This window comes from Salvelinus alpinus, chromosome 2 (genome assembly GCF_045679555.1).
Source record: "Salvelinus alpinus chromosome 2, SLU_Salpinus.1, whole genome shotgun sequence".
Classification (NCBI taxonomy): domain Eukaryota; kingdom Metazoa; phylum Chordata; class Actinopteri; order Salmoniformes; family Salmonidae; genus Salvelinus; species Salvelinus alpinus.
This window is the reverse complement of record NC_092087.1, coordinates 86,690,790-86,834,968: the sequence shown is the minus strand read 5'-3', so window position 1 is coordinate 86,834,968 and position 144,179 is coordinate 86,690,790. Positions and strand designations below refer to the sequence as shown.

Below are 144,179 nucleotides of genomic sequence, written 5' to 3'. Positions count from 1 at the left end.
GAAAGTACCAATGTTACTTTTCCCACTACAACAACAAAAATACTTAAATAAATGTAAATATGTCCTTGAAACATTGAATTGAAATATGTAGATTTCAGAGGAGGCTGGTCGGAGGAGCTATAGGAGGACGGGATCATTGTAATGGCTGAAATGGAATTATTGGAACTGAGTCAAAAGTGGTTTCTATATGTTCCATGAATTCCATTCCAGTCTTTACAATGAGCCCATCCTCCTATAGCTCCCCCCCACCAGCCTCCTCTGGTAGAATTCAATTAATTCCTATGGGGGACTGCGTCTTCTTGGGAGTACCAATATGGCTGACTGGTGGCTTCAAATCCTGTCATTACCCAATACATAGCATCAGCAATCCAGGGTTTATTTACATCACTGGTTTACAGACGTCATTGGCCCTATGCCTTTTTGATTATGTCTTGATTCTCCACCCGAAGTATCTACTTGCACGCTTTCTCATATGGATTTAACAAAGATGGAATCTGCAGCCAATGTTCACACCAATTCCATACTTTTATATCCATGACAGGAAGTGTGCACTTGCACACTTAGGAAAGGGTCCTACTAAATAAAGGTTAAATAAAAAATGAAATACTCAGGCACCTTACTACTAGTTTGTTATTGATCTGTTATGTATTGAGTTACTTTTTGCCCATCTACAAGGGGTTAATGGGGGCGTGGTTTTGGGGGTCATAGTGGAGACTGTTTTGAAGTGATCTTACCCAACATGTAAGTGTAATGTTGATCTGAAGCTCTTAGTAAAAACCCATAAACAAGCATCGGTCTTTAGCTGTCCTTCCTACTAATAGAGAGATGTTATACTAATTAGTAGGAAGGATAGCTGAAGACTGTTTTTTAATAAAAACTTCAGATGATCCAAATGGATGAGGACATGAGAGACTAGAGGCTGCAGTAATGTTGAAATGCCAGTAGGGAGAGCTCTAGTCTAGAACACTGCAGTAATGTTTAGATGCCAGTAGGGGGAGCTCTAGTCTAGAACACTGCAGTAATGTTGAGATGCCAGTAGGGAGAGCTCTAGTCTAGAACACTGGAACCTTCAGTACCACTTTGATGCAGCTGATGAGGAGTGATGGGAATGAGTCACATTTAGCCTCTTTTAAAAAATGTAGGCTCACTCTTCAAATAAAGAAATTAAACTGTGCTGAATTTTCCATTTTATATTCAGTAAAGACCCATTTACAGTTTCTACTCCAATGTATCAGGTGGAGTTATTCACCAGCTATAGAGTGAGTTGTTGTTTATGTTTCTAAGACTGCAGGGTGGGAGATGCAACAATGGCCTTGAGAACAGAAGGACGTGTGTTGGTGGTATTTCTCTGGTCTGTGACAGGTATGATCTCATTCCTATCTTTTAGGTTATCTGTTTATCAATCTACATATATTTTTAAAAGGAACCACAATGTTATTCTGGTGTGTTCTGTCAGGCGTCTCCACTTTACTTTAAATAGTTATCTTTCACACCTCACTGAGTGATGCTTATCTGTGGTTTCCATTCACGCTCAACTCAGCAACTACAGCAACAAAGTGTGAACAAACCCTACTGTTAGTGTGAGCCAATAGGCACTGGCTTAATGTAATATCCTTGTGTTCTGTGACTGTTTCACTGGTACTGGGTCAGAATGGCTGGAGTGTGTCACGTTGTCTAATGATTGGAGACAGGCGCAAGAATACTAAATGTTTTTATTTTATTTTCTCCACCTAAACGAAAGAGCGAGGTGTAAAGCTCTAAATAATACACGGGACGAGACCCGTAAAACAAGTGCACAAATACACGTAGCATGGAAGTCAATACAACAGCACAGGTACTCACAGGACCAACGGACATGGGGACAATAATCAACAAGGACAATGGGGAACATACCAATCAGGGAGAATGGGAACCAGGTGTGCGTAATAACAAGACAGTCCGGGGTTGGTGGTAATGAATCCAGTTCAGTGACCCGGGAAGGCCGGTGACGTAGACATCCGGAGCAGGTGAACGGAATGAGCAGCAGTACCGGGGATCCGTGATAGTGTGCCTTGATGGGGTCAGCAGTGGAGCTGTCCTGCTCTTACATGTATTTTGCATTACTCATCTCATATGTGTATATACTGTATTCTATTCTACTGTATCTTAGTCTATGCCGCTCTGACATTGCTCGTCCAAATATTTATATATTTTTATCACATTCCTTTACTTAGATTTGTGTCTATTGTGAGTATTGTTGTGAAAATGTTAGATATTACTTGTCAGATATTACTGCACAGTTGGAGCTAGAAACACAAGAATTTCACTACACCCACAATAACATCTGCTAAACACGTGTATGTGACCAATAACATTTGATTTGGTCTCAGTAGTAAAGTCACAACAACCTCTGGTTCACCAAAATGGATGTTGTGGAGAATTATTTGATCAAGAAACAGCAAAGGGAGCACCCCCCTATTCACATCGACGGGACAGTAGTGGAGAAGGTGGAAAATGTAAATGGTCCACCCACACAGACAGTGTGGTGAAGAAGCGGCAACATTGACTCTACAACCTGAGGAGGCTGAAAAAAATTGGCTTGTCACCGAAAACCCTCACTAACTTTTACAGGTGCACAATTGAGATATATCACCGCCTGGTACGGAAACTGCACCACCCACTTCTGCAGGACTCTCCAGAAGGTGGTGCGGTCTGGCAAACGCAAACTACCTGCTCTCAGGACACCAGCAACCGATGTCACAGGAAGGCAAAAAAGATCATCAAGGACAATAACCACCTGAGCCACTGCCTGTTCACCCCGCCATCATCCAGAAGGCGAGGTCAGTACAGGTGCATCAAAGCTGGGACTGAGAGACTGACAAACAGCTTTTATCTCAAGGCCATCAGATTGTTAAACAGCCACCACTAGCACAGAGAGGCGGCTGCCTACCTACAGACTTGATATCATTGTCCACTTTAATAAATGGAGCACTAGTCACTTTAATAATGCCACTTTAAGAATGTTTACATATCTCACATTACTCATCTCATATGTATATACTGTATCCTTCAATATCTATTCTTTACTATCAATTGCATCTTAGCCGCTCGGTCACTGCTCATCCATATATTTTATACTTATACAGTTGAAGTCGGAAGTTTACATACACTTAGGTTGGAGTCATTAGATTCGTTTTTCAACCACTCCACAAATGTCTTGTTAACAAACCAAAGTTTTGGCAAGTCTACTTTGTGCATGACACAAGTCATTTTTCCAACAATTGTTTACAGACAGATTATTCACTTATAATTCACTGTATCACAATTCCAGTGGGTCAGAAGTTTACATACACTAAGTTGACTGTGCCTTTAAACAGCTTGGAAAATTCCAGAAAATGATGTCATGACTTTAGAAGCTTCTCATGGCTAATTTACATAATTTGAGTCAATTGGAGGTGTACCTGTGGATGTATTTCAAGGCCTACCTTCAAACTCAGTGCCTCTTTGCTTGACATCATGGGAAAAATTTAAAGAAATCCGCCAAGACCTCAGATAAATAAAAATTGTAGACCTCCACAAGTCTGGTTCATCCTTGGGAGCAATTTCCAAATGCCAGAAGGTACCATGTAATGACCATCGTTATGTTTGGAGTAAATAGGGGGAGGCTTGCAAGCCGAAGAACACCATCCCAACCGTGAAGCACGGGGGTGGCAGCATCATGTTGTGGGGGTGCTTTGCTGCAGGAGGGACTGGTGCACTTCACAAAATAGATGGCTTCATGAGGAAGGAACATGATGTGGATATATTGAAGCAACATCTCAAGACATCAGTCAGGAAGTTAAAGCTTGGTCGCAAATGGGTCTTCCAAATGGACAATGACCCCAAGCATACTTCCAAAGTTGTGGCAAAATGGCTTAAGAACAACAAAGTCAAGGTATTGGAGTGGCCATCACAAAGCCCTGACCTCAATCCTCTAGAAAATTGGTGGGCAGAACTGAAAAAGCTTGTGCGAGCAAGGAGGCCTACAAACCTGACTCAGTTACATAAGCTCTGTCAGGAGGAATGGGCCAAAATTCACCCAACTTATTGTGGGGAGCTTGTGGAAGGCTACCCAAAACTTTTGACCCAAGTTAAACAATTTAAAGGCAATGCTACCAAATACTAATTGAGTGTATGTAAACTTCGGACCCACTGGGAATGTGATGAAAGAAATAAAAGCTGAAATAAATAATTCTCTCCTATTATTCAGACATTTCACATTCTTAAAATAAAGTGGTGATCCTAACTGACCTAAGACAGAAGTTTTACTAGGATTAAATGTCAGGAATTGTGAAAAACTGATTTTAAATGTATTTGACTAAGGTGTATATGTAAACTTCTGACTTCAACTGTATATTCTCATTCCATTCCTTTTCTAGATAGTGTATATTAGGTTTTGTTGTGGAATTGTTAGATATTACCTGTTAGATACTGCCTCACTGTCTAGAAGCATAAGCATTTTGCTACACTCGCAATAACATCTGCTAACCATGTGTATGTGACCAGTAAAATTTGATTTGATTTTGATTTGATCAGCGTTCTACATTATACTTCTTAATTCTGTACTGTAGGTGAGGTGAGATAGAATGTAGAACTCTATGTTCTGTACTGACAGAAGACACTGGGAACAGCACAAATACAACAGCAAACAAACAGTGTGTGTGTGCAGGCATGTGTGTAAAACAACAGGTTTCCTTACATAAGGCAATGTCATCTAGTGACATGGAATGACAACTAGAAACTGCTACATGTCTCAACGACCTGTTCATCAATTTGTCCTTCGAACTCATCCAGGGACATCAGGTCCTAGTGTTTTAGGTTAGCTTGGAGGGAATTCTAGATCAGGGGCTGAATAATGAAATGATTTTTTCCCATGTTTGGTCCTAATTTTCGTTAGTGTTAGCATTAAACAAGATTGAGATGTGAGTTTGTATGTGTTCTCATTTCCTGCTAGAAGAGAGGATATATAACATGTCAGTTTTCCTTATTAAATGGTCTTCTGAATAAGAATGTACCAGGGTTTGAGCCTGCGTGTTGCTACTGATGTCCACCTGACAGCACTGTAGAGATCACAATGGTGAGTTAGACGTCTCTGCATATAACACAGAGTCAAGAGCCTTCAGTGGAGAGCTTGAGTCTTGCACATAAATAGTATCATCATTGTCCAACACAGAGAGAAAAGTACAACAATTCAACTCCTTTCTAGCTTTCAAAGGAAAAACAATCTTTGTGCCGGTAAATTAACCCAATACAATGTTATTCGTTCCATTGTACTTTTGGGACAATGCTATTAGTTTCATTGAACTTTTGTGACTATGCTATTGGTTCCATGTTATGTATTTCGATTGTGCCTGCTGTTTGACCTCCTGTCCAGGGGTGGAGCTGGAGAGCACCAAGCTGGTGATCAGGTTCCCAGACCGCTAGATGCAGAAAACCCCTCCTTCTCCTCAGAGGACCAACCCTATAGGCCTTAACATCTCCTCAGCCTCCCAGTACGCCTCCACAGGGTAAGGACAACCTTCTGTTGGTCAAAACGTCAACTATCATTTATAAACATATATAAGCATTTATAATGTGTTAATTATGAGTTATTCTAAAGTGTTACCAATCAACTCATATAAAATTTTGAAATGTACAAAATTACAAATGACTGAAGGAGCACAGGCATGCAGGTGCTTGTGTTGTCATTCTCTCTCTCTCTCCCTCTCCCTCTCCCTCCCTCCCTCCACCTGGCCCAGGAGGATGGCTCCCATCAATGTTGACTAGTGTTTCTTCTGGAGGACCACCGGCTGTCTCTATGGTTATTTTATATAACCCTTATTTTACCAGGTAACTTGATTGGGAACACATTCTCATTAACAGCAACAACTAATAGTTACAGTGGGGAGAAGAGGGGATGAATGAGCCAATTGGAAGCTGGGGATGATTAGGTGGCATGAGGGCCAGATTGAGAATTTAGCCAGGACACCGGGGTTAACACCCCTACTCTTACGATAAGTGTCAGGGAGTGTTTAGTGACCACAGAGAGTCAGGACACATGATTAACATCCCATCCGAAAGACCGCAACCTACCCAGGGCATATAGGATATCGTTTTTAGACCAGAGAAAAGAGTTCCTCCTTCTGTCCCGTCAACACCACTTCCAGCAGCATCTGGTCTCCTATCCAGGACCAACCCTGCTCAGCTTCAGAGGCAAGCCAGCGGTCGGATGCAGGGTGGTATGCTGCTGGCAAACACAAGCCTGTCCAGAGAAGAAGAGACAGGAAACCATGGTAACCCTGACCACCCTGGCCACCACGCACCGTCCAGATGACAGAGGGAGGAAGAGGAGAATAATGAAGATTGAAGAAGAGGATGAGGAACTGTGTCCCTACTTTAAAAGGGAACAGGAAGCTTGGACAGAATGGGGGTGTTGGGGGGTGTTACCCCTTTTGTTGTCCTCTGACACACACCACAGACAGCACACTGGACATACAGTATGAGTGTTTGAAGTGTCAATCAAAGTGATGAGGAGTGCACCTCTGATTTCCTTTCCCCCCTCCTTCTCAGATGATGTCATCTCTTTAATTATTTGTTATTCTTATCTCTTACTTTTCTTGAGGTATTTTCTTAAAATTGCGTTGTTGGTTAAGGGCTTGTAAATAAGCATTTCACTGTTGTATTCTGCGCATATGACAAATAACATTTGATTTGATTTTGATCATTCAAACTTTGAGGGGGTTGTTGCCCAGGCATCAGCCTCTACGACAACCATGTTGTAGACACTAAAGGAGGTCATTGCAGGGTTCCCCCCCCCTTTGATACAGCTGATGATGAGTGTAAATTGAATGTGTTTGTAGAATAGAATTAATGACTTCGTGTAACTGACCAAATGTAAATTGAACTTTGTCCTGTTGAATATAGAACTAAGAGGGGCAAGGCAACACATTCCAATATATTATAAACATTCCATATAGAATAGTCAACATATTGTTAACATGGTTCTGTATTTAAATTAAGGTGGAAATGGGGGACATTTTGTCCATTTTAGAAATGTAGGGCCCATTTTAATACAGTAACCTCCCTTTTCTGACATGCTGTTCTGGTCCTCATGCATGTTAATGTCTTAAAGAGGAAGGAAAGGACAGTTCTGTATCAGCTACTTGTGTCTTAACTACTTTACATATGTATCAACCACAGAACTGACACTTACTAGCAGTTCCCACTCACTACCAGTCAGTTGACTCACTGTACAAGACCTCTCCCCTTCACTTCACTCTAAGTACTCTTCACAATATCTTGAAATATAGTTTCCTGTTATTTGTTTTCAGTAATAAGTCATATTCTTGAGGGTATTGTATCATTTTACTTCTTGTTATGTTTTGAGCTGTGTTTTGGTTGTTACATCAGGGTCAGTATTCACAAAGTGTCTCAGTGTAGGAGTGTTGATCTACATAGTGATGAGATGATTAACCAGGGTAAAAAAGACATGCAGACAAACATTGTAACACTGCAGTGTGTGTGTGTGTGTGTGTGTGACACAGTGGATTTATACTCAAAACATAAATGCAACAATTTCAAAGATTTTACTGAGTTACAATTCATATAAGGAAATCAGTCAATTGAAATAAATAAATAAATGAGGCCCTGTTAGTCACAGATACATAACAAAATAAGGTGTGGATCAGAGAAGCAGTCAGTGTCTGGTGTGACCACCACTTGCCTCATGCAGCGCTACACATCTCCTTCGCTGGCTGTTGATTGTGGCCTGTGAAATGTTGTCCCACTCCTCTTGAATGGCTGTGTGAAGTTGCTGGATATTGTCGGGAACTGGAACACGCTGTCGTACACGTCGATCCAGAGCACCCTAAACATGCTCAATGGGTGACATGTCTGATGAGTATGCAAGCCATGGGAGAACTGGGACATTTTCAGTTTCCAGGAATTGTGTAGAGATTCTTGTGATGAACGGCACTAGAATGGGTCTCAGGATCCCGTGCATTCAAATTGCCATCGATAAAATACACTGTCCGTAGCTTATGCTTTTCCATTACCATAATCCCACCTCCACCATGGGGCACTCAGTTCACAACATTGACATCAGCAAACCACTCGCCCACACGACACCATACACGTGGTCTGTGGTTGTGAGGCCGGGTGGATGTGCTGCCAAATTCTCTAAAACATTTACATTTAAGTCATTTAGCAGACGCTCTTATCCAGAGCGACTTACAAATTGGTGCATTCACCTTATGACATCCAGTGGAACAGCCACTTTACAATAGTGCATCTATATCTTTTAAGGGGGAGGTGAGAAGGATTACTTTATCCTATCCTAAGTATTCCTTAAAGAGGTGGGGTTTCAGGTGTCTCCGGAAGGTGGTGATTGACTCCGCTGTCCTGGCGTCGTGAGGGAGTTTGTTCCACCATTGGGGGGCCAGAGCAGCGAACAGTTTTGACTGGGCTGAGCGGGAACTGTACTTCCTCAGTGGTAGGGAGGCGAGCAGGCCAGAGGTGGATGAACGCAGTGCCCTTGTTTGGGTGTAGGGCCTGATCAGAGCCTGGAGGTACTGAGGTGCCGTTCCCCTCACAGCTCCGTAGGCAAGCACCATGGTCTTGTAGCGGATGCGAGCTTCAACTGGAAGCCAGTGGAGAGAGCGGAGGAGTGGGGTGACGTGAGAGAACTTGGGAAGGTTGAACACCAGACGGGCTGCGGCGTTCTGGATGAGTTGTAGGGGTTTAATGGCACAGGCAGGGAGCCCAGCCAACAGCGAGTTGCAGTAATCCAGACGGGAGATGACAAGTGCCTGGATTAGGACCTGCGCCGCTTCCTGTGTGAGGCAGGGTCGTACTCTGCGGATGTTGTAGAGCATGAACCTACAGGAACGGGCCACCGCCTTGATGTTAGTTGAGAACGACAGGGTGTTGTCCAGGATCACGCCAAGGTTCTTAGCGCTCTGGGAGGAGGACACAATGGAGTTGTCAACCGTGATGGCGAGATCATGGAACGGGCAGTCCTTCCCCGGGAGGAAGAGCAGCTCCGTCTTGCCGAGGTTCAGCTTGAGGTGGTGATCCGTCATCCACACTGATATGTCTGCCAGACATGCAGAGATGCGATTCGCCACCTGGTCATCAGAAGGGGGAAAGGAGAAGATTAATTGTGTGTCGTCTGCATAGCAATGATAGGAGAGACCATGTGAGGTTATGACAGAGCCAAGTGACTTGGTGTATAGCGAGAATAGGAGAGGGCCTAGAACAGAGCCCTGGGGGACACCAGTGGTGAGAGCACGTGGTGAGGAGACAGATTCTCGCCACGCCACCTGGTAGGAGCGACCTGTCAGGTAGGACGCAATCCAAGCGTGGGCCGCGCCGGAGATGCCCAACTCGGAGAGGGTGGAGAGGAGGATCTGATGGTTCACAGTATCGAAGGCAGCCGATAGGTCTAGAAGGATGAGAGCAGAGGAGAGAGAGTTAGCTTTAGCAGTGCGGAGCGCCTCCGTGATACAGAGAAGAGCAGTCTCAGTTGAATGACTAGTCTTGAAACCTGACTGATTTGGATCAAGAAGGTCATTCTGAGAGAGATAGCGGGAGAGCTGGCCAAGGACGGCACGTTCAAGAGTTTTGGAGAGAAAAGAAAGAAGGGATACTGGTCTGTAGTTGTTGACATCGGAGGGATCGAGTGTAGGTTTTTTCAGAAGGGGTGCAACTCTCGCTCTCTTGAAGACGGAAGGGACGTAGCCAGCGGTCAGGGATGAGTTGATGAGCGAGGTGAGGTAAGGGAGAAGGTCTCCGGAAATGGTCTGGAGAAGAGAGGAGGGGATAGGGTCAAGCGGGCAGGTTGTTGGGCGGCCGGCCGTCACAAGACGCGAGATTTCATCTGGAGAGAGAGGGGAGAAAGAGGTCAGAGCACAGGGTAGGGCAGTGTGAGCAGAACCAGCGGTGTCGTTTGACTTAGCAAACGAGGATCGGATGTCGTCGACCTTCTTTTCAAAATGGTTGACGAAGTCATCTGCAGAGAGGGAGGATTCAGGAGGGAGGAGAAGGTGGCAAAGAGCTTCCTAGGGTTAGAGGCAGATGCTTGGAATTTAGAGTGGTAGAAAGTGGCTTTAGCAGCAGAGACAGAAGAGGAAAATGTAGAGAGGAGGGAGTGAAAGGATGCCAGGTCCGCAGGGAGGCGAGTTTTCCTCCATTTCCGCTCGGCTGCCCGGAGCCCTGTTCTGTGAGCTCGCAATGAGTCGTCGAGCCACGGAGCGGGAGGGGAGGACCGAGCCGGCCTGGAGGATAGGGGACATAGAGAGTCAAAGGATGCAGAAAGGGAGGAGAGGAGGGTTGAGGAGGCAGAATCAGGAGATAGGTTGGAGAAGGTTTGAGCAGAGGGAAGAGATGATAGGATGGAAGAGGAGAGAGTAGCGGGGGAGAGAGAGCGAAGGTTGGGACGGCGCGATACCATCCGAGTAGGGGCAGTGTGGGAAGTGTTGGATGAGAGCGAGAGGGAAAAGGATACAAGGTAGTGGTCGGAGACTTGGAGGGGAGTTGCAATGAGGTTAGTGGAAGAACAGCATCTAGTAAAGATGAGGTTGAGCGTATTGCCTGCCTTGTGAGTAGGGGGGGAAGGTGAGAGGGTGAGGTCAAAAGAGGAGAGGAGTGGAAAGAAGGAGGCAGAGAGGAATGAGTCAAAGGTAGACGTGGGGAGGTTAAAGTCGCCCAGAACTGTGAGAGGTGAGCCGTCCTCAGGAAAGGAGCTTATCAAGCTCATTGATGAACTCTCCGAGGGAACCTGGAGGGCGATAAATGATAAGGATGTTAAGCTTGAAAGGGCTGGTAACTGTGACAGCATGGAATTCAAAGGAGGCGATAGACAGATGGGTAAGGGGAGAAAGAGAGAATGACCACTTGGGAGAGATGAGGATCCCGGTGCCACCACCCCGCTGACCAGAAGCTCTCGGGGTGTGCGAGAACACGTGGGCGGACGAAGAGAGAGCAGTAGGAGTAGCAGTGTTATCTGTGGTGATCCATGTTTCCGTCAGTGCCAAGAAGTCGAGGGACTGGAGGGAGGCATAGGCTGAGATGAACTCTGCCTTGTTGGCCGCAGATCGGCAGTTCCAGAGGCTACCGGAGACCTGGAACTCCACGTGGGTCGTGCGCGCTGGGACCACCAGATTAGGGTGGCCGCGGCCACGCGGTGTGGAGCGTTTGTATGGTCTGTGCAGAGAGGAGAGAACAGGGATAGACAGACACATAGTTGACAGGCTACAGAAGAGGCTACGCTAATGCAAAGGAGATTGGAATGACAAGTGGACTACACGTCTCGAATGTTCAGAAAGTTAAGCTTACGTAGCAAGAATCTTATTGACTAAAATGATTAAAATGATACAGTACTGCTGAAGTAGGCTAGCTGGCAGTGGCTGCGTTGTTGACTTTGTAGGCTAGCTGGCAGTGGCTGCGTTGTTGACACTACACTAATCAAGTCGTTCCGTTGAGTGTAGTAGTTTCTACAGTGCTGCTATTCGGGGGCTAGCTGGCTAGCTAGCAGTGTTGATTACGTTACGTTGCGTTAAAAGAACGACAATAGCTGGCTAGCTAGCCTAGAAAATCGCTCTAGACTACACAATTATCTTTGATACAAAGACGGCTATGTAGCTAGCTATGTAGCTAGCTAAGATCAAACAAATCAAACCGTTGTACTGTAATGAAATGAAATGAAAATGTGATACTACCTGTGGAGCGAAGCAGAATGCGACCGGGTTGTTGAGTGCGGAAGTTCTATTCGGTAGACGTTGGCTAGCTGTTGGCTAGCTAGCAGTGTCTCCTACGTTAAGGACGACAAATAGCTGGCTAGCTGACCTCGGTAAATTAAGATAATCACTCTAAAACTACACACTCTAAACTACACAATTATCTTGGATACGAAGACCGCAAAGACCACTATGTAGCTAGCTAACACTACACTAATCAAGTCGTTCAGTTGAGTGTAATAGTTTCTACAGTGCTGCTATTCGGTAGACGGTGGACGTTTGCTAGCTGGCTAGCTGCTGGGCAGATAGCAGTGTAGACTGCGTTAGGACGACGAAATACGATAATTACGCAATTATCTTTGATACAAAGACGGCTATGTAGCTAGCTAGGAAGAAATTGCTCAGATTAGACAAATCAAACCGTTGTACTATAATGAAATGTAATGAAAAGTTATACTACCTGCGGACCGAAGTGCGAATGCCAACGTTGGAGGCGGCTTATGGTAGAGATATTAACATTACATTATCTGGCAACAGCTCTGGTGGACTGTCTTGCAGTCAGCATTCCAATTGCACGCTCCCTCACATCTGTGTCATTGTGTTGTGTGACAAAACTGCACATTTTAGAGTGGACTTCTTATTGTCCCCAGAACAAGGTGCACCTGTGCAATGATCATGCTGTTTAATCAGCTTCTTGACATGCCACACCTGTCAGGTGGATGGATTATCTTGGCAAAGAATAAATGTTCACTTACAGGGATGTAAACAAATTTGTGCACACAATTTGAGAGAAATAAGCTTTTTGTGGTTATAGAACATTTTTGGGCTCTTTTTATTTCAGCTCATGAAACATGGGACCAACACTTTACATGTTGAGTTTATATTTTTGTTCAGTATAGATGAGGGCCCTTTAGCACCACACTGATAGGGAGTAGGGTTTACATCTATACTGTGTCGGTGTAACACTCGTCGTTAGGTGGAAGAGAGGAGAACCAAAGCGCAGCGTGGTAAGTGTTCATGTCTTTTTAATAAGCAACACGGAACACTGGAACAAAACAATAAACGAAGAATAACGAACGAAACAGTACCGTGTGGCGAACAAACATTGACACGGCAACAAACACCCACAAACCAAAAGTGAAACCCAGGCTGCCTAAGTATGATTCTCAATCAGGGACAACGATTGACAGCTGCCTCTGATTGAGAATCATACCAGGTCGAACACAAAACCCCAACATAGAAAAACAGACATAGACAGCCCACCCCAAATCACGCCCTGACCATACTAAATAAAGACAAAACAAAGGAAATAAAGGTCAGAACGTGACAGTACCCCCCCCCCCCCCCAAAGGTGCGGACTCGCAAAACCTGAAACTATAGGGGAGGGTCTGGGTGGGCGTCTGTCCGCAGTGGCGGCTCTGGCGCGGGACGTGGACCCCACTTCACCATAGTTTTAGTGCGCCTCTTCGCCCGCCTCCATGGCCTTTTTAAAGCGGCGACCCTCGCCACCGACCTTGGACTGGGGACCCTAGACATGGGTCCCGAATGAACGGGGAATTCCGGCAGCGCCGGACAGGCGGGAGTCTCCGGCAGCGCCAGCGCCAGAGTGAAGGGCGATTTTGGCATCGCCTGGCTGACTGAAGGCTCTGGCGGATCCTGGCTGGCTGGCGGCTCTGGCAGCTCCTGGCTGACTGGCGGCTCTGGCAGCTCCTGGCTGGCTGGCGGCTCTGGCAGCTCCTGGCTGGCTGGCGGCTCTGGTAGCTCCTGTCTGGCAGGCGGCTCTGGCAGCCCTGTCTGGCGGGCGGCTCTGGCAGCTCCTGTCTGGCGGGCGGCTCTGAAGGCTCAGGACAGACGGGCAGCTCAGATGGCGCTGGGCAGACGGGCAGCTCAGACGGCGCTGGGCAGACGGGCAGCGCAGGCGGCGCTGGGCAGACAGGCAGCTCAGACGGCGCTGGGCAGACGGGCAGTGCAGGCGGCGCTGGGCAGACGGGCAGCGCAGGTGACGCTGAGCAGACAGGCAGCGCAGGCGGCGCTGGGCAGATGGACAGCTCAGACGGCGCTGGGCAGACGGGCAGTGCAGGCGGCGCTGGGCAGACGGGCAGTGCAGGCGGCGCTGGGCAGACGGACAGCGCAGGCGACGCTGGGCAGACAGGCAGCTTAGGTGGCGCTGGGCAGACAGCAGACTCTGGCCTCTGGAGACGCACAGGAGGCTTGGTGCGTGGTGCCAGAACTGATGGTACCGGGCTGGAGACACGCACCACAGGGCGAGTGCGTGGAGGAGGAACAGGGCTCTGGAGACGCACAGGAAGCCTGGTGCGTGGTGTTGGCACTGGTGGTACTGGGCTGGGGCGAGGAGGTGGCGCCGGCTATACCGGACCGTGAAGGCATACAGGAGCTCTTAAGCACCGAGCCTGCCCAACCTTACCTGGTTTAATGCTCCCCGTAGCCAGGCCAGTGCGGCGAGGTGGAATAGCTTGCACTGGGCTGTGCTGGCGAACCGGGGACACCATGCGTAAGGCTGCTGCCATGTACACCGGCCCGAGGAGACGTACTGGAGACCAGATACGTTGAGCCGGCTTCATGGCACCTGGCTCGATGCCCACTAGCCCGGCCGATACGTGGAGCTGGAATGTACCGCACCGGGCTAAGCACACGTACAGGGGACACTGTGCGCTTCTCCGCATAACACGGTGTCTACCCGTACTCTCGATCTCCACGGTAAGCACGGGGAGTTGGCGCAAGTCTCCTACCTGACTTCGCCACACGCCCCTTTAGCCCCCCCCCCCCCCCCCCAATACATTTTTGGGGCTGACTCTCAGGCCTCCAGCCTCGCTTCCGTGCTGCCTCCTCACATCGCTGGCTCCTCTCTCCGGCTGCCTCTGCTCTCCTAGCTGCCTCCACCTGTTCCCATGGGAGGCGATCCCTTCCAGCCAGGATCTCCTCCCATGTGTAGCAACCCTTGCCGTCCAGAATGTCCTCCCATGTCCATTCCTCCTTCTTGCGCTGCTCCTGCTGCCGCTGCCTGTTACCACGCTGCTTGGTCCTTGGTTGGTGGGTGTTTCTGTAACGCTCGTCGTTAGGTGGAAGATTCCTTACATTGGTACCCCAGGTAATCTTAGGTTTCATTACATACAGTCGGGAGGAACTACTGAATATAAGAGCAACGTCAACTCACCATTGTTACAACCAGGAATATGACTCTCCCGAAGCAGATCCTGTGTTTTGCCTTCCACCCAATACAATGGATCTGATCCCAGCCGGCGACACTAAACAACGATGCCGTAAACGGGGCAAACAAAGCGGTCTCCTGGTCAGGCTTCGGAGACGGGCACATCGCGCTCCACTCCCTAGCATACTACTCGCCAATGTCCAGTCTATTGACAACAAGGTTGATGAAATCCGAGCAAGGGTAGCTTTCCAGAGAGATATCAGAGACTGCAACGTTCTTTGCTTCACGGAAACATGGCTTGCTCGAGAGACGCTAACGGAGTCGGTGCAGCCAGTCTTTCTGGTAAGAAGAGGGGCGGGGGTGTATGCCTTATGATTAACAAGACGTGGTGTGATCATAACAACATACAGGAACTCAAGTCATTCTGTTCACCTGATCTAGAATTCCTCACAATCAAATGTCGACCGCATTATCTACCAAGAGAATTCTCTTCGATTATAACCACAGCCGTATATATCCCCCCCCCAAGCAGACACATCGATGGCCCTGAACGAACTTTATCTGACTCTTTGTAAACTGGAAACCACACACCCTGAGGCTGCATTCATCGTAGCTGGGGATTTTAACAAGGCTAATCTGAAAACAAAACTCCCTAAATTCTATCAGTATATCGATTGTGCTACCAGGGCTGGTAAAACCTTGGATCATTGTTATACTAACTTCCGCGACGCATATAAGGCCCTCCCCCGCCCTCCTTTCGGAAAAGCTGACCACGACTCCATTTTGTTGCTTCCAGCCTACAAACAGAAACTAAAACAGCAAGCTCCCGCGCTCAGGTCTGTTCAACGCTGGTCCGACCAATCTGATTCCACGCTTCAAGACTGCTTCGATCACGTGGATTGGGATATGTTCCGCATTGCGTCCAACAACAACATTGACGAATACGATGATTCGGTGAGCGAGTTCATTAGAAAGTGCATTGACGATGTCGTACCCACAGCAACGATTAAAACATTCCCAAACCAGAAACCGTGGATTGATGGCAGCATTCGCGTGAAACTCAAAGCGCGAACCACTGCTTTTAACCAGGGCAAGGTGACCGGAAACATGACCGAATACAAACAGTGTAGCTATTCCCTCCGCAAGGCAATCAAACAAGCTAAGTCCCAGTATAGAGACAAAGTAGAGTCGCAATTCAACAGCTCAGACACAAGAGGTATGTGGCAGGGTCTACAGTCAATCACCGATTACAAAAAGAAAACCAGGCCCGTCGCGGACCAGGATGTCTTGCTCCCAGACAGACTAAATAACTTTTTTGCTCGCTTTGAGGACAATACAGTGCCACTGACACGGCCTGCTACCAAAACCTGCGGGCTCTCCTTCACTGCAGCCAAGGTGAGTAAAACATTTAAACGTGTTAACCCTCGCAAGGCTGCAGGCTCAGACGGCATTCCCAGCCGCGTCCTCAGAGCATGTGCAGACCAGCTGGCTGGTGTGTTTAAGGACATATTCAATCAATCCTTATTCCAGTCTGCTGTTCCCACATGCTTCAAGAGGGCCACCATTGTTCCTGTTCCCAAGAAAGCTAAGGTAACTGAGCTAAACGACTACCGCCCCGTAGCACTCACTTCCGTCATCATGAAGTGCTTTGAGAGACTAGTCAAGGACCAAATCACCTCCACCCTACCTGACACCCTAGACCCACTCCAATTTGCTTACCGACCCAATAGGTCCACAGACGACGCAATCGCAACCACACTGCACACTGCCCTAACCCATCTGGACAAGAGGAATACCTATGTGAGAATGCTGTTCATCGACTACAGCTCAGCATTTAACACCATAGTACCCTCCAAACTCGTCATCAAGCTCGAGACCCTGGGTCTCGACCCCGCCCTGTGCAACTGGGTCCTGGACTTCCTGACGGGCCGCCCCCAGGTGGTGAGGGTAGGTAACAACATCTCCACCCCGCTGATCCTCAACACTGGGGCCCCACAAGGGTGCGTTCTGAGCTCTCTCCTGTACTCCATGTTCACCCACGACTGCGTGGCCATGCACGCCTCCAACTCAATCATCAAGTTTGCGGACGACACTACAGTGGTAGGCTTGATTACCAACAACGACGAGACGGCCTACAGGGAGGAGGTGAGGGCCCTTGGAGTGTGGTGTCAGGAAAATATCCTCACACTCAACGTCAACAAAACAAAGGAGATGATTGTGGACTTCAGGAAACAGCAGAGGGAGCACCCCCCTATCCACATCGACGGGACAGTAGTGGAGAAGGTGGAAAGTTTTAAGTTCCTCGGTGTACACATCACGGACAAACTGAATTGGTCCACCCACACAGACAGCAATGTGAAGAAGGCGCAGCAGCGCCTCTTCAACCTCAGGAGGCTGAAGAAATTCGGCTTGTCACCAAAAGCACTCACAAACTTCTGCAGATGCACAATCGAGAGCATCCTGTCGGGCTGTATCACCGCCTGGTACGGCAACTGCTCCGCCCACAACCGTAAGGCTCACCAGATGGTAGTGAGGTCTGCACAACGCATCACCGGGGGCAAACTACCTGCCCTCCAGGACACCTTCACCTCCCGATGTCACAGGAAGGCCATAAAGATCATCAAGGACAACAACCACCCGAGCCACTGCCTGTTCACCCCGCTATCATCCAGAAGGCGAGGTCAGTACAGGTGCATCAAAGCGGGGACCGAGAGACTGAAAAACAGCTTCTATCTCAAGGCCATCAGACTGTTAAACAGCCACCACTAACATTTAGTGGCCGCTGCCAACATACTGACTCAACTCCAGCCACTTTAATAATGGGAATTGATGGAAATTATGTAAAAATGTATCACTGGCCACTTTAAACAATGCCACTTAATATAATGTTTACATATCCTACATTACTCATCTCATATGTATATGTATATACTGTACTCTATCATCTACTGCATCTTGCCATCTTTATGTAATACATGTATCACTAGCCACTTTAAACTATGCCACTTTATGTTTACATACCCTACATTACTCATCTCATATGTATATACTGTACTCTATACCATCTACTGCATCTTGCCTATGCCGTTCTGTACCATCACTTATTCATATATCTTTATGTACATATTCTTTATCCCTTTACACTTGTGTGTATAAGGTAGTAGTTGTGGAATTGTTAGGTTAGATTACTTGTTGGTTATTACTGCATTGTCGGAACTAGAAGCACAAGCATTTCGCAACACTCGCATTAACATCTGCTAACCATGTGTATGTGACAAATACATTTGATTTGATTTGATTTGAAGAGAGGAGGACCAAAGCGCAGCGTGGTAAGTGTTCATGTCTTTTTAATAAGCAACACGGAACACTGGAACAAAACAATAAACGAAGAATAACGAACGAAACAGTACCGTGTGGCGAACAAACACCCACAAACCAAAAGTGAAACCCAGGCTGCCTAAGTATGATTCTCAATCAGGGACAACGATTGACAGCTGCCTCTGATTGAGAATCATACCAGGTCGAACACAAAACCCCAACATAGAAAAACACACATAGACAGCCCACCCCAACTCACGCCCTGACCAACTAAATAAAGACAAAACAAAGGAAATAAAGGTCAGAACGTGACAGTCGGATGTGTGTTTTAACTTTTCTACATCTCTCTCTCTCTCTCTCTCTCTCTCTCTCTCTCTCTCTCTCTCTCTCTCTCTCTCTCTCTCTCTCTCTCTCTCTCTCTCTCTCATTGAACCTGGTGGTCAGTCTTTAGGCTGCTGTACAGCTTGACGGACGGTAGAGGATTTAATATTTATACTGGACCTGTCTCCCTGTAGCGCTGTCTTAGGCATCTCACAGTACGGACATTGCAATTTATTGCCCTGGCCACATCTGCAGTCCTCATGCTCCTTGCAGCATGCCTAAGGCACATTTACATTTACATTTAAGTCATTTAGCAGACGCTCTTATCCAGAGCGACTTACAAATTGGAAAGTTCATACATATTCATCCTGGTCCCCCCGTGGGGAATGAACCCACAACCCTGGCGTTGCAAGCGCCATGCTCTACCAACTGAGCCACACGGGACACATTCACGCAGATAAGCAGGGACCCTGGGCATCTTTCTTTTGGTGTTTTTCAGAGTCAGTAGAAAGGCCTCTTTAGTGTCCTAAGTTTTCATAACTGTGACCATAATTGCCTACTGTCTGTAAGCTGTTAGTGTCTTAACGACCGTTCCACAGGTGCATGTTCATTAATTGTTTATGATTCATTGAACAAGCATGGGAAACAGTGTTTAAACCCTTTACAATGAAGATCTGTGAAGTTATTTGGATTTTTACGAATTATCCTTGAAAGACAGTGTCCTGAAAAAGGGACGTTTCTTTTTTTTTGCTGAGTTTATAGAACAAATGTTATGAGCCTGCTTCATTTTCAGTAATGAGGCCCTGTACCCCATTTACAGTTTATACTTCAATGTATCAGGTGGAGTTATTCACCAGCTATAGAGTGAGTTGTTGTTTATGTTTCTAAGACTGCAGGGTGGGAGATGCAACAATGGCCTTGAGAACAGCAGGAAGTGTGTTGGTGGTCTTTATCTGGTCTGTAGCAGGTATGGTCTCATTCTTATATTTTAGTTGCTCTGTTTATCAATCTACAGACATTTCTAAAAGGATAAGAATCATAATGATATTCTGGTGTGTTTTGTTAGGAGTCTCCACTTCACTTTAAATAGTTATCTTTCACACCTCACTGAGTGATGCTTATCTGTGGTTTCCATTCACACTCAACTCAGCAACTATGGCAACAAAGTGTGGATAAACCCTACTGTCATTGTGAGCCAATAGACCTTGTAATACCCTTGTGTTCTGTGACTGTTTCAGTGGTACTGGGGCAGTATGGCTGGAGAGTGAAATACACCACTCAGAGTATCTGTACCTTGAAGGGGTCAACAGTGGAGATGTCCTGCTCTATCAGATATCCCAGTGGTACAGTCACAACAACCTTCTGGTTCACTAAAAAGGATGCTGAGGGGAATCATGTGAGTCTGTTAGATGACCCACACTACAAAGATCGTGTGACGTACAGTGGAGATAAGAAGAATGGTCACAACCTGACAATCACAGACCTAAGAGAGAGTGACTCAGCTACGTACAAGTTCAGATATATAACAGATCAGACCAGAGGGAGATTTACTGGTGAACCTGGAGTCACTCTGTCTGTTACAGGTACAGTTACATTCAATAAATCTAAACTGTTGAATTCCATTTAGTTCTGGACAATTGTCTTGGTTTGTATTTCTGGAGCACAAAATAATCTGAAACACAACTAAAATAAACCACAAATTCATCCAACAAGCCTGATGTAATCATTGCATGCTATGAATATGGACCAAATACTAAACTTTTTACTACTTTAATCCACCTATAAGTGAATTTGTCCCAATACTTTCGGTCCCCTAGAATGGGGAGACAACGTACGAAAGTGCTGTACTTTCTAAACGGTTCACCTGATATGGATGAAAATACCCTCAAATTAAAGCTGCCAGTCTGGAGTACAGAGACAAAATAACAACTAAATTGTCCCAGTACTTTTGGAGCTCACTGTAGCTTCCCGGACGAGCACTTTATTCTTAGCTAAATGTGAATATCTACCTCAATTACCTCGTACCCCTGCACATCGACTCAGTACTGGTACCCCGTGTACATCGACTCAGTACTGGTACCCCGTGTACATAGCCAGGTTGTAGTCACTCATGGTATATTTATTATTCCTTTTATAATATTTCTCTATTTTCTCTCTGCATTGTTGGGAAGGGCCCGTAAGTAAACTGTTTCACTGTTAGTCTAAACATGTTGTCTACAAAGTATATGACACATTCAATTTGATTTGACGGAAAAAAAGAATGTATTATTTCATTTTTAAAAGGACATAAATAGCATATATAGGAGGAGAAATAGGATGCATTTTCTTTCCACTAGATGTTGTGTTGGAGATGGATCCTACATCTGTGTCAGAGAGGGAGAATGTCACACTGACATGTAAAACCACATGTACACTGGTCCCCAACACAGCCTACAGTTGGTATAAGAATGGACAGCCTATACCAAACAGGACCACCTCCTCTCCTGTCTATAGCCTATTCTCAGTCAGCAGTGAGGATGCAGGCAGATACTCCTGTGCTGTAGAAGGCCATGAGGATTTCCCCTCTGCTGAAGAGACTCTCACTGTCACATGTAAGTACATTGTGGGTTTAGACGTCCAGTTTGATATACTGATCATGATGATACTTGAGAACAGATTGTTTTCCACATAAATATATCTATCAATAAATATTTTAGTGTGTAACATCCATTTACCTGAATGTGTATTACCACAGTCATCATTCTTGTTGTTTCAGATTGTCTTTTACTCTGAATTAAATTATTTCAAACTCATCCATAAAATGTAAATACATATTTTGCTATAAATATATTCACTGTATTTTACACCAGATGGCCCAAGGAACACCTCAGTGTCAGTCAGTCCCTCTGGTGAAATAGTGGAGGGCAGTTCAGTGACTCTGACCTGCAGCAGTGATGCCAACCCACCTGTGGACAAATACACCTGGTACAAGAAGAACGTAACCTCACTAAAAGCATCAGGACAGAGTTACAGCATCACTAACATCAGCTCTGAGGACAGAGGAGAATATTACTGTGAGGCCCAGAATGGAAGAGGATCTATGAACTCTACAGCTCTGATGATCATTGTAGCAGGTAAAGTTACATCTTCAATACAAAACTACATGTTTCAATCTAATCTTAATCATTATACTTTGTCTTATTACACCTTAGTTTATAACTATACATTGGGTTATAAGATCCCTTAACAAGTACTGCATTAATGTCCTGTATTATAGTTTATTTTTAGTTTATTATTTCATACAATATACTCATATCATCCATATTTTATTATAGGGAAACAAACCTCAGTTGTGACTGCAGCTGTAGGAACCACAGTTGTTGTTCTGGTTCTCATCCTCTGTCTCTCTGGACCCATGTGGATCAGGTGAGTTAAAATGCATATTTATATGATTATTCTGATTATTATTATTATTACACTGATTTGTTATTAACTTCATTAATTCATTCTACATTTACATTTGAGTCATTTAGCAGACACTCTTATCCAGAGCAACTTACAGGAGCTTTTAGGGTTAAGTGCCTTGTACAAGGGCACATCGACAGATTTTGTTACCAAGTCGGCTGGGGATTCGAACCAACGACCTTTTGGTTACTGACCCAATGCTCTAAACTGCAAAATTGTATTTGAAACATATCAACTTCAACTAGAAGTCACTAGAGAGCAGATCTCACTCTCTCCATCATTACAGGAGATTCATAGGAGGAAGTGATGCCACAGCAGACACACAGGTGATTCTATCAGTTACTTCTCAACCTCCAGTCTCTTTCATTCTACTTTAACTGTTACCTTGAAACCACTCTCTCTCTCCACAGAGTGTTCATCCTGACCCTAACATTGACACATACACAGGTCTGAACATAAGGACCATGTCTCCTGACTACGACACTCTGGCAGTAAGTCTCATAATGAATTAATGCATGTGTTTGTTTGTGAGTGTGTTTGTGTTGTATACAGTACCTGGATGTGTTTAGAGAACATTATTGAGTGAGTGGTGTCTCAAAGAGCTCATACATTTCCTTTCATTCCCTCCCTGCATCTCTCTCTCTCTCTCTCTCTCTCTCTCTCCTCTCTTTCTCTCTTCCTCTCTCTCTCTCTCTCTCTCTCCTCTCTTCTCTCTCTCCTCTCTCTCTCTCTCTCTCTTTCTCTCTTTCTCTCTTCTCTCTTTCTCTCTCTCTCTCTCTCTCTCTCTCTCTCTCTCTCTCTCTCTCTCTCTCTCTCTCTCTCTCAATTTCAATTTGCTTGTTTACAATGTAAAAATGAGAATCAAAATTGTCAACGGGACAACAGTAACAACAATAACCAAGGGTCAAAATAACCATACATTCAACAATAACAATAAACATACAGTAAAGGACATGTGCAGGTTGATTGGTTTGTCAGACACTGTCCCTCAACTTATGGCAGGCAGCAATGTAGTGCGCTGCCAACCCACAGCTCTCTGCGTCCTCCCCCAACAGGACGGGTAGCCTATCCTCATCAGAGAGGTCTTTGAAACCTTGAATAAGAGTTTCAAATTTGGGGAAATGACACTCTCTAATTGTTTTATATTTTTGACATTTTGTCAGGAAATGCAGCTCCGTCTCAGGTTCTGCTATTGTGCAGTGGTTGCACAGCCTTTCCTCTACAGGGAGCCAGGTTTTCCTGTGTCTACCCTTCTCAATGGCAAGGCTGTGCTCACTGAGCCTGTACTTTGTCAAGGTTTTTCTAAAGTTTTGATCAGTAACCATGGTCAAATATTTAGCCACGGTGTACTGTCGATTTAGGGCCAGATAGCACTGCATTTTGCTCTGTGCTTGTGCTTGTGTTTCCCAATAAGCAATATAGTTTTGTTTTGACTGTGTTGTAATTTGGTTTATCCTGATTGATTGGATGTTCTGGTCCTGAGGCTTCAGTGTGTTAGTAGAACAGGTTTGTGAACTCAGCCCCAGGACCAGCTGGATGAGGGGACTCTTTTCTTTGTTCAGCTCTTGGTATTGCAGGGCTTGGTAATGATATGAGAGGGGGTCACTGTATTTTAGATGTTTCCAAAACTTAATTGCTCTTTTTTGAGTTTTTATTATTAGTGGATATTTGCCTAATTCTGCCCTGCATGCATTGTTTGTAGTTTTCCTCTGGACATGTAGGAGAATCTTACAGAACTCTGCATGCAGGGTTTCAATGGGATGTTTGTCCCATTTGATGAAATCTTGTTTTGCAAGTGGACCCCACACCTCGCTGCCATAAAGTGCAATTGGTTCAATGACATATTCAATTAGTTTTAGCCAAATTTTAATAGGTATTTCAATTTGAATTTGCTTTTTAATTGCGTAGAATGCCCTGCGTGCTTTCTCTCTCAGTTCATTCACTGTTTCATTAAGGTGTCCAGTTGAGCTTATTTTTAAACCTAAGTAATTGTAGTGTGTGCAGTGCTCTATATATTTTGTACCAATTGAGAACTTTGGTCTAATTCCCTGAGATCTGGATCTTCTCTGGAAAATCATTATTTTAGTCTTTTTGGGGTTTACTGCCAGGGCCCAGGTCTGGCAGTACTGCTCTAGCAGGTCCAGGCTCTGCTGTAGGCCATGTGCTGTGGGTGACAGCAGGCATAGGTCATCGGCGAAGAGTAGGCATTTAACCTCTGAATTATGGAGACTAACACCAGGGGCTGAGGATTTTTCTAGAATAGTGGCCAATTCGTTGATGTAAATATTGAAGAGTGCTGGGCTCAGATTACAACCCTGACGAAGGCCCCGCCCCTGGTTAAAGAATTCTGTTCTTTTCTTGCCAATTTTAATGCTGCACGTATTGCCAGTATACATTGATTTAATTATGTCATATGTTTTACCCCCTACACCACTTTCAATAACTTTGTAGAACAGTCCTGTGTGCCAAATAGAATCAAATGCTTTTTGGAAGTCGATAAAGCAAGCGTATATTTTGGTATTATTTTGGTGGACATGTTTATCTATCAGGGTGTGTAGGGTGTAAATATGATCGGTCGTGCGATGTTTTGGTATAAATCCAATTTGGCTTTTACTCAAGACATTGTGCTTATTAAGGAAGTTTAGAACTCTTACATTTATAATACTACAGAAAACCTTCCCCAGGTTACTGTTCACACAAATGCCTCTGTAATTGTTAGGGTCAAATTTGTCTCAGTTTTTAAAGATTGGGGTTATGAGTCCTTGATTCCAGATGTCAGGGAAATAACCTACACTCAGGATCAAATTAAACAGTTTTAATATAGCCAACTGAAATTTTGCACTAGTGAGTTTGAGCATCTCATTTAGGATGCCATCAGGTCCGCATGCCTTTTTAAATTTGAGAGCCTGAAGTTTCTTATAGAGCTCCTGGTCAGTAATTGGGGAGTCCAGTGGATTTTGATTGTCCTTTATAGCTCTTTCTAATCCATTCAACTTCTCATGAATTTGGCGTTGTTCTGCGTTTGTGTCAATTTGAACGGTGTTGTAGAGTGTTTTAAAATGGGTTGTCCAAATGTCACCATTTTGTATCGCTAATTCCTCTTGTTTAGATTTTTTTATTTTTTTCCAATTTTGCCAGAAGTTGTTTGTGTTTATGGACTCCTCAATTAGCGTCAGCTGCTTTCTGTTGTACTGTGCTTTTTTGGTTCTGAGTGTACGTTTATAGAGTTTTAAAGTCTCACAGTAATGAAGGCGTAATTCACCATTATTTGGGTCTCTGTGCTTTTGGTTGGATAGTGTTCTAAGTTTTTTCCTTATAATTTTACAATCTGCATCAAACCAGTTGTCATCTGTGATCTTTTTTGTTTTGTTTTTTATCAATTTCAATTGTGCTTCTTTTGCCGTTTGCCTGAATATATAGTTGATGTTTTGTACTGCTAGATTGATGCCTTCTTTACTGTGAGTGAATGTGGTATCCAGAAAGTTATCTAAGAGTGTTTGGATATTTTGGTTCCAGGTTGCTTTCTGGTATTCTTCTGTGCTGTTTTGGGCCCATCTGTATGAATGTCTGATGTTGTACAGCTTACTGGGCTGTGAATGTGTGGTTGTTTCCATGTCTGTTCTTTTGAGGAACAATGTAATTTGGCTGTGATCAGACAGAGGTGTTAGTGGCTTGACAGTGAATGAACTGAGAGAGAAGGGGTCAATGTCTGTGATCATATAGTCTACTGTGCTGTGGCCAAGAGGTGAGCAGTAGGTGAATCTCCCCAAAGAGTCCCCCCGTAACCTACCATTGACAAAGTACAGACCCAGGCTTCTACAGAGCTGCAACAGATCCCTTCCGTTTTTGTTGACGGTGCTGTCACTGTTGTTTCTATTGGGGAGATTAAGACAGTTAGAAACATTATGGCCTGTAATAAAGCTGTCCCCTCGTGTGCTCATTAGATCAGGTAGTGTTCCTGTGCGCACATTTGTGTCCCCACAGATGAGCACATTTCCCTGGGCCTGGAAATGGCACGTCTCTTCCTCAAGGGTGGGGAAGATCTCCTCTGAGTAATATGGGGATTCTGAGGGGGGGATATAAATTGCGCAAAGGAACACATCTTTTTCTGTCAGTACAAGTTCTTTTTTCAGTTTTAACCAAATGTGATATTTGCCAATTTTGAGGGGATCAATTAGATGTTGTAGGTCGGATTTGTACCAAATGATCAGTCCTCCAGAGTCTCTGCCTCTATTGACAGAGCTGTGTTTCTGTGACGGCACAATGACCTCTCTGTAGCCTGTGGGACAGTGAGTGACAATGTCAGCCTTACACCATGTCTCCTGCAGAATGATGACGTCAACATCTTTAAGATTTTTGTTGAACTCCAGTGCTAAACTCTTCAGTCCAAAGGTTGATGAGTTTAGGCCCTGAATGTTCCACATGCTAACTGACAGTGATTTCATGTTCCAAAAGAAAGAATAGCAGTCAGAAATACAGTAACTAACTATTAAGTTGTTAAGAGCGAGATAAACAGGATAACAGCCAACATTTTTTCTGTTATATATATAAACATTCCTATTCATTGAACAAGTACATTTTAGTACAATAGGTGTGTGTGTGTGTGTGTGTGTGTGTGTGTGTGTGTGTGTGTGTGTGTGTGTGTGTGTGTGTGTGTGTGTGTGTGTGTGTGTGTGTGTGTGTGTGTGTGTGTGTGTGTGTTTAGTGCAGATGTATTGGAGGAGCTGTTTAATCTCACTCAATCCCACAGGGTTCTCCTGTCCTCTGACGACCTCTGCGTAGCTGCGCTGGTCCTGCTGTTGGGCCCTGTGGAGTGGAGGGGGGCCAGGTCTGGGCCGTGGGGCTTCCTCTCTGGTCTGGTAGGGGTGGTGGTCTGGTGCGGGGTAGTAGGCTGGGCCCGGTCCGGTCTGGCTAAGCCGATGGAACTGGTGATGGTCTGGTGGTGGGTGGGGCCTGTGGGGTGCGCTGGGTCTGGTGTGGCGTTGAAGGGGCCTGGGGCTCCTTGTTGGTGCAGTGGTCTGGTAGGGGTCTCTGGGTGGTCCTCTGTCCAGTGCGGCATGGGGTGTTTGTCTACCAAGTGCCACGTCCTTTAGAGACTTGACAAACATCCCTACTGTCTGCTTCCTCAGGTGGGAGTAGTCGTGCAGATGCTCTGGGGTGATTGTTGTGTGGTGAGCAACGTGTACGTTTGGGAGTAGGCCACACCCTCTGGTGATGTCAGCGTTGACTTTCTGAATGGTACGGTGATGGAAGTCTTTGCGGGGCAGCAGAGTGGAGATGGTGATGTGGGAGTTGGGGAACCGCTCAGAGGCCCTCTCTGCTACTCTGTTGACCAGCCTGCCTACTCTCTCCTGCTCCTCTCGCAGGTTGTTGGTGCCGGTGTGAATAATAATGTGGCCTGGTGTGCCAAAGTCAGGCTGGGACAGGATGTGGAGTGCATCCTGTGTTTTTGGGCACCATATTTTGCGCACCTTGTGTTGGGGGAAGAGTTTATCTTCTTGGATGAATTTCCCATTTGAGTCAATGAGGATGGCCACCTCAGTGGTTTTTACCAGATTAGTGTGTTTACGGTCTGGGGCTGGAGTACACAGGGCCTGTGTACATGGAGGGGTGTGTGGGGGTGTGTCAGGGGGGGCCAGAGAGCTTCTCTCTGTCGTAGGTGTCTCCATGTGAGCCTCCTTGTTGACTGGGGGTGTGGGTAAAGTGTTGTCGGTATGGGGGGGGGGTTGTGGGTAAAGGTGGGTCGGTGGGGGTGTTAGGGGTGGTGAGGGGCTGCAGCTTCTCTCTAGGAGTCTCTACAGTCTGTTCTCTGTGCTGCAGCACCCTCTTGATGCCAGACAACTCCTTTGCCATCTCCTCCTTTACCTGCACCAGCTCTCTCCTCATGGTGGCCTTTACCTCCTCCAGCGCTGTGGTAAGGCTCTCTCTCAGCTCCTGGACAGAGTTCTTCAGCTGGGTCCTGCACTGGTTGATCTGGTCCTGTAGAAGCTCTGTGTCTGGACTGGTGGTGGTGTAGCTGGGGAGCTGCTCCTTCAGCTCAGTAACCCATACCTCTATCACTGCCAGCCTGTCTCTCAACAGGCTGATGGTAGTGGGGTCTTGGCTCTGGTGGTTGTAGGCAGGCAGGGGGGAGGATGGTCCTGCTGTTGGGGTGCCTGAGGTGAGGGGAGAGGTCGGGGTGCTGTCCTTTTCTTTTTTGCTTTCCGCTATCTTCGTTAGGGTGGGGAAGTCCTGCACAACAGAGCTGAGTGCAGCCTCACTGCCCTGGACCATGACAGTGCCGTTCTGATACATATTTACTGTCAGAAACCTGTTTTCCTGGTCCTTATCGCTGTCCTCAAAAATGTGGATTTGCCTTCCCTTGCAGATGCCTTTCTTCGTGGTATAGCTGAAATGCCTGGTTACAGCTGTATGCCAGGCAGTAGTGTGGTCTGTGTAAAATAACAGGTTTGTAACAGTCCTGTTTTGTGAGCAGTCGGCAAACAAAGTTTCTGGGTTCTCCCTCAGAATTCTGTGTTTAAAATTGATTCTTCCTTTCTCTGATTTGATTTCTGCTGGGTATTCAAAAAAAAGCGGGGAAAGTCTCTCAGTTTCTGTCGCTGCTAACGCTGCTAGCGCTGCCTCAGTGGCCATGTTGCTATGGTTACCACCAGTAAACAGTTAGAGCTAGACGTTAAGCTAACTGACCGATTTGAATTTGGCTAGCTACCACGATGAAGATTGGTCTTTTAACTCACTCTCTGTCAATTTTTTCCTCCTTTGATGATCTTCAGTTGTACAATTTGATTACCTATACATGTTTTGCTAATTGAATCGTGTCAATCTCGCTCTTAACAAACAAAAAGTTAGAACAAGTCAGGAGCTGTTCCTCTGCATGACTTCTCTCTCTCTCTCTGTCTCTAGCCAACATGGTCTCTCTCTCCTCTCTCTCTCCTCTCTCCTCTCCTCTCTCCTCTCTCCTCTCTCCTCTCTCCTCTCTCCTCTCTCTCTCTCCACAGAATGTCCATCCTGACCCTAACAGTGACATGTACTCACCTCTGAACATGAAGACCAGGTCACCAGAGTATGACACCCTGGCAGTAAGTTTGTGGTGGGGGGGGGATGTTCATTACAAGTATGTAAAGTGCTCATTCACTGTGTCTTCTTTCAGAATGTGAGAGACTCTCCCAGTGACACAGCCCCTCAGATAGATGCTGAGCCCTCCGATTATCAGAACTGGAGAGAACCACCTCAGAACATGGACTGAAGAGAACCACCACAGATCCTGGACTGAAGAGATCCACTACAGAACCTGGACTGTAGATCTTTGGCACCAAACCAAAGCAAGGCCTTACACCTCTATTCTCCTGCTGTCATATTGCTATTATATCTAGGTTTTCCAGACCATTAGTAATTAAGTAAATGAGTTGAAATCTCATTCCTTGAAATTATAATTATGTTGATTGATAATAAATGGAATAGATTATGCTTCTGCTCTTTTCTATGGGATTTTGCAATTTACAGATTTGTTGATTACCTAATGTACTTCTCCTTGTGACTAATATGGATAATATTGATAGCAGCTTTTTAATGTGTATTGCTCTTGGACCAATGTGCTCTTGATATGTACAAATTATGGACTTGCTGTGAGACATAATTGTGCAATGGCATTCATGAAAAGGAATACCATAATCAAGCTGGTTTTATTGTCAAATTATTCACTATTACCTATTTTAGATAAATTGTGATTCAGTGTAATTTATGCATCATGTTGTGAATAAGCTCAGTTTATGACAATAAATACAAATACATTTTATAAATATATTACAGCTTTGGTTTTCATTCTTTATTGTCTGTTATCTTGAAATCTTAAAGATGAATTTATACATGTGTTACACAGCACAGTGGATAGTTATTATAACATTGAATGACATCATTGGTTGAAAAGCATGTACATTTGGGCGCATTAGGTATTGCATCCAACTTAAAAGGTGAGTCGAGATCACCTTCCACAAATCACCTTCCATGAAAAATAACTATTCAATATCATTTGTAGATCAGTCCGTCAGTCACAATTTACCCATGATACATCAGGGTTTTGATGCTCTCGAACACGGACTGTGACAGTGAGGAAGAAAGCATCTCTCCATCAGCGTCTTGGTCTCTGACATAGAGTTATATAGAGGGCACATCTTTGCATCTTTCCCATTAAGGCTTTTGTGACAGCATGGGCATTGCCATTGAGGGCTACCTCCATGTTATGGTAGTCAAATATTCTTCTTCTACTATTTCTATGAGTTTAATGACAGTCTGTCAACTAACTGAAAGGGTGCATACAATGGCTCTAGCCATGCTTAAACAGACTATGTGGCAAGCTGCTCTCTATTAAACTCAATGTCCCTGACTACATGCAGATCAAATACACCGCTGGAACGCTGATTAAGGTGTTTACGTTTCCTAATAATTAGAAAGGTTGCTCAGAAAACCATTAAAAAAAATTTATCTCATAAAAAAAATAATCTCATATCCGTATGCTTACTTCGATTTTGACCTTACACCGATTAATAGTCATGTAACCTGTTTACATGACTATTGCGTCTGCCTACTGCCATAATCAGTTTAATATTGAATTATTACTGTGCATGTTAACGTACTTAATTGATGAAACGCTTTGGGGGGAAATGTGAAACCCTCGCCTGGTCCCTGGCCAAAATGTTGGCTTCGCTGCTTCCTCTCTGCTCCTGGCTTTTTCTTCTTCCTGTGGTTTTCCAACAGACTAGACACATTGTTGCATATTGCTGCCTTTCACAGTTTGGAAAGTGCATTGCACATTTATTCACAAAAAAAGGGAAATGGGGACAAAAGGAAATTGCACCACCATCTAACCTTATGCAACCGATGTGAAATGGCTAGCTAGTTAGCGGTCGTGCGCGCTAATAGCGTTTCAATCGGTGACGTCACTCGCTCTGAGACCTTGAAGTAGTTGTTCCCCTTGCTCTGCAAGGGCTGCGGCTTTTGTGGAGCGATGGGTAACGATGCTTCATGGGTGACTGTTGTCGATGTGTGCAGACGGTCCCTGGTTTGAGCCCAGGTAGGGGTGAGGAGAGTGACGGAAGCTATACTGTTACATTGGTGCCAGGATCCGGATCACTGGTTGCTGCGGAAAAGGAAGAGATCAAAAGGGGGGTGAGTATAACCGATGTGAAATGGCTAGCTAGTTAGCGGTTGTGCGCGCTAATAGCGTTTCAATCGGTGACGTCACTCGCTCTGAGACCTTGAAGTAGTTGTGCAAGGGTTATACAGCTCATACAGCCAGCCTTACTACGGTCAGACAGCTCATACAGCCATCCTTACTACGGTTATACAGCTCATACAGCCAGCCTTACTACGGATATACAGCTCATACAGCCAGCCTTACTATGGTTATACAGCTCATACAGCCAGCCTTACTATGGTTATACAGCTCATACAGCCAGCCTTCACAGGGTCAGACAGCTCATACAGCCAGCCTTAACACGGTCAGACAGCTCATACAGCCAGCCTTACTATGGTTATACAGCTCATACAGCCAGCCTTACTACGGTCAGACAGCTCATACAGCCAGCCTTACTACGGTCAGACAGCTCATACAGCCAGCCTTACTACGGTTATACAGCTCATACAGCCAGCCTTACTAAGGTCAGACAGCTCATACAGCCAGCCTTACTATGGTTATACAGCTCATACAGCCAGCCTTACTACGGTTATACAGCTCATACAGCCAGCCTTACTACGGTCAGACAGCTCATACAGCCAGCCTTACTACGGTTATACAGCTCATACAGCCAGCCTTACTGCGGTTATACAGCTCATACAGCCAGCCTTACTGCGGTTATACAGCTCATACAGCCAGCCTTACTACGGTTATACAGCTCATACAGCCAGCCTTACTATGGTTATACAGCTCATACAGCCAGCCTTACTACGGTTATACAGCTCATACAGCCAGCCTTACTACGGTTATACAGCTCATACAGCCAGCCTTACTATGGTTATACAGCTCATACAGCCAGCCTTACTACGGTCAGACAGCTCATACAGCCAGCCTTACTACGGTTATACAGCTCATGCAGCCAGCCTTACTACGGTCAGACAGCTCATACAGCCAGCCTTACTACGGTTATACAGCTCATATAGCCAGCCTTACTATGGTTATACAGCTCATACAGCCAGCCTTACTACGGTTATACAGCTCATACAGCCAACCTTACTATGGTTATACAGCTCATACAGCCAGCCTTACTACGGTCAGACAGCTCATACAGCCATCCTTACTACGGTCAGACAGCTCATACAGCCAGCCTTACTACGGTCAGACAGCTCATACAGCCAGCCTTACCACGGTTATACAGCGGTTATACACCCTTGCTCTGCAAGGGCCGTGGGTGACTGTTGTCGATGTGTGCAGAGGGTCCCTGGTTCGAGCCCAGGTAGGGGCGAGGAGAGGGACAGAAGCTATACTGTTACACTTATATATACCACTATCCCCAACACATCCCACCACTACCTTGGACCTAACAGATCCTACACCCAGGAGGCCTGAACCCTTTCTCTCAAAACCACCTATAGTTCTTCTGCACTAAAATCTCTGATACCCCACAACTTCTCTGCTGCTGCTACTATGAATTCAATCTCATGGGATTTCCTTTCCATCCGTGTGGTACAATTAATGACCACAGCAATACATGCCAAGAAGCCTACCTTACTAAAGCAAAAACTGTTCGGGTCACTCTGTACCGGCCTAGTACTCACATGGATCCTCTCAGGCTCCCTCACCCTTAGCCTGACATCCTCTACTTTCCTCACTGCCTCAGTATATGACACTTTCTGCACTTCAATCTGTCTCACTCACAATAGACATTCCTGATCCCCACCATGGCCACCCTCACAATTGAAACACTTTTTCACCGAAACTACAGTCCTTTGTCCCATACCCTCCTGCACACTTATCACACCTGGGAATCTCCCTCCTACATACTGCTGCAACATGGTCTTAAACTTGGAACCTGAAACACCGTAGTGGGTTCGGAACAAAAGCTGTCAAAGCATGCCTTTATCCAGCAAAAACTCTGCAACAAAACTCAGAAGGACAGACAGGGTCTTCTCAGTCTCTCACTCGCCACCGGGTCTGCTACACACCAAACGGCGTGCATCACAGACACCGGGGATTCTCAGCTTCAGTTGATCCACTTCAACACTAAACAGTGAACAGTTATCACACCTTTCAGCTGCGCTCTGCTCCGGAGAGCAAAGCAGGACACAGAGCTCGTTCCGAGTTGCAAAACACATAGCGCCCTGTCCCTCTGTGCAGCAGACACACAAAACATCCACTTCTGGATACTTTGACCAAATTGACAGAACCCAACTCCTTCTTCACAGCCTGATACCATAAACGGATCGGCCAAAAGGCATTGATCCATTTTCTCCACGGATCGTACTCCCACTGGGCCAGAGTCATTTCCCTGATCATTGGGATGAGGCTCGGAAGCCTTCACCTCACCTGAAGCCACACTTCCTCTTCACTTCTGTCAAGTTCCATTTCAAGTTCACTATCCATCAACTGCTCAGGGTTTTCAGGAGAGTAACATGTAGTTATTTCTCCTGTACTTGACTCATAGGAGAAATTATTTGGCTTCTTTTTTGAAGATGTCGGTCTGGGTATGAACCTCCACGCCCTTCTTTCTGCCTCGCTTCTTTTCGCCATCCACCATCTTCCCTCCCTCTCCCTGGCTCCAGCCAATGATGGGTTTATATCTTATGCTGTGTTTACACAGGCAGTTCAATTCTGTTCTTTTGCCCAATTATTGGCAAAATATCTGATCTGAATGGACAAAAGGCCACCAATTAGTGGCAAAGAAAAATGCATACTTTCAAATTATATTATGTGAGCTAAACACACACATTTAAAAAAAAATATCCTTACATTAGAATTTTTGGAAAGTACCAATGTTACTTTTCCCACTACAACAACAAAAGTACTTAAATAAATGTAAATATGTCCTTGAAACATTGAATTGAAATATGTAGATTTCAGAGGAGGCTGGTCGGAGGAGCTATAGGAGGACGGGATCATTGTAATGGCTGGAATGGAATTATTGGAACTGAGTCAAAAGTGGTTTCTATATGTTCCATGAATTCCATTCCAGTCTTTACAATGAGCCCATCCTCCTATAGCTCCTCCCACCAGCCTCCTCTGGTAGAATTCAATTAATTCCTATGGGGGACTGCGTCTTCTTGGGAGTACCAATATGGCTGACTGGTGGCTTCAAATCCTGTCATTACCCAATACATAGCATCAGCAATCCAGGGTTTATTTACATCACTGGTTTACAGACGTCATTGGCCCTATGCCTTTTTGATTATGTCTTGATTCTCCACCCGAAGTATCTACTTGTACGCTTTCTCATATGGATTTATCAAAGATGGAATCTGCAGCCAATGTTCACACCAATTCCATACTTTTATATCCATGACAGGAAGTGTGCACTTGCACACTTAGGAAAGGGTCCTACTAAATAAAGGTTAAATAAAAAATGAAATACTCAGGCACCTTACTACTAGTTTGTTATTGATCTGTTATGTATTGAGTTACTTTTTGCCCATCTACAAGGGGTTAATGGTGGCGTGGTTTTGGGGGTCATAGTGGAGACTGTTTTGAAGTGATCTTACCCAACATGTAAGTGTAATGTTGATCTGAAGCTCTTAGTAAAAACCCATAAACAAGCATCGGTCTTTAGCTGTCCTTCCTACTAATAGAGAGATGTTATACTAATTAGTAGGAAGGATAGCTGAAGACTGTTTTTTAATAAAAACTTCAGATGATCCAAATGGATGAGGACATGAGAGACTAGAGGCTGCAGTAATGTTGAGATGCCAGTAGGAAGCGCTCTAGTCTAGAACACTGGAACCTTCAGTACCACTTTGATGCAGCTGATGAGGAGTGATGGGAATGAGTCACATTTAGCCTCTTTTAAAAAATCACTCACTCTTCAAATAAAGAAATTAAACTGTGCTGAATATTTTCCATTTTATATTCAGTAATGACCCATTTACAGTTTCTACTTCAATGTATCAGGTGGAGTTATTCACCAGCTATAGAGTGAGTTGTTGTTTATGTTTCTAAGACTGCAGGGTGGGAGATGCAACAATGGCCTTGAGAACAGCAGGAAGTGTGTTGGTGGTCTTTCTCTGGTCTGTGACAGGTATGGTCTCATTCCTATCTTTTAGGTTATCTGTTTATCAATCTACATATATTTTTAAAAGGAACCACAATGTTATTCTGGTGTGTTCTGTCAGGCGTCTCCACTTTACTTTAAATAGTTATCTTTCACACCTCACTGAGTGATGCTTATCTGTGGTTTCCATTCACGCTCAACTCAGCAACTACAGCAACAAAGTGTGAACAAACCCTACTGTTAGTGTGAGCCAATAGGCACTGGCTTAATGTAATATCCTTGTGTTCTGTGACTGTTTCACTGGTACTGGGTCAGAATGGCTGGAGTGTGTCACGTTGTCTAATGATTGGAGACAGGCGCAGGAATACTAAATGTTTTTTAAATTTTCTCCACCTAAACGAAAGAGCGAGGTGTAAACCTCTAAATAATACTCGGGACGAGACCTGTAAAACAAGTGCACAAATACACGTAGCATGGAAGTCAATACAACAGCACAGGTACTCACAGGACCAACGGACATGGGGACAATAATCAACAAGGACAATGGGGAACATACTAATCAGGGGGAATGGGAACCAGGTGTGCGTAATAACAAGACAGTCCGGGGTTGGTGGTAATGAATCCAGTTCAGTGACCCGGGAAGGCCGGTGACGTAGACCTCCGGAGCAGGTGAACGGAATGAGCAGCAGTAACGGGGATCCGTGATGGTGTGCCTTGATGGGGTCAGCAGTGGAGCTGTCCTGCTCTTACATGTATTTTGCATTACTCATCTCATATGTGTATATACTGTATTCTATTCTACTGTATCTTAGTCTATGCCGCTCTGACATTGCTCGTCCAAATATTTATATATTTTTATCACATTCCTTTACTTAGATTTGTGTCTATTGTGAGTATTGTTGTGAAAATGTTAGATATTACTTGTCAGATATTACTGCACAGTTGGAGCTAGAACCACAAGAATTTCACTACACCCACAATAACATCTGCTAAACACGTGTATGTGACCAATAACATTTGATTTGGTCTCAGTAGTAAAGTCACAACAACCTCTGGTTCACCAAAATGGATGTTATGGAGAATTATTTGATCAAGAAACAGCAAAGGGAGCACCCCCCTATTCACATCGACGGGACAGTAGTGGAGAAGGTGGAAAATGTAAATGGTCCACCCACACAGACAGTGTGGTGAAGAAGCGGCAACATTGACTCTACAACCTGAGGAGGCTGAAAAAAATTGTCTTGTCACCGAAAACCCTCACTAACTTTTACAGGTGCACAATTGAGATATACAGTGGGGAGAACAAGTATTTGATACACTGCCGATTTTGCAGGTTTTCCTACTTACAAAGCATGTAGAGGTCTGTAATTATTATCATAGGTACACTTCAACTATGAGAGACAGAATCTAAAACAAAAATCCAGAAAATCACATTGTATGATTTTTAAGTAATTAATTTGCATTTTATTGCATGACATAAGTATTTGATCACCTACCAACCAGTAAGAATTCCGGCTCTCACAGACCTGTTAGTTTTTCTTTAAGAAGCCCTCCTGTTCTCCACTCATTACCTGTATTAACTGCACCTGTTTGAACTCGTTACCTGTATAAAAGACACCTGTCCACACACAATCAAACAGATTCCAACCTCTCCACAATGGCCAAGACCAGAGAGCTGTGTAAGGACATCAGGGATAAAATTGTAGACCTGCACAAGGCTGGGATGGGCTACAGGACAATAGGCAAGCAGCTTGGTGAGAAGGAAACAACTGTTGGCGCCATCACAAAGCCCTGACCTCAATCCTCTCGAAAATTGGTGGGCAGAACTGAAAAAGCTTGTGCGAGCAAGGAGGCCTACAAACCTGACTCAGTTACATCAGCTCTGTCAGGAGGAATGGGCCAAAATTCACCCAACTTATTGTTTCACCCAACTAACTTTTGACCCAAGTTAAACAATTTAAAGGCAATGCTACCAAATACTAATTGAGTGTATGTAAACTTCGGACCCACTGGGAATGTGATGAAAGAAATAAAAGCTGAAATAAATCATTCTCTCCTATTATTCTGACATTTCACATTCTTAAAATAAAGTGGTGATCCTAACTGACCTAAGACAGAGAAGTTTTACTAGGATTAAATGTCAGGAATTGTGAAAAACTGATTTTAAATGTATTTGACTAAGGTGTATATGTAAACTTCTGACTTCAACTGTATATTCTCATTCCATTCCTTTTCTAGATAGTGTATATTAGGTTTTGTTGTGGAATTGTTAGATATTACCTGTTAGATACTGCCTCACTGTCGGATCTAGAAGCATAAGCATTTCGCTACACTCGCAATAACATCTGCTAACCATGTGTATGTGACCAGTAAAATTTGATTTGATTTTGATTTGATCAGCGTTCTACATTATACTTCTTAATTCTGTACTGTAGGTGAGGGGAGATAGAGTTCTACATTCTATGTTCTGTACTGACAGAAGACACTGGCAACAGCACAAATACAACAGCAAACAAACAGTGTGTGTGTGCAGGCATGTGTGTAAAACAACAGGTTTCCTTACATAAGGCAATGCCATCTAGTGACATGGAATGACAACTAGAAACCGCTACATGTCTCAACGACCTGTTCATCTATTTGTCCTTTGAACTCCTCCAGGGACATCAGGTCCTGGTGTTTTAGGTTAGCTTGGAGGGAATTCTAGATCAGGGGCTGAGTAATGAAATGATTTTTTCCCATGTTGGTTCTAATATTCGGTACTGTTAGCATTATACAAGATTGAGATGTGAGTTTGTATGTGTTCTCATTTCCTGCTAGAAGAGAGGATATATAAAATGGCAGTTTTCCTTATTAAATGGTCTTCTGAATAAGAATGTACCAGGGTTTGAGCCTGCGTGTTGCTACTGATGTCCACCTGACAGCACTGTAGAGATCACAATGGTGAGTTAGACGTCTCTGCATATAACACAGACTCAAGAGCCTTCAGTGGAGAGCTTGAGTCTTGCACATAAATAGTATCATCATTGTCCAACACAGAGAGAAAAGTACAACAATTCAACTCCTTTCTAGCTTTCAAAGGAAAAACAATCTTTGTGCCGGTAAATTAACCCAATACAATGTTATTGGTTCCATTGTACTTTTGGGACAATGCTATTAGTTTCATTTAACTTTTGTGACTATGCTATTGGTTCCATGTTATGTATTTCGATTGTGCCTGCTGTTTGACCTCCTGTCCAGGGGTGGAGCTGGAGAGCACCAAGCTGGTGATCAGGTTCCCAGACCGCTAGATGCAGAAAACCCCTCCCTCTCCTCAGAGGACCAACCCTATAGGCCTTAACATCTCCTCAGCCTCCCAGTACGCCTCCACAGGGTAAGGACAACCTTCTGCTGGTCAAAACGTCAACTATCATTTATCAACATATATAAGCATTTATAATGTGTTAATTATGAGTTATTCTAAAGTGTTACCAATCAACTCATATAAACTTTTGAAATATACAAAATTACAAATGACTGAAGGAGCACAGGCATGCAGGTGCTTGTGTTGTCATTCTCTCTCTCTCTCTCTCTCTCTCTCCCTCCCTCTCCCTCTCCCTCTCCCTCTCCCTCTCCCTCTCTCTCCCTCTCTCTCCCTCTCCCTCCCTCCCTCCCTCCCTCCCCCTGGCCCAGGAGGATGGCTCCCATCAATGTTGACTAGTGTTTCTTCTGGAGGACCACCGGCTGTCTCTATGGTTATTTTATATAACCCTTATTTTACCAGGTAACTTGATTGGGAACACATTCTCATGAACAGCAACAACTAATAGTTACAGTGGGGAGAAGAAGGGATGAATGAGCCAATTGGAAGCTGGGGATGATTAGGTGGCATGAGGGCCAGATTAAGAATTTAGCCAGGACACCGGGGTTAACACCCCTACTCTTATGATAAGTGTCAGGGAGTGTTTAGTGACCACAGAGAGTCAGGACACATGATTAACATCCCATCCGAAAGACCGCAACCTACCCAGAGCATATAGGATATCGTTTTTAGACCAGAGAAAAGAGTTCCTCCTTCTGTCCCGTCAACACCACTTCCAGCAGCATCTGGTCTCCTATCCAGGACCAACCCTGCTTAGAATCAAGCCAGCGGTCGGATGCAGGGTGGTATGCTGCTGGCAAACACAAGCCTGTCCAGAGAAGAAGAGACAGGAAACCATGGTAACCCTGACCACCCTGACAACCCTGGCCACCACGCACGGTCCAGATGACAGAGGGAGGAAGAGGAGAATAATGAAGATTGAAGAAGAGGATGAGGGACTGTGTCCCTACTTTAAAAGAGAACAGGAAGCTTGGACAGAATGGGGGTGTTGGGGGGGTGTCACCCCTTTTGTATTCCTCTGACACACAGCACAGACAGAACACTAGACATATAGAATGAGTGTTTGAAGTGTCAATCAAAGTGCACCTCTGATTTCCATATCCCCTCCTTCTCAGATGATGTCATCTCTTTAATTATTTGTTATTCTTATCTCTTACTTTTCTTGAGGTATTTTCTTAAAATTGCGCTGTTGGTTAAGGGCTTGTATAAGCATTTCACTGTTATATTCTGCACATATGACAAATACCATTTGATTTGATTTTGAACTTTGAGGGGGTTGTTGCCCAGGCATTAGCCTCTACGACAACCATGTTGTAGACACTAAAGGGGGTCATTGCAGAGTTCCCCTCCCTTTGATGCAGCTGATGAGGAGTGTACATTGAATGGGTTTGTAGAATAGAATTAATGACTTCATGTAACTGACCAAATGTAATTTGAACTTTGACCTGTTGAATATAGAACTAAGAGGGGCAAGGCAACACATTCCAATATATTATAAACATTCCATATAGAATAGTCAACATATTGTTAACATGGTTCTGTATTTAAATAAAAGTGGATATGGGGGACATTTTGTCCATTTTAGAAATGTAGGGCCCATTTTAATACAGTAACCTCCCTTCTCTGACATGTTGTTCTGGTCCTCATGCATGTTAATGTCTTAAAAGAGGAAGGAAAGGACAGTTCTGTATCAGCTACTTGTGTCTAAACTACTTTACATATGTATCAACCACAGAACTGACACTTACTAGCAGTTCCCACTCACTACCAGTCAGTTGACTCACTGTACAAGACCTCTCCCCTTCACTTCACTCTGTAAGTACTCTTGACAATATCTTGAAATATAGTTTCTGTTTTTTTTGTTTTTAGTAATAAGTCATATACTTGAGGTTAATGTATCATTTTACTTCTTGTTATGTTTTGAGCTGTGTTTTGGTTGTTACATCAGGGCCAGTATTCATAAAGTGTCTCAGTGTAGGAGTGTTGATCTACATAGTGATGAGATGATTAACCAGGGTAAAATAGACATGCAGACAAACATTGTAACACTGCAGTGTGTGTGTGCGTGTGCCTGTGCGTGTGTGCGCTCGTGTGTGTGTGTGTGTGTGTGTGTGTGTGTGTGTGTGTGTGTGTGTGTGTGTGTGACACAGTGGATTTATACTCAAAACATAAATGCAACATGCAACAATTTCAAATATTTTACTGAGTTACAATTCATATAAGGAAATCAGTCAATTGAAATAAATGAAATAAATGAGGCCCTATTAGTCACAGATACATAACAAAATAAGGTGTGGATCAGAGAAGCAGTCAGTATCTGGTGTGACCGCCGTTTGCCTCATGCAGCGCTACACATCTCCTTTGCTGGCTGTTGATTGTGGCCTGTGGAATGTTGTCCCACTCCTCTTGAATGGCTGTGTGAAGTTGCTGTATATTGGCGGGAACTGGAACACGCTGTCGTACACGTCGATCCAGAGCACCCTAAACATGCTCAATGGGTGACATGTCTGATGAGTATGCAAGCCATGGGAGAACTGGGACATTTTCAGTTTCCAGGAATTGTGTAGAGATTCTTGTGATGAATGGCACTAGAATGGGTCTCAGGATCCCGTGCATTCAAATTGCCATCGATAAAATACACTGTCCGTAGTTTATGCTTTCCCATTACCATAATCCCACCTCCACCATGGGGCACTCTGTTCACAACATTGACATCAGCAAACCACTCGCCCACACGACACCACACCATGTGCTGCCAAATTCTCTAAAACAACGTTGGAGGCGGCTTATGGTAGAGATATTAACATTACATTCTCTGGCAACAGCTCTGGTGGACTGTCTTGCAGTCAGCATTCCAATTGCACGCTCCCTCACATCTGTGTCATTGTGTTGTGTGACAAAACTGCACATTTTAGAGTGGACTTCTTATTGTCCCCAGAACAAGGTGCACCTGTGCAATGATCACGCTGTTTAATCAGCTTCTTGATATGCCACACCTGTCAGGTGGATGGATTATCTTGGCAAAGAATAAATGTTCACTAACAGGGATGTAAACAAATTTGTGCACACAATCTGAGAGAAATAAGCTTTTTGTGGGTATAGAACATTTTTGGCCTCTTTTATTTCAGCTCATGAAACATGGGACCAACACTTTACATGTTGAGTTTATATTTTTGTTCAGTATAGCTGAGGGCCCTTTAGCCCCACACTGATAGGGAGGAGGGTTTACATCTATACTGTGTCGGATGTGTGTTTTAACTTTTCTACATCCATAACAACCAGCTCTCTAGAATTTGATACAGATTTTATGGGCCTTGCCTAGAGATTCTCTCTCTCTCTCTCTCTCTCTGTCTCTCTCTCTCTGTCTCTCTGTCTCTGTCTCTCTGTCTCTCTCTCTCTCTCTCTCTCTCTCTCTCTCTCTCTCTCTCTCTCTCTCTCTCTCTCTCTCTCTCTCTGTCTCTCTCTGTCTCTCTCTCTCTCTCTCTCTGTCTCTCTCTCTCTCTGTCTCTGTCTCTCTCTGTCTCTGTCTCTCTCTGTCTCTGTCTCTCTCTCTCTCTGTCTCTCTCTCTCTCTGTCTCTGTCTCTGTCTCTGTCTCTCTCTCTCTCTGTGTGCATGCTGGGTGTTTTTGGAGTCTGAGTGTTTGGTGTGGAAAGCTCTATCCTAACTTTCTTGATTCTTTTCTTTACATGTTATTTTCTATGGTGGAGGGTTAATGCAATATTTGTTTTTAGCGGTATCCAAAGTTTTTTTCAAAGTTAGGGTGGAAGAGGACAGAGTAACTTTCCTGGGGGTTGGAAGCTGTAGTGTGCGCAATGGCTTCTCAGCCTAGCGTGGAGGAGACGCTGTCGTTACGGCATGGATTCAGGTGTGTTCCTGAGAACGGAGTTAAGGTGGAGGAGGTTCTGCTCGCGGTCGGTGAACAGGTAGGAGCTGAGTTTATACATTCTGCTTCTAGAATGAACAAAGCTGTGGTTGTGTTCATGAAAAGGGCTAATTTGGTCGGTAGGCTAATTGCTAGCGGAATATTTGTAAGGGATGTGTTGGTGTCAATTTCACCTCTCTTTACCCCTTCAACAAGAGTTTAGTGGCAAATTTGCCTCCGTTTATCACGGATGATCAAATTAGGAAAGAGCTGAGTCGTTTTGGTAAGTTTGCTAGCGGTTTCCGTGTCGGCAGGTTTTCAGGCAGATGCAGTTAAGCACGTTGTTTCGTTCCGGAGGCAAGTGTTTATGTTTCTGAACAATAATGAGCAACAGCTAAATGTGCATTTTAAAGTGAGGCATGGGGAGGGGCTCTATGCAGGTTTTGCCAGCACATATAGTCTACGGTGTTTTGAATGTGGGGATTTGGGGCACAAGAGCTTTGCGTGCCCACATAAAGGCCGTAGACAAGGTGAGGATACAAGCGCAAGTGGGGGAAATCGGGGTCAAAATGCAGGGGGTAAGGAGATGCAGACAGCAGAGGCTGGGCCTAGTCAGGCTAGAGATGGTGGAGAAGCAGAGGCTGGGTCTAGTCAGGCTAGAGATGGTGGGGAAGCACAGGCTGGGTCTAGTCAGGCTAGAGATGGTGGGAAGCACAGGCTGGGTCTAGTCAGGCTAGAGATGGTGGGGTAGCTGAGGCTGGGCCTAGTTATGCTATGGAGGGTGGTGTAGAGGGTGCTGGGTCTAGGCAGGCTATGGATGGTGGTATAGCAGAGGCTGAGTCTAGTCAAGCTATGGATGGTGGGGTAGCTGAGGCTGGCCCTAGTCATGCTATGGAGGGTGGTGTAGATGATGCTGGGCCGAGTCATGCTATGGAGGGTGGTGCAGATGATGCTGGGCCGAGTCATGCTATGGAGGGTGGTGTAGATGATACTGGGTCTAGTCAGGTTATTCTAGTGGATGAGGAGAGTATAGTGGGGAAGTGTAAGAGATTAGGGGGGGAGGAGGAGGGTGTCAAGAGGAAAAGGAAAAAGGGTGTGGACAAAGGCACCATGGAAATGTTGCCTGTTGCTGTGGGTGAGGCCCTAACCAGAGAGAAAGGGCAGGTGGTCAGGGTGGGAGATAGAGAAGAGGAGGAAAGTGAGTCTGAGGAAGAGGATGAGGAGTTATTTTTTTCAGACTCCTCTTCAATTGGCCCGGAGCTGACAGCCAGTCAACCAGAGGGGTCTAAGTATACGTTGAGAGAACTGACAAGGTTCCTGAATGAGACTAAGGGGAAAAAAGTTAATCTTGAGGCTTTTTTTCCTGATACTAGAACGTTTGTAAGATCAGTACAACATGCTATGAGAAATGAGGGGCATGGTGTCCTCTCACCCAGGAAACGTTTTAGGTTGAGGAAGTGGGTCACAACAGTGCGTAAAGGTTTACCTTCAGACACTGTTTAAATGTTTAATTTCTTACTGACACTGGGGCTTTTTGAGCTTTGCTATTGGTCTATTTCTCTGCTGGCTTTTCTCCCACTTCTTATGGAGACTCTTCGGGTAGGCTCGCTCAATATAAATGGCGCCAGAGATGCGGGAAAGAGGAGTGTGTTGGGTGAATATGTAAAACAAAAGAAAGTACAGGTGTTGTTTCTGCAGGAGACGCATAGTGATGTGGTGAATGAAGTTGATTGGGGGCTCTGGTGGAAAGGGGCAAGTGTGTTGAGCCATGGGACAAATCTTAGTGCAGGGGTGGCAGTCCTTTTTGCACCGGGTCTGGCTGTAAAAATTTGCTCCTCAAAGGAGGTGTGTAGGGGCAGGTTGCTTGTTGTTAAAGCAGAAATTAACAACATGGGTTTTGTCTTTATAAATGTGTATGCGCCTAACACAGGGAGAGAAAGAGGGGTTCTATTTGGGAGTCTTAGACAGGAACTCTCACAAGTAGCGCCTGAGGAGACGCTGGTGATCGGAGGTGACTGGAACTGTACAATGGATTTTACAAAAGACAGAAATGGGGAAGAGCCTCATTCAGTGTCAGTGGGAGTGTTAAGGGACATCTTTAATCAGTTTGACCTAGTGGATGTTTGGAGAACTAAACATCCAAACACAAGACAGTATACGTGGGTGAAGGTTTTTGGGGCTAGGGTGAGTGCTTGATCGGTTTTACATGTCCAGGAATCAGAGCAATAGGCTGCTGGGTGCTACCATTCTCCCAGTGGGGTTTTCGGATCACCACATAACCATGGCTCGGCTGTCTATTTCACCAGGGCCCCGGCAGGCATCTTATTGGAAGTTCAATGTAAAGCTCTTACAAGATGCCACTTTTTGCTCAGGTTTCCAGACTTTTTGGGAAAGATGGGGGCAGCGAAGAGAGGAGTATGAGTCTCTGAGTCAATGGTGGGATGTGGGGAAAGTGCAAATTCGGCTTTTCTGTCAACAGTACACAGCTCTCTCATCCTCAGAGGCTAGGAGAGTATTGGGGGAACTAGAGCGGTGTATTAGGGAGATGGAGGTAGAGATGGTGGGGCAAGGCAATGTAGGCCTCCAGGCTAACTTAGCCGAATTACGTAGGGACCTGGGTAGTTTTTTCCAGGTTAAAGCAAAGGGAGCACTTGTAAGAGCTAGGTTCTCCATGCTCAAGGAGATGGATGCTCCCAGCTCCTTCTTCTTTGGTTTGGAAAGACAGAGCAGTGAAGCCAAGGGTATGCATTGTCTACGGCTGTCTGATGGGCGGGTGACCTCTGTGGTGGGGGAGATGCGGGAGCGGACTGTGGAGTTTTATACTGAATTGTATAGGGCAGAAATGTGTGATCCTATGGGTGCTCAGGTCTTGTTCGCAGGACTCCCTAAGCTCTCTCGGGCACAGAGGGATGAAATGGACATTCCTCTGTTGTCACATGAACTGGCAGAGGCCGTAACCCAGATGTCCCCCGGTCGTGCACCCGGGGTCGATGGACTTCCAGTGGAGTTTTACAAAAAATTCTGGGGAACAATTGGACAGGATTTATTTTGCGTGTTGCGTGAATGCGTCAGGGTAGGAGAGTTGCCGATGAGCTGCCGTCGGGCGGCTCTGACTCTCCTGCCCAAAAAAGGGGACTTGTGTGAACTTAAGAACTGGAGGCCTGTGGCATTACTCTGTGCGGACTACAAGATTTTTGCCAAGGTCCTCTCTAACAGACTGAAGTCCCATCTGGACTCTATAATACACAAGGACCAGACATATTGTGTACCGGGACGCTCAATCACGGACAACTTGTTCTTGATTAGGGACATGTTGGACTTGTCGAGAGGTTCTAATGTGAACTTTGGACTGGTCTCTTTAGATCAAGAGAAGGCTTTTGATAGAGTGGATCATGAGTATCTGTTTAATGTGATGTCTGTGTTTGGGTTTGGGAAGAGCTTTGTGACCTGTGTGAAGCTGTTGTATGCTGGGGCGTCATGTATGGTTAAGGTGGGAGGGGCGCTCAGTAGGCCTGTCTGGGTGAGACGGGGCATTAGACAAGGATGCCCTCTATCTGGGCAGCTGTACACACTAGCCATTGAGCCTTTTTTAGGACTGCTACGCAGGAGACTGCGGGGAGTGTGCTGGACAGGCATGGATGTGGTGACAGGAATAGCAGTCTCAGCATATGCAGATGATGTTTCTGTGATGGTCAGGGATGGGCAAGATATGCAGGCACTAGAGACCAGTCTGAAGGTGTACGAGGGAGCTTCATCAGCTAAGGTAAACTGGGGAAAGAGCAAAGCTCTGTTATGTGGGGCATGGGGGGATAGGGCTCCTCCTCTGCTTCCAGGGGGTTTGCAGTGGGGTTGTGAAGGGCTTAAAGTGTTGGGGGTGTACCTGGGCTCGGAGAGGTGGGTCAGCAAGAACTGGGAGGGGCTGTCACAGGCGGTGGTGTCAAGACTGGCCAGGTGGAGGTGGCTCCTGTCCCAAGTGTCATATAGAGGGAGGGTGCTGATAATCAACAACCTGGTGGCATCTTCCTTGTGGCATAAACTGGCTGTCCTCAACCCCCCCGCCGGTCTGCTTGCAGACCTGCAACGCAAGCTGGTGGACTTCTTTTGGTCGGGACATCACTGGCTGAAGGCAGCAGTGTTGTACATGACCGTCCACGAAGGAGGACAGGGCCTGGTGGAACTGGAGAGCAGGATGGCTGCTTTCCGGCTAAAGGCGGTGCAGAGACTGCTGTACCATACTGATGTTGGCTGGAGGGAACCAGCATGCGCGCTGCTGAGGAGAGCTGGCGGATTAGGGTTGGACCGGCAGCTGTTCCTCATGAAGCTGGAGAGGCTGAGTACAGCAGGTCTCTCAGAGTTTTACTCTGCGGTGCTGAGGGCCTGGCAGCTGCTAAGGCCCACACGAGAAGGGGGTGTGGAGCCTGGGCAGTGGGTGTGGGAGGAGCCTATTTTCCACAACCCAGCCATCCCTTTGAGATCGGTTCAGTCGGCCACCCTGCAGAGGCAACTGATGGCAGGGGGTTTACAAAGGCTAGGTGACCTGAGACGGCTGGGAGAGGAGGGGTGGAAAACCCCGGAGGTCTTGGCGCAACAAACAGGAATAACGTCTCTTAGACTGCTGGAGAGATTCCTGGAGGAGGTCCAGGAGGCACTGTCTGAGCCGGTAAGGGGGGTGTTTGAGAGGCCAAAGGGAGAGGGGCCACCAATGTTTCCGCCACTGCAGGTGACGGCAGAGACTGGAGACTGGCAAGGGGGTCTGGAGGACTTGTTAGATTTTAACACTCCGAGCCTGGGGGAGTTTGAGGGGGTGGGAGGTAAAGCTCTCTACAACCTCTGCGTTAAGGTTAGGAACATTAGAAGCCTAACAGGAGTGAAGGCACATCAGTGGCAGGGGGCATGTGGGGCGGAGAGTATGGTGGGTTTTAGATGGAGGGCGCTCTACAAACCCCCAGTACCAAAGAGGTCAGGGGACCTCCAGTGGAGGGTTCTTCATGGAGCCCTGGCCACTAACAGCTGGTTGGCACGGGTTGATCCGGGAATTGGGCAGGGGTGTCCTTTCTGTAAAATGAAAGAAACTGTGATTCATGTGTTTTCTGTGTGCACCAGGTTAATGCCATTAATGTCTCTGTTGGAATGTCTGTGTGAGAGGTTGGGGGTGGTTTTCCCGGGTGGCGCAGTGGTCTAGGGCACTGCATCGCAGTGCTAGCTGCGCCACCAGAGTCTCTGGGTTCGCGCCCAGGCTCTGTCGCAGCCGGCCGCAACCGGGAGATCCGTGGGGCGACGCACAATTGGCATAGCGTCGTCCGGGTTAGGGAGGGTTTGGCCGGTAGGGAGGGTTTGGCCGGTAGGGATATCCTTGTCACAGTATGTATAAAAAAATAAAAAAATAAAATAAAAAAATAAAAAATAAAATAAATGTTATAAAATGTATGCACTCTACTGTAAGTCGCTCTGGATAAGAGCGTCTGCTCTTGGCCGGTAGGGATATCCTTGTCTCAGTATGTAAAAATGTAATAAAATGTATGCACTCTACTGTAAGTCGCTCTGGATAAGAGCGTCTGCTAAATGACTAAAATGTAAATGTAAAAAATGTTTTTGCTGTTGGGATGTTTATAATGGGATACAGGTATTCGAGTAAAGAGAAAGAAAAATGTGTTTTGTTGAATTTTCTGTTTGCTCAGGCAAAATTAGCTATTTGGCTAACAAGGAGAAACAGGGTCAAAGGTGGGGGGATAACAGACCCTTTACTACTGTTTAATGGGATGGTCTCTGCGCGCCTTAGGGTTGAGTTTGAGTTCTATGAACTGATTAAATGTGTGGAGATGTTTGAGGAGATATGGTGTGTTGGGGGGGCTGTCTGTATTGCTGGGGAAGATGTTTTGGATATACGGTTGTAGGAGAGGGTATTGTTTTTGTGTATGGTGATTTGTATCATGTGGTAGATGGAAAGGTGAGTATGGTACATGTATGCAGTACAGGATATATTTTTATTTTTTTATTTTAGGGTGGGGGGGGGGGGGGGGGGTGAGTGTTAAATGAAATGAGAATGTTTCAATAAAGAAAGACCAAAAGTCAAAAAAGTCTCTCTCTCTCTGTCTCTCTCTGTCTCTCTCTCTGTCTCTCTCTCTGTTTCTCTCTCTGTCTCTCTCTCTGTCTCTCTCTCTGTCTCTCTCTCTGTTTCTCTCTCTGTTTCTCTCTCTGTCTCTCTCTCTGTTTCTCTCTCTGTCTCTCTCTCTGTCTCTCTCTCTGTCTCTCTCTGTCTCTCGGTCTCTGGTGTTCAGTCTTTAGGCTGCTGTACAGCTTGACGGACCGTAGAGGATTTAATATTTATACTGGTCCTGTCTCCCTGTAGCGCTGTCTTAGGCATCTCACAGTACGGACATTGCAATTTATTGTCCTGGCCACATCTGCAGTCTTCATACTCCTTGCAGCATGCCTAAGGCACATTCACGCAGATGAGCAGGGACCCTGGCCATCTTTCTTTTGGTGTTTTTCAGAGTCAGTAGAAAGGCCTCTTTAGTGTCCTAAGTTTTCATAACTGTGACCTTAATTGCCTACCGTCTGTAAGCTGTTAGTGTCTTAATGACCGCATGGGACGAGCATGGGAAACAGTGTTTAAACCCTTTACAATGACGATCTGTGAAGTTATTTGGATTTTTACGAATTATCCTTGAAAGACAGGGTCCTGAAAAAGGGACGTTTCTTTTTTTTTGCTGAGTTTATATAACACAATAGAACAAATGTTATGAGCCTGGTTCATTTTCAGTAATGAGGCCCTGTACCCCATTTACAGTTTCTACTTCAATGTATCAGGTGGAGTTATTCACCAGCTATATAGTGAGTTGTTGTTTATGTTTCTAAGACTGCAGGGTGGGAGATGCAACAATGGCCTTGAGAACAGCAGGAAGTGTGTTGGTGGTCTTTATCTGGTCTGTAGCAGGTATGGTCTCATTCTTATATTTTAGTTGCTCTGTTTATCAATCTACAGACATTTCTAAAATGATAAGAATCATAATGTTATACTGGTGTGTTGTGTTAGGAGTCTCCACTTCACTTTAAATAGTTATCTTTCACACCTCATTGAGAGATGCTTATCTGTGGTTTCCTTCACACTCAACTCAGCAACTATGGCAACACAGTGTGGACAAACCTTACAGTCATTGTGAGCCAATATACCTTGTCTTCATTCTGATACCGTTGTGTGACTGTGTTTCAGTGGTACTGGGTCAGGATGGCTGGAGTGTGACATACACCACTCCGAGTATCTGTGCCTTGAATGGGTCAACAGTGGAGCTGTCCTGCTCTTACATATATCCCAGTGGTTATACAGTCACAACAACCTTCTGGTTCACTAAAAAGGAGACTGGTGTAGAACCTAAAGATCTAGGTCAGGACCCGGAGTATGCAGGTCGTCTGGAGTATCATGGGGATAAGAAGAAAGACTGTACCCTGAGAATCACAGACCTGAGAGAGAGAGATTCAGCAAAATACAAGTTCAGATTTATAACAAATCAGACCGTAGGGAAATATACTGGTGAACCTGGAGTCCCTCTGTCTGTTACAGGTACAGTTACTTTCAATAAATCTAAACTGTTGAATTCCATTTAGTTCAGGACAATTGTCTTGGTTTGTATTTCTGGAGCACAAAATAATCTGAAACACAACTAAAATAAACCACAAATTCATCCAACAAGCCTGATGTAATCATTGCATGTTATGAATATGCACCAAATACTAAACTTTTTACTACTTTAATCCACCTATAAGTGAATTTGTCCCAATACTTTCGGTCCCCTAGAATGGGGGGACAACGTATGAAAGTGCTGTACTTTCTAAACGGTTCACCTGATATGGATGAAAATACCCTCAAATTAAAGCTGCCAGTCTGGAGTACAGAGACAAAATAACAACTAAATTGTCCCAGTACTTTTGGAGCTCACTGTAACTCCCCGGAAGAGCACTTTATTCTTAGTTAAATGTAAATATCTACCTCAATTACCTCGTACCCCTGCACATTGACTCAGTACTGGTACCCCGTATACATAGCCAGGCTATAGTCACTCATGTTGTATTTATTATTACTTTTATATTATTTCTCTATTTTCTCTCTGCATTGTTGGGAAGGGTCCGTAAGTAAACTGTTTCACTGTTAGTCTAAACATGTTGTCTACAAAGTATATGACACATTCAATTTGATTTGACGGAAAAAAAGAATCTATTATTTCATTTTTAAAAGGACATAAATAGCATATATAGGAGGAGAAATAGGATGCATTTTCTTTCCACTAGATGTTGTGTTGGAGATGGATCCTACATCTGTGTCAGAGAGGGAGAATGTCACACTGACATGTAGAACCAAATGTACACTGGACCCCATCACAGCCTTCAGTTGGTATAAGAATGGACAGCCTATACCAAACAGCAACAACTCCTCTCCTGTCTATAGCCTTTTCTCAGTCAGCAGTGAGGATACAGGCAGATACACCTGTGCTGTAGACGGGCATGAGGATCACCCCTCTGCTGAAAAGACTCTCACTGTCACATGTAAGTACATTGGGGGTTTAGACGTCCAGTTTGATATACTGATCATGATGCTACTTGAGAATAGATTGTTTTCCACATAAATATATCTATCAATAAATATTTTAGTGTGTAACATCCATTTACCTGAATGTGTATTACCACAAAGTCATCATTCTTGTTGTTTCAGATTGTCTTTTACTCTGAATTAAATTATTTCAAACTCATCCATAAAATGTAAATACATATTTTGCTATAAATATATTCACTGTATTTTACACCAGATGGCCCAAGGAACACCTCAGTGTCAGTCAGTCCCTCTGGTGAAATAGTGGAGGGCAGTTCAGTGAATCTGACCTGCAGCAGTGATGCCAACCCACCTGTGAACAAATACACCTGGTACAAGAAGAACGTAACCTCACCAAAAGCATCAGGACAGAGTTACAGCATCACTAACATCAGCTCTGAGGACAGAGGAGAATATTACTGTGAGGCCCAGAATGGAAGAGGATCTATGAACTCTACAGCTCTGATGATCATTGTAGCAGGTAAAGTTACATCTTCAATACAAAACTATCTTTAATAAGAAATTATGTTTCAAGGTAATCTTCTACTAGTTTGCCTTATGACACTTTGGTTTTGTCATGTCTGCTCTCGCTCCCACTCTCTGGCGCTCGAAGGAGCCAGGCTGCTCATTACGCACACCTGTCACCATCGTTAAGTGCACCAGTGCTTCATCAGACTCACTTGGACTCCAACACGTCATTGATTGCCTCCCCAATATCTGTCACTTCCTCATTTTCATTCCTGTGTCTGCATTGATGTTTTGTTTCTCTTGTTCAGAGGCTCGTCTTGCTTTGTTCCATGTCTTTTTATGATTAAATCCTCACCCTGTACTTGCTTCCCGTATCCCAGCGTCTGTTGTCTCAGAACCGCTAAAGGTTCATAACTATACATAGGCTTATATTTACAATATTGCATTAATGTCCTGTATTGCTGTATATTCATTTTCACTTCATAATAACATGTACTCATATCATCCATTTGATCTTTTAGGGAAACAGACCTCAGTTCTGACTGCAGCTGTAGGAACCATAGTGGTTGTTCTGGTTCTCATCCTCTGTCTCTCTGGACTCATGTGGTTCAGGTGAGTTAAAATACACATTTAAAAGATTATGTTAATTAATCCACTTTATTAACTTCATACATTTATTCAGATATTAATTAATTTGTTTACGAAACAACAGGAAGAAAGCCTCCAAATCCACCTCTGCCACAAGCCACACAGCAGACAATGGACAGGTGAGTCTGTTCGAACAGATGTAAGATTATTTTTGTTGCTTTGTGGGACATTTCCACTCCTCATGCTGTCTGACACCAGGTCTATTTATATTGTCTTTCCTCTCTAAAAGGGAGACTCTAGTCCAGTGTATGACAATATCTCAAACATGGCCATGACCCCTACTGCAGCACAGAGAGTGGACTCAGATGAGCAGGATGATGTTCACTACGCCAGCGTCCACTTCTCTCGCTCCAAAAAACAGGAAGTGACACTGGACTCCACCGTCCAACTGCCTCAACCCCAGAAACAGGATGAGGATGTACAGTACGCTGCTGTGAAATTCAGCCGCCCCAGTGCTGCCACCCGGTGATCATATTCTGCCATTACAACAACATAGAGAATAGACAAGATGGCGCTGACAGACATGACAGCTCTGCTTCTAGCTCTTATGCAACTTTGTAGTATAGTTAACAGTCGAACATTGTGAACACACAGACAGCATCAGGGTCATTCATATGTTGCTGCTTATTGGAGGAGTAGACAATGATGTCATTAAAATAAGAAAAGCAGTTGACCCCTAGTGACCAGTCCTTGTTTCCTGAGAACTTCCTCCATCACTATCTGAAGGGTTGAAGGAACATTCTTCAGGTCAAATTTTATTTAATTAAACTCATACCATAGTGTAACAGTGGACAGTTTCACTATGGTTCCGGGGGTATTCGTCAGGCCAAATGGCATTTCCTGAAACTACAAAATACAATCTCAAGACAGTTACTATGACATGTCTATAATGAAGGAGTGATGTGATGAGGATTTTAAGAAACAGTTCTGGTAGCATTCCAAATGGCACCCTATTCCCTATTTAGTTCACTACTGGTCTAAAGTAGTGCACTATAAGGGAGCTTCAGTTTCATTTCTATTTCTTTCTCCAGGCCCACGGTGGAACAAGCAGGTGAGAAGGACTCCTCGGTGCTCTACAGTACAGTCAACAAACCCAGAACCAAGAAGACCTGAACACAACAAACCCAGAACCAAGAAGACCTGAACACAACAAACCCAGACCCAAGAAGACCTGAACACAACAAACCCCGAACCAAGAAGACCTGAACACAACAAACCCAGAACCAAGAAGACCTGAACACAACAAACCCAGACCCAAGAAGACCTGAACACAACAAACCCAGAACCAAGAAGACCTGAACACAACAAACCCCGAACCAAGAAGACCTGAACACAACAAACCCAGAACCAAGAAGACCTGAACACAACAAACCCCGAACCAAGAAGACCTGAACACAACAAACCCAGAACCAAGAAGACCTGAACACAACAAACCCAGAACCAAGAAGACCTGAACACAACAAACCCAGAACCAAGAAGACCTGAACACAACAAACCCCGAACCAAGAAGTCAATAACTTTTTAATGTTTTATTGAACCTTTATTTATACAGGTTTTTCTCATTGAGATAACATCTCTTTTTCAAGAGAGACCTGTTCCAATAGCAGCCTGAAGAATACCCCCGGAACTTTTTAGGCATAGAAACTGCAACGCTGCTGGGTTTTTCACGCTCAACAGTTTCCCATGTGTATCAAGAATGGTCCACCACCCAAAGAGTTAGGGTTAACAAATACACCATGACAGCGCAATACACAAGGGGTGGAACAGTGGCAAAGGTACCCACAGGACAAACAGAATAATATTAGTCTGAGGAGAGATTAAATAGCATTAATACTCGATGTATATAATAATTTTTGCCATTGAGGAATCAAACCCGTGAGCCATACTCTACCAACACACAGGACTGCTCTATTCAAACTTAGAGTAGAAGTGCTGATCTAGAGTCAGTTGTACCTTTTAAACTATGACGAATAAGAGGGGGGACCTTGTAAATTATTTTTTTGAAGTAAAATCTTTTTAGTACATTTTTTAAAAGTAAAATTGTAAAAATTCTTTCAAACTCAGAATCTGATTACAAGAACTTTATATATCTGAAGTAGGCAACCTCGTGGTCCAGTTATATTTTATATAACTATATTTTTCTATATGTTATCTTTCTGAAACAATCATCGGACTTGAGAATATATATGAAAGGTAACACTACAGTTATTATATTCTATAACTTAATGCAGTAAGATTATATATGTTTCCTGGATTTGTTTATATACATATTGGTTTTATGACATTTATGGTACGATTTTGCCTCAATGTCCTGATGTAACTAATTGATGCAAAGTTTCTTATTGCTTTTATGAAATCATTTTTTTTGTGTGGAGTGTGATATTTTTTGTTGTTTAATTAATACATTTAAGATTAAATATAGCTGTCATTGTTTTTCCAAGTTTTCAAAATCTCTTCTCTTGTTCATTAACGTCAAATAAAACATTTACATTGGTTTTGTAACGCGCTTCCTCCTTCTCCTCATCAGAAGAGGAGTAGCATGGATTTGACCAACGTGCAGCGGGTTTTGAATACATCATGAAACTTTATTTACAAGACAAAACTAAACACACGAAGAACACTTGAATATTTTACAAAACAACAAAACGAAGAAGACAGACCTGAACGAGAGTACTTACATAAAACACGAAGAACGCACGGACAGGGAAAACAGACTACACAAAAACCGAACAAACGCTACAGTCCCGTGTGGTACACCGACAAGGACACAGGAGACAATCACCCACAAACAAACAGTGAGAACAACCTACCTTAATATGACTCTCAATTAGAGGAAAACGCAAAACACCTGCCTCTAATTAAGAGCCATACCAGGCAACCCAAAACCAACATAGAAACAGCAAACAGACTGCCCACCCAAAACTCACGCCCTGACCATCACACACATACAAAACAACAGAAAACAGGTCAGGAACGTGACAGGTTTGCATAGTAATATTGATTTATTCACCTTTATCATTATCATCATCATCATCATCACCATCTTCATCATGTCTGTACAAAATATACACACACACTTTCAGAACGAGCAATGTCCAGCACCTAGACACACAACCAGTTGGATTAAAGATTTTTCATTGCCATTTTCAAAAAACAGATAATGCACACACAATATGACACAATAACCCCAAACAGATAGACAGACTGGTATCCCTGACTAAACCCACTTCTTCTCCGATTGTCCCGTTATAAAAAAATAGTTGGGATGGACAGCGTATATTTGCATGCTTCACTATCTGATTGGATTCTCGGAATTAACTTTAGTCGAGTGTCAATCAAGGGCTCCTGGCCCCTGGCAAAGGTTTCAGCTTCATCTGTTCCTCTCTGCCCCTGGCCCCTGCTCTTCTGACTGCATCCTGATTCATCACCCTTTCCGAAGTGTGCACCTGCATACTTTTTCGCATGGATTTAGCGAACAAAGATGGAAACTCCAGCCAGCCAATGGTCACACCAATCCCATAGTTTTAGATCCATGACGGGAAGTGTGCTCTTGCACACTTGGGAAAGGGTGGAGAACTGGGAGGAACCTTATTGCCAGTTTGTTATTTTGTTATTGATCCAAGTGGATGAGGACATGATTGGTTGCCTCCCACAAGGTTGCCTCCCACAAGGTTAACAATGTTTCAGCTGTGAGTGATAGCTGGGCTGCAAGTGATATCCCCTGGTTCTTTTCAGTTAGCCAAACAACAAAACTAGGATACTTAATTGTGAAGATGCCAAATAGCATAGCTTCTGCTGTTATGTTCTCACAGTCTCAATGCAGAATTAGTCATTTATCCACGTTCTCCAAACTTCCAATTTCAAAGTCGCTCCAAACATCAAATTTCAAAGTGTTACGTTAAGGGTTAAGTTTAGGCACTCATTCCGAATGTTTCTGAATGCTCAAGGGTTTTCACATGTTTCTTTTACATGTCGCATGTTATCATATTACCTTTACATGAGAACACATGTGAAACACATGATCACATGTGAAATTCATGTGTTTTTTCAGTAATGAAAAATGAAGAAAGGCAACGATATATGCGGTCTGTTACCCTTCATAAGAATGAGCAAAGAATATTGTATACAATAAATATTACTAGTATTGAGCTATATTTTATGCTCAAACAAATTTGACGTACATGTGGTTTCACATGTAAGACTTGTACATGCTATTTTAAGAGCTCTGAGAGCAATAGATTGTTGTGGAGACATTTTGAAAATGGCCCTAAAGTAAGAGTGATTGAGTTGATGTTTCATAAGAGGTTTAGGGGTAGTATTAACATGAGACACAGTGATGGTGGGTTGTGTTTAGGAGTAGTATTAACATGAGACACAGTGATGGTGGGTTGTGTTTAGGAGTAGTATTAACATGAGACACAGTGATGGTGGGTTGTGTTTAGGAGTAGTATTAACATGAGACACAGTGATGGTGGGTTGTGTTTAGGAGTAGTATTAACATGAGACACAGTGATGGTGGGTTGTGTTTAGGAGTAGTATTAACATGAGACACAGTGATGGTGGGTTGTGTTTAGGAGTAGTATTAACATGAGACACAGTGATGGTGGGTTGTGTTTAGGAGTAGTATTAACATGAGACACAGTGATGGTGGGTTGTGTTTAGGAGTAGTATTAACATGAGACACAGTGATGGTGGGTTGTGTTTAGTAGGAGTAGTATTAACATGAAACACGGTGATGGTGGGTTGTGTTTAGGAGTAGTATTAACATGAGACACAGTGATGGTGGGTTGTGTTTAGGAGTAGTATTAACATGAGACACAGTGATGGTGGGCGTCTCCTCGGGCCGGCGTACATGGCACCAGCCTTACAGGTGGTGTCCCCGGTTCGCCTGCATAGCCCAGTGCGGGCTATTCCACCTCGCCGCACTGGCAGGGCTACGGGGACCATTCAACCTGGCAAGGTTGGGGAGGCTCGGTGCTCAAGAGCACGTGTCCTCCTTCACGGTCCGGTATATCCGGCGCCACCTTCCCACCCCAGCCCAGTACCATCAGTGCCGACACCACGCACCAGGCTTCCAGTGCATTTCCAGAGCCCTGTTCCTCCTCCACGCACTCTCCCTGTGGTGCGTGTCTCCAGCCCAGTGCCTCCAGTTCCGGCACCACGCACCAGACCTACTGTGCGCCTCAGCAGGTCAGAGTCGGCCGTCTGCTCAACGCCGCCTGCGCTGCTTGCCTGCTCAGCGCAGCCTGTGTCTGAACTGCCTGCCTTCCCAGCGCTGTCTGAACTGCCTGCCTTCCCAGCGCTGTCTGAACTGCCTGCCTTCCCAGCGCTGTCTGAACTGCCTGCCTGCCCAGCGCTGCCCGTCTGTCCCGAGCCTTCAGAGCCGTCCAGCCAGGACCAGCCAGAGCCGTCCAGCCAGGACCAGCCAGAGCCGTCCAGCCAGGACCAGCCAGAGCCGTCCAGCCAGGACCAGCCAGAGCCGTCCAGCCAGGAACAGCCAGAGCCGTCCAGCCAGGACCAGCCAGAGCCGTCCAGCCAGGACCAGCCAGAGCCGTCCAGCCAGGATCAGCCAGAGCCGTCCAGCCAGGATCAGCCAGAGCCGTCCAGCCAGGAGCTGCCAGCCAGCCAGGATCCACCGGAGCCAGCCAGACAGGATCCGCCGGAGCCAGCCAGCCAGGATCCGCCGGAGCCTTCCGCCAGCCAGGATCCGCCAGAGCCTTCCGCCAGCCAGGATCCGCCAGAGCCTTCCGCCAGCCAGGATCCGCCAGAGCCTTCCGCCAGCCAGGATCCGCCAGAGCCTTCCGCCAGCCAGGATCCGCCCCTCAGTCCGGTGCTGCCCCTCAGTCCGGTGCTGCCCCTCAGTCCGGTGCTGCCCCTCAGTCCGGTGCTGCCCCTCAGTCTGTTACTGCTCTTTGGAATAGTGGGATTGACATGGAGGGTGGATATTGGGAGGAGGCCACGGAAGCGGGGGTTGACTATGGTGGGGTGGGGACCACGACCAGCGCCAGAGCCGCCACCGTGGACAGACGCCCACCCAGACCCTCCCCTAGACTTTGTGCTGGTGCGCCCGGAGTTCTCACCTTAAGGGGGGGGTTCTGTCACGTTCCTGACCTGTTTTGTATTTGTTTTAGTTGGTCAGGGCGTGAGTTGGGTGGGTTGGTCTAGGTTTGATTTTCTATGTTGGGATTTTGTGTTCGGCCTGGTATGATTCTCAATCAGAGACAGCTGTCAATCGTTGTCCCTGATTGAGAATCATACTTAGGCAGCCTGGGTTTCACCTGTGTTTGGTGGGTGTTTGTCTCCTGTGTTAGTGTCTGTCTCTGTTGCACCATATGGGACTGTTTCGGTTTGTTTGTTCATTTTGTTCGTTCGGTTTTTATGTAGTCATTTCCCTGTTCGTGCGTTCTTCGTGTTACATGTAAGTTCTTACGTCCAGGTCTGTCTACATTCGTTTTGTTATTTTGTTAGTTAATTCAAGTATAGTTCGTTTTTTGTCTTCGTTGTTTTGTCGTGTCTAAATAAATATCATGTTTAAGTATCACGCTGCGTCTTGGTTCAATCCATGCTCCTCCTCTTCGGATGAAGAGGAAGAGGAGAACCGTTACAGCAAAGCAGTTCGACACATACAACAACACAGAGTTACACATGGAATAAACAAACATACAGTCAATAACACAATAGAAAAATACGTCTATTTACAATGTGAGCAAATGAGGTGAGATAAGGAAGGTAAAGGCAAAAAAGGCCATGGTGGTGAAGTAAATACAATATAGCAAGTAAAACACTGGAATGGTAGATTTGCAGTGGAAGAATGTGCAAAGTAGAGATAGAAATAATGGGGTGCAAAGGAGCAAAATAAATAAATAAATACATACAGTAGGGGGAGAGGTAGTTGTTTGGGCTAAATTATAGATGGGCTATGTACAGGTGCAGTAATCTGTGAGCTGCTCTGACAGCTGGTGCTTAAAGCTAGTGAGGGAGATAAGTGTTTCCAGTTTCAGAGATTTTTGTAGTTCGTTCCAGTCATTGGCAGCAGAGAACTGGAAGGAGAGGCGGCCAAAGGAAGAATTGGTTTTGGGGGTGACCAGAGAGATATACCTGCTGGAGTGCGTGCTACAGGTGGGTGCTGCTATGGTGACCAGCGAGCTGAGATAAGGGGGGACTTTACCTAGCAGGGTCTTGTAGATGAGCAGTAGAGCAGTAGAGTAGAGGCATTAAAGAAGTTGCACACATGGGGAAACATTTTTGTGGCCTGGGAAAATGTTTGTCTTGTATAAATGCATTTCATGCAATTCTACATCCTTTTACATGACTGAAAACTTTGGCATAATCTTTTTTAATGCTGCGTTCAAAACAACTGGGAAATCTTCAACTTCCGACTTCAGTGCATTCAAGACAACTGGGAACTCTGAAAAAACTGGCACCTACTGAGCAAATTGATGTTGAACGGTCATCCAACTCGGAATTCCAAGTCTGGAACTGAGGCCTTTTCATGATTTCATTTGACCTCGTTTTTTTCTGAGATCCCAGTTGTCTTGAAAGCACCATAATAATGCACAAATGATGGAAATGACAGGATATTTTGACACTGAGTAACTGAGAATCTGAGGTAAATAAAAACGACCTTGTCTTGAATCCATCAATAGCCTAGGCCTAGGTGTGTGGAGACTCATATTGTGGGCTAAATAAAATCACTTTTCATGCCACAAGAGCTACTGGATCCGGCCACATAGGTTCCGGAATGAAACAGTCCAAAACCGAGAGGTGCCGGATCCTGTTCCGGCAGGATCCAGCTGAAATTAAGCACTGGTCTTAACGTATAATTTAACATTTTGTTTTGAGCTGTGTTTTAGCTGTTACACTAGGGCCTGCAGTCATAAAACGTCTCAGAGTGCTGATCTAGGATCAGGTCCCCTGTCTTATTTATTATGATCTAAAAGGCTGAACGTTTTATTTGTTTAAACATTTATCAGTAGAGTATACCAGTAATACCAAGATGCATTTCTGCCTATGGATCCCGGATTTTAATTCAATAGGTTCAAAGTTTGGTTTATTTGTCATATGTATAAAAATATATTGAAATACTTATACAATACATCAACTAATGCAGGCCTAAGCTACAGTCAAAGTATATATGTGTGTTTAATTCATAAAGGGCATCTTAACTGACTGATATTATCTCATAGAACAAACAATAAGATCAAATCAAATGTATTTGTCACATGCGCCGAATACAGTGAAATGCTTACTTACAAGCCCTTAACCAACAATGCAGTTTTAAGCACAAAATTGTGGTAAGAAAGTATTTATTAAATAAACTGAAGTAAACAATAATAAAAAATAGAAAAAGGTATATGATGTTTTAACCTCTGACCTTATTTCCGGCATTCATCCCAAAACCCTATTCTTTCCCCATTACTTTTCCCCACAGGAATGGCTGAATGAACCAGAGGTAAGTAACTTCTAGTGTTTAGGACTTTAAACTGTTGAGCTCTGTTATGTATATTGATGAGAAATGGATGAACCAGAGGTATGTAACTTCTAGTGTTTAGGACTTTAAACTGTTGAGCTCTGTTATGTATATTGATGAGAAATGGATGAACCAGAGGTAAGTAACTTCTAGTGTTTAGGACTTTAAACTGTTGAGCTCTGTTATGTATATTGATGAGAAATGGGATGGATTTGGCTTCTGCTCTTTTTCCATTTCCAGATTTTTTAGAACATGTTGCTGATCTTTTCAATGGGATTTTACCATTATTAATAGTCCTACTCTTCAGTGACTAATACGGATAATATTGATAACAGCTTTTCAATATTTTCAACTCTTGGAATAAGTTGCTCCTTATGTGTTTAATAATGTACTTTGTATTGCTGTCAGACATTATTACTCAATGGCCTGTTATTAACATTTTATATTACGTGATACTATATGCTTCAGTGTCATGATATCACTTGTTTTATCATCAAATTATTCATTATTGCCTATTTTAGATACATTAATTACATGTTTATCTTTGAGGTTTTTACAGTGTGGTTTAGTGTCAATACATTATAAGCATCATGTTAAATAAGCAAGAAATACACATTTAATTGTGTTTGAAAATATTACAGCTCAGCCTGCCATTCTTTACTGTCTGTTAACTTGAAAAATGAAAAAAGCTTTAACCTTTGAAGTCTTAACATTCTGTTTACCCCCTTGTCTTATGAGTAAAAAATTACCCACCTTCACTAAATCCCTAAAATAAAGCAGCTTAATTTAATTTAAATCCGCAAATCTATTTTGCATGAAGAAACAACCTGTCATTCATCACAAACTTTGTGAATATGTGGGTTTTCCCTCTTCACAGGATTTAATCAGCGGACACCGCTTGTTTTTATTACAACACACCTGTAATAATTGTTTTCTTTACTAAAGTAGAGGTTTATTATTATTATTGCTGAAGGTACTGTATAGGTGTAAAAAAAGAAAATTGCAAGAGAGAGCACTTGTATAGCCTAAGAAAGTAGCAGAAATTTGCAGAAAGTAGTTTTGAATGCATTTTATTGTACAATGAGGAATTCAACCACAAAATGCTAGTATTCTCCCATTTTTTTAACCATTGCCCCCACCCACAAGGTGTATAAACAACAACAATAAATAAGAATAAAATAAGATAATAGATACAAAACAAAAACGTGAAGAACATAAATCAACTCTAATTAGCAAATGTGTAGGACAGTATGCAAGTGTGTGTGCATGGACTTTGCAGATGTATTTCTCACATGTGCAGCACATAGTATTTGTTTTACAGTCCTTCTTTGGTGGCAGAATTGGCATCTCCTCCTCTTGCCTGCCCCAGCTGCAGCCTCAGGTGGATCAGGTCAAGATTCAGACCCTGAACAGCTTTCACAAGCACTGCAGAGGCTGCTGTGCGGGGACTGGGAGACTAAGTCAGGATCGATGGAAAGATGAACGGAGCAAAGTACAGAGAAATCACTGCAGCACTGCAGAGGCTGCTGTGCGGGGGAGGCGCTCCCTTCTTTGAATGTGTGGGGTTACAAGTGCCTTTCCCAGCTGCTCCAGGAACACCCTCCTCTTGTTCCGCTTATCAGGTATCCAGGTAGGGTTGATCTTGTTCCAAATCACAAAGGCATTGTATGAGGACACATCAATGATGTTATGGAAGATGACCAGGGGCCAGCGGGCAGTCATCCTCCTGCAGCTGTAAGATCCAATCACCTTGTCCAGGTTGTCCATGACTCCTTTGTTGTGGTTGTAGTCCAGGATGATGGCTGGCTTCCTGTCCTCACGATCACTGATTACAGCTGTTTTGTGCAGTGTGCTCAGGAGGACCACATTCTTGTTCGACTTTGGGAGGTAAGAAACTAGAGTGGTGGTGGGGGTGAAGGCAAACTTTGATGAGAAGGCCTCTCTCCCCCTTGTTGCGAGGTGTGCAGGGGGGAGCTCAGGCTTGTTCTTTCTAACTGTGCCAACCATGGTGGTCTTCCTCTTCAGGAGCTGCTGGCTGAGTTCAACCAGTAGCACACATAATCTCAATTTCTCATTGTGTGTGTGTGTGTGTGTGTGTGTGTGTGTGTGTGTGTGTGTGTGTGTGTGTGTGTGTGTGTGTGTGTGTGTGTGTGTGTGTGTGTGTGTGTGTGTGTGTGTGTGTGTGTGTGTGTGTGTGTGTGTGTGTGTGTGTCTTTGTGGTGTGTTAATGATTTTATAACTGCCGGGTCAAAAATTACCCTAAGACAATCTTTGTACCCTGGTGGTGTACAGCTTTCATGGAAATATGAACAAAGGTGATGTTTCACTTTTCTAACATTGGTGTCACTCTTAGAAAAGTAATCAAATTTCAAGTTGAAACAATATAATTTAGGGGGTTTTCTCTGCTGTTAAACATAGTGGCGGGTCATTTTTGACCCTTAAGACCACACAAGGGTTAAACATGTATTCCACGGTACAGTAGACAGTTATTATAATATTGTATTACATTGTTGGTTGTCAAGCATGTAAATGTGTTGTTGAGGAAGGACGCCATCTGCGTCAGCTTCTTGGTCCCTGACATAGAGTTGGATAGAGTGCGCATCTTTGCCATGATTATGTTTTCAGGTGAGTAACAACTTTTTTAATGAATAACATATAACTTCAATCGTTCATGTAATAACATACCAAAATCAATGTTATGTGCCATTATGTACCCAGCATGAGACACATGGCTCTGCCATGTTGAGCCTGAAGGAAGGTCCAGTTTTTAACAAGTGACAATTAACATTTGATCATTAGTTGATCAAAATGTATCTATGTTCATACATTCTGAATAAGCCTGCAGTGACACCAGTTTTGACAGAGTTTGGTGAATGCACAGGGAAAGATAAGATTGCAACACAGGAAACCTCTCTTCCTGTGTTTGTTCTTGCTGACTTCTTTAAAACCAACACTGTTGAGTAACTCGTTGAGAGGTCAAACTTTCAAACACATGTTACATTTTCCTTATTCAGTTAATCAGTCTGACATGTCTAAAATAGGCATATTTTATGTATTAGTGGTGATTGACATGAATGATATGTCTAAATAGCAAAATCAAACATTCATAATAATGGTTCTCATCAATTGTTCTCACAGGGCAGCCTAGTGGTTAGAGCGTTGGACTTGTAACTGAAAGGTTGCAAGGTCAAATCCCCGAGCTGACAAGGTAAACATCTGTTGTTCTGCCCCTGAACAAGGCATTAACCAACTGTTCCTAGGCTGTCATTGAAAAAAAAGAAGAAAAAAATGTGTTCTTAACTGACTTGCCTAGTTAAATAAAGGTATAAAAAAAATTCAACAGGCCCTTGGACAGCCTTGAGGATAGAAACATATTACCTCAGAACCACATTATATGAAGGGGGTTGTAATGTGGTCTGTGTGTAGATTGTGTAGAGGAGTCAGGCGCAGGTCGATGTCACTGGCTTTCTAGCCTTCACCGATCTACATTTCTTTTTACATTTGTTTTGTCTGTATTGTACACACCTGGTTCCCATTACATTTGAACTATTTACCTATTTAACCCTCTAAGAACCATCATGGTTTTGTACGTGTATATTGTTGTCTCGTTTATTTGATTCTGGATTTTCATTCTCCTTGTTAGAAGATTATTTTTGAGTAAAGTTACTATTATTACTCATCTCTGTGTCCTGCGCTTGACTCCGCCTTACTCACATCACCTAGACTCTGACATTACTCAAAATAGACAAATAATATACAATAAAGCGAGCCCACATACCGGACCATCTTACATACAAACAATTACTCACAAACAAACATGGGGGAACAGAGGGTTAAATAATGAAGAAGTAATTGGGGGATTGAAACCAGGTGTGTAAGACAAAGACAGAACAAATGGAAAATGAAAAAGGGATCGGCGATGGCTAGAAGGCCGGCGACGTCGATCGCCGAACGCCGTCTGAACAAGGAGAGGAACCGACTTCGGCGGAAGACAGGGGTATACCTTTATGAAACCAGTCATAACACCTTCATTAGTGTTCCAGAACTGTTCATTACAACTGTCATAACACATTTATTTGACATCATTTCTAAGGAATTTTCTAATTAAAAGTCCCTTTTGAATAGATCTTTATTTATCAGCACAACGGAAATGCTAATTTTTACTGTCATAGTACCCAACCCAGCTGACATGCTATTTGTGCAACAGTCTGGGAACACTGGATAATCCTCAGAGCATTACCCAGGTAGCATTAGAAATTAAGGCTACAAATAGTGTATTTCATAAACTTTAACGAGCTGTACTTGATGATTGAGCTTGTTTGGTGCAATGGAACAAACAGAATATTTCAAAGGTGCAAAAAACATTCAGCTGGCACTCCAGGCTATATAAAATATTTGAACTATATAAAATTCTATTTGAGCCCAGGTCTAGATAACACCAGTGTAATTGGTATCATTTTAGCATCTTAAGTAACCTTGCCTGAAAACGGAATACTTGCATTAGCTCCACAAGCTAACACATTGGCTTTTGCTCAGCAGAGTCTAAACCAGTCAGTAACACCAGCAACCATCTGGCTCAATCCCACCATGTTCTACTACTAAAGAAATGTGTAATACTGTCATGAAAACAGGACTTTTATTTTGAAGTTTACATAGGAATGATGTATAAATATGTTGTCAAGGTTATTATGAATGATACTGCAACATTCATGAAGGGGTTATGAATGATTTCCTGAAGGTGTAATGAATGCATTGTGTATCCTCGCTTCTTATGAAGTGTCCCTTAAACACACCCAATGGCACAGTACATACTCCTACATACAGTCTCAACAAGGCGGTGACCCGTTCCTGTAGGTTCATGCTCTACAACATTCGCAGAGTACGACCCTGCCTCACACAGGAAGCGGCGCAGGTCCTAATCCAGGCACTTGTCATCTCCCGTCTGGATTACTGCAACTCGCTGTTGGCTGGGCTCCCTGCCTGTGCGATTAAACCCCTACAACTCATCCAGAACGCCGCAGCCCGTCTGGTGTTCAACCTTCCCAAGTTCTCTCACGTCACCCCGCTCCTCCGCTCTCTCCACTGGCTTCCAGTTGAAGCTCGCATCCGCTACAAGACCATGGTGCTTGCCTACGGAGCTGTGAGGGGAACGGCACCTCCGTACCTTCAGGCTCTGATCAGGCCCTACACCCAAACAAGGGCACTGCGTTCATCCACCTCTGGCCTACTCGCCTCCCTACCTCTGAGGAAGTACAGCTCCCGCTCAGCCCAGTCAAAACTGTTCGCTGCTCTGGCACCCCAATGGTGGAACAAACTCCCCCACGACGACAGGTCAGCGGAATCAATCACCACCTTCCGGAGACACCTGAAACCCCACCTCTTTAAGGAATACCTAGGATAGGATAAAGTAATCCTTCTAACCCCCCCCCCCCTTAGAGTTAGATGCACTATTGTAAAGTGGTTGTTCCACTGGACATCATAAGGTGAATGCACCAACTTGTAAGTCGCTCTGGATAAGAGCGTCTGCTAAATGACTTAAATGTAAATGTAAACATGTATTACAAACACACACACACATGCACACACTCACAGGCACACAGTCATGTGACAAAATAAAACACACATACACCGGCAACATTTGTATTTTTTTAATATAAAAGTCTATTGTACAATGGGAAAGTGTATTTCTGCTGTCACAGTACCCAACCCTATGACACATCAAACACAGAACAGAATAGGAGCAGAACAGAGTCAGTCTCGTCCTTGGAGCAGTTTAGGGGCAAATTGTCTTCGTCACGGCCACCAAGGCATTAGGGGATGGAATCTGAAAAGAGATGTAGGTGTTGAGAAAACTTGTCTGAGACCTGAAGACTTGTGTAAGCTCCCTAAGCTAAGGCCTATGCTTACTACGTGTAGCAGGGTAACACAGTCTTGTGGCCTGCAGGAGACCGAGGTTAGAAACCAGTTTGTCACATTGGTGCCTGGACAGGCATAGTCAGGTCCCAAATGAATGGCACCCTTGATAAAGATGAGCAAAAACAGACTGTATGAACTAAATAATACAAATACTGAGCTATATTGTCTGGTCACTCTGGTTTTTGAAAATGATATTATTTAATACTAACACAAAGCTCAAAGAAAGAGATGAATTCATCTTTCACAAAAATGTCATCAAACTTTGAAAGTGCAGTCGCAAAAACCATCAAGCGCTGTGATGAAACTGGCTCTAATGAGGACCGTCACAGGAAAGGAAGACCCAGAGTTACCTCTGCTGCAGAGGATAAGTTCATTAGAGTTAACTGCACCTCAGATTGCAGCCCAAATAAATGCTTCACAGAGTTCAAGTAAGACACATCTCAACATCAACTGTTCAGAGGAGACTGCGTGAATCAGGCCTTCATGGTCAAATTGCTGTCAAGAAATCACTATTAAAGGACACCAATAAGAAGAAGAGACTTGATTGGGCCAAGAAACACGAGCAATGGACATCAGACCCGTGGAAATCTGTCCTTTAGTCTGATGAGTCCAAATCTTAGATTTTTGGTTCCAACCGCTGTGCCTTTGTGAGATGCAGAGGAGGTGAACGGTTGATCTCTGCATGTGTGGTTAACCACTGGGAAGCATGGAGGAGGAGGTGTGATGGTGTGGAGGTCCTTTGCTGGTGACACTGTCAGTGATGTATCTAGAATTCAAGGCACACTTAACCAGCATGGCTAGTGTAACGGATGTGAAATGGCTAGCTAGTTAGCGGGTACGCGCTAATAGCATTTCAATCGGTTACGTCACTTGCTCTGAGACCTGAAGTAGGGTTTCCCCTTGCTCTGCAAGAGCCGTGGCCTTTGTGGAGCGATGGGTAACGACGCTTCATGGGTGACCGTTGTTGATGTGTGCAGAGGGTCCCTGGTTGGCGCCCGGGTCGGGGCGAGGGGACGTACTAAAGTTATACTGTTACATTGATGCTGTTGACCCGGATCACTGGTTGCTGTGGAAAAGGAGGAGGTTGAAAGGGGGGTGAGTGTAACGGATGTGAAATGGCTAGCTAGTTAGCGGGTACGCGCTAATAGCATTTCAATCGGTTACGTCACTTGCTCTGAGACCTGAAGTAGGGTTTCCCCTTGCTCTGCAAGAGCCGCGGCTTTTGTGGAGCGATGGCTAACGACGCTTCGTGGGTGTCAGTTGTTGATGTGTGCAGAAGGTCCCTGGTTCGCGCCCGGGTATGGGCGAGGGGACGGTTTAAAGTTATACTGTTACACTACCACAGCATTCTGCAGTGATACGCCATCCCATCTGGTTTGCGTATTTTGTTTTTCAGCAGGACAATGACCCAACACACCTCCAGTCTGTGTAAGGGCTATTTGACCAAGGAGAGTTATGGAGTGCTGCATCAGATGACCTGGCCTCCACAATCACCCGACTTTAACCCAATTGAGATGGTTTGGGATAAGTTGGACCGCAGAGTAAAGGAAAAGCAGCCAACAAGTGCTCAGCATAGGTGGGAACTCCTTTAAGACTGTTGGAAAAGCATTCCTCATGAAGCTGGTTGAGAGAATGCCAAGAGTGTGCAAATCTGTCATAAAGGCAAAGGGTGGCTACTTTGAAGAATCTAAAATATTTGTTTAACACTTTTTAGGTTACGACATGATTTCATATGTGTTGTTTCATAGTTTGGATGTCTTCACTAAATAAAGAGAAACCCTTGAATGAGTAGGTGTGTCCAAACTTTTGACTGGTACTGTATATATACACTGTATACAGCTGATGTGTTGTGCCCTGAAAATCCACAAGCAAGGGAAAAGGTGGGAGGAGGAAAGTGTGTAGATAGATGTGAGAAGGAAGTATATACAGGATATATGCTGAACAAAAATATAAATGCAACATGCAATCATTTCTAAGATAAGGAAATAAGGAAATTTCACGACTGGGAATACAGATATGCATCTGTTGGTCACATATACATACCTTTAAAAAAAATGAGGGGCGTGGATCAGAAAACCTGTCATTATCTGGTGTGACCACCATGTGCGGCACATCTCCTTTGCATACAGTTGATCAGGTTGTTGATTGTGGCCTGTGGAATGTTGCCCTACTCCTCTTCAATGGCTATACAAAGTTGCTGGATATTGGTGGGACCTGGAAACAGTGTCATACGTGTTGATCCAGAGCATCCCAAACATGCTCAATGGGTGACATGTCTGGTGAGAATGCAGGCCATGGAAAAAGCGGGACATTTTCAGCTTCCAGGAATTGTGTAGAAATCCTTGTGACATGAAGCCGTGCATTACCATGCTGAAACAGGAGGTGATGGCGGCGGATGAATGGCATGACAATGGGCCTCAGGATCTCGTCACGGTATCTCTGTGCATTCAAATTGCCATTGATAAAATGGGCCGGCCTTTTTTACACATATGATAAGTGATTTACAGAAAACTAAGATCTGAGGAGAGTACACAGGGAGTATCTCTGCAGATGATCTGTCTATGTGATCAAAAGCCCTGATACAGGTCCACTCACATTAATATGGGCGGAATAGGTGTTTTTGCCCGGGGTCAAACTTCTCAAAATTCCATATTGATACAGAAACCCTAAACAATGATTTAGATGTATTAAGAACAAGTTTATTGACATAGTCATGAAACATTTGAAGAATTTAATAAACGGGCTATGATAAAAAATAACATGACCCCAGTCGGTAGTATGAGGGTTAAGAAACCATGTACATTCCAGCCAACACGTTGTATTGGATCTGTATAAAGACCACTTTGAAAATGGGCTGCATTTTGCCTCTTGACATTTTTTTAGGCACAAATGAAGAAATGCAACTAGCTATGTGGTCACATTTTATATTTAGATACATAAAATACAGTACATCTTTTTTTCTGACATGCTGTTGATGCATGTTATTGTCTTAAATCCCTGACTAGGCTACTTTAAAAATGTGTCAATCAACTACAGAACTCACACTTCTTGTTTCTATGCCCTGCTACGCCAGTAAGTTGACTCACTGTACAATACCTCTCTCCTTCACTCTGTAAGTACCGCTACAGTATATTATATAGTTTAGTTTTTTATGTTATTATTATTATCATTGTTATTATTTTATGTTTTAGCCATAAATCACATGGTACGACTTACTGAATCATTTAACTTTTTGTTTAGTTTTGAGCTGTGTTTAGGTTGTTACATCAGGGCCAGTATTCATAATGTTTCTCAGAGTAGGAGTGCTGATCTAAGATCAGGTTCCCCTGGTCCATACAACGATGATCTAAAAAGTTAAACTGGTCCTAGATCAGCTCTCCTAGTCTACTCTGAGACACTTTGTGAATATGGACCCTGGACTGTTTTAATGTATCAGGTGGAGTTATTCACCAGCTATAGAGTGAGTTGTTGTTTATGTGTCTGAGACTGCAGGGTGGGAGATGCAACAATGGCCTTGAGAACAGCAGGAAGTGTGTTGGTGGTCTTTCTCTGGTCTGTAGCAGGTGTGGTCTCATTCATAACTGTTTTAGTAATGTTATCTTAATGTTATTCTGGTGTGTTCAGTGACATCGTCTGTTAGGCATTTATCTTTCACACCTCACTGAGTGATGCTTATGTGTGGTTTCCATTCACACTCAACTCAGAAACTACAGTACGGCAACAAAGTGTGGACAAACCCTACTGTCAGTGTGAACCAATAGACCTTGTCTTCGTTCTGAGATCATTGTGTTGTGTGACTGTGTTTCAGTGGTACTGGGTCAGGATGGCTGGAGTGTGACTTACACCACTCAGAGTATCTGTACCTTGAAGGGGTCATCAGTGGACCTGTCCTGCTCTTACACATATCCCAGTGGTACAGTCACAAAAACCTTCTGGTTCACTAAAAATGATGCTGAGGGGAATCCTGTGAGTCTGAGTGATGATGCAGACTATACAGCTCGTGTGACGTATCATAAAGATAACAAGAATGACTGCACTCTGACAATCACAGACCTGAGAGAGAGTGACTCAGCTACGTACAAGTTCAGATTTATAACAGATCAGATCGGAGGGAGATTTACTGGCAACCCTGGAGTCACTCTGTCTGTCACAGGTACAGTGATATTCTTCTGTCAATTTAGTTCTGGAAATTGTAGTGTTTTGTCTTCAAAAAAGAAACGTCATGTGTCTAGAATAGATGTCAGTAATGGTTGTAATGTGTTATGATCTCCTTCAGATCTGCAGGTGAAGGTGACTCCTTATTCAGTTTTATCAGCGTGGAAGACACTGACCTGCACCACCTGTGTTCTGACTGGTAACCCCACCTACACCTGGTACAAGAACGGACAGATAGTAACTGACAACACTTCTCCCTATTCAGTCTACCCTGATGCTGCAGACAGTTACTCCTGTGCTGTAAAAGCCAATGAGGATCTCCACTCTCCTGCAGTGTGTGAGTGTGGATTCAACTCAATATTCTAGTATAACTTTTCAAGTATATCTATTCTGTCTGCTAAACAGTCCTCACAGTCTTCTAACATAACTGTAACACAGGATTATTGCAGCTCATGATTGTATTGTATAAGTAATGCCCTCTTGTCATTATGTTTCAGGTGTTCAGGATCAGAGCTGCAACAGAGTAACTTATATTGACAAGAGTATCTGTGCCTTGAAGGGGTCATCAGTGGACATATCCTGTATTTATTCCAGTCATCATCCGATCAAAACAACATTCTGGTTTAGAAGTGATAAGTCGGCCCCTGAGGACCTAACCAGAGACCCAGAGTATGCAGGTCGGGCCCTGGAGAGCCTTCCCTCCACCCTGAGAATCACAGATCTGAGAGAGAGCGACTCAGCTGAGTATAAATTCATATTCACCACACAGATCTCAGGATGGGGGTACAGCTTCCCTGGAACAACTCTGTCTGTCACAGGTAAAACTACACTTCCAGAACATTATGAAATACTGGCAGTACTACACTTCCAGATCATTATGATATACTGGTAATACTACACTTACAGAACATTATGATATACTGGTAATACTACACTTACAGAACATTATGATACACAGGTAATACTACGCTTACATAACATTATGATATACTGATAATACTACACTTACATAACATTATGATATACTGGTAATACTACACTTACAGAACATTATGATATACTGGTAATACTACACTTACAGAACATGATGATATACTGGTAATACTACACTTACAGAACATTATGATATACTGGTAATACTACACTTACAGAACATTATGATACACAGGTAATACTACACTTACATAACATTATGATATACTGGTAATACTACACTTACAGAACATTATGATATACTGGTAATACTACACTTACAGAACATGATGATATACTGGTAATACTACACTTACAGAACATTATGATATACTGGTAATACTACACTTACAGAACATTATGATACACAGGTAATACTACACTTACATAACATTATGATATACTGGTAATACTACACTTACAGAACATTATGATATACTGGTAATACTACACTTACATAACATTATGATATACTGGTAATACTACACTTACAGAACATTATGATATACTGGTAATACTACACTTACATAACATTATGATATACTGGTAATACTACACTGACAGAACATTATGATATACTGGTAATACTACACTTACATAACATTATGATATACTGGTAATACTACACTTACAGAACATGGTGATATACTGGTAATACTACACTTACATAGCATTATGATATACTGGTAATACTACACTTACAGCACATTATGATATACTGGTAATACTACACTTACATAACATTATGATATACTGGTAATACTACACTTACAGAACATGATGATATACTGGTAATACTACACTTACAGAACAATATGATATACTGGTAATACTACACTTACATAACATTATGATATAATGATAATACTACACTTACATAACATTATGATATACTGGTAAAACTACACATACAGAATTGTATAATATACTGGTAGTATTATAGAACATTATGATATACTGGTAGTACTATATTTACATAACATTATTCTATAGTGTAACTACTTTATCTCTAGTAGTATTGGGGCGGCAGGTAGCCTAGTGGTTAGAGCATTAGGCCAGTAACTGAAAGGTTGCTGGATCGAATCCCTGAGCTGATAAGGTGAAAAATTGGTTCTTCTGCCCCTGAACAAGGCAGTTAACCTCTGTTCCCTGGTAGGCTGTCATTGTAAATAAGAATTTGTTCTCAACTGACTTGCCTAGTAAAATAAAGGTTACATAAATACAAATTAGGTGGAAATATTGAGGGTTGTTCTTTTATGTTTTTATTCTCTCCTCATTCAGACCTGCAGGTGAAGGTGACTCCTGACACAGAGGGACAGAGGACACTGACCTGTAGCACCACCTGCAGTCTGACTGACAACCCCAACCCCACCTACATCTGGTACAAGAACGGACAACGTCTAGATGAGCCCACTTCCCTGCAATACTCTGTCAAAAATTCTTATTCAGACAGTTACTCCTGTGCTGTAAAAGGCCATGAGGATATCCAAGCTCCTGCAGTGTGTGAGTGTGAATGCAATTAGTTCTCTACTTAACAAGTATCAATCATTTAAGGCCAACGAGAAGGGACACATTACATAGAAATGACAACGTCGTACACTCTTAGAAAATAAGGATACAGTATTTTTCTCTGGGGTACAAAAATATAAAAATACACATAATGTACCTTCAAAGGTACACATAATGATCTCACATGGTACTGTTAGGTACCTATTAGGGTACATGTGAGGATAAAGAGTTGAATGATACATCTTTGTACCCCATATTTTAAATATAAAGGTACAATAATCGGTAAAACTTTACTTGATAAAAAAATAAATATTTACCATATTAAATGAACATTGTAATTGCTCACCTATTGATGTCAGACATGCACCCAACCCAGTGCTCTGTTGCTGATGACTGGGATGAATGCAGGAGCAGATTTCAGGAGCAGGATAAGACACCCTCTTTTGACTGATGACTGATATAAGGGCAAATACGTGACAGGCCTGTCTGGCTTATATGATTATGATGGTCATAATGCTTCCTGACAGTGTCATAAAGTGTATTTTCTTCTTCCAAGTAAAGTGACACAGGATGGTCATAATGCTTCCTGACAGTGTCATTACAGTTTTTATTACAAGTTATGGAAAATATGATGGAAAAAAACATGACTGTAAATAATTCATTACAACAACAATTTAAGAGACAAACTTTCAAATGAAAGGAAACTTCTTGGCAGGGAATTTTTTTAATTGAATAAATGTTACTGTAGGTGTCATAACCAGCCATAAAGTAACGCAATATATGTCATAAAAGGTGTCAATATATGCACCATGACAGTGTTCTCCATATTATGACAGGTTATGACAAGTTATGTCAGCTGTTATGACATATTATGACATGGTTATCACTGTGTCATAAAGTGTTAGGACACTGGATGTCAAGTAAAGTATTACCCAATCATCACACTCTCACTCTCAAATTAAGGTCTACAGTGTGAAGGTGTATTTCTGTTTCCCAGGGTACAAACATATTTTGTGTACCCTAAATACCCTTAAAGTACAATTATGAATCTTTGCCACCTAAAATGAGGTAGATGTTTGTTACTGGGGTGGCACTCTAAAAAGGCAAATTTGTACCATCATTATTATCATCATTATATTTCCCAGCGTGCTCTACTGCAGGTAATCAAAATGCTATGCTAAAATAAATAACGTACATTTTTCTAAACTAATCCAATCAGCTTTGTTAGATTTTTTTTCACCCGTTACTAAAATGGTTATTCCAGTTTAAATGGCTTAGGTAGTGTCCTCACAATGTTCCTAAACCTGACAGTCATTATGAATGCAGATGGCGTATGAATAATATTCACACTGTTGGATATCCTGACTCTGGCTGGATTCCAATAGGAATGACAAATCACAATGCAAGCCAGCTTTTTCAGAAATCCCGGTTGGAAGATTTCTGAAACGGGAGAAAATTTGTTAAAATCTGGGAATTTGGGGAAAGGGACTTGATTTTTTCAAGCCTACTTGCAGGCCTGATGTGGCCTGTACACCACGAATTTCAAGCCACTGTATTAGAGTAAAACTAGTCCTCAAAATAAGGCCTCATGAGATATGTAATGTATTGTCATAAAGAGTTTAATTTTAATAATATACGCCTAGGAACTCAGGACTGAAAATTTACGAATTCAACAACCATGTCTCCGTCACTAACAAGTAACTCTACAATTCACTCAAAAACTGGATAATTATATTGGAGGCATGGCTTAGTGGGTGCTTGGTGTTCAGATAGTTATTTTTGGCCACCCATGAGTGGAAGTGTTGTACCAGTTTAAGTGATCTATGGTAGAGGTACAGTTTTGCCACAGACAAGGAACAAATGGCTTTGCAATGCTTTTGTACCTGTGGCGAAAGGTACAATCTGTGTTATGAACTGGGGTACAATCATGTACAGTACCAGTCAAAAATTTGGACACACCTTCTCATTCAAGGGTTTTTCTTTATCTGTACTATTTTCTACATTGTAGAATAATGTGTGCAAAGCTGTCATCAAGGCAAAGGGTGGCTACTTTGAAGAATCTCAAATATAAAATATATTTTGATTTGTTTAACACTGTTTTGTTTACTACATGATTCCACGTGATATTTCATAGTTTTGACGTCTTCACTATTATTATACAATGTAGAAATGAGTAAAAATAAAAGAAAAACCCTTGAATGAGTAAGTGTGTCCAAACTTTTGACTGGTACTGTACCTATAACCAGTGGGGGTTTGAGCTTGTATGGCTCCCTGGGTGAACCCCCCCCCCCCCCCACACACTCCCCCCAAAAAACACAAATCCTATATCACACAAATACACAAATAGAATAACACACTTATAAAGAAGATAACCTGATTATTACACTGTTGTACGTCAAACAAGAAACACACAAGCTAAATTACACAACTAAGTGCATTACTAATTGCATTTGTACTGTACAAAGTTAGAGGTGCGCAACTCCGACAAGGTTAATTGACCCACAGTCCCACACGGTGACATGATATCATTGACGTGACGTGCAAATGAGCGATAGAAAACCGATCGCGCAAATGTCACCATTCAGAATATTATTTTTGTTTTTTTGTTTTGTGCGGGTTCCCCGTGCCGCCCTCGGCAAGATGCCGCCCCGGGTGGCTGCCCATGTCGCCTATACCTAAATCCGCCCCTGTCTATAACTAGTCATGGAGAAACAAAGGTTCCTGAAGCATTGAGGTTTTCCAGCCAATTGTGTCGAAAATAGTTTAATAAATCAAGGCTTTGATTAACAGAGGGTACACTAGTGGCACCTGCTGGTCCAAATGATTTAGAGCAGCTAAATGATTATTGTTGACGACCCACACCCCATATAGGGTATGCAGTGTAGCCTTTATGTCTTCTACCAAACCAATACCAAACTAACCAGGTGGTTGTTCGACGAAACCAAGATTCGGACGTCATTGATCATGTGCTTCTGATAAAGTGATACAGGCATCGGCACACTGCTTCGAAATACACCGCTTAGCTATTTCTACACACGCCTCGGAGCTATGGTATCAAACGTAACATCACCACCTATAACTAAAAGTACAAAGGAGGACCTTACAGGGTACCACCCCAGAGACAAGTGGTTGTACCCTTTTAGCAACAAATCTAAAACTTTATTTCTGAGTGTAGATATATGTCTATATTTAATTTTAATTTTAAATGAACCTAAAACATTTAGTCTCATTATGATTTCAGGAATTGATCAGCTACATTTTGTTTCAGGTGTTCGTGGTGAGAGCTGTATGAACGTGACTTACACCCATCCGAGTATCTGTGCTTTGAAAGGGTCAACAGTGGACATATCCTGCTCTTACACACATCCCAGTTGGCATAACGTCACAGAAGTATCCTGGTTCAGCAAATGGGAGACTGGTGTAACTAACGATCTGAGCCAGGACCCAGAGTATGCAGATCGTGTGGAATACCATCGGCAAACAGACAAGGACTCCACTCTAAAAATCACAGACCTTAGGGAAAGAGACTCAACTGAGTACAAGTTCAGATTTAAAACAGTTAATGCAGAATGGGGATATACCTTCTCTGGAACAACTCTGTCTGTCACAGGTGTGTACTGTATATTCTACACTCTTAGAAAAAAAGGTGCCATGTAGAACCTAAAAAGGTTATTTGGCTGTCCTCATAGGATAACCCTTTGAAGGACAGTTTTGGGATCCATGTAGAACCCTTCTACATGGAACTCAAAATGGTTCTACCTGAAACAGAAAAGAGTTCTATCCGGAACCAAAATAGGGTTATCTTATGGGGATAGTTGAAGAACCCTGTTTTTCTAAGACTATATACATTAACTGATTTATGTTGTATTTATCTGGCCTAATAACAGGTGAAAATAATCAGAGAAAATATGTAATTTACTCTTTATTCACAATCTTTCAGGTCTGCAGGTGGAGATGACTCCTGCCACAGTGACAGAGGGAGAGAGAGTGACACTGGCCTGTAGGACCGTCTGTACTCTGACTGACAACCCCAACCCCTCCTACATCTGGTACAAGAAAGGCCAGCGTCTCACCAACCAAAATAACAGCCTGATCCTCAACCCAGTCAGCAGTGAGGATGCAGGCAGATACTCCTGTGCTGTAGAAGGCTCTGAGGATCTCCCCTCTGCTGAAGAGACTCTCACTGTCAAATGTGAGGATTTTTATTGTATTCTTTACTAAATAGCATCATCACTTAGGTCCTTACTGCATGTGCTTACACTCTTTCTGTCATTCAGATGGCCCAAAGAACACACTGGCATCAATCCATCTCTCTGGTGAAATAGTGGAGGGCAGTTCAGTGACTCTGACCTGCAGCAGTGATGCCAACCCACCTGTGGACAAATACACCTGGTACAAGAAGAATGGAGCCCACTATCAGTCTATCTCCTACGGGAACACAGAACCACAACATGTCTTCAGTCACATCCAGTCATCTGCTACTGGAGAGTACTACTGCGAGGCCCGGAATGAGATGGGGACAGACAGGTCTGAGTCTATCAACATCGATGTGAAATGTGAGTAAAGTACAGCTCAGTGTTGAAATCAGTTTAAATGTAAATTAATCCATAAAGCATAGCACAGCCCAAATCGGTTCCTTTGAATGTTTTGTGTAAGTGAATAATCTTTTGGATAGTTATTTGACTGAACTCATGTTTCTTTTACACCAGATGGCCCAAAGAGCACCTCAGTGTCAGTCAGTCCCTCTGGTGAAATAGTGGAGGGCAGTTCAGTGACTCTGACCTGCAGCAGTGATGCCAACCCACCAGTGCAGAGTTATGCCTGGTACAAGAATGGAAGTGTCTATCAGAGTATCTTCTATGGGAACACAGAATCACAGCAGGTTTTCAGCCAAATCAAGTCATCTGACACTAGACAGTACTACTGTTGGGTCTCGAATGGAATTAGTACAGACAGGTCTCCATCTTTAGACATCGATGTTAAATGTGAGTAGAACATGTGAGTAGCTCAGTGTTTGAATGTTAGCCTCGGAGAAGAAAAGGGGGGAGGGGTGGGTGTCTTTGTTAACAACAGCTGGTATGTGTTCTCTAATGTTAAGGAAGTCTTTCTCGCCTGAGGTAGAATACCCCAAGCTGCAGACCATACTATTTACCAAGAGAGTTTTCATCTCTATTTTTCGTAGCTGTCTATTTACCACCACAAACCGATGCTGACACTAAAACCACACTCAACAAGCCGTATAGGGCCTTAAGCAAACAAGACAAAGAAGATCAGGAAGTGATGCTTCTCATGGCTGGTGATGTCCAACTAGAGGGACATAACTCTAGACTACCATTACTTCACACACAGAAATGCATACAAGGCTCTTCCTCGCCCTCCTTCAGGCAAATCTGACCATAACTCTATACTCCTGATTCCTGCTTCAAATATAAAACTCAATCAGGAAGTTCCAATGACGCGCTCAATACGAAAGTGGTCTGATGAAGCGGAAGCTAAGCTACAGGACTGTTTTGCTAGCACAGACTGGAATGTGTTTCAGGATTAATCCGATAACATTGAGGAGTTTACCACATCAGTCACCGGTTTCACTAATAAGTGCACCAGCGACTTCATCCCCACAGTGACCGTACGTACATATCCCTACCAGAAGCCATTGATTGCAAGCAACATCCATACTGAGCTAAAGGCTAGAGCTACCACTTTCAAGGAGCGGGACACTAATCCAGATGCTTATAAGAAATCCTGCTACGACCTCCGACGAGCCATCAAACAGGCAAAGCGTCATTCCAGGACGAAGATCGAATCGTACTACGTCGGCTCTGACACTCGTCGGATGTGGCAGGGTTTGAAAACTATCACGGATTACAAAGGGAAACCCAGCCGTGATCAGCCTAGTGACGTGAACCTACCAGACGAGCTAAATACCTTCTATGCTCGCTTCGAGGAAAGCAATACTGTACCATACATGAGAGAACCAGCTGTTCCGGATGACTGTGTGATCTCGCTCACCTTCGCTGATGTGAGTAAGACTTTTAAACAGGTTAACATTCACAAGGCCGCCGGGCCGGACGGCCGTGGAGCTCAGAGCATGCGCGGACCAGCTGGCAAGTGTCTTCACTGACATTTTCAACCTCTCCCTGACCCAGTTTGTAATACCTACTTGTTTCAAGCAGACCACCATAGTCCCTGTGCCCAAGAACCCCAAAATAACCAGTCTAAATTGTTACTACCCTGTAGCACTTACATCTGTAGCCATGAAATGCTTTGAAAGGCTGGTCATCACTCACATCACATCCCAGACACAAAGGACGCACTCCAATTTGCATACCGCTCCAACAGATCCGCAGCTGATGCAATCTCTAATGCACTCCACACAGCCCTCTCCCACATAGACAAGAGGAACACCTATGTTAGAATGCTGTTCATTGACTACAGCTCAGCGTTCAACACCATAGTGCCCTCCAAGCTCATCACTAAACTCAGGACCCTGTGACTGAACACCTCCCTCTGCAACTGGATTGTAGACTTCCTGACGGGCCGCCCCCAGGTGGTGAGGGTAGGTAGCAACACAGCCACCATCCGCCTCAACACAGGGGCCCATCATGGGTGAGTGCTTAGTCCTCTACTGTACTCCCTGTTCATCCACGACTGCATGGCCTCACACGACTCCAACGCCATCATTACGTTTACTGACGACACAACAGTGGTAGGCCTGATCACCAACGATGATGAGACAGCCTATAGGGAGGAGATTAGTGACTTGGCAGTGTGGTGCCAGGACAACATCCTCTCCCTCAATGTGAGCAAGACAAATAAGCTGAACGTGTACTACAGGAAATGGATTGCCGAGCACGCCCCTTCCACATCGACGGGGGCTGTACTGTAGTTGAGCGGGTCAAGAGCTTCAAATTTCTAGGTGTCCACATCACTGTAAGTAATTAACATGGTCCACACACACCAACACAGTCTTGAAGAAGGCACGACAAATAAAAGATTTGTCATGGACCCTCAGATCTTCCAAAAGTTCTACAGCTTCAGCATTGAGAGCATCTTGACTGGCAGCATCACTGCTTGGTATGGTAACTGCTTGGCACCCAACCGCAAGGTCCCTGCCATTCAGGACCTCTATACCGGGCAGCGACAAAGAAAGGCCCTAAAAATTATCAAAGACTCTGGTCACCCAAGTGATAGAATGTTCTCATCGCTATCGCATGGCAAGCTGTACCGATGCACCAAGTCTGAAACCAACAGGACCCTGAATAGTTTCTACCTCCATGCCATGATACTCCTAAATAATGTAGTTAACCAAATAGCTTCCCGGACTATTAGCATTGACCGTTTTTGCAATCTTTTGACTCATCACATACGCTGCTGCTACTGTTTATTTTCTATCCTGTTTCTTATTCAATTTAACCCTACATACACAATATATGCAATATATGCTAAAGTATGTGGACACCCCTTCAAATTGGTGAATTTGCCATTTCAGCCACATCCGTTGCTGACAGGTTTATAAAACAAACATTGGCATTAGAATGGCCTTACTGAAGAGCTCAGTGACTTTCAACGTGGCACCGTCATAGGATGCCACCTTTCCAACAAGTCAGTTTGTCAACTTTCTGACCTGCTAGAGCTGCCACGGTCAACTGTATGTGCTGTTATTGTAAAGAGGAAATGTCTAGGAGCAGCAACAGCTCAGCCGCTAAGTGGTAGGCCACACAAGCTCACAGAACGGGAAATTCTTACGCTACAGCATACAATGACATTCGAAATGATTCTGTGCTTCCAACTTTGTGGCAACAGTTTGGGGAAGGCCCTTTCCTGTTTCAGCATGACAATGCCCACGTGCACAAAGTTAGGTCCATACAGAAATGGTTTGTCGAAATCGGTGTAGAAGAACTTGACCGGCCTGCACAGAGCCCTGACTTCAACCTCATCGAACACCTTTGGGATGAATTGAAACGCCGACTGTGAGCCAGGCCTAATCCCCCAACATCAGTGCCCAACTTCACTAATGCTCTCGTGGCTGAATGGAAGCAAAACCCTGCAGCAATGATCCAACATCTAGTGGAAAGCCTTCCCAGAAGAGTGGAGGCCTAAAGAATATAAAGTGGAGGTGGTTCAGTGAACTACACTTGCATAATGAGAGGCCTAACCCTTACCTGAAGCGTACAACCATTCGCTAATACCTAGCTTTTAGCGCAATGGGCTAACACAGTCTTGAAACGCGTAGACAACCAGTGTTTAGCATCTGGTTGGTCACGTAAAGCACCTTTCCAAATGTGTTTCTTTTAATGTTTTGACTAGTTAATGTTCTCTGACCTGTCAATGTCATGTTTTCTTTGATTCGTCTGATAACTGATGCAAGGTCTTGATTGCACTATTGTCACATGATAACCCCCTCCACACATTATTCCTTACCAGATGCCCCCAAAAGCACCTCAGTGTCAGTCAGTCCCTCTGGTGAAATAGTGGAGTGCAACTCTGTGACTCTGACCTGCAGCAGTGATGCCAACCCACCTGTGGACAAATACACCTGGTACAAGAAGAACGTGACCGTACGAAAAGCATCAGGACAGAGTTACAGCATCACTAACATCAGCTCTGAGGACAGAGGAGAATACTACTGTGAGGCTGAGAATAAATATGGATGTCTCAACTCTTCCCCTGTATTTGTGGACGTTCAGTGTAAGTACATCTTTAACGTTTTCCTCATACTTGTAAACTGCTAAAATTATGATAAATCAAGAAACATTTTACTTTACAACATCCACATCTCTCAATATGTATTTTCACAATGGGAATGTAATTATTTCTAACTGACCTGTAAAATCTACTAGTTTAACTTATTCACTAAGTCTAATCTCTTCAGAAAGCCAAGATAAGGTCTACACTTGTTGTATTCGGTGCATGTGACAAATAAAGTTTGCTTTGATAATACTATAACCAAGATGTTAATGACTTTATATTGGTCTTTTGTCAGATGACCCAAAGAACACCTCAGTGTCAGTCAGTCCCTCTGGTGAAATAGTGGAGGGCAGTTCAGTGACTCTGACCTGCAGCAGTGATGCCAACCCACCTGTGAAGCGTTATACCTGGTACAAGAAGATTGTCTATCAGTCTATCTCCTACGGGAACACAGGACTACAGCAAGTCTTTAATCAAATCAAGTCATCTGACACTGGAGAGTACTACTGTGAGGCCTGGAATGGGATTAAGACAGGGAGGTCTGAGTCAATCAACATCAATGTGAAATGTGAGTAAAGTACAGCTCAGTGTTGCAATTTTGGAATCAGTTTAATGAAATCAATCATTTTAACTGCATTATACTAAACGATATCATAGCCCAAATCTCTTTATTTTAATGTTTTGTGTAACTGAGTAATCTTTTGGATAGTTCTCTGACTTAACTAATGTTTATTTTACACCAGATGGCCCAAAGAACACCTCAGTGTCAGTCAGTCCCTCTGGTGAAATAGTGGAGGGCAGTTCAGTGACTCTGACCTGCAGCAGTGATGCCAACCCACCTGTGGACAAATACACCTGGTACAAGAAGAACGTAACCTCAGCAAAAGCATCAGGACAGAGTTACAGCATCACTAACATCAGCTCTGAGGACAGAGGAGAATATTACTGTGAGGCTGAGAATATATATGGACGTCTCAACTCTTCCCCTGTATTTGTGGACGTTCAGTGTAAGTACATCTTTAACATTTTGGTCATACTTAAACTGCTTACATAATGATGATTCAAAAAACATTTTAATATACACATCTCTGAATATGTATTTTCACAATGCGAATGTAATTTTTTCAAACTGACCTGTAAAATCTACTGGTTTACTTTATTTGCTAAATCTAATGTTTTCAGAAAGGCAAGATAATATACAGTACAAGTCAATTGTTTGGACACACCTACTCATTCCAGGGTTTTTCTTTATTTTTACTATTTTCTACATTGTAGAATAACAGTGAAGACATCAAAACTGTGAAATAACACATATGGAATATTTTAGTAACCTAAAAAATGTTAAACAAATCAAAATGTATTTTATATTTGAGATACTTCAAAGTAGCAACCCTTTGCCTTTATGAGAGCTTTGCACACTTTTGACATTCTCTCAACCATCTTCATGAGGTAGTCACCTGGAATGCATTTAAATTAATTAATAGGTGTGCCTTGTTAAAAGTTAATTTGTGGAATTTATAATGGTATTTTATCAGATGGCCCAAAGAACACCTCAGTGTCAGTCAGTCCCTCTGGTGAAATAGTGGAGGGCAGTTCAGTGACTCTGACCTGCAGCAGTGATGCCAACCCACCTGTGAAGCGTTATACCTGGTACAAGAAGAGTGGCTATCAGTCTATCTCCTACGGGAACACAGGACTACAGCAAGTCTTCAATCAAATCAAGTCATCTGACACTGGAGAGTACTACTGTGAGGCCTGGAATGGGAATAAAACAGGGAGGTCTGAGTCTATCAACATTGATGTGAAATGTGAGTAAAGTACAGCTCAGTGTTGGAATGTTGGAATCATTTTAATGAAGTCAATAATTTGAACTGCATTAATCCTAAACCATATCATAGTCCAAATCTCTTTATTTTATTGTTTTGTGTAAGTGAATAATCTTTTGGATAATTATTTGACTGAACTCATGTTTCTTTTACACCAGATGGCCCAAGGAACACCTCATTGTCAGTCAGTCCCTCTGTTGAAATAATGGAGGGCAGTTCAGTGACTCAGACTTGCAGCAGTGATGCCAACCCACCTGTGAAGCGTTATACCTGGTACAAGAAGAATGGAGGTCACAATCAGTTCTCCTATGTGAACACAGGACCACAGCATGTCTTCAACCAAATCAAGTCATCTGACACTGGAGAGTACTACTGTGAGGCCTGGAATGGGAATAAAACAGGGAGGTCTGAGTCAATCAACATCGATGTGAAATGTGAGTAAATTACAGATCAGTGTTGGAATATCGGAGAAACTAACATCTAAAATGTTTCAACCATTTGAACGACATTGGTCCTAAAGCATAGCATAAGGCACATGTTAGTCCTAGATTCAATCAGTGTTAATCCGCGACAGCCGACACTCACATAGCTGATGTTTTGGCGGTGTTGGAGGTGTAACTGCGTTGTAGCTGTCTAATTGGTGAGCAGCTGCTCTTGATCATTATCATAAAGCCATACGCATCCCAGCTGGTCTTTATCATTATCATGAAGACATACCATCCCAGCTGGTCTTTATCATTATCATAAAGACATACCATCCCAGCTGCTCTTTATCATTATCATAAAGACATACCATCCCAGCTGCTCTTGATCATTATCATGAAGACATACCATCCCAGCTGGTCTTTATCATTATCATGAAGACATACCCATCCCAGCTGCTCTTGATCATTATCATGAAGACATACCATCCCAGCTGGTCTTTATCATTATCATGAAGACATACCCATCCCAGCTGCTCTTGATCATTATCATGAAGACATACCCATCCCAGCTGGTCTTTATCATTATCATAAAGACATACCATCCCAGCTGGTCTTTATCATTATCATAAAGACATACCATCCCAGCTGGTCTTTATCATTATCATGAAGACATACCATCCCAGCTGGTCTTTATCATTATCATGAAGACATACCCATCCCAGCTGCTCTTGATCATTATCATGAAGACATACCATCCCAGCTGGTCTTTATCATTATCATGAAGACATACCCATCCCAGCTGCTCTTGATCATTATCATGAAGACATACCATCCCAGCTGGTCTTTATCATTATCATGAAGACATACCCATCCCAGCTGCTCTTGATCATTATCATGAAGACATACCATCCCAGCTGGTCTTTATCATTATCATGAAGACATACCCATCCCAGCTGCTCTTGATCATTATCATGAAGACATACCATCCCAGCTGCTCTTTATCATTATCATAAATACATACCATCCCAGCTGGTCTTTATCATTATCATGAAGACATACCATCCCAGCTGGTATTTATCATTATCATGAAGACATACCATCCCAGCTGGTATTTATCATTATCAGAAAGACATACCATCCCAGCTGGTATTTATCATTATCATAAAGACATACCATCCCAGCTGGTATTTATCATTATCATGAAGACATACCCATCCCACTCCCATTACAAGTTCACAACGAGAAGGGCAATATAGAAATAATGACGCTCAAATTAAAAAATCATGAATTAAAATAATGAGAATTTATATCAATCTAATTGAGGTGTAGATTACATCTCACATTCCAGTGTTCCAACTTGTAAACAAAGCTGCATGGGATTTCCCTTAATTCGACTCTGTGCAGCCAATGGCAATGTGCTCTTGAGGTATAGTGCCGGGATTTACTTGTGGATTTGACAGCTCTAATGCGGTTCCAACTACGACACCGCCAAAACAACCGCAATGCAGGTGTCGGCTATCGCAGATGTCATAGAATCTAGCCCTTAATGCATTTTTTTTCAATTATTTACTAGATGGTCCAAAGAACACCTCAGTGTCAGCCCGTCCCTCTGGTGAAATAGTGGAGGGCAGTCCAGTGACTCTGACCTGCAGCAGTGATGCCAACCCACCTGTGCAGATTTACATCTGGTACAAGATGAATGGAGCTGAAACCTCAATGAGACATTCTGGATGGAGTTACAGCATCACTAACATCAGCCCTGAGGACAGAGGAGAATACTACTGTCTGGCAGTGAATGAAGTTGGATGCCAAAGATCAAAGCTTGTTACTCTAAAGGTTTTGTGTAAGTATTGCAGATCCTCTCCATCTTGTACTCGTGTGGTTTAACAGATATATTTTAAAAACTCAAAATGAAAGTATTGTGACAGTACCACTTTGGGACATTCATCTTTCTATCAGGTAAACCAAAGACCACCTCAGTGTCAGTCAGTCCCTCTGGTGAAATAGTGGAGGGCAGTTCAGTGACTCTGACCTGCAGCAGTGATGCCAACCCACCTGTGGACAAATACGCCTGGTACAAGAAGAATGGAGCTTCACTGAAAGGATCTGAAAACATATTCCTCCTCACCAACATCAGCTCTGAGGAAAGTGGAGAATACTACTGTGAGGCTGAGAATGAATATGGAGGTCTCAACTCTTCTACAATTTCTGTAGATGTTCAGTGTAAGTACGCCTAATCATCTCATCTTTTAATGAGAGAATCACACATATTTATATTTCACTCATACAATCGTAAACTCAGCAAAAAAAGAAACGTCCCTTTTTCAGGACCCTGTCTTTCAAAGATAATTTGTAAAAATCCAAATAACTTCACAGATCTTCATTGTAAAGGGTTTAAACACTGTTTTCCATGCTTGTTCAATGAACCACAAACAATTAATGAACATCCACCTGTGTAACGGTCGTTAAGACACTAACAGATTACAGACATGAGGCAATTAAGGTCACAGTTTTGAAAACTTAGGACACTAAAGAGGCCTTTCTACTGACTCTGAAAAACACCAAAAGAAAGATGCCCAGGGTCCCTGCTCCTCTGCGTGAACATGCCTTAGGCATGCTGCAAGGAGGCATGAGGACTGCAGATGTGGCCAGGGCAATAAATTGCGATGTCCGTACTGTGGGAAGCCCAAGACAGCGCTACAGGGAGACAGGACGGACAGCTGATCGTCCTCGCAGTGGCAGACCACGTGTAACAACACCTGCACAGGATCGGTACATCCGAACATCACACATGCGGGACAGGTACAGGATGGCAACAACAACTGCCGAGTTACACCAGGAACGCACAATCCCTCCATTAGTGCTCAGACTGTCCGCAATAGGCTGAGAGAGGCTGGACTGAGGGCTTGTAGGCCTGTTGTAAGGCAGGTCCTCACCTGATATCACCGGCAACAACGTCGCCTGTGGGCACAAACCCACTGTCGCTGGACCAGACAGGACTAGCAAAAAGTGCTCTTCACTGACGAGTCGCGGTTTTGTGTCACCAGGGGTGATGGTCAGATTCGCTTTTATCGTCAAAGGAATCAGCGTTACACCGAGGCCTGTACTCTGGAGTGGGATCGATTTGGAGATGGAGGGTCCGTCATGGTCTGGGGCAGTGTGTCACAGCATCATCGGACTGAGCTTGTTGTCATTGCAGGCAATCTTAACGCTGTGCGTTACAGGGAAGACATCCTCCTCCTTCATGCGGTAACCTTCCTGCAGGCTCATTCTGACATGACCCTCCAGCATGACAATGCCACCAGCCATACTGCTCGTTCTTATTGTGATTTCCTGCAAGACAGGAATGTCAGTGTTCTACCATGGCCAGCGAAGAGCCCGGCTCCAATCCCATTGAGCACATCTGGGACCTGTTGGATCAGAGGGTGAGGGCTAGGGTCATTCTCCCCAGAAATGTCCGGAATTTGCAGATGTCTTGGTGGAAGAGTGGGGTAACATCTCACAGCAAGAACTGGCAAATCTGGTGCAGTCCTTGAGGAGGAGATTCACTGCAGTACTTAACACAGCTGGTGTCCACACCAGATACTGACTATTACTTTTGAGTTTGACCCTCCCTTTGTTCAGGGACACATTATTCAATTTCTGTTAGTCACATGTCAGTTTATGAATCTCAGTTGTTGAATCTTATGTTCATACAAATATTTACACGTTACGTTTGCTGAAAATAAATGCAGTTGACAGTGAGAGGATGTTTCTTTTTTTGCTGAGTTTACCTCCAAGTTCCATAATTCTCCTCATGTAAAACACTGTTTTAAAACACTGTATTGGTTCCTACTGTCCACCAGATGGCCCAAAGAACACCTCAGTGTCAGTCAGTCCCTCTGGTGAAATAGTGGAGGGCAGTTATGTGACTCTGACCTGCAGCAGTGATGCCAACCCACCTGTGGACAATTACACCTGGTACAAGAAGAACGTAACCTCACCTGTATTGTCAGGACAGAGTTACAGCATCACTAACATCATCTCTGAGGACAGTGGACATTACTATTGTGAGGCCAGGAATAAAATAGCATCTGAGACCTCTACAGCTCTGAAGATCATTGTAGCAGGTAAAGGTTCATCTTCAATACGCAAAATACACAATTACATGTTTCAATCTAATCTAAATTTGGCTTATTACACTTTACTTTTGTGTTGTCTTTTACGATTCCCAAGCCTTTAATATGGTATTCTTTTCAGTTTACAACATACCATGTACTCATATCATCCATATTTTATTATAGGGAAACAAACCTCAATTAAGACTGCAGCTGTAGGAATCATAATTGTTGTTCTGGTTCTCATCCTCTGTCTCTCTGGACTCATGTGGTTCAGGTGAGTGAACATTTAGCTTTTTAACACTCTGATTTGTTACTAACTTCATTCATTAATAATTAATAAATGAATGTCCAAAACAGGAAGAAGGCATCCAAATCCACTTCTGGCACAACAGAAACAAGAGACAGAGCAGACGAGGGACAGGTGAGTCTGTTGGGATCAGAAGATGACTGTGATGACTGTGTATTCTTTGTGGAACATTTCTACTCCTCATGTTGTCTATACTCTTTCCCCATCAGGGAGACTCTACTCTCCTGTATGACAACGTCATAGGCATGGCCATGCAGGAGAGAGAGCATTCACCGTCGAGTCAGGATGACGTTCACTACACCAGCGTCCACTTCTCTCCCTCCAAAAACCAGGAAGAGCTTTGTACTCCATCGTCCAACTGCCTCAACCCCAGAAACAGGACAAAGATGTCCAGTACGCTGCTGTGAAATTCAACCCCCCAGTGAGCATATTCTGCATTAAGGTCATTCATATGCTGCTCCTTATTGTAGTAGATGTCATCAATAACCAAAACAGTGACCCCTAGTGATGTCATTTCCATCTTCTTAAGGATTGGCGTTCCGTCAACGGGACAGTTGTAAATCATGCAGCGCATTATATCAAGATCACAGATTTTAGAAAAACAACACATTTCGGTACATAGAAGTCTCTAATATCGACTGAAAGCCTTCATTCTTGTTAATATAACTGCACTGTCCAATTTACAGTAGCTATTACTGTGAACAAATGCCATGCTATTGTTTGAGGAGAGCTCCTAACAACAAAACCCTTTTTCAACGCGATAGGTTTTATAAATTCACCTCTGAAGGTGAAATGTGTACTTACATTCTGAAATCTTGCTCTGATTTATCATCCAAAGGGTCCCAGAGATAACATGAAGTGTCGTTTTGTTAGATAAAATCCCTTTTCATATCCTAAGAAGGTCCATATAGCACACACTATCTGTCACGTTCGTCTTCCTCCTCGTCTGAGGAGGAGAAGTTTGAAGGATCGGAGGACCAATATGCAGCGTGGTATGTGTTCCTCTTGATATTTATTAACACAGAGAACACTTAACGAAACTATACAAAAATAACAAACGAACAACGAACGTGAAGCTATAATAAGAAATGTGCTGACACAAGCAACTAACATAGACACATACAAAGCAAACTATGGTCAGGGCGTGACAGTATCGATTTTTTAAATTTCCACTCGTTCAATTTGCAAAGAAAATAATCTGTGAACATCTCACCCTAAACGTTGTTTGAACGAGTCAAATCACGTTCGTAAATTTTCCTCAGAGATCCTAGAAGGTAACAAGATTTTATTATTTCATTAGGGGTCTAGTATATCCTATAGGACACCATATTTGGTCACGTGGGCGGCCATCACTTGAACAACTGTACCTTTGTCAAATAAGCACCAATCAGGGTCAGAAAAGCTAGCTAGATAGGCAATGAGCTGGGCTTCACGGGAGTATCCGGAAACCATATATATGTTGTAAAATGTAGCTTCTAACCTTGTACGACAGCATGCCTTTTCATTTTGGACAAAAATTATAAGGATATTCAGAGTTATGAAGTTATGAAAACTGGTTGTTTTGCAAATGTTGAACTTATAATATGGCTACTAATACTTGGAAAGCTAAATCAAAGTCCAAGCATACAGATTTGATGATATTCTTGCAGAAAAATGGAATATGAATGCGAACGTCTCCTTCACGATTTGCCCAAATGTACCTGGGGACTTCACACTAAAAGTCTTGAGGATCAGTCGTACTCCAAGTTATCCATCTGAAACGTTGCACACTGCTGCCATCTTGTGGACTCTATCGGAATTACAACCAGAGTGATGGATTTAACAGTGACCTTTCTCTTGCATTTCAAAGATGGTGGCAAAAAAACACTGGTTGGTGTTTTCTTTGTATTTTCTTCTACCAGATCTATTGTGTTATGTTCTCCTACATTCAATTCACATTTCCACAAACTTCAAAGTGTTTCCCTTCAAATGGTACCAAGAATATGCATATCCTTGCTTCAGGGCCTGAGCTACAGGCAGTTAGATTTGGGTATGTCATTTAGGTGAACATTTGAAAAAAGGGGGCTATCCCATAATATTTTTTAAACTACCAACCCAATAATGAACATCTCATGACAAGGTCATTGCTATGACCTGTCTATAATGACGGAGTGATGTGATGATGATTTTGAAGAACTGTTCTCTGTGCGTTCCAAATGGTACCCTATTCCTTATTTAGTGCACTACTGAGCCCTATAGGCTCTGGTCAAAGGTAGTGCACTATAAAGGGTATAGGGTGCTGCCGTTTGGGACACATATTTGCATCATTTCTGTTTCTCTCTCCTCAGACCCACGGCGGCACAAGCAGCTGAGGAGGACACCTCTGAGATTTACAAAACAGTCAACAAACCCAGAACCAGGAAGACCTGAACACAACAAAACCAGAACAAAGAAGACCTGAACACAACAAGTTCATCAAAAACCTTGTATATCTGGACCAGTATATTAAAACTTAGTTATTTAATGAAGCAATAAGGTCAAAGGGGGTGTGGTATATTGGCCAAAATACTGTATCACGGATAAGCGCTGCTCTTATGCACAACACAATGCAGAGTGCCTGGATACAGCCCTTCGCCGTGGTATATTGACCATATTCCACAAACCCCTGAGGTGCCTTCTTGCTATTATAAGCTGGTTACCAACATCAATAGAAAAGTAAACAAGTATTTTTGCGTCATACTCGTGGTATATTGTCTGATATACAGTACATACGGCAAAATGCTGTTTCAACCAATCAGCATTCAGGACCCAAACTACCTGGTTTATAATAGTATATAATAATATATGCCATCTAGCAGGCACTTTTATCCAATGTCATTTACTTTGAGTAGGATTGCTGATGTAGGGTCAGTTTAGCCTTTTAAACAATGATGAATAAGAGAAGGACCCAGTAAATGTTTAGAAATATTTGTTATGATAAATAGTTTAATATTTTTTTAAGTAAACTCTTTTTAAACTTACATTTGTAAACTAAAATTGTAAATATTATATATTTTACGTTACAGGAAACTGAATCTGATTACAAGAACTTTGACAAAAAGTTTTTTTTTGCAAAAAAACTAAACAACTGAAATTTACATTTACATAAGTATTCAGACCTTGGTTGATGCCCCATTGGCAGAGATTACAGCCTTGAGTGTTCTTGGGTATGATGCTACAAGGTTATACATTTTTTACAGCAAGTACATTTTGTTTCATATGTCTGTTACGCAAATACATTCAATTCATTTATATACACTTAATATAAATTTGCTAGATTTTGAAAAATATATTTGTTTCATTGTTTTTATCACAAAGTTATAGCACAATTTTGACTCAAATTTAAGGAAATAGTTCTGCTTGATTCAACATTTCTTATTACTTTTATCATTTTTGTTTTTTTACTAATGTGTGAAGTGTAAACAAAATCTATCATGAACTTCATTGTCATTGTTTTTACCTTGTTATGACAGTATTTTCAGTGGAGAGAAAATTAAAAGCTTTTAAAATCACATAAACTTGTACAGTACATACAGTAACTACAAATAATACATTTACATTCGTTTGTAGAGCAATAGTGGTTTATTTACCTTCATAATCATCATGTCTGTACAAAATATACACAGACACTTTCAGAAGGAGTAATGTCCAGCACCTAGACACACAACCAGTTACATTAAATATTATTCATTGTCATTTTTTCACATACAGACACAACATGACTCAATACACCGAGACAGACAGACAGACAGACTTGTATGCATGGCAGGTTTAAAAAAAATATATTTGGTTCAATACTCTGTAGATCAGTCAGCTGAAGACACCTCTTTCACACAAACACAAAATGGCCGTTCAGACTTTCGGTATCGCTGAACAATGTCTGCTTTATGTAGCTAACAAGCTGGCTGAGATAGCTAGTTCACTAAATTCATAAGCCACTCCCACGTCAACTCTTAATAACCCAGTAGGCTGTCATTGTAAATAAGAATTTGTTCTTAATTGACTTGCGTAGTTAAATAAAGGTTCAATTAAAATCCTCCGCTGGTTTTCCCTGACTCTGCCCACTTCTTTCTTGATTGGCCATTATCAAAAATAGACCTTGTGAGCATCGTAGAGTTACATGTTTCGATCTCAGATTGGATTGTCTGAATTCGCTAGTCAAGTGTCCATCCCGGAAAAAAGCAACATTGATGAAAGACATTTTGAGAAAATGTGACCCGTTTCAGGAAACTAGTCGTATGTCGCAGGTCACTACTTCACAGGAGAGCCATTTGAACGTAAACTTTTTTTTAAATCAAAATGCATTTTTTGGCAAAAATGCCTTCTGGAACATGTGAACTTTCATGTGCCTTAATAACAAACTTGTATTCCATCTGTAAATACAAATACAATTGTTAAATTACGAGCCCAGTTGGTTTAACCAGAGAAAAAGTCAGCAACCTTCCCGCTAGCCATGATTGGCTAAGATAATGAGTGGGATGGACATGCCGAAAGATGAGTTCGAATTGGTCTGCCATAAGCAGACATCTGTCTATTTGAGCTGGTCAATAAATCTAGGTAATCCTGTCTAACGCGGCTTTTATTTTTTTAAATTGCGTAGTAAAACTACATAAACCTAGTGTCAAGTTAAAGTGTAATATTAGCTAGCTAACACTAGATGGCTGGCTCTCTAGCTAACGTTATGTGTATGCTCTTCACTTTCTGGAGGACCGAGTTTTGAAATCAGTGGAATTCTAGTATGATAGCTAAGGAGATGGAGAAAACACCTGTCTCCGGATTACAGTTTCAAACTACGGGCAACCAAATCATCAGGAGACGCGTCCAACCATGATGTATAAGGGTAAGAGATTCTAGCTAGCTACATTTTCAGATATTACACGTTTCTAATTTTGACATAAAGTCTTTTCATTTCAAGTTGAAGTGTACTGTTAGCTAGCTAACTAATGTTAGCTGGCTGGCTCGCTAACTAACGTTACGTGTATGATCTTAATTCATATCTCAGAGCCACTAGTTTTAGCCTAAAATTAGCTAGTTAACATTGAACCTGGTTGGTTAGCGACCTGCAGATTCATGCTGGGTAGTAAAGTCATGAGTTGGGATTATGGTTAATTGTTTACCTAGGTAGCTAGCTACATGTCATAACAAAATAGTCTCTGAGTGTGCCAGAGCGCGGAATAACTGATGGATTTATGAACGCTCAACACCCTTTGAATATGGCCGGTGTCAGTAAACGTCAGCAAAAAGCGTAATTAAATTGTTGCAAGCAGCACAGTTACAGTCACCAACGCTCTGGATAACATGAAAACAGCCTAACCAGCTCTGCTAGGGACAGTAAAATGGTCAGAGGGGTGTTCTCTCATTATGTGTCTGGAAGTAGCTAACAAGCTAGCTAATGTTAGCCAGTTAGCTTGGGTGCTTGCCTGCCGTTGTGAGGTCAGAACGTTCGGATCAACCCTACTCATCGGCCAGAGCGTCCAGTGTGCGCTCTGAACATGAAACGCTCTGAATTTATGAATGGACAATAGGACAGCACAGTTGCAGTCACCAACAGATAACATAACAGGCTAACCAGCTCTGCTAGGGCGAGTAATGTTCAGTGAGCTGTTCTCTTTCACTTAGATGTCTGAAAGTAGCTAGCAAGTTAGTACAGAACGCTTGGAACAACCCTTAAAGAGATGGGTGGGGCAAAAGCTGAACCCTCCCGTCGTCCTCGTATTGTGTCTAGTCCCCGCGTCCTCCGGGTCACCCTGTCCCATCCTGGCTAAAGGCCCAATGTGCGCAAGAGTGACAGTATGCGTGTGAACAGCCTTTGCAGATGTATTTCTTACACCGGCAGCACACCGTGTGTGTCTTGGAGTCCTTCTTGGGTGGGCAGAGCTGACACCTTTTCCTCTTACTTGCCCCGGTGGCCGGGGCAGCGAGCGGGGCAGCGGCCGTGCCAGCGGCGGGCTCCTCGCGCTGTTGATCACGAGCCGCGGTAGCACTCTGTAGGACTTTGACAAGTGCTGACGCCGCTTCGGTGCGGGGGAGATGCTGCCTTCTTTGGATCAGCGGCTCCACAAGTGCCTTTCCCAGCTGCTCGAGGAACACCCTGCACTTGTTCCGCTTGTGAGGCATCCAGTCAGGCTTGATCTCTCGCCATATGACAAAGGCGTTGTAGGAGGACACGTCGAGGATGTTGTGGAAGACGACCAGGTGCCAGCGGGCAGTCATCCGTCTGCAGCTGTAGGTGCCGACCACCTTGTCTAGGTTGTCCACGCCGCCCTTGTTGCAGTTGTAGTCTAGGATGAGGGCCGGCTTCCTGTCGCGGCGATCGCTAATGTCGCCCTCTTTGTGCAGCGTCCTCAAAAGTAGCACGTTCTTTTTTTCTTTGCCAGGTAGGACACTAGAGTGGCGGTGGGCGTGAAGGAAAACCTGGAGGACAGGACCTGTCTGCCCTTGGACTCGAGCAGCGCGGGCGGGAGCTCGGCCTTGTTCTTTCTCACCGTGCCCACCATGGTGAGGTTCCTCTCGAGGAGCCGCTGTCCCAGTTCGTAGGAGGTGAAGAAGTTGTCACAGGTGACGTTGCGACTGCTCAGTCCCGTTGTCAGATCGAGGATGACGCGCATCCCCTGGTTCTTCTCGGGGCCTCCGCTGGCTGCCTTGCCGGTGTACACTTGCATCTTCCAAGCGTAGCTGGACTTGGCGTCGCAGGCCACCCACGACTTGATGCCGTATTTCGCCGGCTTGCTGGGGATGTACTGACGGAAAGGACAGCGACCTTTTGGAAAGGGGAGAAGAGATTATCCTCGTTACTGTCTCATTGGGGCCAACGGCTTTTTGTGTTACACACGCTGCTACTGCTGCTAGTGCTGCCACAGCCGCTGCTACAGCCACTACAGCTACTACCTCTCTATAGACACACACACACACGCACGTACACACACACACACACACCCACCCACCCAAACACACACACACACGCGCACACACGCACACAAGCACATGCACAGCACCTCTGAACGGGACCAGTTGCTAGTCCACCGTCACGTCAGGCCCCGGGTTGTAGAGGGCCGGCAGCCGCGCCTCCCACAGGTCCCAGACCTTTCTGATGGCTGTGAGTTTGTCCGTGGCGAGTCTGGCGGGTCTCGACTGGCGGTCGTCGAATCGCAGCAGCCTCGAGTACCTGTGAAAGACCTTGAGCGGCATGGTGGCTTGGAACACGGTCCTGCCGCTCTCGGCGTCCCACAGGCTGGCCGCGGCCTCGCCTCGGGACTTGTAGACGCCCGCTAGGATCAGCAGCCCTATGTAGGCGCGCAGGTCCGCGGCGTCCATGGGTCGCCAGCCGTCGTCGTATTTTCTGGCCCCGTGCAGGTTCGTCATTTCCACAATTATCCTTTCTATCGCCGGTGTGACAAAAAGGTGGAAGGTGGACGCAATGTCGTGCCCCTGGGACGCGGCATAGGCCGTGGGGCCCGGAGTCTCGTCCGGCCCGGCGTGGCAGATCGCGCGGGCCCTGCGGTGGCGGCGGAGGCGGCCGTAGGCCACGGGGGACCATTCGATTTTGCCGTTTTTCGACAGCAACGGCGTCTCCCTTTGGTCCGGAGCCGAGGAGATCTCTTCCTCGCGTTGGTCCTCGTGCTCGTCCTCGGGGGCTTCCTCGGGCTCTTCCTCAGAAGAGGGAGGAGAAGCCTCGTCGACCTCGCGGCGCTCGGGGTTGTATTCCTCCCCGTCTTCGTCTTCCGAAACCTCTTCCTCCTCCTCCTCGGAATCTGAGTTGTCTTCTCGGTCCACGCTGGACAATATCTGTTCTAGAACCTGCGCGGCCGTGAAACGCACGGACATGGCCGCTCGGCTCCTCTGATCGGGTCCACTGAGCGGCGGGGAAGAGCACACTTGGCACGGGTGTGGTGCCGGTCACTTTGTGTGTGTGTGTGTGTGTGCCGCTGACAATATTAGTATCCTCTCTACGGCCGGCCGGCCGGCCGGCTTACGCGGGACACCAAGACCTGAAAATGCATGAGGCTCGCTTGCGCGCATGTGTGTAGCCGTGTGGTAGTTGACCCACCCCACCCGAGCCACAATAACACTTGGCTGCTCTCTCTAGCACACAGCAGAGCATGTCTGGACCTGTGTAGTGGCTGGCTGGGTCGCTCTGACCCACCGAGCACAGAGCACAACAATAACACTTGGCTGCTCTCTAGCACACAGCGGAGCATGTCTGGACCTGTGTAGTGGCTGGCTGGGTCGCTCTGACCCCCGCGCACAGAGCACAGAGCACAGAGCACAGAGCACAGAGCACAGAGCACAGAGCACAGAGCACAGAGCACAGAGCGGGGAGACACACACAACCTCGCCACACTCGCAGACTCTTTACACTCAACGGCATACGCCTCGCCAGTGGCTGGCAGGGTCGCTCTGACCCACGAGCACAGAGCGGGGAGCCCTGGAAACACAGGGCCTGGGTCGCTCTGACCCACGAGCTCACAGCACAGAGCGGGGAGCCCTCCACACACAGGACCTGGGTCACCCTGACCCGAGGACCACGGGAGGGTTAAGAGGGTGTGAACGATGTTGAATGGGTGTAGACAAAGAAGGGGTCTCCAATAGTAGTACCAAAACATTCAAAGACCAAAGTTGATCAACTTTCAAAGCAAAATTACTTTCCCATTGTTCCTTAACTGTACTGTATGATATACCATTTTGTAGCTTTGAGTCTCTACTTTTATCCAATGTAAAGAACACAATTTCAAATTATGCTACATAAGTCCGATTTGAGCCGGTCGGTCACAAATGTGAATCCCTCGCCCGTTTCCATGACCCCTGGCAAAAACATAGACTGTGTATACAGCAAAGATTTCACCTTTGCCTGTTCCTCTGGCATGGATTCAGCAAACAAATATGGAAACTCCAATGTTCACACCAATTCCATACTTTTAAATCCATGACGGAAAGTGTGAACTTGCACTCTTGGGAAAGGGTTGGGATTCGGGATCTCAGTCTCAGGCATCTTGTTACCAGTTTGTTATTCTGTTATTGATCCAAATGGATGAGTACATGATTGGGACATATGAAGAGAGACAGGAGGCTGCAGTAATGTTGAGATGCCAGTAGGAGGAGCTCTAGTCTAGAACACTGGAACCTTCAGTAGCACTTTGATGCAGATGATGAGGAGGGATGGGTCACATTATGTGAGGAAACACATTAAGAAACCATATAGAACAGTCAACACTTTGTTGTGGATCTGTATTTAAAGAAAAGACTACATTGAAAATGGGCTGCATTTAGCCCCTTTAAAAAATGTAGGCCCACTCCTCAAATGAAGAAATGTAAATAGCTATGTGGTCTTTAGCAGTAGATCCAGTACATCCCTTTCTGACATGCTGTTGATGCATGTGATTGTCTTAAATCCCTGACAAGGCTACTTTCTAAATGTGTCAATCACTAAAATCACACTTCTTCTTTCTATGCACTGCTACGACGGTAAATTGACTCACTGTACAAGATCTTTCCCCTTCACTATGTAAGTTGACGAGATCATTAAATATACACTGCTCAAAAAAATAAAGGGAACACTAAAATAACACATCATAGATCTGAATGAATGAAATATTCTTATTAAATACTTTTTTCTTTACATAGTTGAAAGTGCTGACAACAAAATCACACAAAAATTATCAATGGAAATCAAATTTATCAACCCATGGAGGTCTGGATTAGGAGTCACACTCCAAATTTAAGTGGAAAACCACACTACAGGCTGATCCAACTTTGATGTAATGTCCTTAAAACAAGTCAAAATGAGGCTCAGTAGTGTGTGTGGCCTTCACATGCCTGTATGACCTCCCAACAACGCCTGGGCATGCTCCTGATGAGGTGGCGGATGGTCTCCTGAGGGATCTCCTCCCAGACCTGGACTAAAGCATCCGCCAACTCCTGGACAGTCTGTGGTGCAACGTGGCGTTGGTGGATGGAGCGAGACATGATGTCCCAGATGTGCTCAATTGGATTCAGGTCTGGGGAACGGGAGGTCCATAGCATCAATGCCTTCCTCTTGCAGGAACTGCTGACACACTCCAGCCATATGAGGTCTAGCATTGTCTTGCATTAGGAGGAACCCAGGGCCAACCGCACCAGCATATGGTCTCACAAGGGGTCTGAGGATCTCATCTCGGTACCTAATGGCAGTCAGGCTACCTCTGGCGAGCACATGGAGGGCTGTGCGGCCCCCCAAAGAAATACCACCCCACACCATGACTGACCCACCGCCAAACCGGTCATGCTGGAGGATGTTGCAGGCAGCAGAACGTTCTCCACGGCGTCTCCAGACTCTGTCACGTCTGTCACATGTGCTCAGTGTGAACCTGCTTTCATCTGTGAAGAGCACAGGGCGCCAGTGGCGAATTTGCCTATCTTGGTGTTCTCTGGCAAATGCCAAACGTCCTGCACGGTGTTGGGCTGTAAGCACAACCCCCACCTGTGGACGTCGGGCCCTCATACCACCCTCATGGAGTCTGTTTCTGACCATTTGAGCAGACACATGCACATTTGTGGCCTGCTGGAGGTCATTTTGCAGGGCTCTGGCAGTGCTCCTCCTGCTCCTCCTTGCACAAAGGCGGAGGTAGCGGTCCTGCTGCTGGGTTGTTGCCCTCCTACGGCCTCCTCCACGCCTCCTGATGTACTGGCCTGTCTCCTGGTAGCGCCTCCATGCTCTAGACACTACGCTGACAGACACAGCAAACCTTCTTGCCACAGCTCGCATTGATGTGCCATCCTGGATGAGCTGCACTACCTGAGCCACTTGTGTGGGTTGTAGACTCCGTCTCATGCTACCACTAGAGTGAAAGCACCGCCAGCATTCAAAAGTGACCAAAACATCAGCCAGGAAGCATAGGAACTGAGAAGTGGTCTGTGATCACCACCTGCAGAACCACTCCTTTATTGGGGGTGTCTTGCTAATTGCCTATAATTTCCACCTGTTGTCTATTCCATTTGCACAACAGCATGTGAAATGTATTGTCAATCAGTGTTGCTTCCTAAGTGGACAGTTTGATTTCACAGAAGTGTGATTGACTTGGAGTTACATTGTGTTGTTTAAGTGTTCCCTTTATTTTTTTGAGCAGTGTATATATATATATACATATATATATATATATATATATATATATGTGTGTACTGTATCATTTTACTTTTACTTACATTTTTGACCTATAGTTTTGGTTTTGACATCAGGGCCGGTATTCATTAAGTGTCTCAGAGTAGGAGTGCTGATGTAGGATCAGGTCCTACCGGTCCATATAATGATGATCTAAAAGTCTAAACTGATCCTAGATCAGCTCTCCTACTCTGAGACACTTTGTGAATATGGACCCTGGACTGTTTTAATGTATCAGGTGGAGTTATTCACCAGCTATAGAGTGAGTTGTTGTTTATGTTTCTAAGACTGCAGGGTGGGAGATGCAACAATGGCCTTGAGAACAGCAGGAAGTGTGTTGGTGGTCTTTCTCTGGTCTGTGGCAGGTATGGTCTCATTCATAATGTTTTAGTAATGTAATAATGTTATTCTGGTGTGTTCAGTGACATCGTCTGTTAGGGGCTTCTGCTTTTCTGGAATAGTTGTTTTCTACACCTCACTGAGTAACACTTAGGCCCTTTCTGTGGTTTCCATTCACACTCAGCAAGTAGAGTACGGCAACAAGGTATGGACAAATGCTCTTACTGTGAGGAAATGGGTCTGTAATGTATAATCACTATAATGTGTGATTGTGTTGCAGTGTTACTGGGTCAGGATGTTACGTACATCACTCAGAGTATCTGTGTCTTGAAGGGGTCAACAGTGGAGCTGTCTTGCTCTTACACATATCCCAGTGGTACAGTCACAACAACCTTCTGGTTCACTAAACATGATGCTGAGGGGAATCCTGTGACTCTGAGTGATGAACCAGACTACACTGGTCATGTGATGTACTGTAGCAACAAGAAGAATGGTCACACCCTGACGATCAGAGATCTGAGAGAGTGTGACTCAGCTACTTACAAGTTTAGATTTATAACAGATCAGACCGTAAGGAAATATAGTGGTGATCCTGGAGTCACTGTGACTGTCACAGGTACAGTTACATTCAATATAGTTAAACTGTTGAATTCCATTTAGTTCAGGAAAATTGTCTTGGTTTGTATTTACATCTGTATAACATAGGATTTCTTCCATCTCTGTATTAGAGTGATAACTAAGTGATAAAGGGATTTACAGTGATATAGTTTTTTAGTCACACTTTATTTGGATAGTCTGGATAGATGCTCTACAGATGGTCATGATATCAACAAACTTCCTGTTGATAAGTTACTGCTTTTTTTGGGGCTTTCTACTATTTTCACTGTTACCTTGACACAGCTCTCTGTCCACAGAGTGTCCATCCTGACCCTAACTGGGACACACACACCACTGAAAATGAGGACCAGACACTCTGGCAGTAAGTATGTTATAACATATTCATTAACCTTTCAGTGATACCCATCCCGGATCCGGGAGCATCCTCATCAAAAAAGCTGACTAGCATAGCCTAGCCTAACGGGACAGGGATATCATATAATATAATTTCATGAAATCACAAGTCCAATACAGCAAATGAAAGATAAACATCTTGTGAATCCAGCCATCATTTCCGATTTTTAAAATGTTTCACAGCGAAAACACAATATGTATTTATATTAGCTAACCACAATAGCCAAACACACAACGGCATGTTTTCACCATGTTTCCACCGCATAGGTAGCTTTCACAAAACCCCAAAATAGAGATAAAATTATTCACTAACCTTGAACAACTTCATCAGATGACAGTCTTATAACATCATGTTATACAATACATTTATGTTTTGTTCGAAAATGTGCATATTTGAGGTATATATCGTAGTTTTACATTGCAGCCACCATCACAAATAGCACCAAAGCAGCCAGAATAATTACAGATTGCAACGTGAAATACCTAAATACTCATCATAAAACATTTATGAAAAATACATGGTGTACAGCAAATTAAAGATAAACATCTTGTGAATCCAGCCAATATTTCCGATTTTTTAAGTGTTTTACAGCGAAAACACAATATAGAATTATATTAGCTTACCACAATAGCCAAACACACAAAGCTATTTATTCACCGCCAACATAGCTTTCACAAAAAACAGCAATAGAGATAAAATGCATCACTAACCTTTGGACAACTTCATCAGATGACAGTCTTATAACATCATGTTATACAATACATTCATGTTTTGTTCGAAAATGTGCATATTTAGAGCTGCAAATCATGGTTATACATTGTGAATACGTAGCAACAATTCACCAAAATGTCCGGAGATATTTTGGACAGTCACCTAATCTACCAAAGAACTCATCATAAACTTTACATAAAAATACTTGTTGTATGGCAAATGAAAGATGCACTGGTTCTTAATGCAACCGCTGTGTTAGATTTTTCAAAATAACTTTACTACAACATACAGCATGCATTATTGTGAGACAGCGCTCACCTATTCTCCGCCGTGTTGGAGCCAACATATTACACAGAAATACGAAATAACATCATAAATATTCTCTTACTTTTGCTGATCTTCCATCAGAATGTGGTGCAAGGAGTCCTATTTCCAGAATAAATCATTGTTTGGTTTTAGAATGTCCATTTCTTCTGTCGAATTAGCAACTTTGGCTAGCCATGTGGAGCTCACGTGTCCAAGAAATGTTTGCGCCTGGAACGAAAAATTCCAAAAGTCCCAATAAACGTTGAACAAACTGGTCAAACTCGGTTGAAAAATCCTACTTTATGATGTTCTTCTCATAGGTATCCAATAAAATCAGAGCCGGAGCAATTTGTAGTGTATACCGAACGCTTTTCAGAAGACAATGTGAGGTTCCCCGGCGCGCAGATGAAAACTGACAAAAGGGCGGACCTGTCACTCCAAAAGCTCTTATTCGGCCTCACATCAAGCTACACACCCCATTCAACCTTCTACTGCCTGTTGACATCTAGTGGAAGGCGTATGAAGTGCATACAGATCCATAAATAAAAGCCAGTTGAATAGGCAGGCCCTGACACAGAGCCTCATTTTCAGAATTTTCACTTCCTGTATGGAAGTTTGCTGCCAAATGAGTTCTGTTTTACTCACAGATATAATTCAAACAGTTTTAGAAACTTCAGAGTGTTTTCTATCCAATAGTAATAATAATATGCATATTGTATGATCTAGAACAGAGTATGAGGCCGTTTAATTTGGGCACGATTTTTTCCAAAGTGAAAACAGCGCCCCCCTATTAAGAAGATTTAATGTGTTTATTTTGTATGTAGTTTTTGTGTTTGTTTGTGTGAGTGGGTAAGTGGGTGAGTGAGAGAAAGACAGAGACAGAGGAGAGAGATGAACACAGAAAGTAGAAGTGAGAGAGAATGCTATAGAGCAGTGTGTAAAGTGCTCATACTGTGTTTCCTGTGTCGCTGTCTCTCTCAGAGTGTGAGGGACTCGCCCAGTGACACGTTCACAGCTCTTCAGAGAGACTCTCAGCCCTCCGTGTATCAGACCATTCAGGGGAGAAAACCACCACAGAACCTGAACTGATAGAACCACCACAGAACCTGGAGAGAAGAGAACCACAACAGAACCTGGACTGATAGAACCACCACAGAACCTGGACTGAAGAGAACCACCACAGAACCTAGACTGAAGACAACCACCACAGAATGTGGACTGATAGAACCATCACAGAACCTGGACTGATAGAACCACCACAGAACCTGGACTGATAGAACCACCACAGAACCTGGACTGATAGAACCACCACAGAACCTGGAGGGAAGAGAACCACCACAGAACCTGGAGGGAAGAGAACCACCACAGAACCTGGACTCGCACATAATTTCGAAATCAATCAAACGTTTTAAAAAATGTGTTGTGAAGCTCACCAAAGTCACTTACAGATGATTTGAACATGATGTGAGAATGTTAACATGTGAAATCTTAATATCAGTCCCGTGACTTGAATGGGATTTTTGTAAATGTGAGAGTGTTAGACATTGCAGCCGACTTTATAGGCGAGTCGAGATCTACAAATCACCTTGCATGATGAATAACTACTCAATATTATTTATAGATCATTCAGTCAGTCACAATTTACCCATCATACATCACAGTTTTGATGCTCTCGAACACTGTCTGTGTGACTGCGGAAGGAAGCCCTCTGCATCAGCTTCTTGGTCCCTGACATAGAGTTGGGTAGAGGGTACATTTTTGCACCTTTGTCATGATGTCTTCTGTGACAGAATGAGCAGCGCCATTGAGGGCTATTTCCATTTTAAAGTAGTTAATGTCTTCTTCTTCAACTTCCATAAGTTTAATAGCAGTTGGTTTACCAACTGAAATGGTGTATTCAATGGCTTTAGTCATGCCAAAAAAGGCTTTGAAGCAAGAACGCCCTCTATTCAACTCTATTGTCCCTGACTGCTTCAAAGTTGTCAACCACAGACTTCAAACCTCACACTCAGTGTCTATTTACATAGACTTCCAGTAAGTTAACTTACAACACATGTCCCCTTCACTCTGTAAGTATGCTTGACGATATCTTAAAATATGTTTATTTTATAATTTGTTTGTATCCATGAACTTCTGTATCCTGTTATGTGCATGGTGATGCTATTGTAATGTATGTTGTTTTGTTTTTCTGTTATTTACAGTATACTCTGTAGATGTATTTCTGCGTAGTAATCTGATACAGTATTGTACATGGGGTTTCACATATAATACTTTTGCATGGTATTTTAAGGACTCTGAAAGCAATAGATTGTTGTGGAGACTTGTTTGAAAATGGCCTAAAGTAAGAGTTAAAGTGGATGAGTGGATGCTTCGTAAGAGCTTTAGGGGTAGTACTAATATGAGATACAGTGATGGTGGGTTGTGTTTAGGAGTAGTATTAACATGAGACACAGTGATGGTGGGTTGTGTTTAGGAGTAGTATTAACATGAGACACAGTGATGGTGGGTTGTGTTTAGGAGTAGTATTAACATGAGACACAGTGATGGTGGGTTGTGTTGAGGAGTAGTATTAACACGAGACACAGTGACAGTGGATTGAAATGCTAACTAACGTGTCCTTTCCAACAATGCAGAGTTAAAGTAAAAAATAGGGTGCATTCGGGAAGTATTCAGACCCCTAGGCTTTTTCCACATTTTGTTACGTTACAGCCTTATTCTAAAATTGATTAAATTATTTTTTTCCCCCTCATCAATCTACACACAATACCCCATAATGATAAAAGCAAAACATTTTTTTCGAAATTTTTGCAAATTTATAAAAAATGTTAAACTGAAATATCACATTTACATACTTAAGACCTTTTACTCAGTACTTGGTTGAAGCACCTTGTCAGTGATAACAGCCTTGAGTCTTCTTGGGTATGATGCAACAAGCTTGGCAAACTTGTATTTGGGGAGTTTCTCTAATTCTTCTCTGCAGATCCTATCAAGCTCTGTCAGGTTGGATGGGGTGCGTCGCTGCACAGCTATTTTCAGGTCTCTCCAGAGATGTTCCATCAGGTTTGTCCTGCCTCTGGATGGGCCACTAAAGGACATTCAGAGACTTGTCCCGAAGCCACTCCTGCGTTGTCTTGACTATGTGCCTAGTGTCGTTGTCTTGTTGGAAGGTCCTGAGTGCTCTGGAGCAGGTTTTTATCACGGATCTCTCTGTACTTTGCTCCGTTCATCTTTCCCTCGATCCTGACTAGTATACCAGTCCTGCAGCTGAAAAACATCCCCACAGCATTATGCTGCCAACACCATGCTTCATCGTAGGGATGTGCCAGGTTACTTCCAGACGTGACACTTGGCTATTCAGGCCAAATAGTTCCATCTTGGTTTCATCAGACCAGAGAATCTCATTTAGGTGCCTTTAGTCAAAGTTCAAGCTGGCTGTCATGTGCCTTTTACTGAGGAGTGGCTTCCATCTGGCCACTCTACCATAAAGGCCTGATTGGTGGAGTGCTGCAGAGATGGTTGTCCTTCTGGAAGGTTCTCCCATCTCCACAGAGGAACACTGGAGCTCTGTAGGAGTGACCATCGGGTTCTTGGTCACCTACCTGACCAAGGCCCTTCTCCCCCGATTGCTCCGTTCTTCCATTTAGGAATTATGGAGGCCACTGTGTTCTTGGGGACCTTCAATAGTGCAGACATTTTTTGGTACCCTTCCCGAGTTCTTTGCTTAAACCCAATCCTGTCTCGGAGCTCTACGGATAATTTCTTCGACGTCATGGCTTGGTTTTTGCTCTGACATGCACTGTCAACTGTGGGACCTTATATAGACAAGTGTGTGCCTTTCCAAATCATGTCCAATCAATTGAATTTACCACAGGTGGACTCCAATCACATTTGAAGGATGATGAATGGAAAAAGGATGCACCTGAGCTCAATTTCGAATCTCAAAACAAAGGTTATGAATACTTATGTAAATTCAAAAAACAGTTTTTGCTTTGTCTTTATGGGGTATCGTGTGTAGAATGATGAGGGAAATTGTTTATTTATTCCATTTTAGAATAAGGCTGTAACTTAACAAAATGTCGAAAAAACTAAAGGGGTCTGAATACTTACACTGTATAAATGTTTTGGGGGAAATAGTGACACAAGGAATAAATACAGAGTGAATAACGAATATCAATAACGAGTAAAAATAACATGTCTGTTTCACAGTACCGGGTCGATGTGCAGGGGTATGAGGTAATTGAGGTGTTTATGTACATACATATAAGGTGAAAGGGGGATACCTAGTCAGTTGCACAACTGAATGCATTCAACTGAAATGTGACTTCTACATTTAACCACTCTGAATCAGAGAGGTGTGTGGGGCTGTATTAATGTACGTAATCGATGCCCTGGGGCAGTTGTTGTTGGGGGTTAACTCCCTTGCTCAAGGGCAGAACTGCAGAATTTAGTACTTTTGCCAGTTCAGGAAGTCAAAACAGCAACCTTTACTGGCCCAGCGCTCTTAACCGCTAGGCTACCTGCTGCCCAATAGGTAGGGGTAAAGTTACTAGGCATCAGGATAGATAATAGACTAAGCGAGCATAGATGTAATTTACTGTAGCTCGTCTGGTGGACTTGTGTCACTGGGCAGCTCACGGCTGGATTTCCCTTTGTAATCCATGATAGTTTGCAAGCCCTGCCACGTCCTTCTCGCTTCAGAGCCAGCATAGTAGGATTCGGCCTTAGTCCTGTATTGACGCTTTGCCGTTTTTTTTGCTCATTGGAGGTCGTAGCAGAATTTGTTTTTAAGCGCCCGGATTAGTGTCCCGTTCCTTGAAAGCGGAAGCTCTAGCCTTTAGCTCTGTGCAGATGTTGCCTGTAATCCATGGCTTCTGGTTGGGGTACGGCGATGCACTTATTAATGAAGCGGTGAATGACGTGGTCAATTCCTCAATGTTATTGGATGAATCCCGGAACATATTCCAGTCTGTGCTAGTGAAACAGTCCTGTAGCTGAGCATCCACTTGATCGGACCACTTCTGTATTGAGCACGTCTCTGGTACGTCCTGTTTGAGTTTTTGCTTGTAGGCAGGAAGCAGGAGGATAAAGATATGGTCTGATTTGCCAAAAGGAGGTGTCAGAGTCGTGTGTACAGGTGGAAGGGAAGTCAGGCGCAGGAGAGTCAAACGGAGTGTAAAATGGAGTCTTTTAATGACTGTCCAAGTATATGCTCCATAACACTAATAAGAAACGAACAAAAACAAATATGGGTACGAAGACCCGTTGCGCACCTATACACATAAAAAACAACACTAACAAGAAACAATCTCTGACAAAGACATGAGGAGAAACAGAGGGTTAAATACACAACATGTAATGGATGGGATTGGAAACAGGTGTGTGAGAAGACAAGACAAAACCAATGGAAAAATGAAAAATGGATCAATGATGACTAGAAGACCGGTGACGTCGACCGCCGAACACCGCCCGAACAAGGAGAGGCAACGACTTCGGCAGAAGTCGTGACAGGAGGGCTTTTTATGCATGTGCAGAGTAAAGATGAACTAGAGTTGTGTTGCCCCTAGTTGCACAGGTGAGGTTCAAAAAGGAGGAGCACAGGTGAGGTTGAAAAAGAAGGAGCACCCTTTTTGGTTCTAGATATAATTAGTTTTGGTTCCAGGTAGAACCTTTTTGTGTTCCATGTAGAACCCTCTGTGGAAAGGGTTCTAGATGGAATCCAAAAATGTTCTATCTGGAAACATAAAGGGTTCTTCAAAGTGTTATCCTATGGGGAGAGCCAAATAACCCTCTAAGGTTCTAGATAGCACCATTTGTTTTCAAAGAATGTAGACAAATCAACAAGATGTATATCCATGTCCTCGTTCAGCCACAACTCTGAGAAACATATATTACAGTTATTCAGGTCCCGTTGACAGGATAGTCTCGAGCTCATCCAGTTTGTTGGTCTATTTGGTGGTCTATTTGATCACCGACGTAATCTCATCAGGATGCCTGCTCGCTTGACTCTCTGTTGCCGGGGATCAGGGTCTGGTCCAGAGTAAGCAGAATGTCCAAAGTTGCAGACTCGTTGAAGTAGAAATGTTCGTCCAAATCAAGTTTAGTGATCACTGTTCTGATGTTTAGAAGCTGTTTCAGACATGGGAAATGATGGCAGAGACATTAAGAACTAAAACAGTTAAGACCAGCATAAAAAACACAAAATAGTCCACTGCTGCACCATCTCCTTCTATCACCAGCCTCCTCTGCTGTACATAAGGGCCAACAGTGTAACAGAATATGATAGTGGCTTATACTACTATAGACATCAGTGTGACTTGGTCAAGTACAAGCCAGTGTTCTGTTTCATTAGTTTATTATGTTGTTATTGACCCAACATTATTAAGGACATTATTATTAGGTACCAGTACTAAACACAATGGCTAACAGTGTCTGTGTCCCAAATGGCACCCTATTCCCTAAATAGTGTACTACTTTTAACCAGGGCACATGGGGTGCCATTTGGGACGCATCCAGTGTAACAGAATATCACAGTGGCATTATATTACTGCCCAAATGTATAAGGACATTGTTTGAAGAGAGGAGGCTGCAATAATGTTGAGATGCCAGTAGGGAGCGTTCTAGTCTAGAACACTGGAACCTTCAGTTCCACTTTGATGCAGCTGATGAGGAGTGATGGGATATAGTCACATTTTGCCTGTTTTAAAAATGTAGGTCCACTCCTCAAAATAAGAAATATAACTGTGCTGACTTTCATCCATTTTCAATTTACACTGAAATGGTACCTACACACAAGAGACCTCACCATACATAGAATAATGCAGTCCTAAAGCACAGTTAATGTATATCCTGTGTGTGTGTGTGTGTGTGTGTGTGTGTGTGTGTGTGTGTGTGTGTGTGTGTGTGTGTGTGTGTGTGTGTGTGTGTGTGTGTGTGTGTGTGTGTGTGTGTGTGTGTGTGTGTGTGTGTGTGTGTGTGTGTGTGTGTATGGTTTTACTATCCTTGTGTGGACCAGAAGGACAGTAAAACAAGGAAAAGACTGGTGAGTGTTTAATAGTCACATGCACAGGGTTGCAGGTGTGATTGCAGGGTACAGTGAACATCTTAGGCTTCGAGCTCCAACATGCAGGACTAATGAAATAACATTCTGAAAAATGGTCATAAAAACAATAGAAATAGAACTAGCACTATATAGATAATAACTCTGGCAGTGATGAATAATGACCATTGGGGTGGAGGCAGAGTAAAGACTGTAGAGGAGGTGGGGTAGAATGACCATAGGGGGAGCAGCAGCATGACCATTGGGGTGGAGGCAGAGTAAAGACTAGAGGGGGTGGGGTAGAATGACCATAGGGGGAGCAGCAGCATGATCATTGGGGTGGAGGCAGAGTAAAGACTAGAGGGGGTGGGGTGGAATGACCATAGGGGGAGCAGCAGCATGATCATTGGGGTGGAGGCAGAGTAAAGACTAGAGGGGGTGGGGTAGAATGACCATAGGGGGAGCAGCAGCATGATCATTGGGGTGGAGGCAGAGTAAAGACTAGAGGGGGTGGGGTAGAATGACCATAGGGGGAGCAGCAGCATGATCATTGGGGTGGAGGCAGAGTAAAGACTAGAGGGGGTGGGGTGGAATGACCATAGGGGGAGCAGCAGCATGATCATTGGGGTGGAGGCAGAGTAAAGACTAGAGGGGGTGGGGTAGAATGACCATAGGGGGAGCAGCAGCATGATCATTGAGTGGAAAATATATTTACAAAATATATATATAAAAACGCAGCATAAAAAGAAACGTCCTCTCACTGTCAACTGCGTTTATTTTCAGCAAACTTAACATGTGCAAATACTTGTATGAAGATAACAAGATTCAACAACTGAGACATAAACTGAACAAGATCCACAGACATATGACTAACAGAAATTGAATAATGTGTCCGTGAACAAAGGGGGTTCAAAATCAAAAGTAACAGTCAGTATCTAGTGTGGTCACCAGCTGCATTAAGTACTGCAGTGCATCTCCTCCTCATGGACTGCACCAGATTTGCCAGTTCTTGCTGTGAGATGTTACCCCACTCTTCCACCAAGGCACCTGCAAGTTCCCTGACATTTCTGGGGGGAATGGCCCTAGCCCTCAACCTCCGATCCAACAGGTCCCAGACATGGTCAATGGGATTGAGATCCGGGCTCTTCACTGGCCACGGCAGAACACTGACATTCCTGTCTTGCAGGAAATCATGCACAGAAAGAGCAGTATGGCTGGTGGCATTGTCATGCTGGAGGGTCATTCCTTCGACGATAACGCCCATTCCTTCAAACGCGAATCCGACCATCACCCCTGGTGAGACAAAACCGCGTGTCGTCAGTGAAGAGCACATTTTGCCAGTCCTGTCTGGTCCAGTGAGGTTTGTGGGTTTGTGACCATAGGCGACGGGGGTGACGGTGATGTCATCTTAAATAAACAGACAACCATATAGCACAATACAACACAACACAATATGAGCCTGGTTCATTTTCAGTAATGAGGTCCTGTACCCCATTTACAGTTTCTACTTCAATGTATCAGGTGGAGTTATTCACCAGCTATAGAGTGAGTTGTTGTTTATGTTTCTAAGACTGCAGGGTGGGAGATGCAACAATGGCCTTGAGAACAGCAGGAAGTGTGTTGGTGGTCTTTCTCTGGTCTGTAGCAGGTATGGTCTCATTCTTATATTTTAGTTGCTCTGTTTGTCAATCTACAGACATTTCTAAAAGGATAAGAATCATAATGTTATTCTTGTGTGTTCTGTTATGCGTCTCCACTTCACTTTAAATAGTTATCTTTCACAACTCACTGAGTGATGCTTTTCTATGGTTTCCATTCACACTCAACTCAGCAACTATGGCATCAAAGTGTGGACAAACCTTCCAGTCAGTGTGAGCCAATATACCTTGTCATCATTGTCATCATTGTGTTGTGTGACTGTGTTTCAGTTGTACTGGGTCAGGATGGCTGGAGTGTGACTTACACCACTCAGAGTATCTGTGCCTTGAAGGGGTCAACAGTGAACCTGACCTGCTCTTACACATATCCCAGTGGTTATACAGTCACAACAACCCTCTGGTTCACTAAATATGATGCTGAGGGTCCTGTAAGTTTGAGTGATGACCCAGACTACAAAGGACGTGTGACATACAGTAGGGATAAAGAGAATGGTCACACCCTGTCAATCACAGACCTGAGAGAGAGTGACTCAGCTACATACAAATTCAGATTTACAGATCAGACTGGAAAATGGAGATATACTGGCAAACCTGGAGTCACTCTGTCGGTCACAGGTAAAGTTACATTCAATATAGTTAAACTGTTGAATTCCATTTAGTTCAGGATAAATGTCTTGGTTTGTGTTTATGTCTGTATAATATAGGATTTCTTCCATCTTTGTATTAGAGTGATAAGTCAGTGATAAAGGGATTTACAGTGATATTGTTTATTCTCCAGGTCTTCAGGTGAAGGTGACTGGTGGACATCAGGATAAGACACTGACCTGTATCACCACCTGTACTCTGACTGACAACCCCACCTACATCTGGTACAAGAATGGACAACATCTAGATGAGAGCACCTCCCCCCAGTACAAAGACCCAGTCTCCAGTAACTATGAAGACAGCTACTCCTGTGCTGTAAAAGGCCATGAGGATCTCCACTCTCCTGCAGTGTGTGAGTGTGAATCTAATATGGAATCTAATACAGAATTTATACAGAATGTTTGTACTACATCCTTTTGTTCTCACTCTGTAATTTGATAGGTATTTCCATTCATGAAAATAACTTAAAATACAGTATAATGTACTAATGTGATTCCATTATATTGCAGGTGTCCAGGGTCAGGGCTGCAACATAGTGTCTTACACCAAGAGGGCAATCTTTGCCTTGAAGGGGTCAACAGTGGACATATCCTGTACTTATGACAGTGGTTATGATTCTGTCACATCATCACTCTGGTTTAGCACTAATCAGAGTGACAGCTGGAGGGATGAGTTGATCCCTGAGGACCTAACCACAGACCCAGGGTATGCAGGTCGTGTGGAGTATGTTGGAGAGAAGGAGAGAGGTCACTCTACCCTGAGAATCACAGATCTGAGAGAGGAGGACTCTGCTGAGTACAAGTTCATATTCACCACACAGACATCAAGATGGGGATACAGTTTCCCTGGAACAACTCTGACTGTCACAGGTAACAAAGAACACATGATCATGTTTATACATACAGTACATTTCTATTTGATGTTTCATTATAAATGTTTCATCCATAATACTTGATTGATTTAATTACGTTATTGTCATTGACCCTGTATTTAGACCTGCAGGTGAAGATGACTCCTGCCACTGTGACAAATGGAGAGAAATATCGTTCTTCCATCTTTGTGTTAGAGTGATAAGTCAGTGATAAAGGGATTTACAGTGATATTGTTTTTTCTCCAGGTCTTCAGGTGAAGGTGACTGGTGGACATCAGGATAAGACACTGACCTGTATCACCACCTGTACTCTGACTGACAACCCAACCTACATCTGGTACAAGAACGGTCACAAAGTAAAGGAGGACACTTCTAGCTCGTACCCAGACTCCTTTAGTGATGCAGACAGTTACTCCTGTGCTGTAAAAGGCCATGAGGATCTCCACTCTCCTGCAGTGTGTAAGTGTGGACTTTTTTAATCCCAAATTTGTTTCATGTTGTCAGACGATCATTATTTAATTTGCTGTGAATGTGACGTCCACTTCTGCTTTAGGTCCGTATGCTTTGCCACGCAGTGTTGAATGGGCTTAAAGATTTAAAATCAAATGTACTTCTACCAAATACCTTTCATTACGTTTTTGCACTTGTACACCATTGCACTACTTTTTTGAGCACTGAAGACCCGTGAAAAACAAACTACAAAAGTTTAAAAACTGCAAAGCTGAGGGAGCGGTCACTTGCTTGTGACTTTCACAGCATATGATTTTAACTGGTGAAAACTTGTTTTCCTACTTAATCAACAGTGTTGACTTTTTTTATTTATATTTCGAGACGAGGCATCACCTCGTTAGTCAGTATGTGTTTCACCTGTGCTCACTTGTCCATCTGGTTAGTGGGAAGGTGTTACACCTGTGCTCACTTGTCCATCTGGTTAGTGGGAAGGTGTTTCACCTGTGCTCACTTGTCCATCTGGATGGTGGGAAGGTGTTACACCTGTGCACATTTGTCCATCTGGTTAGTGGGAAGATGTTACACCTGTGCTCACTTGTCCATCTGGTTAGTGGGAAGGTGTTACACATGTGCTCACTTGTCCATCTGGTTAGTGGGAAGGTGTTACACCTGTGCTCACTTGTCCATCTGGTTAGTGGGAAGGTGTTACACACGTGCTCACTTGTCCATCTGGTTAGTGGGAAGGTGTTACACCTGTGCTCACTTGTCCATCTGGTTAGTGGGAAGGTGTTTCACCTGTGCCCACTTGTCCATCTGGTTAGTGGGAAGGTGTTTCACCTGTGCTCACTTGTCCATCTGGTTAGTGGGAAGGTGTTTCACCTGTGCTCACTTGTCCATCTGGTTAGTGGGAAGGTGTTACACCTGTGCTCACTTGTCCATCTGGTTAGTGGGAAGGTGTTACACCTGTGCTCACTTGTCCATCTGGTTAGTGGGAAGGTGTTACACCTGTGCTCACTTGTCCATCTGGTTAGTGGGAAGGTGTTACACCTGTGCTCACTTGTCCATCTGGTTAGTGGGAAGGTGTTACACCTGTGCTCACTTGTCCATCTGGTTAGTGGGAAGGTGTTACACCTGTGCTCACTTGTCCATCTGGTTAGTGGGAAGGTGTTTCACCTGTGCTCACTTGTCCATCTGGTTAGTGGGAAGGTGTTACACATGTGCTCACTTGTCCATCTGGTTAGTGGGAAGGTGTTACACCTGTGCTCACTTGTCCATCTGGTTAGTGGGAAGGTGTTTCACCTGTGCTCACTTGTCCATCTGGTTAGTGGGAAGGTGTTTCACCTGTGCTCACTTGTCCATCTGGTTAGTGGGAACGTGTTTCACCTGTGCTCACTTGTCCATCTGGTTAGTGGGAAGGTGTTACACCTGTGCTCACTTGTCCATCTGGTTAGTGGGAAGGTGTTACACCTGTGCTCACTTGTCCATCTGGTTAGTGGGAAGGTGTTACACCTGTGCTCACTTGTCCATCTGGTTAGTGGGAAAGTGTTACACCTGTGCTCACTTGTCCATCTGGTTAGTGGGAAGGTGTTTCACCTGTGCCCACTTGTCCATCTGGTTAGTGGGAAGGTGTTTCACCTGTGCTCACTTGTCCATCTGGTTAGTGGGAAGGTGTTTCACCTGTGCTCACTTGTCCATCTGGTTAGTGGGAAGGTGTTACACCTGTGCTCACTTGTCCATCTGGTTAGTGGGAAGGTGTTACACCTGTGCTCACTTGTCCATCTGGTTAGTGGGAAGGTGTTACACCTGTGCTCACTTGTCCATCTGGTTAGTGGGAAGGTGTTACACCTGTGCTCACTTGTCCATCTGGTTAGTGGGAAGGTGTTACACCTGTGCTCACTTGTCCATCTGGTTAGTGGGAAGGTGTTACACCTGTGCTCACTTGTCCATCTGGTTAGTGGGAAGGTGTTTCACCTGTGCTCACTTGTCCATCTGGTTAGTGGGAAGGTGTTACACATGTGCTCACTTGTCCATCTGGTTAGTGGGAAGGTGTTACACCTGTGCTCACTTGTCCATCTGGTTAGTGGGAAGGTGTTTCACCTGTGCTCACTTGTCCATCTGGTTAGTGGGAAGGTGTTTCACCTGTGCTCACTTGTCCATCTGGTTAGTGGGAAGGTGTTTCACCTGTGCTCACTTGTCCATCTGGTTAGTGGGAAGGTGTTACACCTGTGCTCACTTGTCCATCTGGTTAGTGGGAAGGTGTTACACCTGTGCTCACTTGTCCATCTGGTTAGTGGGAAGGTGTTACACCTGTGCTCACTTGTCCATCTGGTTAGTGGGAAAGTGTTACACCTGTGCTCACTTGTCCATCTGGTTAGTGGGAAGGTGTTACACCTGTGCTCACTTGTCCATCTGGTTAGTGGGAAGGTGTTTCACCTGTGCTCACTTGTCCATCTGGTTAGTGGGAAGGTGTTACACCTGTGCTCACTTGTCCATCTGGTTAGTGGGAAGGTGTTTCACCTGTGCTCACTTGTCCATCTGGTTAGTGGGAAGGTGTTTCACCCGTGCTCACTTGTCCATCTGGTTAGTGGGAAGGTGTTACACCCGTGCTCACTTGTCCATCTGGTTAGTGGGAAGGTGTTACACCTGTGCTCACTTGTCCATCTGGTTAGTGGGAAGGTGTTACACCTGTGCTCACTTGTCCATCTGGTTAGTGGGAAGGTGTTACACATGTGCTCACTTGTCCATCTGGTTAGTGGGAAGGTGTTACACCTGTGCTCACTTGTCCATCTGGTTAGTGGGAAGGTGTTACACCTGTGCTCACTTGTCCATCTGGTTAGTGGGAAGGTGTTTCACCTGTGCTCACTTGTCCATCTGGTTAGTGGGAAGGTGTTACACCTGTGCTCACTTGTCCATCTGGTTAGTGGGAAGGTGTTACACCTGTGCTCACTTGTCCATCTGGTTAGTGGGAAGGTGTTACACCTGTGCTCACTTGTCCATCTGGTTAGTGGGAATGTGTTTCACCTGTGCTCACTTGTCCATCTGGTTAGTGGGAAGGTGTTACACCTGTGCTCACTTGTCCATCTGGTTAGTGGGAAGGTGTTACACCTGTGCTCACTTGTCCATCTGGTTAGTGGGAAGGTGTTACACCTGTGCTCACTTGTCCATCTGGTTAGTGGGAAGGTGTTACACCTGTGCTCACTTGTCCATCTGGTTAGTGGGAAGGTGTTTCACCTGTGCTCACTTGTCCATCTGGTTAGTGGGAAGGTGTTTCACCTGTGCTCACTTGTCCATCTGGTTAGTGGGAAGGTGTTTCACCTGTGCTCACTTGTCCATCTGGTTAGTGGGAAGGTGTTTCACCTGTGCTCACTTGTCCATCTGGTTAGTGGGAAGGTGTTTCACCTGTGCTCACTTGTCCATCTGGTTAGTGGGAAGGTGTTACACCTGTGCTCACTTGTCCATCTGGTTAGTGGGAAGGTGTTACACCTGTGCTCACTTGTCCATCTGGTTAGTGGGAAGGTGTTACACCTGTGCTCACTTGTCCATCTGGTTAGTGGGAAGGTGTTACACCTGTGCTCACTTGTCCATCTGGTTAGTGGGAAGGTGTTACACCTGTGCTCACTTGTCCATCTGGTTAGTGGGAAGGTGTTACACCTGTGCTCACTTGTCCATCTGGTTAGTGGGAAGGTGTTACACCTGTGCTCACTTGTCCATCTGGTTAGTGGGAAGGTGTTACACCTGTGCTCACTTGTCCATCTGGTTAGTGGGAAGGTGTTACACCTGTGCTCACTTGTCCATCTGGTTAGTGGGAAGGTGTTTCACCTGTGCTCACTTGTCCATCTGGTTAGTGGGAAGGTGTTACACAAGTGCTCACTTGTCCATCTGGTTAGTGGGAAGGTGTTACACCTGTGCTCACTTGTCCATCTGGTTAGTGGGAAGGTGTTTCACCTGTGCTCACTTGTCCATCTGGTTAGTGGGAAGGTGTTTCACCTGTGCTCACTTGTCCATCTGGTTAGTGGGAAGGTGTTTCACCTGTGCTCACTTGTCCATCTGGTTAGTGGGAAGGTGTTACACCTGTGCTCACTTGTCCATCTGGTTAGTGGGAAGGTGTTACACCTGTGCTCACTTGTCCATCTGGTTAGTGGGAAGGTGTTACACCTGTGCTCACTTGTCCATCTGGTTAGTGGGAAAGTGTTACACCTGTGCTCACTTGTCCATCTGGTTAGTGGGAAGGTGTTACACCTGTGCTCACTTGTCCATCTGGTTAGTGGGAAGGTGTTTCACCTGTGCTCACTTGTCCATCTGGTTAGTGGGAAGGTGTTACACCTGTGCTCACTTGTCCATCTGGTTAGTGGGAAGGTGTTTCACCTGTGCTCACTTGTCCATCTGGTTAGTGGGAAGGTGTTTCACCCGTGCTCACTTGTCCATCTGGTTAGTGGGAAGGTGTTACACCCGTGCTCACTTGTCCATCTGGTTAGTGGGAAGGTGTTACACCCGTGCTCACTTGTCCATCTGGTTAGTGGGAAGGTGTTACACCCGTGCTCACTTGTCCATCTGGTTAGTGGGAAGGTGTTACACCTGTGCTCACTTGTCCATCTGGTTAGTGGGAAGGTGTTACACCTGTGCTCACTTGTCCATCTGGTTAGTGGGAAGGTGTTACACCTGTGCTCACTTGTCCATCTGGTTAGTGGGAAGGTGTTACACCTGTGCTCACTTGTCCATCTGGTTAGTGGGAAGGTGTTACACCTGTGCTCACTTGTCCATCTGGTTAGTGGGAAGGTGTTACACCTGTGCTCACTTGTCCATCTGGTTAGTGGGAAGGTGTTACACCTGTGCTCACTTGTCCATCTGGTTAGTGGGAAGGTATTACACCTGTGCTCACTTGTCCATCTGGTTAGTGGGAAGGTGTTACACCTGTGCTCACTTGTCCATCTGGTTAGTGGGAAGGTGTTTCACCTGTGCTCACTTGTCCATCTGGTTAGTGGGAAGGTGTTACACCTGTGCTCACTTGTCCATCTGGTTAGTGGGAAGGTGTTACACCTGTGCTCACTTGTCCATCTGGTTAGTGGGAAGGTGTTACACCTGTGCTCACTTGTCCATCTGGTTAGTGGGAAGGTGTTTCACCTGTGCTCACTTGTCCATCTGGTTAGTGGGAAGGTGTTACACCTGTGCTCACTTGTCCATCTGGTTAGTGGGAAGGTGTTACACCTGTGCTCACTTGTCCATCTGGTTAGTGGGAAGGTGTTACACCTGTGCTCACTTGTCCATCTGGTTAGTGGGAAGGTGTTACACCTGTGCTCACTTGTCCATCTGGTTAGTGGGAAGGTGTTTCACCTGTGCTCACTTGTCCATCTGGTTAGTGGGAAGGTGTTTCACCTGTGCTCACTTGTCCATCTGGTTAGTGGGAAGGTGTTTCACCTGTGCTCACTTGTCCATCTGGTTAGTGGGAAGGTGTTTCACCTGTGCTCACTTGTCCATCTGGTTAGTGGGAAGGTGTTTCACCTGTGCTCACTTGTCCATCTGGTTAGTGGGAAGGTGTTACACCTGTGCTCACTTGTCCATCTGGTTAGTGGGAAGGTGTTACACCTGTGCTCACTTGTCCATCTGGTTAGTGGGAAGGTGTTACACCTGTGCTCACTTGTCCATCTGGTTAGTGGGAAGGTGTTTCACCTGTGCTCACTTGTCCATCTGGTTAGTGGGAAGGTGTTTCACCTGTGCTCACTTGTCCATCTGGTTAGTGGGAAGGTGTTTCACCTGTGCTCACTTGTCCATCTGGTTAGTGGGAAGGTGTTTCACCTGTGCTCACTTGTCCATCTGGTTAGTGGGAAGGTGTTTCACCTGTGCTCACTTGTCCATCTGGTTAGTGGGAAGGTGTTACACCTGTGCTCACTTGTCCATCTGGTTAGTGGGAAGGTGTTACACCTGTGCTCACTTGTCCATCTGGTTAGTGGGAAGGTGTTACACCTGTGCTCACTTGTCCATCTGGTTAGTGGGAAAGTGTTACACCTGTGCTCACTTGTCCATCTGGTTAGTGGGAAGGTGTTTCACCTGTGCCCACTTGTCCATCTGGTTAGTGGGAAGGTGTTTCACCTGTGCTCACTTGTCCATCTGGTTAGTGGGAAGGTGTTTCACCTGTGCTCACTTGTCCATCTGGTTAGTGGGAAGGTGTTACACCTGTGCTCACTTGTCCATCTGGTTAGTGGGAAGGTGTTACACCTGTGCTCACTTGTCCATCTGGTTAGTGGGAAGGTGTTACACCTGTGCTCACTTGTCCATCTGGTTAGTGGGAAGGTGTTACACCTGTGCTCACTTGTCCATCTGGTTAGTGGGAAGGTGTTACACCTGTGCTCACTTGTCCATCTGGTTAGTGGGAAGGTGTTACACCTGTGCTCACTTGTCCATCTGGTTAGTGGGAAGGTGTTTCACCTGTGCTCACTTGTCCATCTGGTTAGTGGGAAGGTGTTACACATGTGCTCACTTGTCCATCTGGTTAGTGGGAAGGTGTTACACCTGTGCTCACTTGTCCATCTGGTTAGTGGGAAGGTGTTACACCTGTGCTCACTTGTCCATCTGGTTAGTGGGAAGGTGTTACACCTGTGCTCACTTGTCCATCTGGTTAGTGGGAAGGTGTTACATCTGTGCTCACTTGTCCATCTGGTTAGTGGGAAGGTGTTACACCTGTGCTCACTTGTCCATCTGGTTAGTGGGAAGGTGTTACACCTGTGCTCACTTGTCCATCTGGTTAGTGGGAAGGTGTTTCACCTGTGCTCACTTGTCCATCTGGTTAGTGGGAAGGTGTTTCACCTGTGCTCACTTGTCCATCTGGTTAGTGGGAAGGTGTTACACCTGTGCTCACTTGTCCATCTGGTTAGTGGGAAAGTGTTACACCTGTGCTCACTTGTCCATCTGGTTAGTGGGAAGGTGTTACACCTGTGCTCACTTGTCCATCTGGTTAGTGGGAAGGTGTTTCACCTGTGCTCACTTGTCCATCTGGTTAGTGGGAAGGTGTTACACCTGTGCTCACTTGTCCATCTGGTTAGTGGGAAGGTGTTTCACCTGTGCTCACTTGTCCATCTGGTTAGTGGGAAGGTGTTTCACCCGTGCTCACTTGTCCATCTGGTTAGTGGGAAGGTGTTACACCCGTGCTCACTTGTCCATCTGGTTAGTGGGAAGGTGTTACACCCGTGCTCACTTGTCCATCTGGTTAGTGGGAAGGTGTTACACCTGTGCTCACTTGTCCATCTGGTTAGTGGGAAGGTGTTACACCTGTGCTCACTTGTCCATCTGGTTAGTGGGAAGGTGTTACACCTGTGCTCACTTGTCCATCTGGTTAGTGGGAAGGTGTTACACCTGTGCTCACTTGTCCATCTGGTTAGTGGGAAGGTGTTACACCTGTGCTCACTTGTCCATCTGGTTAGTGGGAATGTGTTTCACCTGTGCTCACTTGTCCATCTGGTTAGTGGGAAGGTGTTACACCTGTGCTCACTTGTCCATCTGGTTAGTGGGAAGGTGTTACACCTGTGCTCACTTGTCCATCTGGTTAGTGGGAAGGTGTTACACCTGTGCTCACTTGTCCATCTGGTTAGTGGGAAGGTGTTACACCTGTGCTCACTTGTCCATCTGGTTAGTGGGAAGGTGTTTCACCTGTGCTCACTTGTCCATCTGGTTAGTGGGAAGGTGTTTCACCTGTGCTCACTTGTCCATCTGGTTAGTGGGAAGGTGTTTCACCTGTGCTCACTTGTCCATCTGGTTAGTGGGAAGGTGTTTCACCTGTGCTCACTTGTCCATCTGGTTAGTGGGAAGGTGTTTCACCTGTGCTCACTTGTCCATCTGGTTAGTGGGAAGGTGTTACACCTGTGCTCACTTGTCCATCTGGTTAGTGGGAAGGTGTTACACCTGTGCTCACTTGTCCATCTGGTTAGTGGGAAGGTGTTACACCTGTGCTCACTTGTCCATCTGGTTAGTGGGAAAGTGTTACACCTGTGCTCACTTGTCCATCTGGTTAGTGGGAAGGTGTTACACCTGTGCTCACTTGTCCATCTGGTTAGTGGGAAGGTGTTTCACCTGTGCTCACTTGTCCATCTGGTTAGTGGGAAGGTGTTACACCTGTGCTCACTTGTTCATCTGGTTAGTGGGAAGGTGTTACACCTGTGCTCACTTGTCCATCTGGTTAGTGGGAAGGTGTTACACCTGTGCTCACTTGTCCATCTGGTTAGTGGGAAGGTGTTTCACCTGTGCTCACTTGTCCATCTGGTTAGTGGGAAGGTGTTTCACCTGTGCTCACTTGTCCATCTGGTTAGTGGGAAGGTGTTACACCTGTGCTCACTTGTCCATCTGGTTAGTGGGAAGGTGTTACACCTGTGCTCACTTGTCCATCTGGTTAGTGGGAAGGTGTTACACCTGTGCTCACTTGTCCATCTGGTTAGTGGGAAGGTGTTACACCTGTGCTCACTTGTCCATCTGGTTAGTGGGAAGGTGTTACACCTGTGCTCACTTGTCCATCTGGTTAGTGGGAAGGTGTTACACCTGTGCTCACTTGTCCATGTGGTTAGTGGGAAGGTGTTACACCTGTGCTCACTTGTCCATCTGGTTAGTGGGAAGGTGTTACACCTGTGCTCACTTGTCCATCTGGTTAGTGGGAAGGTGTTACACCTGTGCTCACTTGTCCATCTGGTTAGTGGGAAGGTGTTACACCTGTGCTCACTTGTCCATCTGGTTAGTGGGAAGGTGTTACACCTGTGCTCACTTGTCCATCTGGTTAGTGGGAAGGTGTTACACCTGTGCTCACTTGTCCATCTGGTTAGTGGGAAGGTGTTACACCTGTGCTCACTTGTCCATCTGGTTAGTGGGAAGGTGTTTCACCTGTGCTCACTTGTCCATCTGGTTAGTGGGAAGGTGTTTCACCTGTGCTCACTTGTCCATCTGGTTAGTGGGAAGGTGTTTCACCTGTGCTCACTTGTCCATCTGGTTAGTGGGAAGGTGTTACACCTGTGCTCACTTGTCCATCTGGTTAGTGGGAAGGTGTTACACCTGTGCTCACTTGTCCATCTGGTTAGTGGGAAGGTGTTACACCTGTGCTCACTTGTCCATCTGGTTAGTCAGTATGTGTTACACCTGTGCTCACTTGTCCATCTGGTTAGTGGGAAGGTGTTACACCTGTGCTCGCTTGTCCATCTGGTTAGTGGGAAGGTGTTACACCTGTGCTCACTTGTCCATCTGGTTAGTGGGAAGGTGTTTCACCTGTGCAGGCCCAGGTGATATTTAAGAGTGGCTGGGCAGATGATGAAGTTTGTTTAAGAGATGTGGAGGGTCAACACATTATTTGGTTCTCCCTATTTGAGTTATAGAAATACAATTCTTTATCTTCCCTGTTTTTGTCTTGCTCCACTTTTTGGTTTGCTTCCTGTCTTCACATTTCGTGTGTGTTTTTATTTTGTTTTCTTCTTATTGGGCACATTTTGTGGGTGCTCATGTCTTTTTGGTTCCAGTTGTTGTTGCTAGTCATCTTTCAATGGACACCCCCATGAGTGTCTTTCAGAACATTTCCTGGAAACCGGTCTCATTTTGGTCTTTGTCAGTGACTCTGTTATTTCCCCCTTTCGTTTTAGTGACTTTTGGTTTTCTTGCAGGTGAACGTGACAGTGTAAGTGTATTGGTAATATAAAGGTGTTCTATTGTCTTCTTGTATTTCAGGTCAGAAGTGTTGGAGTGTGACTTACACCCATCAGAGTATCTGTGCCTTGAAGGGGTCAACAGTGAACATATCCTGCTCTTACACATATCCCAGTTATCATGAGATCAAAAAAGCTTTCTGGTTTACTAAATGGTCTGGTATGGATGCTGAAGAGCTGAGCTCAGTGCCAGGGTATGAGGGTCGTATAGAGTACCTTGGGGATAAGAAGAATGACTCTACCCTGAGAATCACAGACCTGAGATTGAGTGACTCTGCTCGGTACAGGTTCAGATTCATAACATCTGGAGAAAAGTTTCATGGCTCACCTGTCTCTCTGACTGTCACAGGTGATCTTGTCACTAATCTCACATCTATTACTGTAATTACCTTATTAAGGGCAGTCATACAGACACCGTGGTGGAATGTGACAGGAAAAAACAAATGTATTATTTTACACATAAGAGGACATACCGGACACTGAATTAAATGCAACATGTAATGTGTTTGTTTCATGAGCTGAAATAAAAGATCCCAGAAATGTTCCAATTGCACAAAAAACTTACAGCTCTCAAATGTTGTGCACAAACTTGATAACATCCCTGTTTGTGAGAATTTCTCCTTGGTCATGATAACCCATCCACTTGACAGGTGTGGCATATAATGAAGCTGATTAAACAGCGTTACCATTACACAGGTGCACCTTGTGCTGGGGCCAACAAAAGGCCACTAAATTGTTAGGTTTTGTCACACAAGACAATGGCACAGATGATCAAGTTTTGAGGGAGTGTGCAATTGGCAATGCTGACTGCAGCAATGTCAACCAGAGCTGTTATCAGAGAAATGAATGTTCATTTCTCTACCATAAGCCACCTCCAACGTCGTTTTAGAGAATTTGGCAGTACGTCCAACTGGCCTCACAACCGCAGACCACGTGTATGGCCACAATCAACAGCCTGATCAACTCTCTGTGAAGAAGATGTGTTATTATTTCAGCTCATGAAACATGGACCAACACTTTACATGTTGCATTTATGTTTTTGTTCAGTGTAGTTGAAACAGAGACCTGAGAGAGAATGACTGTCATTACTGTCTCTAAAATAGTTTATTCAGATTTAGGAGGGCAGTATAACACAGAGTTACTCTGTCTGTCACAGGTAATACCGTGCTAAATACTAGATCAAGATTCGATACAAATGTGCCTCATCATTCTACAGACTAACATCATTTGTATTCAAACAAAATGAATGGTCTAGTTATTGTAGGTTAGTTCAACACATATCTTGATTTGTGTTTATTCAGTATAAGGGTCAGGATGATAGTCTGTACAGACTGTAATCAGAATGGCTTGTATCATTTCTTCAGAAGAGAACTCAGTAAATTCATACAGTATTTCATGTTTTGTATTTCTCTCCAGATCTTCAGGTAAAGATTACAACTTCACTGTTTTCAAGCTGGGTGACTCTGACCTGTAGCACCACCTGTACTCTGATTGGTAACCCCACCTACATCTGGTACAACAATGGACACAAAGTAAAGGAGGACACTTCCAGCCTGTACTCAGACTACATTAGTGATGCAGACAGTTACTCCTGTGCTGTAAAATACCATGAGGATCTCCACTCTCCTGCAGTGTGTGAGTGTAGATTCAACTACAGTATTCCTCAGTAGGCTATATTCATTCATGTTGGTGAATTACAACATCTGAAACACTCATCACACAGAACGATCTGAGAACAGAATACAGAAAACACTATATTGTCATGTTATTGTTTAAGGTGTCCGTGGTCAGAACTGTTGGAGTGTGACTTACCCCCATCAGGGAGTCTGTGCCTTGAAGGGGTCAAGAGTGGATATATCCTGTACTTATGACAGTGGTGATGCTACGATCACATCATCACTCTGGTTTAGTCATAAACAGAGTGACAGCTGGAGAGATGAGTTGATCCCTGAGGACCTAACAACAGACCCAGGGTATGCAGGTCGTGTGGAGTATGTTGGAGAGAAGGAGAGCGGTCGCTCCACCCTGAGAATCACAGATCTGACAGAGGAGGACTCTGCTGAGTACAAGTTCATATTCAACACAGAAACCTCAGGATGGGGGTACAGCTTCCCTGGAACAACTCTGACTGTCACAGGTAACAGTGAACTCACAACCTACAGGTGAATGTGACTCCTGCCTGGTGTTGTAACATGTTGGTAACTTTCCCAAAGTTCCCAGCTTCTCCAGAAATCCTGGTTGGAGGATTAATTCCTTCTGATTCTGGGATTATTCTGGAAAACATGGGGATTTTGGGAGAGTTACCAGAGTTTTGCAACCCTGTTCCTGCGACAGTGTCAATGTATTATTTAATATTGATACAATGGCGACTTAGGCGATGTCATTTACAAATTTGCCTCCAACACTCTACTCAGCAAATTGGATGCAGTCTATCACTGTGCCATCTGTTTTGTCACCAAAGCCCCATATACTACCCACCACTGCGACCTGTATGCTCTCGTTGGCTGGCCCTCGCTTCATATTCGTCGCCAAACCCACTGGCACAAGGTCATCTATAGGTCTTTGCTAGGTAAAGCCCGGGATTATCTCAGCTCACTGGTCAACATAGCAGCACCCACCCGTAGCACACGCTCCAGCAGGTATCTTTCACTGGTCACCCCCAAAGCCAATTCCTACTTTGGCCGCCTTTCCTTTCAGTTCTCTAATGCCAATGACTGGAACGAATTGTAAAAATCACTGAAGCTGGAGACTCATACAGTGGGGCAAAAAAGTATTTAGTCAGCCACCAATTGTGCAAGTTCTCCCACTTAAAAAGATGAGAGAGGCCTGTAATTTTCATCATAGGTACACTTCAACTATGACAGACAAAATGAGAAAAAAAATTCCAGAAAATCACATTGTAGGATTTTTAATGAATTTATTTGCAAATTATGGTGGAAAATAAGTATTTGGTCAATAACAAAAGTTTATCTCAATACTTTGTTATATACCCTTTGTTGGCAATGACAGACGTCAAACGTTTTCTGTAAGTCTTCACAAGGTTTTCACACACTGTTGCTGGTATTTTGGCCCATTCCTCCATGCAGATCTCCTCTAGAGCAGTGATGTTTTGGGGCTGTTGCTGGGCAACACGGACTTTCAACTCCCTCCAAAGATTTTCTATGGGGTTGAGATCTGGAGACTGGCTAGGCCACTCCAGGACCTTGAAATGCTTCTTACGAAGCCACTCCTTCGTTGCTCGGGCGGTGTGTTTGGGATCATTGTCATGCTGAAAGACCCAGCCACGTTTCATCTTCAATGCCCTTGCTGATGGAAGGAGGTTTTCACTCAAAATCTCACGATACATGGCCCCATTCATTCTTTCCTTTACACGGATCAGTCGTCCTGGTCCCTTTGCAGAAAAACAGCCCCAAAACATGATGTTTCCACCCCCATGCTTCACAGTAGGTATGGTGTTCTTTGGATGCAACTCAGCATTCTTTGTCCTCCAAACATGACGAGTTGAGTTTTTACCAAAAAGTTATATTTTGGTTTCATCTGACCATATGACATTTTCCCAATCTTCTTCTGGATCATCCAATTGCTCTCTAGCAAACTTCAGACGGGCCTGGACATGTACTGGCTAAAGCAGGGGGACACGTCTGGCACTGCAGGATTTGAGTCCCTTGCGGCGTAGTGTGTTACTGATGGTAGGCTTTGTTACTTTGGTCCCAGCTCTCTGCAGGTCATTCACTAGGTCCCCCCGTGTGGTTCTGGGATTTTTGCTCACCGTTCTTGTGATCATTTTGACCCCACGGGGTGAGATCTTGCGTGGAGCCCCAGATCGAGGGAGATTATCAGTGGTCTTGTATGTCTTCCATTTCCTAATAATTGCTCGCACAGTTGATTTCTTCAAACCAAGCTGCTTACCTATTGCAGATTCAGTCTTCCCAGCATGGTACAGGTCTACAATTTTGTTTCTGGTGTCCTTTGACAGCTCTTTGGTCTTGGCCATAGTGGAGTTTGGAGTGTGACTGTTTGAGGTTGTGGACAGGTGTCTTTTATACTGATAACAAGTTCAAACAGGTGCCATTAATACAGGTAACGAGAGGAGGACAGAGGAGCCTCTTAAAGAATAAGTTACAGGTCTGTGAGAGCCAGAAATCTTGCTTGTTTGTAGGTGACCAAATACTTATTTTCCACCATAATTTGCAAATAAAATCATTAAAAACCCTACAATGTGATTTTCTGGATATTTTTCTCATTTTGTCTGTCATAGTTGAAGTGTACCAATGATGAAAATTACAGGCCTCTCTCATCTTTTTAAGTGGGAGAACTTGCACAATTGGTGGCTGACTAAATACTTTTTTGCCCCACTGTATGTCCCTCACTAACCTTAAGCACCAGATGTCAGAGTAGCTCACACATCACTGCACCTGTACATAGCCCACCTGTAGCCCATCCAACTACCTCATCCCTATACTGTTATTTATTTATTTTACTCCTTTGCACCCCAGTATCTCTACTTGCACATTCATCTTCTGCACAAATATCACTCCAGTGTTTAATTGCTATATTGTAATTATTTCGCCACTATGGCCTATTTATTGCCTTACCTCCCTTATCTTACCTCATTTGCATACACTGTATATATACTTTTTCTATTGTGCTATTGTGTTGTTTGTGTCGCACTGCTTTGCTTTATCTTGGCCAGGTCGCAGTTGTAAATGAGAACTTGTTCTCAACTAGTCTACCTGGTTAAATAAAGGTGAAATATAAAATACATTTTAAAAATGGGAACCATCTGTGTAGGAAAGTCTTTGTTTATTGTAATAGAGATCAGGTGAATCCGGGTTTAATTATGTTTATTATTCCAGGTCTTCAGGTGCGGATTAAGGGTCCAACCAACATCATAGAGGGAAAGTGTCTTTGTCTGTTCTGTGAGTCCATATGCTTTCTGCAGGACAACCCCTCTTACATCTGGTACAAGAACAGACAACGTCTGATCAGGAATGAGACCAAGTACCTGTACCTAAAGCCAGTCAGCAGTGAGGATACAGGCAGATACTCCTGTGCTGTAGAAAACCATGAGGATCTCCCCTCTCCTGAAGAGACTCTCACTGTCACATGTGAGTATGTGGGATATAATTCTAGAACTACACACTGACTATACAAAACATTAAGAACACCTGCTTTTTCCATGACATAGACCAGGGTTCCACAACTGGAGGTCCGCGGGCTGAATTTGACCTGCGGGTGGTTTTATTTGGCCCCCCGCAAGTTTTCTGAGCAAGGTAAGAGTACACATTGTTGCATTATACTATTTGTACTCTTACCTTTTCTGTCATCCTCTTTACCAGATAAACCAAGGAGCACCTCAGTGTCAGTCAGTCCCTCTGGTGAAATAGTGGAGGGCAGTTCAGTGACTCTGACCTGCAGCAGTGATGCCAACCCACCTGTGGACAAATACACCTGGTACAAGAAGAACGTAGCCTCACCAAAAGCATCAGGACAGAGTTACAGCATCACTAACATCAGCTCTGAGGACTGTGGAGAATACTACTGTGAGGCCCAGAATGAAGTTGGAGCCAAAATATCAAAGCTTGTTCCTGTAAAAGTTTTATGTAAGTATTGCATTTCATCTCCATTTTCTACTCTATTTTACTTTAATTGTGATTCGACAAATATATTTTCTGAACTCAAACGGCAAGTATTGTGACGCACTTTTCTATCAGATAAACCAAGGAACACCTCAGTATCAGTCAGTCCCTCTTGTGAAATAGTGGAGGGCAGTTCAGTGACTCTGACCTGCAGCAGTGATGCCAACCCACCTGTGGACAAATACACCTGGTACAAGAAGAACGTAACCTCACCAAAAGCATCAGGACAGAGTTACAGCATCACTAACATCAGCTCTGAGGACAGAGGAGAATACTACTGTGAGGCTGAGAATGAAGTTGGAGCCAAAATATCCAAGCTTGTTTATGTAAATGTTTTATGTAAGTATTGCATTTCATCTCCATTTTCTACGCTATTTTACTTTAATTGTGATTCGACAGATATATTTTCTGAACTCAAACGGCAAGTATTGTGACGCACTTTTCTGTCAGATAAACCAAGGAACACCTCAGTGTCAGTCAGTCCCTCTGGTGAAATAGTGGAGGGCAGTTCAGTGACTCTGACCTGCAGCAGTGATGCCAACCCACCTGTGGACAAATACACCTGGTACAAGAAGAACGTAACCTCACCAAAAGCATCAGGACAGAGTTACAGCATCACTAACATCATCTCTGAGGACAGTGGAGAATACTACTGTGAGGCTGAGAATAAATATGGACGTCTCAACTCTTCTTCTATGTTTGTGGACGTTCAGTGTAAGTACACCTTCTCTTCCTCTATTCATTGATAATCACACAGGTCAACAACCATAAATAATAGTTAGCAATGTGAGACACTTATCATACCGTATGACATAGAATTAAATAAATATTATTTCATTTTGTTCTTCCCTGGTTTCCCCTATATCTCCACCATGCATTTATAACCTCATGATACTGCAGCAGTGTTTCCCTGGTTTCCTCTATGTCATATCTCCATCATGCATTTATAATCTCATGATACTACAGCAGTGTTTCCCTGGTTTCCTCTATGTCATATCTCCACCATGCATTTATAATCTCAAGATCCTGCAGCAGTGTTTCCCTGGGTTCCTGTGATGGGGGTGGGGGCTGTCCTGACTGCTGGAGCTCTTCTAGTCACCATCTACTGCTATATGAAGAGGTGAGACAGCCATTTACATCTACTGTATTAGTAACATATCAACTTCCACTAGAGGTCAGTAGAGAGCAGAACTCACTCTGTCCCTCATTACAGGAGATCCACAGGAGGAAGTGATGCCACAGCAGACACACAGGTAATAATGTCAACAACCAAAGTTATTTCAATCCCAATACCACAGACATAGACAGTAAGTGAATGGATTCATGTATTTGTGTTTTATGCAGTATTGAGTGTTTGTGTTTCTGTGTCTCTCTCCACAGAGTGCCCATACTGATCCTAAAAGTGACACTTACACATCTCTGAACATGAAGACCAGGTCACCAGAGTATGACACCCTGGCAGTAAGTCTCTTATAACGCAGTCTGTGTGTCCGTGTACATAAAAGTGTTAGAGGGAGTGGTTTGTAAAGAGCTCATTCAATGTGTCTTCTTTCAGAATATGAGAGACTTCGTAGTGACACAGCCCCTCAGATAGATGCTGAGCCCTCCGATTATGAGAACTTAAGAGAACCACCACAGAACCTGAACTGAAGAGAACCACCACAGAACCTGGACTGAAGAGAACCACCACAGATTCTGGACTGAAGAGAACCACCACAGAACCTGGACTGAAGAGAACCACCACAGAATCTGGACTGAAGAGAACCACCACAGAACCTGGACTGAAGAGAACCACCACAGAACCTGGACTGAAGAGAACCACCACAGAATCTGGACTGAAGAGAACCACCACAGAACCTGGACTGAAGAGAACCACCACAGAATCTGGACTGAAGAGAACCACCACAGAACCTGGACTGAAGAGAACCACCACAGAACCTGGACTGAAGAGAACCACCACAGAACTTGGACTGAAGAGAACCAAAACAGAACCTGGACTGAAGAGCAACAGCATCAAACCAAAGCTAGGCCTCACAATGCTATTCTCTTACTATCATAATGCTTTCTTATCTATTAGGTTTTCCAGACAATGACCTTTAACTTTTGAGTGATTGCTGGAATTTAGATTGTTATCCTAATGATAAATACAGTATGTGCACTACCGTTCAAAAGTTTGGGGTCACTTAAAATGTCCTTGTTTTTGAAAGAAAAGCAAAAAAATTGTCCATTAAAATAACATCTAATTGATCAGAAATGCAGTGTAGACATTGTTAATGTTGTAAATTATTATTGTAGCTGGAAATGGCAGATGTTTTATGGAATATCTACAAAGGCGTACAGAGGCCCATTATCAGCAACCACCACTCCTGTGTTCCAATGGCACATTGTGTTAGCTAATCCAAGTTTATCATTTTTAAAGGCTAATTGATCATTAGAAAACCATATTGCAATTATGTTAACACAGCTGAAAACTGTTGTGCTCGCTGATTAAAGAAGCAATGAAACTGGCCATCTTTAGACTAGTTGAGTATCTGGAGCATCAGCATTTGTGGGTTCGTTTACAGGCAAAAAATGTCAACTTATTTGTTTACTATCTATAGATTGTATTGCTTATCTTTTTTTATGGGATTTTTCCAATTCCAGATTTTTATAACATAGAAAGTTTTGGCTTGTCTTAGCGACACAAAAAATAATTATATTGACAGGAGCTTTTAAATATTCTGATGTGTTTAAATATGTTTTACTTTATATTGCTGTCAGATATTATTGGGCATTTTATATTTTATTTTATGTAATACCATATTGTTCAGTGTCATGATATTGCTTATTTCATTATCAAATTATTAATAATGACATATTTTAGACACATTGAATACAGTATAAGCATCATGTTGTAAATAAGCTCAAAGGTAGACAATAAAAAGACAACAAATAAATTGGTTATTTTGTTAACTTACATTGAATCATAACTATATCCATTCAGCCATTCAGCCTATTGGACACATGATGGCGCCATGTAACCACATAACCATGAGTGGCGAGGCACACACACACACACACACACACACATACACATACACATAAATATACACATACACATACACATACACATACACATACACATACACATACACATACACACATACATACATGTCTAGACCTTGCCAGATTCTTTCCCAGTAGTTCAGACATTGTATGGGTGTGTTCTTGTGGATGCCTGTGTGTGTATGTGTGTGGTATGGGTATGTTGCTCCCTAGACTATTGAAGGAGTACTCAAATTTAAGTTGTCAAACAGATTTTCTAGGTGGCAAAGATCTGGTCTATTTCTACATTGATCTCATTTCTTGTATTTCTTTGGGAATGGTTTGTACTCCTAATGGTGTCTGGAGCTCTACCCCTCTGCCCTATCAGACGCTCAGAAGTCCATACAGCTCGCCCCTACTGGCCAAAGGGATACTTCCTCAAGGGTAGTGCACTGTTGGGGTTAAAGGTCAGTGTCTGAGCACTCTACTGTGAAAGTGGAAATTGCTGACAGTGTGTGTGTGTCTGTCGGTGAAATCTGACTCTCAATCTCTTCTCCCTCTCCCCACTCATCTTATCTCCCCCGCTCTTCCCCCCTGCTCTCTCTCGCTGCATCTCCCCTCTCTGCCCCATCCTCTCTCTCTCCCTCCCCTCTACCCCCTCTCACCCCCCTCCTCCCATCCATCCCATCTACCTCTCCCCCCTCCTCCCATCCATTGCATCTACCTCCCCCCACTCCTCCCATCCATCCCATCTACCTCCCCCACTCCTCCCATCCATCCCATCTACCTCCCCCACTCCTCCCATCCATCCCATCTACCTCCCCCACTCCTCCCATCCATCCCATCTACCTCCCCCACTCCTCCCATCCATCCCATCTACCTCCCCCACTCCTCCCATCCATCCCATCTACCTCCCCCATTCCTCCCATCCCATCCCTCCTCTTTTCTCTCTCCAGCAGTATGGTGAGGACAGAAAGGGCCATGCAGCAAGTGATAAAGCTGGATCAGGACTGAGATGAGTCCTCCACTGAGGTCTTCAACTGCAAGGTCCTGCAACTCATGATGAGGGGAGACAGGGGTCAGGGTCCAGCGTAATGGAGTTGGTGGTAGTAGAGTTGGATAACTCAATGTGTCCGAAGCTGAGGTTTGGTTTTGTGTCTCTCTGTGTCTCTCTCTCTCTTTCTCATGTAGGACCTGGGTTTTGAGAAGGTGCAGAGACCTCTCCTCCCCTCAGGACTCCAGTGGTGGACCTCTCCTCCCTATGGACTCCAGTGGTGAATCTCTCCTCCCCTCAGGACTCCAGTGGTGGACCTCTCCTCCCCTCATGACTCCAGTGGTGGACCTCTCCACCCCTCAGGACTCCAGTGGTGGACCTCTCCTCCCCTCAGGACTCCAGTGGTGGACCTCTCCTCCTCTCAGGAGGTCTCCTCTGAGGTCTCCTCCCCTCAGGACTCCAGTGGTGGACCTCTCCTCCCCTTTGGGACTCCAGTGGTGGACCTCTCCTCCCCTCGGGACTCCAGTGGTGGATCTCGCCTCCTACCCTCAGGACTCCAGTGGTGGACATCTCCTCCCCTCTGGACCCCAGTGGTGTGGCTCTCCTCCCCTCAGGACTCCAGTGGTGGACCTCTCCTCCCCTTGGGACTCCAGTGGTGGATCTCTCCTCCCCTCAGGACTCCAGTGGTGGACCTCTCCTCCCCTCATGACTCCAGTGGTGGACCTCTCCTCCCCTCTGGACTCCAGTGGTGGACCTCTCCTCCCCTCTGGACTCCAGTGGTGGACCTCTCCTCCCCCCAGGACTCCAGTGGTGGACCTCTCCTCCCCTCTGGACTCCAGTGTTGAACCTCTCCTCCCCTCAGGACTCATGTGGGTGAGTATGTTTAATTCTGGTTATTCCACAGTATACATTCCTACAGTTACAGGTTCTATAGGCTGTCTCAAATAGCACCCTGTTCCTATATTCCTTGTATTTTGACTGTGGTCAACTTCCTCCCTTCCTCTCCTCCTTCTATATTCTGTGCAGAGTTCTACATTCTGATTCTATGTTCTGTATTGTAGGTGTGGGGAAAGAGAGAGTATCAGAGTTCTACAAGAGAGATGATGTTCCTTTTGTCAACTTCAAGAACCCCAACATGTCCACTTGCACCTTGGAGAGGCTAAAGGTGGGATGAAACATAAGCTGTCATATGCATTTAACTATGTGAGATGTGCTTTCAATTATTTAGCTTGAACTTTAGGAGTTTGTACTCTTGGGACCATGCTATTGGTTCAATTGTACTTTTAGGACTATGCTATTGGATCCATTGCACTTTTAGGATAAGCTTTATTTAAGCTTTATTTAACCAGGCAAGTCAATTAAGAACAAATTCTTGTTTACAATGGCGGCCTGGCGAGAGGCAAAACGTCTCCTGTGGGAACGGGGGCTTAAAAAAAGGCAATGCAAACTAGTGACATGGACTGACAACTAGAAACAGCTACATGTCTCAATAACCTGTTCATCTATTTGTCCTTTGAACTCCTCCAAGGAAAGACATTCCAAGATCAAGGGGCTGAATAATGAATGGACATTTTTCCATGTTTGGTTCTAATTGTCGGTAGTGTTAGCATTAAACAAGATTGAGATGTGAGTTTGTATGTGTTCTCATTTCATGCTAGAAGAGAGGATATATATAATGGCAGTTTTCCTTATTAAATGGTCTTCTGAATAAGAATGTACCAGGGTTTGAGCCTGCGTGTTGCTACTGATGTCCACCTGACAGCACTGTAGAGATCACAATGGTGAGTTAGACGTCTCTGCATGATACACAGAGTCAAGAACCTTCAGTGTAGAGCTTGAGTCTTGCACATAAATAGTATCATCATTGTCCAACACAGAGAGAAAAGTACAACGATTCAACTCCTTTCTGGTGGTTATAAAATACAATGCAATGTTATACGTTTCATTGTACTTTTGTGACAATGCTATTAGTTCCCTTGCACTTTTGGGATGGTGCTATTTGTTCAATTGTATGTATTTGGACTGTGCCTGCAGTTTTTCCTCCTGTCCAGGGGGTGGAGCTGGAGAGCACCAGGCTGGTGATCAGGTACCCAGACAGCTCGACAGAGAACCACTACCAACCCTACAGGCCTCATCACCTCCTCAGCCTCCCAGTACGCCTCCACAGGGTAAGGACATCCGTCTGTCATTCAAAACATCATTATTAGTTTTTCTAAAGTGTTACCAGTCAACTCATATAAACATTTGAAATGTACAAAGTGATGGAAGGAGGAAGCAGGAGCACAGGTGCAGGTGTTTGTGTTTTCATACTGTTTGTCTCTCTCTCTCCCAGGACCAGGAGGATGGCTCCCATCAATGGTGACGAGTGTTTCTTCTGGAGGACCACCGGCTGTTTCTATGGTGACAAGTGTCACTTCAAACACAAGCCGGACCAGAGAGGAAGAGACAGGAAACCATGACAACCCTGACCACCACGCAGTGACTGGATAGTAGAGAGGGAGGAGAATGATGAAGATGAAGGAAGAGGATGAGGAACTGTGTCCCTACTTTAAAAGGGAACAGGATGCTTGGGAGGGTGTCACCCCGTTTGTAGTCCTCTGGCACAGATCACAGATCCCAGACAGAACACTAGACATGTAGAATGAGTGTGTGAAGTGAAGTGAAGAGGAGTGCACCTCTGATTTCCTTCCCCCTCTCCCTCGGTCTGAGCTGTGAAACATGGAAATTACATCATCATTAGAACTTAAAGGGATCTTTATCCAGTGAACCTCCTCTATGATGACCATGTTGTAGACACTAAGGGGGCTGACATCTGTTGTTATCAAGTGTTTTACTGTGTATGTATGTATGGTCATGTGACTGGACATGTGACCCCTTGTGATGTCACTGTGAGACTCACTGCCAGCCTGATGCCATAGGGTGCCTAGTAATTGCCCCAACAGCGGATAAATAAATGCTATTATTTAATTGAATTACAATTGAATATGGGGCATGTTCCAGGCAGACTATGTTGCAGTCACCTGCCTGCTCTCACAAACATTAGTCCTTCTCCTTTTTAACCTAAAGGGGTACTATAATTCAAAATCAAATATCTAAATGATCCATGGTATGACCACCTTAAAACAATTCCATATGTCAGCTAGTAGAACCCCCCCAAACGGCTCAGACTTTCAGATGTTCAGAAACCCAGTGTCAGAGGGAGCAATGTCGAGCACCTAAACACACAAATCAAATCAAATTGTATTAGTCACATGGTCCAAATACAACAGGTGTAGACCTTACTGTGAAATGGTTAATGACAAGCCCTTAACTAACAATGCAGTTGTTTTTATGTAAGATTTTTTATATTTTTTTATATTTAAAAAATGCTTCAAAAAACAGATCAGACAATAAAATAACAATAAAGAAGCAGCAATAAACAATTACATGAAAGATTATTCATTGTCATTTAAAAAAAACACGCATCAGTCAGACACAATAGGACACAATAATCCCGGACAGACAGACAGACTTAGTTATATGGATGTCAGGGTTCACTTTAAGTCCATTGCTCTGAAGATCAGTGAGCTGAACACATCTCTTTCACACAAGCACACACTGGAAACTCAGAGCAGCTTGCCTTGGCCTTGGCATAATGACAGCTCACTGTTGTCTGTTGTTTCTAGCTAGCTAAGATTGATAGCTCAAAGTTAGCTAACTAGCTAGCTCACAAGCTAACTATGGGGTCTTGCTGTAATTCAGCAGCAGCACATCATGTTGTTCACAATCCAGTCCATTCAGAGTAGCTGTGTGATGCACAAAAATACTTGTTTATCGCTGAATAACAGCAGCTTCATGTAGCTAACAAGCTAGCTGAGATCACTAATCTGCTCAATTCAAACACCAGTTCAACATAAGTCCCAATAACAGTACTTTTATGTGCGTGACTGTTTTATTATATATACATTTTTGACATTTTCTACCTTCTATTTAAGATATTTTGTATATTTTCATTGGACTAGTAGGGACATATGAAGCCTGGAAGCTGCAGTAATGTTGAGATGTCAGTAGGGAGAGCTCTAGTCTAGAACACTGGTACCAAAGATACTCCCCTTTCATCTGTTCTGGAACCTTCAGTACCAGCTGATGAGGAGTGATGGGAATGGGTCACATTGTGTCTCTTGTAAAACATGAAGGTCCACTCCTCAGATAAAGAAATGTAACTACAGTATCCTGACTTTAGACCATTTTCTATTTAGATACAGTAACATCCCGTATGTGACATGCTGTTGTTGCATGTTAATGCCCTGACTAGGCTACTTTTAAAATGTGTCAACCACAGAACTCACACTTAGGCTATGCCTGCTTCTACTAATACTTACAGTAGACTACTTCTTGTTTCCACACAGTGACAGTACGTTGACTCACTGTACAAGACCTCTCCCCTTCACTTCACTCTGTAAGTACACTTGACGATATCTTGTTATATAGTTTTAGTTTTGATGTTTTTAGCCGTACATCACATGACTTACTGTATATTTGTTCTTGTTGGTTTATTTTGAACTGTGTTTTGGTTGTTACATCAGGGCCTGTATTCATAAAGTGTCTCAGACGGTCCTTATAATTATGATCTAAAAGGCTAAACTGATCCCAGATCAGCTCTCCTACTGTGATGTACTTTGTGAATACTGACCCTGGACTGTGGTTTCATGTGTTTAGTTTAGTTCAGTACATGTTGATTCACATGAAGACTTTAGCATGCTATTTTAAGAGCTCTCAGAGCAACAGAGTGACAGTAAGAGTAAGAGTGATTGAGTTGATGCTTCGTAAGAGCTTTAGGAGTAGTTTTAACAAGAGACACAGTGATGGGGGGTTGTGTTTAGGAGTAGTTTTAACAAGAGACACAGTGATGGTGGGTTGTGTTTAGGAGTAGTATTAACAAGAGACACAGTGATGGTGGGATGTGTTTAGGAGTAGTTTTAACAAGAGACACAGTGATGGTGTGTTGTGTTTAGGAGTAGTATTAACATGAGACACAGTGACGGTGGGTTGTGTTTAGGAGTAGTATTAACATGAGACACAGTGAGGTGGGTTGTGTTTAGGAGTAGTATTAACATGAGACACAGTGATGGTGGGTTGTGTTTAGGAGTAGTATTAACATGAGACACAGTGATGGTGGGTTGTGTTTAGGAGTAGTATTAACATGAGACCCAGTGATGGTGGGTTGTGTTTAGGAGTAGTATTAACATGAGACCCAGTGATGGTGGGTTGTGTTTAGGAGTAGTATTAACATGATACACAGTGATGGTGGGTTGTGTTTAGGAGTAATATTAACATGAGACCCAGTGATGGTGGGTTGTGTTTAGGAGTAGTATTTAACATGAGACACAGTGATGGTGGGTTGTGTTTAGGAGTAGTATTTAACATGAGACACAGTGATGGTGGGTTGTGTTTAGGAGTAGTATTAACATGAGACACAGTGATGGTGGGTTGTGTTTAGGAGTAGTATTAACATGAGACACAGTGATGGTGGGTTGTGTTTAGGAGTAGTATTAACATGAGACACAGTGATGGTGGGTTGTGTTTAGGAGTAGTATTAACATGAGACACAGTGATGGTGGGTTGTGTTTAGGAGTAGTATTAACCTGAGACACAGTGATGGTGGGTTGTGTTTAGGAGTAGTATTAACATGAGACACAGTGATGGTGGGTTGTGTTTAGGAGTAGTATTAACATGAGACACAGTGATGTTGGGTTGTGTTTAGGAGTAGTATTAACATGAGACACAGTGATGGTGGGTTGTGTTTAGGAGTAGTATTAACATGAGACACAGTGATGGTGGGTTGTGTTTAGCAGTAGTATTAACCTGAGACACAGTGATGGTGGGTTGTGTTTAGGAGTAGTATTAACATGAGACACAGTGATGGTGGGTTGTGTTTAGGAGTAGTATTAACATGAGACACAGTGATGGTGGGTTGTGTTTAGGAGTAGTATTAACATGAGACACAGTGATGGTGGGTTGTGTTTAGGAGTAATATTAACATGAGACCCAGTGATGGTGGGTTGTGTTTAGGAGTAGTATTAACATGAGACACAGTGATGGTGGGTTGTGTTTAGGAGTAGTATTAACATGAGACACAGTGAAGGTGGGTTGTGTTTAGGAGTAGTATTTAACATGAGACACAGTGATGGTGGGTTGTGTTTAGGAGTAGTATTGACATGAGACACAGTGATGGTGGGTTGTGTTTAGGAGTAGTATTAACATGAGACACAGTGATGGTGGATTGTGTTTAGGAGTAGTATTAACATGAGACACAGTGATGGTGGGTTGTGTTTAGGAGTAGTATTAACATGAGACACAGTGATGGTGGGTTGTGTTTAGGAGTAGTATTAACATGAGACACAGTGATGGTGGGTTGTGTTTAGGAGTAGTATTAACATGAGACACAGTGATGGTGGGTTGTGTTTAGGAGTAGTATTAACATGAGACACAGTGATGGTGGGTTGTGTTTAGGAGTAATATTAACATGAGACACAGTGATGGTGGGTTGTGTTTAGGAGTAGTATTAACATGAGACACAGTGATGGTGGGTTGTGTTTAGGAGTAGTATTAACATGAGACACAGTGAAGGTGGGTTGTGTTTAGGAGTAGTATTAACATGAGACACAGTGATGGTGGGTTGTGTTTAGGAGTAGTATTAACATGAGACACAGTGATGGTGGATTGTGTTTAGGAGTAGTATTAACATGAGACACAGTGATGGTGGGTTGTGTTTAGGAGTAGTATTAACATGAGACACAGTGATGGTGGGTTGTGTTTAGGAGTAGTATTAACATGAGACACAGTGATGGTGGGTTGTGTTTAGGAGTAGTATTAACATGAGACACAGTGATGGTGGGTTGTGTTTAGGAGTAGTATTAACATGAGACACAGTGATGGTGGGTTGTGTTTAGGAGTAGTATTAACATGAGACACAGTGATGGTGGGTTGTGTTTAGGAGTAGTAGTAACATGACACACAAGGCCAACCTTCTCATCAGGCAGGACTAGGCATATGGCGGCAGATTGACGAGGGCAGCATTTTCTGAGATAAACTGACCAAGACCCACATCCAACAACACAGAAAACCTCACATAATTCTGCCTAAAAAGAAAGACAATTTCTCTCAACCAGTGGGGTTTTTAGGTGAGCGCTGATTCCACCCTGTGATAAGCAGTAACCACTTTGTCAAAGACAGGGATGACAAAAAACATATTCTAAAAACAGGACAGGTCAAAGTAAAATAGACAATATGGTCTGGACAACCAGGCTAGTCACTGCTGTCCAGGACATTCATCCCGTGGGCTAAATTGTCATGATCAGTGGTTTCAAGTTTGTATCCTTCAATGTTTTACTAAGCTGATCATAGTGAGAGAGAAAAACATATTTCTGCAATTCTCGCTGTGTAAACACATTGCAAATAGGCTCAGGATTACTCCTCCTGATAAAGTTGGGTAGCTGAAATTAAGAGCTTAATTAGCCAAATTGATTAGTCACAGGAATCAGGACTAAGTAAGTTGATGCAACGGCCTGTTTTACAAACTGTGGACCTACCAAATGGATGGTCATTCATGAAATTCCATTGTGGGCCGACATGGTAGAAAACACCCCCGTAAGCACAGGCCGACATCTTTTGGACATATTTTTGGTCATGTCCTAACTGGCAGTCTTCTTTGGTGTTTTACAAATGGTAGGCCTACAACATAGATGGGCGTTCCTAAAATTACATTTCAGACAACACTGTAGGCTTTGCCTCATTAAGCACCGTCCTACACTGACACTTTTTGGATGTTTTTTTTGGTGCATTCCGGACCGGGCTTCATTTCCATGTTCACAGACGTTGGTTTTTGGTCTGTTCCGGACCAAATCTGAACCAATCATAGACGTTGGTGTTTGGTTGAGATTTTGACCAGTCTGGACCAGCTTTCATTTGGCCCAAACAAAGACGTCTATAAATAACGTCTTTTCATCTTTCATTCAGAACCTAAAGTGAACCTAACTTCAACGTCTGGAAAAATAAGTATTTTAAAACCACGACCTGGAGCGGTAACACCGGCGATCGATTTAACACTTTACAACTAAGCATGCTGAAAATAAACAAGCCTTCTGCAGAGCAGCACACACTGAACCAACCAACAGCTCCACACAGAGAGAGCAGCAAACACTGAACCAACCAACAGCTCCACACAGAGAGAGCAGCACACACTGAACCAACCAACAGCTCCACACAGAGAGAGCAGCACACACTGAACCAACCAACAGCTCCACACAGAGAGAGCAGCACACACTGAACCAACCAACAGCTCCACACAGAGAGAGCAGCACACACTGAACCAACCAACAGCTCCACACAGAGAGACAGGAGAGCTTTATTTCCTCCTTCCTGACTGCTGATGTGCTCTTAAAGTGGCAGCGCACGGTGAAGGCTCTGTGCAGAATACGCCACAACATTAAACTAGATATGGATAACAGGCTACATTATACTATATATGGATAACAGGCTACATTAGACTATATATGGATAACAGGCTACAATACACTATATATGGATAACAGGCTACATTAGACTTTACATGTATAACAGGCTACATTAGACTATGTTTGGATAACAGGCTACATTAGACTATGTTTGGATAACAGGCTACATTAGACTAAAAATGAATAACAGGCTACATTAGACTATATATGGATAACAGGCTACATCAGACTATATATAGATAACAGGCTACATTAGACTTTATATGGATAACAGGCTACATTAGCCTATATATGGATAACAGGCTACATTAGACTATATATGGATAACAGGCCAAATTAGACTATATATGGATAACAGGCTACATTAGACTATATATGGATAACTGGCTACATTAGACTATATATGGATAACAGGCTACATTAGACTATATATGGATAAACAGGCTACATTAGACTATATATGGATAACAGGCTACATTAGACTATATATGGATAACAGGCTACATTAGACTATGTCCACCAGATGGCCCAAAGAACACCTCAGTGTCAGTCAGTCCCTCTGGTGAAATAGTGGAGGGCAGTTCAGTGACTCTGACCTGCAGCAGTGATGCCAACCCACCTGTGGACAAATACACCTGGTACTTTCAAAATTAGACTTTTCTAAATGGATTTGGACAGATGTACAACATAAGTAAGTTCAAGTCTAAGGACAATGGACATTACCACTGTGAGGCCCGGAATGGAAGAGGATCTAGGAACTCTACAGCTCTGATGATCATTTTACCAGGTGAAGTTCCATCTTATATATTTCAATACAAAATTACATTTCAATCTAATAATAATAGTTATACATTGGCTTATCATAATTTGTTTTATAATTATATATACGTTGAGATTAGATCATTTAACAAATTTTGTATTATTGTCCTGGACTATGTTTATTTTCAGTTTATAAAATGCCAGGACTCATATCATCCATATTTTAATTTAAGGAAACAGACATCAGTTGTGACTGCAGCTGTAGGAATCATAGTGGTTGTTTTGGTTCTCATCCTCTGTTTCTCTGGACTCATGTGTTTCAGGTGAGTGAAGAAGGGAACATTGATATTTGTATTATTCTTTCACCTTAGACTTCTGATATGTTATTAACTTAATTCATTCATAAATGTATTTATTGGCCCAACGCCCTTAACTGCTAAACTGTATTAGTAACATATCAACTTCCACTAGAGGTCAGTAGAGAGCAGAACTCACTCTGTCCCTCATTACAGGAGATCCACAGGAGGAAGTGATGCCACAGCAGACACACAGGTGATCCATCAGTTTAATCAGCGCCCCCCCCCCCCTCCCCCCCACAACTCATCAGGCTTTGATTATATGAATCAGCTGTGTAGTGCTAGGGCAAAAAACACAATGTGCAGCTCTGAGCTCAAAACATGCAGGGCCCAGCTCTGAGTTTGGGAAACCCTGAGTTACAACTCCATTTTCATTCATTTACTGTGTCACGACAGTCTCTTTCATACTATTTTTAATTGCTACCTCTCTCTCTCTCTCTCCACAGAGTGTCCGTCCTGACTGTAACAGTGACATGACAGTCTCTTTCATACTATTTTCATTGTTACCTCTCTCTCTCTCTCCACAGAGTGTCCGTCCTGACTGTAACAGTGACACGTACACAGGTCTGAACATGAGGACCATGTCCCCTGACTATGACACTGTGGCAGTAAGTCTCTTATCATTCATTTTGATTATTTGTGTTTTATACTTGAATGTGTTTAGAGAAAATGATGTAAAGACTAGTGTCTCAATGAACACATGCATTTCCTCTCTCTCTCTATGGGAATCAGCTGCGGTTGGTCTAATTGTTTTGATAGTATTTAATTGTTTAAATATGGAATATATTTCAATACGTTATTACTGTAGAAATGTAGCAAATTGCTGTCTTATTACATTTTGTCTCATGTTAGGTTTGCAACTTAATAGGCAATAGGCAAAACAGGCAATAATCTACAACAGGCAGAAATAACAATTTTGATGATTAAATAAGTGATATCATGATTCTGAAAAATATGGTATTACCTAATATAAAATAATAATGAATATAAAATGTGCAATAATGTCTGACAGCAATAGAAACGTACGACACTGAACCACACTGTAGAAACGCTATGAAATGTATTGATTACATTTATTTTTCTAAAAAGAACAAGCAATATCACACTGAACAATATGGTATTAAATAATTTTAAATATAAAATGCAGAATAATGTCTGACAGCAATACAAAGTAAATAATTATTAAACACATCAGGAGCAACTTGGCCGAAGAGCAACAAATATTAAAAAGCTTTTATCCAAATTATCCAAATTAATTGCTGAGGAAAGTAGGTCTATTGACGTTATAAAAAATCTGCATCTGGCAAAATCCCATAGAAAGAAAATCATGAATATAATCTTAATCAATAGATATTAAACAGATTGGTATGCAAGAAAAGTAGGTTATTTATATCATCAAAATATAGAAATGGAAAAATATAACCCATCTCATTTAACATCAATATACATCATTATCATTATAAGAAAATTAAAATCTATTCCAGCATTTACTGAAAAGTTAGAGCTCTCTCTCTCTCGCTCTGTCTCCCATCCCGACCCTACCAGTGACCCCAACAGTGACATGTACACACCTCTGAACATGAAGACCTGGTCTCCAGAGTATGACACCCTGGCAGTGAGTTTGTGTGTGTGGCTGGGTGTCCATAAACATTTTGTAAAGTGCTCATTCACTGTGTCTTATTTCAGAATGTTAGAGACTCTCCCAGTGACACAGCCCCTCAGATAGCTGCTGAGCCCTCCGATTATGAGAACTTAAGAGAACTACCATGGACCCTGGACTGAAGAGAACCACCACAGAACCTGGACTGAAGAGAACCACCACAGAACCTGCACTAAAGTAGACTGGTAGTTCTCTACAAGCATTTCACTAGACTCACAATAACATCTGCTAAACACGTGTATGTGTTCAATAACATTTGATTTGATTTGAAGAGAACCACCACGGAACCTGAACTGAAGAGAGCCACCGCAGAACCTGGACTGAAGAGAACCACCACAGAACCTGGACTGAAGAGAACCACCACAGAACCTGGACTGAAGAGAACCACCACAGAACCTGGACTGAAGAGAACCACAACAGAACCTGGACTGAAGAGAACCACCACAGCACCTGGACTGAAGAGAACCACCACAGAACCTGGACTAAAGCGAGCCATCACAGAACCTGGACTGAAGATCTTCGGCACCAAACCAAAGAAAGGCCTTACATCTCTATTATCCTGCTGTCATATCTAGAAGTGTGAGGACAGATGCCGGGAGACGAGAAGAAAGTACAGGGAGTGAACATTTAATAAATAACAGACATGAAACAAAACACGGACAGCGTCTGGACAAGGGAAACGAAACAACATCAATGCTGTCACGTGAATCAAACTGAGGAATAGACAGATATAAGGGAGGCAATCAATGAAGTGATGGAGTCCAGGTGAGTCCAATGAAGCGCTGATGAGCGTAACGATGGTGACAGCTGTGTGTAATGATGGGCAGCCAGGGAGGGGGAGCGGGAGCAGGCATGACAAGTAGGTTTTCCAGACCATTAGTAATTATGTAAATGCTGGAGTTGAATTCTCATTCCTTGACATTATAATGATGTAGATT

General features: G+C 43.9%; 4 protein-coding genes, 1 long non-coding RNA gene and 1 pseudogene across 6 annotated transcripts; 4 read left to right on the top strand and 2 right to left on the bottom strand.

The window, feature by feature from the left end:
* Nucleotides 1-8,315: 8,315 nt before the first annotated feature.
* LOC139568010 (uncharacterized) lies at nt 8,316-10,017 on the bottom strand. Its single transcript, XM_071389674.1, has 2 exons — nt 9,287-10,017; nt 8,316-9,122 (listed from the first exon to the last, which is right to left on the bottom strand). The coding sequence occupies exon 2, from the start codon at nt 9,075-9,077 to the stop codon at nt 8,328-8,330; it is 750 nt and encodes a 249-aa protein (XP_071245775.1). The 5' UTR covers nt 9,078-9,122; nt 9,287-10,017; the 3' UTR covers nt 8,316-8,327.
* A 39,015-nt stretch (nt 10,018-49,032) lies between these two features.
* On the top strand, nt 49,033-51,498 carry LOC139541445 (B-cell receptor CD22-like). The gene is made up of 4 exons (XM_071346109.1): nt 49,033-49,335; nt 49,612-49,959; nt 50,685-50,939; nt 51,200-51,498. Exons 1-4 carry the CDS (start codon nt 49,281-49,283, stop codon nt 51,496-51,498), a joined length of 957 nt encoding a protein of 318 aa, XP_071202210.1. The 5' UTR covers nt 49,033-49,280.
* An 18,404-nt stretch (nt 51,499-69,902) lies between these two features.
* LOC139545430 (sialoadhesin-like) lies at nt 69,903-92,505 on the top strand. Of its 2 annotated transcripts, none has more exons than XM_071353193.1 (21): nt 69,903-70,047; nt 70,293-70,637; nt 70,761-70,976; nt 71,137-71,457; nt 72,893-73,114; nt 76,389-76,730; nt 77,061-77,312; nt 77,398-77,676; nt 77,830-78,105; nt 81,545-81,808; nt 82,104-82,376; nt 82,552-82,815; nt 83,344-83,616; nt 83,793-84,068; nt 85,633-85,902; nt 86,019-86,282; nt 87,905-88,168; nt 88,343-88,433; nt 88,517-88,580; nt 88,676-88,908; nt 90,794-92,505. In XM_071353193.1, exons 1-20 carry the CDS (start codon nt 69,993-69,995, stop codon nt 88,871-88,873), a joined length of 4,809 nt encoding a protein of 1,602 aa, XP_071209294.1. In that variant the 5' UTR covers nt 69,903-69,992; the 3' UTR covers nt 88,874-88,908; nt 90,794-92,505. The 2 variants fall into 2 exon arrangements, with proteins under 2 accessions (XP_071209294.1, XP_071209284.1); XM_071353183.1 differs by having other exon boundaries at nt 88,676-88,887; nt 90,794-92,504.
* A 1,721-nt stretch (nt 92,506-94,226) lies between these two features.
* Nucleotides 94,227-106,646, bottom strand: LOC139541437 (piggyBac transposable element-derived protein 4-like; annotated as a pseudogene).
* A 15,695-nt stretch (nt 106,647-122,341) lies between these two features.
* LOC139551867 (B-cell receptor CD22-like) lies at nt 122,342-129,077 on the top strand. Its single transcript, XM_071363219.1, has 8 exons — nt 122,342-122,663; nt 123,731-123,949; nt 124,092-124,451; nt 127,171-127,422; nt 127,654-127,917; nt 128,077-128,232; nt 128,404-128,667; nt 128,977-129,077. The coding sequence occupies exons 1-8, from the start codon at nt 122,477-122,479 to the stop codon at nt 129,075-129,077; spliced, it is 1,803 nt and encodes a 600-aa protein (XP_071219320.1). The 5' UTR covers nt 122,342-122,476.
* Nucleotides 129,078-129,328: 251 nt separating this feature from the next.
* LOC139545464 (uncharacterized) lies at nt 129,329-130,889 on the top strand. The gene is made up of 2 exons (XR_011669075.1): nt 129,329-129,414; nt 129,509-130,889. It is a non-coding gene; the product is annotated as an uncharacterized lncRNA (long non-coding RNA).
* Nucleotides 130,890-144,179: the final 13,290 nt, after the last annotated feature.

What these genes read in the sequence shown, in the direction of transcription:
- LOC139568010 (XM_071389674.1), bottom strand. Translation starts at nt 9,077, where the DNA reads ATGACGGATCACCACCTCAAGCTGAACCTCGGCAAGACGGAGCTGCTC.
- LOC139541445 (XM_071346109.1), top strand. Translation starts at nt 49,281, where the DNA reads ATGGCCTTGAGAACAGCAGGAAGTGTGTTGGTGGTCTTTATCTGGTCT. An exon ending in AGTCCCTCTGTCTGTTACAG is followed by an intron (nt 49,960 to 50,684) that starts GTACAGTTACTT and finishes TCTTTCCACTAG; the next exon opens with ATGTTGTGTTGGAGATGGAT. An exon ending in AAAGACTCTCACTGTCACAT is followed by an intron (nt 50,940 to 51,199) that starts GTAAGTACATTG and finishes ATTTTACACCAG; the next exon opens with ATGGCCCAAGGAACACCTCA.
- LOC139545430 (XM_071353193.1), top strand. Translation starts at nt 69,993, where the DNA reads ATGGCCTTGAGAACAGCAGGAAGTGTGTTGGTGGTCTTTCTCTGGTCT. An exon ending in AACAACTCTGTCTGTCACAG is followed by an intron (nt 71,458 to 72,892) that starts GTAAAACTACAC and finishes CTCCTCATTCAG; the next exon opens with ACCTGCAGGTGAAGGTGACT. An exon ending in AATCAACATCAATGTGAAAT is followed by an intron (nt 82,377 to 82,551) that starts GTGAGTAAAGTA and finishes ATTTTACACCAG; the next exon opens with ATGGCCCAAAGAACACCTCA.
- LOC139551867 (XM_071363219.1), top strand. Translation starts at nt 122,477, where the DNA reads ATGGATGCTGAAGAGCTGAGCTCAGTGCCAGGGTATGAGGGTCGTATA. An exon ending in TGTCTCTCTGACTGTCACAG is followed by an intron (nt 122,664 to 123,730) that starts GTGATCTTGTCA and finishes ATTTCTCTCCAG; the next exon opens with ATCTTCAGGTAAAGATTACA. An exon ending in AGAGACTCTCACTGTCACAT is followed by an intron (nt 127,423 to 127,653) that starts GTGAGTATGTGG and finishes CCTCTTTACCAG; the next exon opens with ATAAACCAAGGAGCACCTCA.